Source organism: Phascolarctos cinereus, unplaced genomic scaffold (genome assembly GCF_003287225.1).
Source record: "Phascolarctos cinereus isolate Bilbo 61053 unplaced genomic scaffold, phaCin_HiC Scaffold_1;HRSCAF=81, whole genome shotgun sequence".
Taxonomy (NCBI): Eukaryota; Metazoa; Chordata; class Mammalia; order Diprotodontia; family Phascolarctidae; genus Phascolarctos; species Phascolarctos cinereus.
Window position 1 is genome coordinate 9,613,093 of NW_027555514.1, and position 144,179 is coordinate 9,757,271.

At 45.5% G+C, this 144,179-nt stretch overlaps 2 protein-coding genes across 2 annotated transcripts; one reads left to right on the forward strand and one right to left on the reverse strand.

Moving 5' to 3' along the window:
• Positions 1-17,146: 17,146 nt before the first annotated feature.
• On the reverse strand, positions 17,147-24,762 carry LOC110217577 (uncharacterized). Its single transcript, XM_078150713.1, has 3 exons — positions 19,034-24,762; positions 18,630-18,764; positions 17,147-17,522 (listed from the first exon to the last, which is right to left on the reverse strand). The coding sequence occupies exon 1, from the start codon at positions 24,483-24,485 to the stop codon at positions 24,048-24,050; it is 438 nt and encodes a 145-aa protein (XP_078006839.1). The 5' UTR covers positions 24,486-24,762; the 3' UTR covers positions 17,147-17,522; positions 18,630-18,764; positions 19,034-24,047.
• A 249-nt stretch (positions 24,763-25,011) lies between these two features.
• Positions 25,012-91,821, forward strand: AHR (aryl hydrocarbon receptor). Its single transcript, XM_021000004.2, has 11 exons — positions 25,012-25,193; positions 37,756-37,943; positions 58,801-58,904; positions 74,862-74,951; positions 78,941-79,064; positions 79,815-79,945; positions 80,879-81,081; positions 81,946-82,055; positions 83,490-83,631; positions 85,753-87,394; positions 89,148-91,821. The coding sequence occupies exons 1-11, from the start codon at positions 25,126-25,128 to the stop codon at positions 89,289-89,291; spliced, it is 2,946 nt and encodes a 981-aa protein (XP_020855663.1). The 5' UTR covers positions 25,012-25,125; the 3' UTR covers positions 89,292-91,821.
• The last annotated feature ends 52,358 nt before the right edge of the window (positions 91,822-144,179 follow it).

Below are 144,179 nucleotides of genomic sequence, written 5' to 3' on the forward strand. Positions count from 1 at the left end.
AGAGAGAGCTGTCATCATTTTTTATTGGTTCAGTTAAGAAATGATGGCTGATATCCATCACATGGTATCCTGGGAATCTAGAACAGGTAAGGAAGCCTCCCAATGTGCCTAATCTAAAACCAGAAAATATTTTTTGCTTGAAGAAAATCTGATGCATTGAGAATTGTGGAGAATATTTCAAAAATATACACAGCTATTTCTTTCTCTTTTCATATTTATATGTAAGGGATGTGTGCTGTGTTTTCCCATATAGATTAAATGTGTCCACTTGGATGTATCTAGATAAGGCACATAAGGAGGCATAAATAAATATCATAAACTCCCAGGACTTAATTCTCTAATCTGTATGTAGCATAGATTATGGAGATGACCCCAACTTTCTCCAGGGTCCCTTTTCCTGAGTTGGGGCTCATTCACTCAAGCTCACCTGCACCCAGGCTGACAGGTTAGAATGGTTCCCCAGAGAGGAGGGGCTGTCCGTGTAGCTGCAACAGATTCTCAGGATCCTGGGAAAAACTATACATCTATCATTCAGTACAATAATAGCTCCTGAGCCCTCACCAGTGTGTTTCCCATTTAAATAAATGAGCCAAGGTGATATTATTAACTGTAAATCATGAAATATTTACTGACGAAAGACAACGTGATAATAATCATACCTGTCCACTCATAAATCTGGGTCACACCCTCTCCCTGATGTACACAAAGTCCAAAGGGGAGAGTGGGCACAAACTTATAGAAATCTAGAAATGAGGCACATGAAAAAGGAAACATATTTATAGCACTCACAATTCTAGTCTGCAGAACTTGGTCCCTTAAGCACTTTTAATAAACAGGAACCTTAAGCCTTGGCTATACTGTGCTTCCAGGTCAACTTCCTTGGCTCACCTCCGTGGTAGCATTATATTCTTTGCAGTTTCTGTAACCTTGGGGTCGCCATTTATATATGTCCTATGGACTTGGAGGAAATTCCCCTTCCTTAAGAAACAGAAGGCAGTAAAGGGCAATGAAGACAAACCTCTGGAAGGTTCCCCTATCTCAAATTGTAGGTGGCACTAGAGGGCAAGGCATCTTTCCCCAGTCAGCTTCTCAAATGGTAGAGTATTATTTTCTCCAATCAGCTCCCAGCAACTGGGGTTTCCTTCCATCAGATCCCCGCAGCATATCAACCGTAGAACTTGTCTATCTCTAGTCATAGATGGGCTCAGCTCATAGCAGCTGCTATCAGCTTTACCTTCTTCATCCTCTGCTCTGTTTCTCTGCTTCTGTCAGCTTCTGGCTTCTGCTTTATAATTCCCCTATTTTATCATTCTGTCTCTCTTGGCTGCTAGGTGGCAGACAGGAGAGAGACAGCTGGGTTTGAAGGAAGTCCAGTGTTCAAGTCCAGCCTCAGATACTCACTAGCTGCAAGTCAACCTCTGTTTCTTGCACTGTAAAATGGGGGTAACTATACAACCTCTCTTACAAGATTGCTGTGAAGATAAAATGAGATAATATTTATAAAGAGCTTAGTGTTATGCCTGGCATCTTTAAGACATTGTGGACAGAACCTGGTAACATCCTGCCTACAGGTAAATTAATGTTAGTGTGTGTGTATGTGTGTGTGTATATACATATATATATATATATATATATATACACATATATATATGTATATACACACATATATGTGTGTGTGTGTGTGTGTGTGTGTGTGTGTGTGTGTGTGTGTAATACGTTACAACATGGGAGAGTACATAAAGAAAGGAAGGGGACCAGGGGGTAGAAATGAATGTATGATGTTCTAGGGTCAAATCAAGAACTAGCAATAAGAGGAAAGTGACCTCTGTAATTTCAGAAAGAGGAGCACTTACAGGGAAGTGGGTGAAGAAAAGAGAAGAAAGATTAAAAAGGGAAGGGGAAAGAAACTCACTTTGGGGGTAGGAGGGGATTTTACTGATATATTCTCCTATGGATGAAGAAAGGTGGTCTTGGAAGGGACATTGTGTTAAATGTGGCCTAGGGTATATGGTATTTGAAAAATCTACTCATTCTACCTTGGGATGGAGATGTTAAAATTCCTGGTGGCAACTGGAACCTGAGGGAATAAGAGAGCATGGACCTAGGGAGGAGATTTTGACATAAATGGGTTAAAAAAAAATGAACCAGGGGAGAGTATAGATCAATATTGGGCTGCATAACTGGGAGGTGGGTGGGGCACTGTCCTCCCTGACACCTATAATAATTGGCATTGTTCTGGGAATGAGACACAAAAGAAAAGAGGAATCCATGGGTCAAGTTTTATGAGGCAGTGTCAGAAAGCACTGAGGCGAGAGCCTAAAATGGAAACTAAGAAAAGATATGACTGACTGCATGGAACTTTACAAAAGTTGACCATATGCTAGAGCACAGGGATATTGCAAACAAACGTATAATTGGAAATGTTTTTTTTTAAAGGTAGAAACAGTTAATGCATCCTTTACAGACTATTGAACAAAAAAAGAATTCATTGGTTCAGGGACCATAAAAAAAGATACACACCTCAATGGAGAATTGATAATGAAATCTTAAATAATGAGTGAACAAATAAAAAACAAATCATAGAAACAATGAATAACAATTAATAATAAAAGAAAAGGATAATGATGAAACAACATACCAAAATGTCTAGGATACAGCTAAACCAGTCCTGGGGAGGGGGGAAGATCACCGCCCTGCAAACATACATTAACAGAATAGAAAAGAGAGGATTAATGAGCTGAATGTGTATTTAAAAAATTGGAAAGCCAAACTAAATGAACCTCGAATGAGCAGAAAGGAGGAGATATTAAAAATTAGAGAGGAAATAGATCAATTTGAAACCATAAAATGTAGAAATGAGAAATAAAACTAAAGCTAGTTCTTTGAAAAGACCAATAAAATGGATAAACCCTTAGCTAATCTGATTAAAAAGAAGAAAGCAGAAAATCAAATCAATATAATGGCAAATGAGTTAGGTGAAATCATAACAAAAACAAGAAATAAAAAGAATAATCAGAACATATTGCAGTTATATGCTAACAAAACTAAGAACACAAAAGAAATAAAGGAATACCTTCAAAAACATAAAATACCCAACTATCAGCAGAGCAGGTGGAGATCTTAAATAACTCTGTGTCAGAAAAGGAAAGAGAATTAGCTATAGAGGAACCACTAAAGGGGGGAAAAAACCTCCTTGTCCTGATGGATTCACTGCAGAATCCTAGCAAATTATTAAAGAATAGTAAGTGTCCATGCTTCATAAATTATTCTCAAAAATTGAGAAAGAAATCACCCTACCTGAATCTTTTCATGAGACAAATATGGTCTTAATACCTAAACCAGAGAAAGATAAAACATAGAAAGAAAACTATATCGTTAATATCATTATCAATTACCAATATCATTGATGAACATTGACCCAACATTTTTAAACAAAATCCTGTCACACAGACTACAGTGATTTGTCAAAGAAATCTTTCATTATGATCAAGTGGAATTTATACCAGAGAGACAAGCACATTTCAGCCTTAGGAAAACAATGGACATAATTAATCACATTGTTGTTTAGTTATGCCTGACTTTTTGGTAAGCTAAGCCCATTTGGGGTTTTCTTGGCAGAGATACCGGAGTGGTTTGCCATTTTCTTCTCCAGCCTGTTTTATACATGAGCAACCTGAAGCAAACAGGGCTAAGTGACTTGCCCAAGGTCACACAGCTAGTAAGTGTATTTGGATTCAGGAAGATGAGTCTTCCTGATTCCAAGCCCAATGCTCTATCCACTGTGCAACCTAGCTGCCCCATAATTAATCATATTAAAAACCAAAACACCCAAAGCCAAGAAATCATCTGAATAGATGCAGATAAACTCTTTGACAAAGTACCAACGCTTTTATGCTAAAAACCCTGCACAGTATAGGCAGTAACAGAACTAGAAGGACTTTTCTGCATGTGTTTCACCCCCACCATACTGCTCTTCTCCATTACTCTCTGGCTGATTCCCATTTGCATTTCTTCAAAGGTTGGAGAATTCCATGCCTTGAAGTCCTATATTATCACTGAAAGAGGACTGGTATTAAAAAGATGGGCAGAAGCAATAGTTGTTATTTTTTTAACCTAAGGAAAAATAATTAATGTTAACAAACACAACTGTGTAACACTCGGGTCAAGTCAACTAGCTTTTATTAAGCACCTACTATGTACCAGGCACTGGGCTGTATATACTTATTTATATAAAGTTAAAAAGAAAACTTCCATGTTTTTGTTGTATTAGCATATTTTCTCCCCCCCCCCAAAGCAAGGTAATTCTTACACATTTTCCAGATCTCATTAAAGAGAATATGGTAGTCCCAAAGATTCATGTCCCATAAGATCCATATTCAGAACCTCATTTATTTAGATTATCATTCTGTAGCACCCACACTTCCCCCCTTCTAATGGGGCTTAGAGGTACAGCGTTTCAAAGTCTTCTGGGTTCATACTAGACTCTGGACTCTGACTCTGCCAATATCTGAGGGCCTCGTATGAAAAATGCAGCCACTGTATTTAGCAATAACACCAATAAATCCTCCTCCAGCTGCCTGGGAGTAGTGAACCACCTTCTTAAATAGATGTGTCTGTCATCAGGTTTATGGGCTTCAGGTTGAAAATGTCAGCTGCCGGCTTTGGGTGCAGGAATTTGTGTGGGTATAAAGGTTTTGTTTTTGTTTTTTTCAAAATGGATTTAAAGGAGACACACCCTGTAACCTGGGCCTTTGTCACCAATACAGAAAACTCCTATGATTCTGAGTTTGTGAAACAATCAGAACGCCCTGTTATAACCCATTCCAGGGCTGCCAGGGTCCGGTGTACCCATAAAACATACATCCTTCAGGGGTGATGATGCACGTGGCCCTCAGTGGTATTGCCGCTTGACCCTGGCAAAGTCCCTAATGACACAAGTGCAAAGGAAGCCAGGTCAGCAACATGTTGATGCCAGCTAATGAAACATTACTTAATGTTTGGTCCCAGGAAAAATAAAAATGAAGGGGAAAATGCGCCTTCTGGAAATGCCCTGGGATCCTGATGGTTTGCTGGGTGCTGGAGCTCAAGACAAGCTCTTCCTTTGACCAAAAGGAGTCATTTCTTTCTACCAAAGCAGAAATCACCCGTGAAGCAGGCATCCCCCTCCCACCTGGCTGCAGATGCTGAGGTGCCATGTGGGTGGTGGCTCATGGAAGACGGGGCCTGAAGACAGACCCATCAGGAACCCGACAAGAAGGCCGGAGAGGACAGCACAGGCTCCTCACCGCCCAGAGAGATGACTTACCTTTACTGGAAGCCCTCTGATAAAACCTGACATTTGAGGGAATTCAAGGTTTGGAAAACACTTTCAATGCATAGTTTCATTTGAGCCTCACAATGATCCTACAGTGAAGGAATTTAAGATATTGTTATCATCATTTTACAGACAGGGAAACAGAGTGAAGAGACATGTAGATTACCATGTCCCTAATCAGTGAACTTGAAGCACTGTCTCTGCCGACTCTAAGGGGGAGGCGCTTGGCCAGGGGCAATTTTTCTACCCTCGCATGAACCTGGGGTTGCACAGGGCTAGGGCCTCCCAGGGTGGAGACTCATTCCACCAAGAAAGATCTACAACACTTATGAAATTTAGAGGCTTAGAGAGTTGTCTGGTGACTTGTCCAGAGTTGCTTGGCCTGCACTTGAAGCCAAAGCTCCTGACTACAAGGACATGCCTCGGCCACATACATGCAGGCATTGCTGCCTTTCAAAAGATGCTACAGGGTAGCTAGGTGGCGCAGTGGATAGAGCTCTGGCCTTGGAGTCAGGAGGTCCTGAGTTCAAATCCTGCCTCAGACAATGCTGTGTGACCCTGGGCAAGTCACTTAACCCCAATGCCTTACCAAAAAAAGGAAAAAAATAATAAATAACAAAAAGATTCTACAGTGCAAACAAAAGTTTATAAAACAGAGTCTCTATTCTCAGGACAGCTATAATCTAATGGGAGAAAAAGAAAGCACCTCCACCCACAGATAGCTACAACAGAAAGCAGTTTATTATGGGTGTTAGGTGAGTAATCCAAGAAAAATACTGTAGGATTTCAGAGGGGGAGGGCTGAATTCTGACTCATGGAGGAAGTGGAGTGCTGGATCTGGGACCGGAAGATGGGTGGGATATCAATAGGTTGAGATTGGGGGAGGGGGGGCATTTCAGGAGGAAGGCACAGCATGAGCAAAGATGTGGAGGTCCATAGGTCTTAGCAGACACTAATGTTTGGTCTGCTTCCACATCTCATCTGAATCACTAAAGGAATATTAAATTCTCTTCTGTATGCCATAATTACCACTACCTTGACTACAAGTAATAACTCACATTTCTTTATTGTTTACATAGAGCTTTCTTCCAGCAACTCCCCTGTGCAGGAAGCACATTTTCACTTGACGCAGGTTAAGTGACTTGGCTACATTCACACAATTAGTGAGTGGCAGGAAGCAGGGTGGCCCAATGGGAAGGCACTGGCTCTGAACTCAGATGACCTGCTTTCCAACCTGAGCTTCCGTTTTCTGACTTAAAAAATGAGAAGTTTTGATGGGATGACTTCTAGAAACTTCTAAATCTAGAATTGGAACCCAGGACTTTTGACTCTACTGCCAGCATCAGGAAGACAAGACAATGTACTGAGTTAGACAAATTTCCATACAACTTGGGTTAAAACAGACAAACAGGCTTCTACATTCATTTATTTGACAAACACAGCTTTACTGGTTATTATGTGTGAAGCACTAGGTGCTAATGAGACAAAAAGAGACATAAAACATAGTTCTTATCTTTAAAGGAGAAGGTTAGAATCATACTCTCTCTCTCTCTCTCTCTCTCACACACACACACACACACACACACACACACATACACACACACACACACACACTGGAAAATGATACAAGAACCCAAGGGAGGTACCAAGGACCACGGGAGATTTGGGAGAGGAAAGATAACTTCCAAGGCAGACCCACGGGAGCTTTCACAGAAATTGTCACATCGGAGTTGAACTCAGATGGGTGGCCATGATTTCAGTGAGGGGAATGAAGGGTAAGGAATGAAGCAGAGAATTCCCAGATGGAGAAGCTCAATCAAAGGAAAAGAGTCAAGAAATTCTAGGTAGCATGGTATCATGGAGGACTCTGGATTTGGAAGCAGGCCCTAGGCCCCATTCTCTCTGGAGCCTCCCATCCTCCACATGTCTATCAGATATTTCTGGCTGGATGTCTTGCACACATGCATTTTTTCCCCCATTAGATTATAGCTGCCCTGAGAATAGGAACTCTGTTTTATAACTGCTCCTGTTTATAACTCCTCTTCACTGCCTTCTCTCTTCTGGCACGGTCCCCACCCTGCTGCAGGTCCTCATCACCTCACACCTGGACTAGCTTGCTGGCATCTATGCCTGTCTAAAGTCTCTCTCTACTCTAGTCTATCAGACAGAGACATTCAACTGTCAAACATGTTACTCCAAGAAAGTGCCTCATCCACAGTGAATCGATGTAAGAAAGAAGTTTGAAGGAGAAAGAGATAGTGTAGTAATGCATCAGTCAATGTGCATTTAAGCACTTTCTGTGGGCCAGGAACTATGGGAGGCTCTGGGGATACAAAGACAAAAGTGAATGCAGTTACTGCCCTCAAGGAGCTTACTTTCAATAAGGGATGGCAATGCTTGTGGGTAGATATGAAATAGATACAGACATATGCATTGTATTAGCCATTCTTTGGGATTTAGAAAACATAAACCAAGATGATTTAAGCAATTTTGAAAGTGAAAAGGCTTATTTTTTTTAAGTATTTCTTTTTAAACAGAAAATGAGTCACTAAGGAAAACAATGAAAGCCTTGTATGCAGCCTCCATACTCCCTGATTCATCTCCATGAGCGGGCACCAGGCAGTGTACAGCTAAGAAGGCGAGTCACAGTCCTGGAGCCAATCACTCTAAGCCCCGTGGGTTGAGATGGAGTAATAACCAAAGAACCATGGTGATGACGCATGTCCATTGCCCCCACAATGAAATAGTGATGGGAATGTGAAACTATGGCAGTAAGAATTCAAGGAGGATCTGAAATGCCAAGCAAGGCACGACCACAGATGATGATGGTGCTGGCACTTTCCCCTGTGGTTGGTGCAGGTGTTAAAACATCCTGGGACTCCAGGGGCAAGTCTCAACACTCATCCTAGAGAGACAGCTGCCACACAGCTTTTCAATTTCAAAATAGAGGCTCTGCTCTGTTCTGATTTGGAATGCTCCACTTAGATTGATTATTCTTTTGATGATTAGTCAAAGGAGGAGCAGTGAAAAGAGCCTGGGGTTTAGAGATTGAACACTTGGGTTTGAATCCTGCTTCTGGCACTGGTGAAGTCACTTCAACTTTCCCAGACTCAATTTCCTGATCCGTCAAATAGAGATAATAATATCTGTACTACCTGTCTCCCACAGCTATGGTAAGGAGAGTGCTATGGAAATGTGAGCTATTTGTAGTAAAGGAGAATGCAGCAGTCACTCTGCTGTCCTGCTAACAAAAATATAAATGGAACCAGTACTCAGGAGCTACTATGCTATCTTCTACACTCCCTAACAAATTGGGTCTCAGAATGTGGCTATTATGTTTCTTCCTAGCCCTTAGGGTGATCCTGAGGGACTCCAGGGAAGGTCTTTATAATGCTAAAGCTTATGAGTCCCTACTGATGATTCCCATCATGATTATCAGTTTATATCAATGAGTCAGCCAGAGCTAATTTCAACAAACTTTTTCTTAAGTAATCAAAATATAGTGATAGTGAAACACCACAATCACTGAGGAACTTTTATAGTAGATAATTCCATTTGGTTAACACTTAATAAAGGACGACATTGTACAAGGGATTGGACTAATTACTAGTCACATAAAGAAAGAAAAATGACATGATCTCCCATCCTTAAGGCACTTGCATTCTACTGTGGTTGGGGTGGGGCGGGGGGGGGGGGCACGGTTAGCACTTGACATTCCCTGATTACTATCATAGAAGAGAGCAAGTGACAGGACAAATATGAGATTCAGAGAAAATGGTCTGGAAAACTTGAGAAGAGAGTGCCCATCTTCAGTTGATGGTTAAGGGAATGTGTGGGGTAGTAGATGTGGTGATAATCAGAAAAGATTCCACTTCCCAAATGCTCTGGGCAGAAGGTACTCAGGAAGAAGAAAGTAAGATGGGGAGAAGCAACCATGAGAAAAGAGGATAAAACAGTCCTTGCCTCTTTTTGTATCCTCAGCACTTAGGACAGTGCCTGGCACATAGCAGGCACTTAAGAATGTAAAATGAAGGACCTGAACTCAGTGGGCTCTACTCTGTCAGCCGACAGGTCTTTCTGTGTTTATCATATGCTAGGCAGTGTAGGGGTGCTTAGGGAAGGTTAGTGCCTCTGGTGGGAGGGCTGCCGAGCCCTTTTCAGGGCTGCTTTCCATCCTTGGTGTCCACCTGTGTCTCACCTGTGGCTCCAAGAAGCTGTCTCATGCTCAGCAGTCACACCCTGGTAAACCATTTCAGCACCTGGGCTAAACGAGGTGGAGGGTACCTGAGGGACCTCAAACCTATTGTTGAGTTAGAGGGATGTCCACCCAGACACGTGAAGATTTTCTCTGGTAGAATGAGCAGATGGGAACAACTGGTTATAACAGCCTTGAAGGTGGCTGAAGCAGGCAACATGAAGTCCTTGGAGCTCAGTCTGTCATTGAAGAGGACATAGTCATCCAGTGCATCACAAGCCGTCACCAGTTGTCTTGACTTTGTCTTGACACTGGACCCCGATGACTCTGGAAGAAAGAATGAGGCTGACAACTTCGCACAACTCTGCCTCACTTAAATCCAATTTACGTGGGAGTCAAAACATTGCCCATACCAGCTTACTACTTTTACCTGCCCCAAAGTCCTGTGGTGACAGGCAAGTGATAAAGTAACAAGTGTGGATACACTGAGAGCCATAGTTACAACCCTGAACGAAGGCGGCCCAGACCATTGGGTCATCTTCTCACCAGAAGCAGCAGTGGTATTCAGCAGCCCCCCAGGTGTCTGAGCAGCCTTTTAAGGATCATACTGCTCAGCTCCTGGTGTGAGGAGGGGGATAGAAAAGTGACCTAAAATTAGCTGCTCAACCACACACACACACACACACACACACACACACACACACACACACAAAATGTACAAAAACTTTAGCAAAGATGATTTCAGTCACTGTTGTTGATCCATGGCATGTGTGCATGCTTATGGACAACATGAAATCCAGTAGACCTGAAAGACAAATAGCTCTTGTTGTGAGAGAACTCAGCAGGCATTACATTCAAATAGCAGCCCTGAGTGAAACAAGGCTGGCAAATGACAGCCAGCTGACTGAAGTGGAAGCTGGATGCATGTTTTTCTGGAGCAACAAGAAGGCGAGTGCTGTGAAGCCAGCATACATTTTGCAATAAAAACTAATCTAGTCAACAAGCTTGTATGCCTCCCCAAAAGAGTGAATGACAGACTTGTGATATATACATACATAACTGTGTGTGTATGCGTGAGAGAAGATCTGGAGACCCTCATCATCAATGCGTCAAAACAGGATAAGCTTGTAATTCTGGGTGACAATGCCAGGGTGGGCATAGACTAACAGACATGGCAGGGATCCTTGAGAGGAATGGAATAAAAAATAGCAATAGCAATGGTCAGTTACTACTGAAAACTTAGATGTCTCATGACCTTCTCATTACCCGCGCTATCCTCCATTTACCTAAATGCAATACAATTTTGTGGGTATACTCTCATAGCGAACATTGACATTTAATAGACTATATCATTCTAGGGAGAAGAGACCGATGGTATATGAGGGTGACAAAAGTGATGTGTGGTGCAGAGTGCTGGACTGATCATAGACTTATCCTCTCCGAGCTAAACATTTACATTCAACAAAAGCAGTGACCCCAAGGCAAGATGACTATCAGAAGACTTAATGTGAACAAATTAGAGCATTTCTCTACATGTGAACAGTCTGTTGCTAACTTGGAGGGAAAGCTGAGCCAACACACAGTTGGCAGTGATGGAGCAGAAAAGAAGTGGGCAGTATTCAAGATTTGGTATACAGCACCACATTTACTCATCTGGACCAGAACACTCACAAACATTGAGATTGGTTTGACAAAAATGATGGAAAATTCAGGAGCTACTAAATGAAAAACAAGAACTCTACAGGGTTTACCAGCATGATAGTTCATCCATTTCTATGAAGGCAGCTTTTAACTTCACCAAAGTAAAGTGCAAGCCAAATTTAAAGACATGCAAGATTCTTGGTGCATTAAGAAGGCAGGTGAAATTCAGTTTTACACTGATAGTAACAATCCAAAGCACTTTTATGATGCCCTGAAGGATATTTATGGGTCAAACACTTTTGGTGCATCTCAGTTAATCAGTGGTGATGGAGCCACATGGATTAGTGATAAGGACATTATCCTGGAGAGATGGGCTGAACACTTCCACAGTGTTCTCAACAAACCATTATTAATCGATGCTGAAAGCACTGACCATTTACCTCAGGTTGAAGTTAATCCCTCCCTAGCTGAAGTTCCAACTGAAGAAGAGGTTTTGAATGTCATTTGGCACCATTCAAGGAGAGACCTACAAAGCAGGGGGTCCACTGCTCATACAAAGGCTTTTATGGCAAGGGGGTTATCCTCCAGGAGATTCAAGGATACTTCCATCATCCATCTCTATAAAGAAAAGGGAATAGATTGTCCTGTGACAGTCACAGAAGAGCCTCTCCCTTAGTCGTTGCTGAAAAGACTCTTGCCAGAGTCCTCCTTGACAGGCTGATCCTTCCTCTGGAAGATGGTCGCCTCCCCAAGCGCCAGCGTGGCTTCAGAAAGGGTTGAAGAACAGCCAACGTGGTGTCTGACGTCTGACAGCTCCAGAAGTTGTCAGGATCCTCACCAAAGCCTTCAATACTGCCGTTCGTGGGGCCCTGCGGAAGACCGTGGGAAAATTTGGTTGCCCAGAGAAGCTCCTTGGCACTGCACACCCGTTCCATGGTGGCACGCGTGCATGGGTTCTGGATGATGAACAATGCTCTTGCGCTTTCCTGGTTGGCACTGGAGTGAAGCAGGACTGCGTGCTTGCTCCCATGCTTTGTAACATGTTTTCAGTGATACTGTTGGACGCTTTTAACAAGGATACAAATGGCATCAGGATCTGCTACTGCACGAATGGCAAAACATTGAAATGGAAAAGGCTACAAGCCAAGACTCAACTAGAGGAAGAGGTGGTGCGTGACTTTTTGTTTGCAGATGATTGTGCACTCGATGCAGCCTCTGAGGCTCAGACACAACAAAGCACGGATCAGTTCTCTGCTGCTTGCACTAATTTTGACTTAACAGTTAACACCAAGCAAACACAAGTTCTCCACCAACCAGTACCACACTGTCCACACATGGAACAAGCAAATGGAGAAATTTTGAATACTGTGGACAAGTTCACTTACCTTGGCAGTATCTTTTCCAGGGATGTCCACATAGATGATGAGGTAGGTGCACGCATGGCCAGAGTTAGCTCCTTTCGAGGGTCCAAAGGAAAGTGTGTGAGAGAAGAGGTATCAGGCTGCCTGCCAAACTAGTAATGCCTACAGAGCCATTGTGCTGACCTCATCATCGCATGCCTGTGAAACCTAGACAGTCTGCCACTGCCCTGCCAGGACATCGAATCGCCGCCATGGGAACTGTCTCAGGAAGATTCCGCAGGTTACATTGGCAAGGTAAGGTACTGGGCACTGAGGTCCTTTCTTAAGCCGAACTGCCAAGCATTTAAACTCTACTGCAGAGAGCACAGGTCCGATGGGCTGGTCATGTGGCTTGAATGCCAGAGGTAGGCTTGCCTAAGAGACAATTTTACAGGGAGTCCACATAAGGCAGGTGCTTACATGAAGGTCAATAGAAGGACCACAAGGACCCTCTCAAGGTCTCTCTGAAGACTTTGTCAACTGTGAGACACGGGAGATGCTGACGCAGGACTGTTCAGAACAGCATGCCTGCACCAAAGAAGATGCTGTTCTCTATGAGCAAAGCAGAATAAAAGTAGCTTCACAGACATATGAGCTGTGCACATTTAGAGACATCTCTGTCTCGAGCGTTCATGCGGACCATTCGTGCCTGGCTTGTGGTAGAACTTTCTGAGCTCATATGGACCTGATCAGCCACAGCCAAACACACTGAACATTGACCCGCATCCTCGTGATGTTATTGTGTTCTTCTTTGAGCATGAAGGAAAAGCAGCAATGTGCTAAGCACCATGCTAAGCATCAAGGATAAAAAGCAGGTAACTCTGAGCCCTGCCTTCAGGGAAATTGCATTTTAATGGAGTGCATGAAGGTGCATACAAAATGGATGGAAGGGAGGTGGAGCCAAGATGGCAGAACAGCTGGCGGTAGCATAGCACACTCCCCCAAAACTCCTCCAAATACATCTAGAAATTGTCCAGACTGCATCTCGGTAGGGAAATCCAAGAAACACACAATGAGGAGTCATTTGTTGTCCAGCCCAGGTCAGCCGAGGAAGACAGTCAGAGGGGTCTGGGGACACCAGGGACAAGAAGGCTCATCTGCCCCTGAACCATGGCCTTCTTGAAGACTGGCTAAGGCTGCAACCACAACAGGTGGGCTTTTTTCTTTTTTCTTTTCTAGTAACTCATCCTGAGTCTAGTTACCTCATTAATATTTGGCTTTCACAAAGAAGATATTAATATGAGGAAAATCAGGTAGAAAATTTGAGACAATCTTGACCAAAAACCCCAAAGCCCTTCATACAAAATATGGAAATAAACTCAAGAGCAGATCTGTTTTCAGTTTGGAGTACCCTGGTAACTGTCCCGTAGGGACAACGTTTTCCTCACACCCAACCTGAAAAAGTCAGGGTTTACACAGTAGATCCTTTCCACTGGCTTTCCTGATCCATTTGAGGACATCTGCTCCCTCATCACCGGCATCTTTCAGGTCCGGTTTTCATTAAGGCTTTTTGTTTTTGCTTTGACTGTTGGTGAACTTCAGAAAAACAAATGCAGTCACTCTGGAGATTGCTGAGCATGTAACCCAAGTCAAAACCACAAGTCAAGTGAGACTCTCCTCCCTCAGAGAAACACAGAGTGCTGGCTGTCAGTAAAGCAGATTAGAGGAACAATCCTGAGCATCTTAAAAAAAATAAAGAAAGAAGTGGCATTCATCCCAGGATCCTTGGATTTAGGGCTAGGAGGGACATCAGATTCCTTTTAATAGAAGCTACCCGAGTGCATTTAAAATATTATGAGATTTACAAAAATGTTATTTATAGATACTGTTTCAAGCTCGGACAGAGGACACTGTATAGAGATGGGTGATCTTTATCCATCATTTTGTGATGGCACTTTCCTACCACTGTTTTTCCAGGCATGTGTAGAAATGTGGCTAGAGCTTATATGACTTACTTCTCTAAGAAGTGGAAGCCAAAGGAATGCCTCCTAACATCCATTGCAGAAAGAATCATTTTTTTTCTTTAAAAACATGTGGGAACTCCGTCGAGGTTTAAGCAGGAAAACAACTCTCGTCCAGTTTCAAATTTTACCAGGGAAATCCTTGCACTCTGCCTCTGGCGGGAAGGGTGGGGAACTTGTTTATTTACAGGATGCTCCACCCACAGCTACATCCCCTTGATTAATTACATAACCAGAACTCCTTCACCACTGTCAGCTTGCCGATCAGGTAATGGCAGATTATTCTGATGTTTGGGCAGGTTATCATACTTGAACCAGAAGGGACCTATGGAAAGGACAATTTGCATTCAACCTGGTATTTTTCCTAAGAATTTCTATACTATGATGCTAGAGTCTAGGGGTGGGGAACCTGCTTCCTCGAGGCCACATGCGGCCCTCTAGGTCCTCAAGTGCAGCCCTTTGACTGAATCCAAAGGACCTAGAAGGTTCCCCACCACTGTTAGACTTGTTAGCCTCACTGAAATATGATAACATCATGGGAAAGCCAAGGATTCTCAAGCAAAAGACGAAACCAAGAAAAAAATCCAAGAGTAGATAGCTGGGTCATAAAGATTGGTATTTGCCCATCTTCAGGAGAAATGCCAGCAAATTTATAGCATATAGATGACTTCAGAAGGTGAAGTAATAGCTAATAATTTTAGTTAGCATGGTGCGGTTAAGATCTTTGCATGTGCAATTATCATGACCTTCCTTAAGGTCAGCTAGGTGGCACAGTAGATAGAGCACCAGCCCTGGAGTCAGGAGGACCTGAATTCTAATCCAGTCTAAGACACTTGATACTTACTAGTTGTATGACCCTGGACAAGTCATTTAAACCCACTTGCCTTGCAAAATAATAGTAATAATAATGACCTTCCTTAGCCCTGCAGCTGCTGAAACACTTGGGGTTCTAGCTTTGCTCTCAAACACCTCGTGTACATTTTACTCCGTAACCTCACAAACAAAATACACAAACAGCCCCTGATCTCCTGTCTGCTTCCTACATCTTCAAAGTTTTGCCGGATCGTGGAACTGCCAGTCAGCCCAATAAGAGCATTCATTAAGTGCCTACTCTGTGCCAGGCACTGGCTAACCCCTGAATGCTTGATAGATCCATCACCTCTGGTTTTACTTTACAGTCAAACAGTCTGAAGGTGATTCATACTCCCTTTTCTCATCCTTGGACTGAACTTTTTTTTTTTTTAACCTCAGGAGAAGAAGAGTTTTCCACCCCAACCTTTCATGTCTTCCTGGAATTTGCTACCCTTTAAAGTTTGGCAGAGCAGAAGATTAGTTTTAGGACAGGATTTCATAATTATTTATATTTTCCTAAGCTTCACTTAGAGTATTGTTTTTGTCTTTTTCTACTTTCTGCATTTTTACTTTAACCAATAAACAGTCTAAGTTTATTCAGTAGTCTTCATTCATTTCTACCCACAGTAATTTATAATATAGACTATATTATACTAAAGTTGTATTTATATCTTTCAACCTAAATAATTTTAAATACCAAAGATGCATTTGATTTTTGAAAAACTCTCTAATGGATATGAGATATAAGTCATTATATGTAAGGCATAAGAGTTTAGAATTTTCATCATCAGATAACAATCCCCCATTTCTCAGTACAGCAGCTGCCTGACGGGAGACATCCCTTGACTAACAATATGAAGACTAGAGCTAGGAAGAGGCCTAATTATACCCTGGGAATGACAGTCTCCAAGATCAGGACCTATCAGAAAAAGGGGGGAGATATGCAAATGTCCTGCCAACATGTCTTTTTAAAATACATTTGCATTGCTCTTGGTCCAATTCAATGAAACTCGTGATGATGGAATTCATTCACCACAAGCTGACAGGCTTCATTGTGACCAGAGACTTAGAGCTCCTCTAGTCTAGACCCCTCGTGTTGGGAGCAGCTTGGTGGTACAGTGGGTGGAAAGGTGAACTTTTAGTCAGGAGGTTATTGTTGTTCAGTTGTATTGGTCATGTCCGACTCTTTGTGACCCTATTTGGGGTTATCTTGGCAGAGATACTGGAGTGGTTGGCCATTTCCTTCTCCAGCTCATTTTACAGATGAGGAAACTGAGGTAAACAGGGTTAAGTGACTTGCCCAGGGTCATACAGCTAGGCTGGATTTGAACTCAGGTCTTCCTGATACCAGTCCTGGCTCTCATCAGGAAGACCCAAGTTCAAATCTTAGTCCAAATATTTACTGACTGTGTGAGCCAGGGCAAGTCTCTTAAACTCTGTTTTCAGTCTCCTTATCTGTAAAATGGGGATAATAATAGCAACTACTTCCCAAGGCTGTTGTGAGACTCAAATGGATAATGGAAAATGTAAAGTGCTTTGTAAACCTGAAAGCCCTAAAGGAATGCTATCATCATCATCATCATCATCATCATCATCATTTTATGGATGAAGAAACCAAGATCAGGATGTTTCATGACATTATGAAGGATACACAAGGGGCAGACGCAGAATTCAAACCCTGTTTCTTCACTTCAGCTGCAGAGCTCTCTATGCTGTATTTTTTGTTCTCCATCCCTCAAATACATAAAGAAAGAAAGAAATAAAACGATCCAGCTTTGTTGTGGTTAAATATTTCATTATAGCAATCAGAGACTTAAAAGGAGGATTATGCAAAGTTTCGATGCAAAATGTGAAAACAGAGTGTTTTGTTTTGGTTTTCAGCCTTCAGGCTAGAGTGTGAAATGTCTGCTAAGAAGAGAAGAGGCTGGTCATGGACAGCAGGCATTGGACCATCAGTGGACAGCCAGCACTCCACTGCTATCCTCCCTATGTCAGGGAAGATGAGGAAGGATGTCAGCACATTGGATGGACCTCCTTTGTGAAATGTTGGGGAGGACACAGAAAAGAGTCAGGCAGTGTGATCAGTCAGCTTCATCAGTGGAGGAGACATGCAAATCTGTCCACTTGAGTCTATCTGAAGTTTCTCAAAATGAGGTTTCCTAAGAAATAAAGAACAATTATTTTAATGAGTATTTAATAATTCCCCTCCACTAAGTTCTATTAGATTCTATAAATCAATATACTAAGTGTTAGTGCATCAAAAAAAAAAATATAAAGTGCTCTTGCTACAAGTGGCTACTTGTTGAGATTCTGAGCCTGGTTGAGGATTCTCCAGATTTCTGTACAGACTTAAAACAGGTTAGATTTTCATGTTCTTGGTGTAGTCAGTCAGCCAGTCAGTAAACTTTTAATAAATCCCTACTATGTACCAGGCACCAAGGACATGCTAGGGAGGCAAAAAGAGCCCAAAAGACAGTCCCTGCCCTTGAGGGGTTTCCAATTAGTTGAGTGGTGGACCTACCCACAGAATCAGAGGACTTTTAAAATCTCTTTCCCCAAAAAAATAAAAATTAAAAATGTAAAAAAATCCCTTTCCCATTCAGAAGCTTTTAACGTCCCCTCTCTTACCTTTGTAGTTGTTTCTATAAATATAGCTTAACTTCTAAAGCCCTGCCTGATCCACATTAATTCTAATGCCTTCCCTTGAGATATCTCTAGTTGATTCTACATATACCTTGTTTGAACACAGTTGTTTGCATGTTGCCTCTCCCTTTAGATTCTGAGCTCTAGGAGGGCAGGGACTGGCTTTGGCCTTTCTTTATATCCCCAGTGCCAAGCACATAGTAGGCGTTTGACTAGTTTATCTCCACCTTGCTTGTGTGGGTGCACAAAGGGAAATAAAGCAATTTTAGGGGTACTTCAGTCCACAATACACTTGAGGTAAAACAGGACAGATTTGGGGGGGTCTGCACTACCTGATTGGACTTTTCTACTTTAGTATTTCAAAGAGGTACAACTTCACCCCTGTGGACACCCCATTCACCCGTGCAGATCTTCACCCCTCCACTTCATGGATAGTCTTTGCACCTTCCTTGACAATGAACCTCTCCACATGAATCTAGGCTGATTCTTGGACAACAGACATGTTGTCCCCACCACTGCGGTGGGTAGGGGGTCTACTCTAAGCTACTCTAAGCCTTCCCAGCTTGGTAGGACCATGACAGAGCACAGACGCTGAACAAATGCTTTTGGATCGAGTGACTGACCTGCCAGAGAATCCAGAAACGCCCGGCCGCATCGCCTCTTCACTGCCCAGTTCTACTCTTCGTGCTCCAGGCAATCCTTGCAATGCAGCTAGAGTCAGTAAAGGGTAGTCTTTGATATCACCTCATCTGCTAACGCTAAATAAAGCAATAAAGTTACCAAGTGCCCCTGGGACCAAAGAACAGCCAAGTGCCAAGCGCTCCCCCCTGCCACACCACCTCCTGACTCCACCCAACCCGTGGGGGCCTGGATCCACCAAGGCTGTGCCCTCTGGCCAGTCAATCAGCATGGATTAAGCACCTACTATGTGCCAGGCACCATGCCAAGCTCTGGAGAGACAAAGAAAAGCCAAAGACAGTCTGTTGCCGTGAAGAGCTCCAAATCTCATCTCCATCCCGAGCCTTACCATTGGCTCTGCTGCGGCACCCAAAGTTCTCGTGGGGTGTTCTCTCTGCTCTGCAGTCGGACCTTCCCGGTGTGGCATCTATTCCAATTGGAATGGGAGCCCCTGAGAAGAGGGATGGCCTCACGTTTCTAGTTCTGTCCCCTGAACTTAGCAGAATGCTTTGCATGTAGTAAGGGATCGATAAATGCATTCATTCATTCATCCATTCATTCATTCATGTATTCATTTGTCAGCTTAATGGAGACATAATCATCATTTCACAACCCCACTTATATTTGGTCCATTTCACACCCATAGGCAACACCCATACCCACATTCAGCTCCCTTGACATGTTTCCACAGCTCAAGAAGAAGAAGAAAGAATGTTGATGGATCAATATAAATCGATCGTTACCCTTGTGCGGGTAAGAAGGGGGAAATGAATACCAACCTTGAAAATGCCACCAATATCAGTAGGCTATTAGCTCAACAGCATCATAGGAAGCTAAGTGGTATAGTGGCTAGAGCCCTGGACTTGGAATCGGGAAGAGCTGAGTTCAAATAACACTTTAGACACTTATTATTGATACAGCCCTAGAAAATAATAACAGCTAGCACTTACATAGCATTTACTATGTGGCAGGTGCTTTAAAAATATGATTTCATTTCGTCCTCTCAACAACCCTGGGAGGTAGGTGCTATTGTTAGCCCCATTTTACAGATGAGAAAACAGAGGTTTAGTGACTAGACGGTTAGTCAATGTCTAAAATTAGATTTGAACTCAGCTCTTCCTGACTCCAGGCCAGGCACCGTATCCACTGTGCAATTTCATTTAACTAAGTTTGACATGGAACTGCTGTAAGGATGCAATGAGGTAACAATTATAAAGTGCTTCGCAAACTTTAAAGTGCCAAGTCAATGTTGTCTCGATTATTTTCACAATAAGGGGCAGCTAGGTTGCACAGTGGATACAGCGTCAGCTCTGGAGTCAGGAGGACCTGAGTTCAAATCTGGCCTCAGACACATAACATTTACTAGCTGTGTGACCCTGGACAAGTCATTTAACCCCATTGCCCAGCCAAAAAAAAAAAAAAGTAAGGGATTATTTTCACAATAGCAGGATGTCACAGTCTACCTGGAAGTGATAGAAGAGACTTAAGCTCAGTGATGCTCCAATCACTGTGACCCTCACTCACAATTTAGAATCCCATCAAATAAGTCTTAAGAGCACTGATGTCCTACAGTTTCTGGTAACAAAATATTCTAATCTGGAAATTGGTGATCTTGACAGTGTATATTAATGAACCACAGACAGGCTGGGCTTCAGATGTCTTGTCCAAAGCCCCCTTCAGGCTACCCTGGATTTGGGACTCCCACCACATGGGTCCAGAGCTTCCTTCCAACTCTCACATTCTCTGCTTCTGTGACTCTACCTGGGCAGGACAGAAGCGTATTCACCACATCCCCAGTCACACCAAAGGATCCCTCAGGCCCCAGCTCTTAGCCTACGCCACCCCTCCCTTTCTCCCTTCCCACTCCCAGGTTACCATGGGCTGGTCCCCACCATCACCGCGCCATGTTCCACTCTACTGTCATGCTATCTAAGTTAAAACGCAAGTGGCCCGGGCTGGTCAGCCATCTTCCTGCCACTGAAGGAGCAGGCGACAGTCTATGAGCAACATATGAAGTCAAAGGGCCTAAGTTTGAGTCTGCTGTGACTTCAGCAAAGCACTTTACCTCTAAGAGGGTATTTCCTCAATTGTAACATGGGGCCAAAACTTAGGCATCATCAACCTTCAGAGGTATATGTGGGTCTGTAGGTGAGGGTCAAAGGAGACGATGGGAGGTTATTTGAAGGGTGGGAGGGAAGAGAATTCAAACCTGTGATTTCATTAGTGTAGGAACTCCCAGTGTGGAAACACCTTCTGCTACTGCAGAGCAACCTCTGCTCCGTAGCCTGGAGTGAGAGCTACTCCAGGCCACCTGGGACGCTGAGAGTTTAAGTATCTCCTCCAGCTTCAGTGAGCCCGGGATGGTCAGACACTGGACTCCAATCCAGTCCTTCCTGACCCTGGGCCCGGCTCTCCAAGCCTGCAGCACCACGAGGGAGAATGCAGCGATCCAAAGGCACAAAGCAATTCCCCTATGCCGGCAGCCATGGCTGTTTATTTCTCCTCTTGCTGGTGATCTCCCCCTAGAAGCTGTTCTAACCCTTTTCTTCACTCCTCAAACACCTATGGCCACCCATCCTTGGCAGATGGTGGCAGCAGACTAGAAGTCCCTTGACTAGAATGTGGGCTCCTGGAGGGCAGAGATTTGTCTTCCTTCAGCTCTTGGTACAGTGCTTGGCCTCTATTGAATGTTTAAAAATAAACATGTAATAAATGTGTATCCATTCATTCTGTCTCTCCTGGCATCTTCAAGTTTTCCTTTTCCCTTGAATCCTTCCCCTGAAGGCCTCCGTATTTCTTTCTTTCTTTTTTTAAAATAAGTTTTTACTGATCTCTTTGGTTTTTTTTTCTTTATATCACCATCATTTCTCCCAATACCCTTGCCCCTCTCAAAGAGCTATTCCACATAGCAAATAGAATTTAAGATTTATTTTGGTTTTTATTCATTTTTTGCAAATGGCAATTTTTAAATGCTAAAAAAAAGAAAAAAGAAAAAGCAGAAAAAATCTGCATCATTGATCAATAAATTGAAAAACTCTGGAAACAAATGCAACGTCCAACACTTTGGACCTCCCATCTCCCACCTGGTTACCTTCTTATATTTCTTCCTTCAAACCATGTTTGCTCTTTATAATGGTGAAAATTTGACTTCTGATTTTTAATGTGCTTGTTCTTTGCATTTACGTTGTTGTAATCGACCTATTATTTCTTCACTCTGCTTAATTCATTTTGCTGATATCAGTTCATGTAGATCTGTTTGTGCTTCTCTATATTCCTCATATTTGTTATTTCTTACAGCACAGTCACCTTCCATTACATTCATGTTCCACAATTTGTTTAGCCATTCTCCAATCAAAGAGTATTTACACGTTTCCAACTCTTTATCACACACAAAAAAGTGTTGCTACAAATATTTTGGTGTCTCTGGGGACTTTCTTCTTATCAGCTACATTCTTTTCTTATAAAAAACAACCAACTAATCAGAAAACCTAAACCAAAAAAAAAAAACCCAACTATGTTGGCTCTCGAAGCTACTGCCTTCTGTTTCTGTCATCACCAAAGTTTCCATAGGATTAATCTCCATTTGATAATTTCACTTTTGCATCACCCACTCACACGCTTAGCTTCTTTTAAATCTAGCTACCATGACCACTCTCCTGAAACTTCCCCTGAAGGCTACAAAATGAACGGACTCCTGTACTGCCAGAGGCAGAACCATCAGAGGCCCATCCATAGTAACCAATTTCCCTTCCCATCCACTTGACCAGTGGTTCGCCAGTCTTCAGGTGAGGATTACTCCCAGAGAAAGCCCCTGTGACTTTGGACAGCTCCATCAGGAAAGCGGTCCTTATGCCAAGGTGCGCCTTTTAGTGACTTTCACCCTTTGCCCTCAGTTCTATTATTTGGGGCCACACAGAACAAGTCTAGTGCTGTGTGTCTTATATGCCAGGTACTGTGCAAAGGACTTGAGACACAAAGAAAGGAAAAAGATAGGCCTGGCTTTCAGGAGCTCACAGTCTAATAGGGGGACAACACGCAAACCTCCATGTGCAAACTGCAGACAGCACGAGTGCTTCCCCTGTGAAATTCTTCACAATGGATATCAGATGCCCAAAGCTCTCCCTTATCTGGGCTTAAGACTTCTTTTCAGATGGCATGTTCTTGAGATGGCATGGTTGAGTGGCAAGAGGGCTGAATTTGGAACTCGAGGATCTGAGACTAGCTGTGTGACCTTGGGCAAGTCACTTAGTCCAATGGGGTCTCAGTTTTCTCATCTGTAAAATGAGTGCATTAGACTAGACAACCTCTAAGTTTTCTTCACTATTCTGGTGCCCTCTGTAGGATGCTCTCCATCTCATTAAGGTCTTTTCTAAAATGCAGTTTGCAGTGATAGCTTTCTGTCAGCCTCCATCAGTCCTAAGCCTTTTTGAAGCTGATAACATGGCTGGCTTATCCGCCCCAGTACCAACCCTCTGTTCCCCCCACCCCCACCCCAGCTCATCTTGGCTTTGCTCAGTGACTTTCTGTCATCTCTCTGATGGGCCCAGTTCTGTCTCCTCTGCAGGTTCTTCCTTCCCACATGCCCTAAATGTGGGTTTCCCCTAAGGCTCTGTTCCTAGAACTTTTCTCTACATTTGTTGCCCACAACCACACCATTCAATGACACCTCTGTAGCAGTAATGGCCCCATCTACATAGCTGACAAGCCTGTGTCTCCAGTCTCAACCTCCACATCTCTATGCCTCGCCTTGGTCAGTTTCACAGCAACGAGATAGGGGAAATCTGGCCAGAGAGCAGTTCTTCTGAAAGAGACTGCAAGCTGCACGTGAATTAACAATGGGATACGGGCTTCCGCTGTTTGTTCCTTTGTTTTTAAAGAAAAATGCAATCTTATGGCCTCCTAGAATAAGGAGGTGATTGCTGTGGGCAGATGACAGCGGGATCCTGAGTGGCACATTTTAGGACGGGCTGGGGGCTTGTAGGCGATAGAATGAATGCCTTTATTAAAATCCTCTCTACCGCACACCTGCCAAGTCAGCAAGACCGTTACTCTAGCAGGGTCTAAGGGGAATTTGCCACCTCTGCAGGCAGGGTTTTTTTTTTTCCCACTTCTGAAAGAAGTAAATTGAAAATTTTAGGACTTAGACCTTAATGATCAGATTCACAAATCAAACCTGCAGATAGCACCGAATAGAGGAGGAGAATGAGGCGGAGAGGGAGAAGATAGACTCCCAAGGTCATGGGAGAACTGGAAGACAATGGCAGATCCCACGCTAGAACCTGGGCCCAAGAGCAGAGCTCCCCTCCTTCCTCGAGGTCCGGGAATCCCTGGTGCCCTTGTAGACCCCGCCTTCGAGCCACCTCTCAGGTGCTGCCCTCTCCGGATGCTCCCCATCTCAGCTGTAGGGAACGCAAGCTCCAGAAAACAAGCTTGGACTGTCTCCCCAGTGGGGGTGCGGGCAACGCGGGGCTGCGGGACTGGAGGGGACACGGGTGTCCCCGGGTCGGAGGGGATGCGGGCACCGCCGGTATGCGGGGCTGGACGGGCGCCGCGGGGAGCCTGGACACCTGGACCCAGCCCCGCCCTTCGGCACCTGGGGGCTGCGTGGGGGGGCCCTCCAACTGCCACGAGCGGACAGCCTGCCATGTAGACCGACTGCCCCGCACCCAGGTAATCGGGGCGCCCTCCCAGAGTGGAAGCGACTTGCGAGCAGGGGCTGTCGGCCCCCAGGACTTTGCGCGCACTGAGCTCAGCCTACACGGCTTCGTTTTACGGAGGCGGAAATTGAGGCTCGGGGCCATCGGCCCTACAGGAAGTGGATAAAGCGCAGTGCGAGTCCATGTCCCGGGGGGCTTCGGCACACGGCGCCGCGCTGCCTCCCAGCAGCATCCAAGGCAGGGACGGCAGCATCCTTTGATGCTGGGTCTGGCGGGTCCTGGACCACAGCCTCGCTCCCGACCTTACCAAGATGGCGCCGGAAGAGGGACAGCACGGCAGCCGCGGTGACGCAGAAGGAGGGGCGGAGCCCGGGGGCGGGGTCTTGGAGGGCGGGGCGCGAGGGGGCGGGGCCGGAGGGCGCGGCTGTCAGGCTGCCCGGAGGTGGTCGGGCGGGGACGCTGCGCTCGGGGTGACTTGGCGGCGGCGGCAGCAGGAGCAGCTTTGGTGGCGGCGGCGGCCCCGAGATCGCGGGCGGGCGTCAGGAGCCGGGGAAGCCCCTGAGGCGGCGGACGTGCGCGGGCCCTTGCCCCCCACCCCTACCCGCCGTGGAGCGGGGCTCCCGGGGGTTGCCGGCCGAGGAGCGGAGCCTGTGCGCCTGCGCCCCGCCGCCCGTCTCCCTCCCCCCCCGCTGCGCGCGCCCGCCGCCTCACCTGCGGCCGCGCTCCCGCCACCTGCGGCCGTCCGGAGTCCGCGCGCAGCCCGCACCCCGCGGGGCCCGCCGCCATGAGCAGCGCGGGCGGCGCCCACATCACCTACGCCAGCCGCAAGCGGAGGAAGCCGGTGCAGAAAACGTAAGCGCCCCTGCCCACCCGGCGCCGCGTGGACGCGGGCTCTGCGCCCCCGAGGTCGGGGCTGCTGTGCTTGCCGCCCCCTGCTAGGACGCGCCCAGCCCAGCGAGCCCCGGCTGCGCGCCCTCGGCCTCAGTTTCCTGCCCTGTAAAGCGAAGGAGCCTGGGCGTCCCGGTGCCTCCGGGCCGGCGGGGCTTGGCGAGGGTCGGAGGCCGGAGAGCGGTGCCTCCAGTGGCCCAGGACCCCCCCCCGCCTCCCCCGCCGGCCGGCCCCTCGGAGGCTCGTGCCCCGCACGCTCACGCACACACACTTACACACACTCACACTTACACATTCACTCGTGCTTACACACTCTCACACTTACGCACTCACACATACGCGCAAACACACTTGCGCACGGTTACACACTCGCGCGCCCACTCTGGGCGCTCATGCTGTCCCCTCGCCCAGGAATTGAAGGGCAGCGGCGGCGGCCCGCTGCTCCCCTCGGCTCCCGGCCGGGGTCAGCCCCTGGTCCGTGACCGCTCGGCCGGGCCACGCGGGCTCCGAGCTCCGGCGGCCTTCGCGGAGTTTCTCGGGGCTTGAGAGGCCGAGCCGGGGCCGGAGCCCAGAGCTGGCCAGCCGGCCCGCGGGTCGCTCCCTTTAGCGTCCGCTCTCTGCTCCGGCCCCTGGGCGCTCGTGCGTGGGTGGGTGGGTGTCCCTCGTGGACCTGGGTGCAGGAGCTCCCTCCGCCTCCCTGTAGTGCCTCGGCACCGAAATAAAGGCCAGAAAAGAGGCTCGCTATTGTAGCTGTTTGACCTTTTTATAGAAAGCTGTGTCTAGGCTAGCGTCCCCTGCCCCTTTTAATAGAAGTCCTCTTTCTCGCAGTGAAATCCCCAAACTTTGAACGTAGTCGTGTGCGTGCGCGTTCTTTTCCTGAACTTGAGAATTTCCCGGGAGCTATCTGTTCAGAGTACAAAGTAACACACGTCTTTGCGTGTGATTTGTGAAAATAGCGACTTTAGAGTTGTGAGGAATTCTCAGAAGGGACGTTCTGCCCCAGTGCAGATCGCTACCTCGTTGTAATTTGTAGGCTCGGAAGAGTGTGCTGCGTCGCTGTGAAGCTGTGATTTGCCGGTGGGATCTCAGCTCCTGTTTACGAGAGAGTGACTTGACAGTCTGTCTTCCTGAGTTCAAGCGTGGCCCTCTCTCCACGACCGCACTTTGGGGGTTCAAGTATACAGATGTGTGGAAGTTTTTAAAACATAAGCCTCTCTTGCATCTAAAATTCATTCTTGGAGTTAACTGTATTCCTATATTTTCATTTGTCATTATTAATATATTTAGTTCACCTACATTTTGAAGTATTGATAGGCAGGATTGCAGTGGATTTCGCAACTGCATTTTGTAAAATTGGAAGTGTTCCTCATGCATAAACATTCAAAATAGTTTGAAGTAGCTAGAATGAATTAACTTTAAAAAAGTTTCTTTACATGTGAAATAGCTCATTTAAGTTTTAAAGTTTTCATCTTTGGTCTCGGTGATCTTACTTCTTTAGAGTTAACTCTGAAAAACCTAAATTGACGTTAACATATGAACTCCATAGTTGTACCATAAATAGACACTAATTAAAATAGCATGTACCAACTTTGACAGCAGCATCTTTAGACAGTGTGCATTACATGGGGTTTTAGCTGAGTCTCGGATTTTCTGCCTGCATTGGGAGTATTGTGAGTGGGTGACTTGTAGAGTAGCTGCATTGATAACTCAGACAAAACCAAACACTCTACATCTTATAAGATACTTTGTATTTAAAAATATATTTCTGGAGTTTAGGTTTTGCTTAGGACACTTAAATTATTGGTATGTGCACAATCCCTGTTCGTATGCTTATTAATAGAGTAGATGGAAAGTGTGGAAGTATTCTAGATTCCATAGATCCTTTGGTTATTTTTCTATGTGTCGGATCACAGGATTATGCTGCTAAAGTAATCTTTAATAAGATACTGGTTCTTTTAGGCAGATTTTTAACAATATATAATTCCTCGTGTTTTTCATTGAATTCTGTAAGATGACTAGATCATGCAGTCGTCTTAGACAGAGTGATATTTTAGTATTTTCTTTGTTCTCCCATCTGAGAAGCAAAGTTAGTTCTGAAGTTATAAGAAACTTCTGTTTAATCCTGAAAGAAAAGAATACGTATTGAAAATTCTGTCATCTTTGTGCAGTATAGATCATGTTCTTTATTTCACATCCCAGATAGGACAAGTGAGAGGATATGAAGAGGAATGAATTAGGACTTTTTGCCCATTTCACTTCTCCTTTTCTTCAACTTCTTTGTTGTCACTAAAGAATGGTTTGCTGCAGTCATCCATTCTCTACTAACATAAATACCATTACATGTTATCCACTCGGGCAATGGGAAGAATAGGGCCCTGGGATGCAGGAGACCCGTTGGCTGCAGGAATGGGGTGTGGGTGCTGGGGATGCTCTAAGAAAAGCCACCAGTCAAAGTCAGTATTCTTCAGTGTCCAGTTCACATTTTGAGGGAGGTGGGAGGTGGCGGGGAGGGAAGGTAATTATCATTTCATTGACTTTATACTCATTTTAAAGATGAATATAAATCATCAGATAATTAAAAACTGAGGAAGATGAAGCTTACCCTGCACTAGAATTCTTGGGGGAAATCCTAAAGCTTGGCCCAAGAACTCTCTGGTCAGTTGAGTTTCAGTGTGTTAAGCACTTAAGCCTTGAACTCAGAAATCTTTTCCCCGAGTCTTTCTTTCTCAGGGTACCAGAGTTTTGCGGTTGGTGGACGGGTGGATCCCTCTAGTCTAGTAGGACCTTACATCAAACTCCGCTGAGAGCAAGTTTGGGAACTCTTTTTTTTTTTTTGGTAGAAGTTTAATGACTTTGAATATACGGCACTTCTCATTTTAATATACTTGTAGTGAAAACGTTTTGACACCTTGCTTTTGGCTGCCTTTTTAATAGAAAAAAAATAGAAATTTTCATTAAAAGTGTGGACTCAGCCTGGGACCTTCCCGGCCGTCTTGGCGTAGTGGAAAAGGCCCTGGATTTGGAATCGGTGAGGTGGGGGTTGAATTCTGGCCCTGCCCCTGCTTGATGCAGAGTAGAGGTGATCCCTGCTCTCCCAGGACCCTCTACCTCAGCTCCTGATCCCCTGACATGTGCCGTCTGCTGCAGGCACTGCACGGTTTCAGCTCCCCCCAGTGGCCGGCAAAGCACTTGTGGCAATAGAAGCCGCGTCCCGAGCCTCTGTCTGGCTGCCAGTGTTCGTTGGTTTCTTGGCGATCGGAGCCGGGGAATCCTAGAGTCTCGCTCAGGGCAGAGAGACCCTGAAGAATTGGGTGCATCCCTTACCTTCAGGGTGAGTCCCTGCCTGAGCCATCGGGGCCACATCAGAATCTATTCTTAGAGCGGGCCAGAGGAGTTTCTACTATAGCCTCCCTTGACAACCCATTCCAGTGTTTAATAACAACGTTTCTGCTCCCTAGTAGAAAAAACATCCTTTTATGTAGCCAGCCCCACCCGTTTGTGTACAAACCCCTTTTCTCTTTATTAGTGCTAGCACATTTATTATGGTGGTTTAAGCTTTACGATGCACTTTCCTCTCATCAGGGAAGGTAGTGTTGAGCGCAAAGCACAAGGTTTCTTGTCAGAAGACCTAGTGGGAAGGTTGACCCTGCCCCGTGCCGTAGAATTGGCAAAGTGTCTTCCCCGGAGCCTCTTCCTCCTCATCTGTAAAAGTCACCAGGGGATTTGTGAGGTGCCTTTTAGTTCCACATCTGACCTCTAGGGCCCAGGCAGTGCAAACGTCCTCTGCTTCATTTATCCCACTGGGGAAACTTAGGCTTGGAGAGAGGCTGAGTGACTTGCCCTGGGTCACACAGATGTCACAGCCAGGATTCTACCCCAGGTTCTTCCTGAGCCCCAAACCATCCTCTCTCCATTCTCCATAGCCACTCTTGTTCTGTCTTTATTAGAGGGAGAAAAAGGGGTTATATTTAGATTCTCCAGCCTTTTTGTTTCAGTAATACTTTTATAATTATCTCCAGATATGTGAGGTTTTAGGATTACAGAAGGATTTGAAGGAGTCATTGGAGCCTATTAAGAGAAAGACAAGATACAGTATTGAGAGTCTTACATTATTGCTATTTTTAGTGTCAGAAAATAGCTAAAATAAATCTATGAATTATTGTCACCTGCTACTTGTTTGTATTTTCAAAAAAAAAAGATTCAGTCATATTCCTTTGTAGGTCTTCTGTGTGTTCTGGGTGAACATTTATCTAGGGAAGATTCACCTTTTGTCAAGAATTAAATTAAAGAGCAAGATTGGGTTAAAATAAGGATGTCGCCACATGTCTTTTGGTGAAGTCTGATCACAACTGTGGCATTTTAACGTGAACTTGAAATTGTATTTCTTTGCTGGAGCGCTCCTTTGGCTCAGGTCTCAGCGTAGAAGGGGCATCGGAAGCATCAGTAATTCCAGGCGCTTTAACAAAAGTCTTTAACCTGAGCTGTTGCTTCTGCTTCCCCCAGTTTCCTTTCAGATGATTTTATATAACAAGCATGCAAAGGGCTTTGGATAATTTCCTTGAAAAATTAGGCATATGAGAAAAAGTTCTGCCTAACTGTGAATTTACCCACTGGAAAAAAAAAAGAACCTTATGAACAAATAAAAATAATTACGATCTTCATCCTTTCTTAGTTGGAGCTTCTTACCAGAAGACAATAATTGTTTACTAGATCAATGTTTCCCCTGTCCCTTAGGAACTGCTGCAGAGGCAGGCCCAGTGTTTGCTAAAGGCAGGCGATCCTCATTCCAGGGACTCTTTGGGCCACAACCAGGCTTGTCGATTTGAAAGGATTTTAGACATTGGACAAATGTCACAGTCCAATCTCTTTATTTTATAGATAAGGAAAGCCCCGAGAGGTGAGGCATTTGCCCAAGGCCACACAGGAAGTAAGTAAAGTAGAAAAGGCGACATTTGAATCCAGATCCTCCGTCTCCAAGTCCAAGGCTTTTAGATACAGACAAAAATGAAAAGGGGGCACAGAGGATAAAACACTGGGCCTGGAGTCAAGAAGACTCGTCTTCTTGAGTTCAAATCCAGCCTCAGACACTTACTAGCCACGTGACCCTGGGCAAGTCACTTCATCCTGTTTGCCTCAGTTTCCTCATCTGTAAAATGAGCTGGAGAAGGAAACCGCCAATCACTCCAGTATCTTTGTCAGGAAAACCCTAAATGGGGTTGGTCACCGAAAGTCATACACGGCTGAAGAATAACAACAAAATATGAAAAAAATCAAAAGTTTGTCTTAATGTTGTTTGTGTGCATTTATTCATCAGTAAGCACAGGTGATTCTGACATGTCAGTGTTATTTTGGTATATTGCAGAAAGTTAAATAAGAGACCTGGGGGTAAGGTAGGAGGAGGCAGATTTCAACTCAGTTTAAAGAAAACTCCTCACCAGGTAGAGCTCCTGGCAGGTGAACGGGCGTCTCAGGGAGGTCATGAGCCCCCTGCCCGCTGAGGCTGTTGTGAGGAGGCAGCTGGGGGACCAGACTCATGCTTTAGGTCGAGGCTGACCTCAGTGTCCTCGGAGGCCTGTTCCCCTTGGCAGTTCTGGGGTGGTGTTGTGGGTTCATGCTGCATTCCCAGGCGTTGCTCAGAGGTCTCCCTCGTGTCCTGTTCAGTGCCGGGGGCACCCCTGATGTGGGGAGTAAGGCCCCTCCTTTGGAGACTGACCCACACTCTCCTGGGAGGAGTCGGGGTCTGGGCCTGCACACACCGTGTGCTCAGCGTGAGGCTCGCTGCCCTTCACAGTTATTAGCTTGACTGCGATGCTGTTCTTTGAGGTCCAGAATGGGGGGTACCAGTACTCAACGGTGTTTAAAGGGTTTATAAAATTGGGTTCCCAGTGATAGGCGGGCTAGTGTCTTATTGGAGAGCTGAGGGAGTTCAGAAAACCTAGATCCTGTTGAGCTGTGTGACCCTGGGCAAGTCACTGAGTGTCTCTCAGTGTCCAGGTAATTTTCAGGGTCCCCCGAGGCATCAGGAGGATCAGTCCTAACCCTGAGGTGGAAGCCGACTCCAGCTGCTGCCCAGCCCACTGAGGAAATGGGCCCTTTGGGGGACCACGGGCCTCCTCTCCTAACCTATTACTGTGGAACTTATGAATATTTACACAAAAGTCAATATTCACATCCCAAGATAAGCAAACCAGGACTCTACTTGTAGAACTAGGGCTTATCTTTTGTAGCTTGGAAAGAGGAAATATTTTAAGGGGTCAGATGACTGGAGTTTTGCTTATACCACATGTGGCTTTCTCTTTTCCTGATTTTTTGGAGATGATTTAATCTTTTAGAGGCACCATCCTTAGCATGTAAGTGAGAAGAAAGATTTGGAGCCAAGTCCCTGAAATTATTCCTACCTGCTGAGAGGAGAGAAACATGACGTGGGACATTTTAAAAGCAATGGATAAGTCATATTTGGATTGAGCATTTTGTTGTTTAGACTTCTACTTGTCTTATCTTTAACAAGCGAATAGATTAGAAGAATTCAGTATTGTCAAGGGAAAATGCTCAGTCTTCTGGCTTTTACTCTAAGTTCAGATCCTAGTAGATTTAGGTTTCCGGCAGTTTCTGGAAGAGAGGCTGTAAGATGATTTTAAGGTGAAGTCGTAGTTTTCTAGACGAGGCCCAAGCTCAGTTTGCTGTCCTTCCCTGAAGAGCTCCGTGGTTAAGAAGCCCTGCGTCAGCATGCCCGCAGGCCATGCTTTTGTTCTGGGGCCTCCATTTTCCTGACGTGTGGTTAGTTAATAGGCACCCTAGCTCTCGCCAGTGATATGTCACCTGAGAGGGGGCTCCCAACACTTTTTTGAACTTACTTGTCTGGCTTAATATGTGTTGTGTATTAAAATCATCTTTGTGCTTGGGCCACAGCGTGGGGGAGGGGAGTCAGCATCTGGTTTTCCACACTGGTTCAATACTAAACGAAGCTGTTTTGTAAAATACGCTCGTGGAGGTTGGTTTTCTTTTGTACTTCACATCCTTCTCCCCCAGATCTTCAGATTTTTGACAGATCATCTTTTATAATCAATGGAGATTATACATGCAAACGCACTTTATGATTGATAAAGCGCTACATAGATAAAAGGCGGTAGGATGATAGAATTTTTTTCGCATGTTGATATCTTTGGTTTCTAACATGACTTTGATTTCTACATATGTCTGCTTTAATTCCCTGCCCAATAAGGCATCTTGTACCAGAGAATCACTTAAAATAAAAGTTCAGCCAAACGTCACGAGCCCGTGAATTGAGCTTGAGTTTGGTGGTATGTGCCAGGTCCTCTTCCCCAGAGCGTCCTCAGTGACGTTTGTGGGAACCGTTGCTTTCCCTCATTTTATATCTTTAGAAAATGATAAACATACAGGCCGAGTGGCTATAAATGCAGGGCCTATAAATCATGCACGGATCCTGGAATAAAATCAGGACTTCACCTCCAGTCCCCACTCCATCTACGCTCTGATTTCGTTTTCCTAGGAAAAGAAGAACTGCTTTTAGTGCAAACAGGACTCAGCAGCCATATCTGGAAAGTCTTTCTTTCTTAGATTCGATGATGGTAGAGCTGGAAGGGAGAACTTGTCCACTTTCTAAGTCCCATTGCTTTAGTTATTTATTTCTTTATTTTGGAGAAGAGGAAACGGAGGCTGAAAGGATTTGTCACACGTCCAAAGGCAGCACATTGGTATCTGGCTGGGGCAGGACTGGGATTAGAACTCTGCCCTTCTCTTTTATAGGCAGATTTTTTTGTTAAAAAGTACATTTTTTTCACCATTTTCATAGTATCTTTTATGAAAAATTTTGAAAACTGTAACTTTTCCAAAATTGTCTGAATGAAATCTTCTTGTTTCAGAGATCAACTCTTCTTCTACCTCTCCTTCTCTCTCTCTCTGTCTCTCTCTCTTTCTTTTTCTCTCTTTCTCCTCACTCACTCACTCTTTCAGCAAGAAGGGTGATCTCCACTAGGTTTGTATTGAAGTTTAGTTCTCAAAAGTCTAAAGCAGGGACCCTCACTGAGATTCTGCTGTGAGCCTTTGAGTAGTAAAGTACTGCATCATTTGGGGTTGGAGGAAAGCTAAAGAAAGCCTCTGTGAATGCTTCCAAGCAGCCAGTTACACATTGAATAGAAGTACCTTGGATGCCTGGTGACTTCATGTTTCCATTTGTCTATCAACCATCCATCCATCTGTTCATCCATCTGTCAGTTCATCCATTCATCCATTCATCCATCCATCCATCCATCCATCCATCTATCCATCCATCTATCTATCCATCTGTCGGTTCATCCATTTGTCTGTTTGTCCTTCCATCCATCCATCCATCCATTCATCCATCCATCCATCCATCTGTTCAGCCATCTGTCAGTTCATCCATTTGCCTGTCCATCTGTCCATCCATCTATCCACCCATCTATCCACCCATCCATCCATCCATTCGTTCATTCATCTGTCTGTCCATCCATCCATCCATCCATCCACATTTCAGTGAGTCTGTGGTCTTGTCACTTCTTCCTGGGGTGTAGATCACAACCTGGCTCTGCTCTCTCACCCTTTATGACTCTTGGTCCCTTTTTCTCTCAGATACTTCCTATGGAGGTCACCCAACATGGCAGAGGGTTCCTCTGGAGTGCTTAGAGGAGGGATGTCTATACCAGAGTGTTGGAGACATTACATATACTGCAGCAGGGATGACATAAAAAAGAGAAGTGCAGGAGTTCACATGCACATGTAAACAGTTGTGCAGTGCTCACACATGCAGTGTGCACATGTGCATGCGCACACAGTGCGCACACGTGCACGCACACACGGATAGGCATCTTTTTTACGTGTTAGAGACAGACTTAGATAAAGACTTTTCCTTTTACTCACTTAACATGTCAGTACATTAAACATTGATGTTGAACAGATGTGCCATAATGCCACTCTCTGACATTCAGAGTGTCTTGGGCTTCGTGGATGGGTTGAACTTGGCCTCTGAGATGAGAGTCAGAGTTTATAGAAAAATGCCACTTCTCTCCTGTAGTTTATAGTCTTATGTTGTCCAGAGGTGACTCAGGGTAATTTTACTTACGTAAGAAAAAGAGGAAAAATGCCAAGTCTGTCCCTCGAAGGCCTGCCTCAGGAGGTGCTGGGATGCTGGCTGTCACATGGATCAAGGGAGCATTTGTAACCCCTCGATGTGTTAGGGACTGTGCTAAGTGCTGGCAATCCAAAGAAAGGCCAAAGATGGGCTCTGCCCTCAAGGAGCCCCCGGTCTAATTGTCATTCCACAGCGAATGACGTGGATGCACGAGCTCTAGACAGGACAGACAGGTAATCAAGAGCGGGAAGGCCCTGGAATGAAGAGGAGGTGGGGCAGGCGTCCGGGTCAGAAGAGAGCACCCAGGGGACCTAGGAGAGAGAGTGTTTGGTTTGAGGGATGGTGAGGAGGAGGCCTCAGAGCACCTGGAGGTGGTGCAAGATGCAAGGAGACGTGACAGGTCGGAGGCTGATATTCCAGGGGAGAAGGGTCTTGGATGGGGGGATTACTGAGGGGAGGGAGGGAGATAATATGGTCACGTGTGGGCTTTAGAAAGATCAACCTTGACAACAGTGCAGGATGGGCCGGAGGGGAAGAGGTGTCTGTCAAGGAGACCCACCAGCAGGTAGTTCTGGGTGATAGGTGGCACAAAGGGTGGAGGGCTGGACCAGCAACCAGGAAGACCTGAGTGCAAATCCAGTCTCACACACTTACTAGCTGTGTGGTCCTGGGTGAGTTATTTAACCTCTGTTTGCCTCATCTGTAAAATGAGGATAATAATAGTACTCACCTCCCAAAGTTGTTGTGAAGACTAAATGAGATAGTAATTGTAGAGCGTGTAGCACGGCGTCTGGCACACGGTAAGCAGTACATACGTGTTGGCTGTCATCACCATCGTCAGCATGTAACATGAAGCTGAGGGCCCACGTCAGAGTGCTGGTGGTATTAGAGGAGAAGGGGACATGTGGGAGAGACGTTGTGGAGTTACAGTTGATAGGCCTTGGCCCCAAGTGGGATTTGGGCGGTGAGAAGTAGGGAGGAATCGAGAATGCCACCTCCATCGAGCCAGAGATTGGGAGGGTGGTGGTGCCCTGCGCAGTTGTGGGAACGTCTAAAAGGCCGCTGGAGATGTGAGATTGGAGGGCCACGGGGAGACTGAGGCAGGACAGGCAGATCTGAGGATCCTCAGTGTAGAGATGGTTGTCAAATCCATGGGAGCTGCTGAGATCCCCAAGTGGCGCAGTCTAGAGGGAGAAGAGGAGAGGGCCCAGGACAGAGTGCGGGGGGCCGGGCACACCCACAGTTAGAGGGTGAGATCTGTAGTCAAGGAGACCCAGAGTGGGGAGGTCAGCTTGGCGGGAGGAGAACAGGGGTAAGGAGCGGGGTGTCCCAGAAACCCGAGGAGAGAGAGACTGTGATGGAGAAGAGGGGCGCTGACAGTGTGGCAGGCTACAGAGAGCTCAGGAGCCATGCAGAGCCTGTCTCTTTCTCATGCTCTCCTTGTTCTTACCTTCCTTCCCATTCCCTTTAAATCACCAGTGAGCATCTTTTATCTCAAGCAAATGCAAAGCACCAAACCAGAGGTTTGCACTCAAGGACTGCTCAAGGGCTGCCATTCCAGGTGCACTGCAGGGATTCATGGTCGGGGTATCTGTGGATTCAGTCCCACAAACCTCTAGTGGCCGGCTGCCTTCTATATGCCAGTCGCTGGGCTTGCCACTGGGGATGCCCAGCAGGAGGGAGCTTATGTTGTCCCAAAGAGACAGTACAGCTAAATAGCCCCTCTGGGTGTGGTTATTGGAGGAGAAAGGAGGAGATGCTCAGGAATGCTCTCAGAGGCCCTGGCAAGGGGCTGATCACTGAAGGTGGAGGTGGAACATCCACGCTGCAGCCCCACGGCTTCACAGTCTTGGAGATGGAGGCCACCGTTGCTGAACCATCCGGTACAGGAATGGAAATGCTGGGCCCTAAGCCTGGAGTCCATTTGTCAAGGGCTTAAGACATCAGGGACTTGTACGTCGTACTAGATGCAGGCCAGTGACGTGCTGAGATGTGGGCTTTGGCCAGATCCTGGGGCAGCTCGGGGAGAACTGGCCAAGGAGAGGGGACCTGGAAGCCAGCACCTACCGCCCAGGGTCTGCAGCAATCAGCCTGGCGGTTCTGGAGGCAAGATTAGATGATATGCCAAGCTGATCGCTACATTTCATCTTCTCTCTAATGCAGTCATTTAATCTTCAGAATTATTTTAAAAGCTGGTAATCCCTCTTGGAGGGGAGCCACAGCACAGTGTAGTTGGAAGAGGCCTGCATCTGGAGTTAGGGAAACTTGGGTTCAAATGCCTCCCCCACAGCTCAGGGAGAACGTGAGGTGCAAGGCAGACGGTGCTATGGTCTTGGATTCCAGTCCTGATTCTAGCATCTGCCATGTGTGACCTTGGGTGATAGTGTTGCCTTGCTGGGCCTCAGTTTCCTACACTGTGAAATCCAAGAGGGTTGAGGCAGATGACCTCCACAGTCAGCCTTGAGCATCTTGTCTACCATTCTGTCAGATCACTGAGCCTCAGTTTCCTTACCTGTAAAATTGGGATGCTAGCTGCAGTGTTTTCTCCTAGGGCTGTGGGGACACTCAGATGAGAAAATGTCCATCCGAGTCAGACAGGCCCTGCCCTCAGAGAGCTCCCCTTCTGATGGGCAGACAGCACATGTGCAGGGTTTCAGCTGCAAGGCCAATGGAAAAGCCCTTTCTTCCTTAGTCCTTAACAAACTAGGGCGGGGGGTCGGGGTGGGGGGAGTAGATGGTACCCAGCACGGGGCTTATCAGAGAGACCCAAAGCAGAGGCTGGTGGGAAATCACTACGCTGAGCCCCTCTTTAAGTGGAGGCCGAGGACAGGGGAGAACTGGGCAGAGTCGGTCTTGTGGCATAATGAGACTCCCCAGTAATGAGCTTCCTGGGAAATGAAGGCATGGTGGAGAGTCCAGGGAAGTCCAAAAGCAGGGCAGCAGTACATGATAAAGTGCACACGGAAGGGAAAAACAAGCTGAAGAAGGCATTTGTGTGCTGGGTCATCTGCAGGGTAACAGAGAGAAGCCTTACTCCCAGCCTCCACGAGGCCGACCAGCCGTGCACATGCTCGTGTGCGTGGGTGGCTTTGCTCCTCTCACAGACGATCATTTGAAAGAGGAATTTTGTTCTCAGCAAACTCCTTAATTATGGGTCGCTGTTCAATCAATGGCCATTTTTAAAAGCCATGATGCATACTTAAACATTTTTACACATAGTTCCAATTAATTTTATTTTCCACTCACTTTCTTTTTTAAAAAAAGTATATTTATGGTTGGGAAGAGTCAGCTAATAGTTTAATTGTGCCTGAGAAAACTATCTCAGCAGGAATTGTAATGGAAAGCTTCAGAAGGAACACTCATGGACGTGTGTGATGGCTTGTTGTTTTCTAAGACACGTGTGTGTTTCCCCTCCAGAGTAAAGCCAGCACCATTGGAAGGAGTCAAGTCCAACCCGTCCAAGAGACACCGCGACCGGCTGAACACGGAGCTGGACCGGCTGGCCAGCCTGCTGCCCTTCCCCCAAGACGTCATCTCCAAGCTGGACAAACTGTCCGTGCTCAGACTCAGCGTCAGCTACCTGAGAGCCAAGAGCTTCTTTGATGGTGAGACAGCAGGATGTCACTGCTCTGAGCTTGCTTGTGAAGTAAAGGAAAATGAGCCCAGTGTGTGCATTGCGTCTGTTTGGGCATTTAACATTTTTTAAAAATTAGCCATGTGTGAGTAAAATCTCAAGTTATTATTCTCTAGTTAAAGTGTGGCGGCAAAGCCAAATACATATTGGCTTTAAAAAGCAATTTTCCAGTTTCATTCATCAAACCAGATGTCACCACTTAAATGAAATCTGTCAATGAGCCTTTGAAAATAATAGATTTGAAAGTAATATTAACTTCATGAATATTCCTGATCCCCCTCAGCCTTTTTCTCCCCTCCAGCTTGTTCAAGTCTTTCTTTTCATACAATTCTCTCCTCCCATCCATCTCCACATATAGATATACACAGATGTATAGATTACCTTGACTACATTACTGTCAGAGTTGCAAAAGTGTGTTCAGGTGGATTTTCACTCATTTATTTTTCATCGAACACTGTGGCTACCTGATTTCTTCTAGCGTTGACCGTGGCTTTTGTTTTCTTGTTTTGGTGAGGCTATGGGACATAGTGGATAGAATATACGAGTCAGGGAGACTTGGGTTTGAATCCATTCTCAAATACCTACTAGCTGTGTGACCCTGGGCAAGTCACTTAACTTCAGTCAGCCTCAGTTTCTTTATCTATAAAATGGGTATAGTAATAGCACTTAGCTTACAGGTTTGTTAGGAAGTTCAAATGAGATCGTGTATGCTTTGCATACCTTAAACCTGACTATATCATTAATTAAGTAAAGTAGATAATGGATACACAAACATACATATGTATATCTGTGTGTATGTATGTCTGTATGTGTGATCTTATAACTGCCCATAACCAGGAGTTACAAGACTCTGGTCTCTGTTCCTCACTCATTCGGCTGTGGTTTTCCTCTGTTGGTTTCCTGCCCACTGGCCTGTGCTCCCAGGACCTCAGGGGATGCCTGCTGGGAATGGCCAGGGCTCAGCTGCCTCTTCACCCCTGAGCTCACAATAAAGCAGCCTCAGAGGGTCAAGATGCTTAGCGGGGTCCGCAGTGCACCGCGGTCACTTAGCCTCCGTAACTCTCTTGCAAAGATGGGGTAAATTATGCATTTGTGAAGACTGAAACATCTTTGAAAATGCTTCCATTGTAACGTAGAAGTAGTAGATTAAAATTTGCAGCGATACGTGTTTCTGACTCAAGGACCAGATAGACTTTACCTAGAACTGAATCAGTTTGACTTCTCACCTAAACATGTGAAGAGTTTCTGTCCTTTCTCGCCATTACTTTGTTTCAGGGATGTTTGGGGAATCTTACAAAATGCTCATAGTTCCTTATTTGGGGGGTTGATGGTGGGTGTTGTTTAGGGAGGCTGAGACCGGAGCCGGCCTCAGAGGCAGCAGCCTCGGGGAGGTCTCAGACACAGGCCGGCACGTGACCCTGAGCAAGCAGCGCTGGGACAGCTTCATCCATCAAGACGCGTCCCTGCCCCCAAGTTGTGCTCCTCTTTTGGTCTTGTTTTTTTCTCCCCAAGTTTTACAAACACATCTGCTTCATAATTTCTATATGTAAGAAGTGCATGTATATGGGAGAGATTGAAGCTCAACCCTTCTGTGATAAGGCCTCTCGTGGTCATTGCTTCTGGAAGACTGGGCACCCAGGGGCGCATCCGTGGGGGGCTGTGTATGACTTCTGCTGCCTGCTAGCCATTCAGTCCCACAGAAGACAAGGTGACAGGAGACCCCAGGGACTGGCTGTGGGACTCTAGGCCAGTCACCCTCTTGGAGCCTCAGTGCCCTCGGCTGTTAAATAGGGATGATCACACTCAGTCTACCTGCTCGGCAGTGCTGCCACGAGTCAGTGTCTCACTTTGCTTTACCACACATACAAATTCTTGCAAAGTCTCTTCTCAGGGAGACAAAACTAGGTGGAAAATGAGAAGGCGAAACAAAGTCTGCCCGCATCTGTAATTTTAAAGCTCGGAGGTCACTGTCCCAAGGGGAAGTTACAGCCTGTGACTGGAGCGCCCTTTACCTGGACAGTGTTGGAGAGGAGCGTGGTGTGGCCAGTCTGCGATGGCCAAGCCAGCCGCCGCCGGGAGGGAAGGGAAGCTCCGAGTGAATAACAGGATGCCAACGGGGGGCGTGGGAATTCCTGCGGAAAGAAAATAGAAGCGAGTAATCATGTGATCTTGTGAAAAAGGAAACCCACGTTTTTGCTGTAACAATAGATATTTTTCCAAGAAAATATATCCATTTATTCTTGGTTTAAATAATCCAGCCTGAATGGGGCGCCAAGTTGAGTGGCCCTGACATATACCATGAAGGACTTCATTCCCCCTTTCCTAAAACGTCCCCAGAAGACACTCTCAGGGTAACTTCAGAATAGTTGGGAACACTCTCCAGCCGTATTGAGATGCCCTGATAGCCAAAGAAATGAAGTAATTTCCTTGGCTTGCATGCAGTTTACTTAAGCTTATGCTTTCATAACAGAAACCCCTGTATACAGATGTGGGTGTATGTGTCTGTATGTGTGTGTGTACATCTATACGTATATTGGCATTTCTCTGACATTTTCCAAAAAGGAAGAAAAAATCTATTATTTCTTTAATTTTTTGATTCAATTTCACCTGAAAGAATTGGTCATTGATTTAGGGTTTAAATCCTAATTTGATCCTATATTTCATTTCAAGCAAGTGTATTTTTTTTATTGAACAGCAGTGTGACCTAGTGGTTGGAGACCTGGCCTCAGAGCCAGAAGGACACGGATTTAGGTCCTGCCTCTGACATTTTCTGGCTGTGGGGGCTCTAAGTGACCCTCCTGGTAGCAGTACGACTATAGTGTCAGCTCCTGGGCCTGTCCTGCCTGGCTGCGATGCCGGCTGCTGGAAGAGACAGAAAGGAGCACCCCTGCCCTTAATGGAGCCTTGTGCTACTGGGTAAAGTCTAGGTGTTCGATTCCAGAACATGGCAGCTCTCTCTCCCTTTTCTCCCCTCTGTCTCTCCTCTCTGTCTCTCCCTTCTGTCTCTTTCCTTTCTCCTCCCTCTCTCTCTCTCTCTCTCTTCTCTATCTCTTTCCCTTTTCTCCCCTTTGTCTCTTCCCCTGTCTCTTTTCCTTTTCTCCCCTCTGTCTCTCCCCTCTATCTCTCCTGTCTGTCTCTCTGCTCTCTCCTCCCTGTCTCTTTCTCTCTCCCTTCTCTCCCCTTTGTCTCTCTCTTCTCTTCCCTCTCTCCTCCCCTATATCTCTCTCTTCTCAGTATATGTTCCCAACCCAGTTCTCAGCCAAGTGTTTTGTTTTTTTCCTCCTAATCAAAGAAACAACTCTGTGGATTGCAAGCACGAACCCAAGACAGTGTCTGCCCTGAAGAAGCTTATATTTTCAGGGGCGGGACAGTAGGAGGAGATCAGCAAATGCAAATATATGCAAAATAAGTACAAACTTCCCCTGAGGAGCCACGGGGGGAGTCGGCAAAGGCCCTTGAAGGAGGGTTCCCAGGGCCATGGTGAGGAGGCAGCCTTTCCAGGCCAGGGCTACCTGGCTGCCCAAGGCCCAGCAGATGCAATTGGAGGGTGCTGAGTTCAGGACCATCCAGCAGGCCAGGAGGGCTTGAAGGGGGCGATACCTCACAGGCCTCCTGGGAAGGGGGTTCAACCTAGACCTTAAAGGCTGAAACACGAGGCAGCTCTGATGACTCAGTAGACAGAGCATCAGGCCTGCAGGCAGGAAGTCCTGAGTTCCAATCCAGCCTCAGACACTTACTCCCTGTGTGACCCTGGTCACCCCTGCCTCAGTTTCCTCAGCTGTAAAACGAGGAGAATAATAGCACCTACATCCCAGGGCTGTTGGGAGTCACTGGTTGGCATTTATCCCAGAGACACTAGGGAGCTTCTTGAGTGGGGCAGGGAATGACGTGGCCATGCCTGGGCCTTACAGATACAGTTGAGCCAATGGGCGAAGGCTGGGCTGGAGAGGTCAGAGGTCAGGCAGGGAGACCCAGCAGTCCAGTGCAAGGCCCGAAGACTTGAGAGTCATGTGAGGGGGAGTGAGATGGGGTGACCTGGGCTTTCATGAGGACCCTTGCTCTCATCCCTGACACCCAAAGGCTGCCTTTAGTGACCCGGTATTGAGCTGCAGCCACTGTCCCAGGGCGGGCTCTTCTCCCCTCCTTCCCCCATCCAACATGGGGTGACACAGAACCCTCCCAACAGTCCTGCCTCCGAGCTGCCCCAAGCCACCATCCCATGGCCTGCTTCCAGAAGGCACCTAGCCCGTCCCCCAGCTCTGCCTCTGGCTCCTCCTTCTGCAGCCTTCTCTGTTCTCTACTACACCTTTGCTTCTGTTTCTTCCTGTCATTCCCTGTCTTTGCAGCCTCCATCTGGTTATATTTTATTAGTTTAAAAACGATTTCCTGTGTCCTTTACCTCTAAAGATTCTCAGAAATCTGTGATTTCATCAGTTTGATAATCCTTCCACAGATACAGATAACATCCCTCCTTTCACCCCAGACTTTAGCTAGACAGTGGCCATGAGTCATCAGGGGTGAACACGTGGTCACCTGGTGCCCAATCTTAGTTAATGAGCCTCTGGGCTGGAAATCGAAGGGCAGATCTGTCTCCATCCTGGCCATCTTTCCTTCTTGGTAGAATCTGCAGGAATTCTGTATAGCCAGATCACACACCAGTCCCTTTGTAGGAAAGGGCCATTGGGCATCAGTGCCAGAAGGAAGATGGCATGGGAGTAGGGAATAATCAGAAAAGGACAACCGAATTGTTGAGGGGAAAGGTGGAACCCTCCCCCATGCCCCCTAGGGAGGACTGACCCCAAAATAGGCCACAGGTGTGGGAGAGGCTGCATGGTCCAAGTCTGCAGGAGTATGCGACATGTGTTTAGGGAAAACACAGTAACGTTCACCAGATCTTGACTGCTCTGTCCCTGATATGTTTGGGACCACAGAAGGGTGTGTCTTCCCCCACTGCTTCTTTAAAGTGATCCAGGCTAAGAACAGAAGCAGATTTTTACACATTTAGGTGGATAGTAGCCGTGGTTGTTATTAAGGTAGTCTAGGTCATTTCGGGTACATGTGCCTCCTATCTGAGGTGGACGGCTGGCCAGTATGGAGCAGGCCATGGATCTGAACCACCATTGGAGCTAATGTGGCCAAGGTTCTCCACTGAATTCCTTCTCCATTGCCTCAGAATGGCCCAGGAAGGGATTGGGGTCCTCAGTGCCAAGGCCTGTAGATCATTGTGGGTTCTAGCAGGCTCGAAAGGCTAGAGGTATATAGGCTTGGTGAGGAATCGTGTGTCTGCCATGCAAAGAACAGCCTCCTCCATTGTGGAGGTTGGCTCCACCATCATTCTTGTCTCGGACGTGGTAGAATTAGGGAATTTTCCTGCGTCCATAAGTCGTGATGAGCCCGTCTACTGAGTAGTGCAGGGGGAGTGAGATATATCATTAGAAGGCAGTGCCTGGCCTGGCGAAATCACAGAGCCTTCAAGCCCTGCTTTCAAAAGAAAACAAAGTGGATTTATCATCAGCTTGAAATGGAATTCTTCATCTTTTCCTAATCGGTTGTTTAATTTTAAACACATCATGTTATATGTTATGGCATCAACTTCAATTGGACTTTGCCAGTAAACAGAACAGCATCCAAGAATGGAAAAGGGCTAATCCATCTTTTCTAATTAGCCACAGCTGTGTCGATTTTCTTGCTCTTCTAATTTGGATTATTTGGGGGGGGCCTTATAGGAAATCCTTTAAACATTTTCAATAAATTTAAAAATCAGAATGCTTTGTAACTGCTATTTTGAGCTGAAAATACTAGGTGTCTTCTAAACGGGCCTTTCTGGAGTGGCCAGGCCTTTTCATGTGACTTGCTGCATGTTTGTTACCTTGCCAGATTTCTAATAGCTTCCTCTTATGTTTTCCATAATCAAGTCTCGTTGTTTACAGTCTTAGAATCACTTTGGAGTATTTGGCTGTTAAGGATAGTGCTGACTTTCAAGAAAGCTAGCAGAAATTGGGATATGTTTCACACCTCATGGGTGTTCCTAGAATCGTTTCTGTAGGGCAGTGCTATTTCCCTAGTCAGTTACTTATTGGAAAGACTCAAAGTTTTGAAAACCTCAGTATTTTATGTGTGAGAGGGGTGAGGGAGACTGAAAATGTTTTCATTCATTTGACCTTGCTGTTGCATGTTCTTTGTTGACTCTTCACTGAAATAAAAAATAGCATCTTTCTCCCTTCTTTCTGGAACTTTATGCAGCTGCTTTAACAGTTCATTCCCAGTTCATCAGGTTTTACGGAAGAGGACTCTTGTGTTTACACTTCTGCTTAGCTTGTGCATTCCTCTGGATTGCAGTCCTGCTTTGGTATCACTATAACCAATGCATATTTCTTAATGATAGATGGCCAAGCCAAGACCGAGTTCCAACAAACAAGTTAGAGTGAATTAGGACGTGGGCCTCTTTTAGGCTGGTGTTTTTCTCAGGCGGTCGCATTGGGGAGGAGGCGAGGATTCTGGGTGTGCCAGGCTGTGGCAACATAGAGGTGGGCAGCGACAGCCACTGCCCTCAAGATGTTCATGTTCTAATGTGGGAGCCGCGTGGCAGCTACCTGCCATGTAGAGAAGGGAAGGGGAGGCAGTCGCTGCTGGGGAGTGGCAAAGGGGACTTTCAGGTGAGTCTTTGAGGGAAGCCAGGGATCCTGAAGGGGGAAATGACGATAGGGGTGGGGGATGGCCAGCATGAAGGCACGGAGCATCATGTGAGGAGAGGAGCAGGTAGGCCCGTGTGGCTGCATCATCGCCTGTGTGTGGGGAACAAAGGAATAGATTGACAGGTGTGGCCTTTTCATGAATTATTGTAATTGCCATCATCTTTGCAGTAGATCATAGATAGGTCAGTGCCTCTCCCCCTCCCCCAGGTGAACCCCAGGGGCTCTCTGTCATCTCCAGGATCAAACCGAGAACCCTCCCCTTTCACACCAGCTCCCTGCCCTTTCCCATCTTCTTACGCCCCACATCCCCCAGCCTGCACACATGGACGCAGAGACGTGCTCGGTGAGCCGATGAATGACCCAGTCTCCTTGCTGTTCCTCTTGGCGCTGGACACGTTTCCTGGCTGGTCCCCCAGGCCCCATGCTCTGCCTCCTCATCTGTCCTGGCTTCACTCACAGCCTAACCCGTACCTCTCCTTTCACAGGAGGCCTTTCCCCACATTTTGCATTCTGGTGCCTTCTCCTTCTTGATTATTTCAAAGTGTTCCTGTCTGTAGCTGGTTTATAGGTAGTTGTTTGCATATTGTCTGCCCTAATAGACTGTGAGCTCCTTGAGGGCAGGGACTGTCTTTGACCTTTCTTTGTATCCCCAGCATATAGCATTGGTGGCTGGGTTTTGATAAATGTTTGTTGACTGACTGACATCCAGTGCCCAAGCCATCCCTATATGTTTAAATACTCGAAATATAGCAAAAGCAATTTGTTTATAACAGAAGAGAGGTGTAAGGCAGGAATTTCTGCTAACAGAGTAGCTAAAATCAAATGAAAGCTGGAATCTGTGCCTGGCACACAGTAGGTACTTTATAAATGCTGGTTGATTGACTCATAGAAGCTCAGAGTTGTAAGGGAAGGGGCCCTCCGGGCAACTTGGTCCTGCCTATCCCTGGCAGATGGTCTGCAGTGTCTAGTTAAGCACTGACGGTAACTGGAAGCATCTGCCTATGTCCAAATGATTAAAATGTCCTTTCTATTGACCCCATTGATATAAAACATCTCCCCGTACCTTGTGTCCTTTGGACCAGTGCAGAGCTCAGATTCTTCTTCCCCACGGTGCCCTTGCAGTAATGCGAGTCTCAGACGCGGCCTCTTCCGCTAGCCTACGCTCGGGGGCCCCCCAGACCCCTCGCTCCTTTGTGATGTTGCTGTTTGACCTGGACCAGGTCCACACGGGCTGTCTCTTCATTCTACCCATTCTTCTTAGTTTTCCTGTTAGCCAGCAAGGCCAGCTGCACTTGAGGACCTAGAGAGCCACAAGTGGGCTTGAAGCCACAGGTTTCTCACTCTTGCTCTAGAGCCAAGCCAGGCCAGCTGGTCTAATATGTCCTCCTCACACAAGAACCCTTCAAATGTTTGGAAGTAGGGATCATGCTTCCCCCCATCCCAGATCTTCTGTTCTCCAATCCAAAGCTCTTCAGATCCTTCAAGGAACCCTGGGGAGATCTGGTTTCCAGGTTTCTCATTATCCTGTCGCTGCTGTGGGAGGGCGAAGGAGCTGAGGTCTCCCACCCCTTAGTGCAGGGTTACTTCCGTCATACTGGGACAGCTGAGGCTGGCATAAGCCCATCAGAGGCTGTTTACCGTGAGTGAGACAGCTGAAGAGAGAGTCAGGGAGTGCAAGAGCAGAATTGTGAAGGACAGATGGACAGACAGGATGAACAGGATACGGAAAGCCTGGCCTCGCTTGGGCCTCAGGAGCTCAGCCTGGGGGTAGCCTGACTGAACCCAAAGGTGCACCAGAAATTCAAGGGCTCCAAAGCCGTTTCAGGGCAGCCATCTCTCAGCCCCCTTTGCTGCATCTAAAATGAGTATTTCCCATACTGAAAGTTCTGTGTAATACTGTCATCCTAGCTGAGAGCTTTCAGTTCCTTACTTGGAAGGCTGGATTTGAACTCTGGTCTCCCTGATTCCAAGCCCCACCTCTGCCCCTGACTGCAGCAAACAAAATGGCGTGCATCTCCTGTGGGCTTGTTTGGTAACCTCAGGGTTTCACAATCGCCCCTATTCAATTTCATCTTCTTGTTACAACCTGCTCAGATCATTTTAAACCCTGATTCTGCAGTTCTGCTTTCACCTCCTTCTCAACTTTGTCTCTTTTTGGATTTGAAAAGGAATTGTCTTTTCAGCGGGCTCCTAAAGAGTGGAAAAGGGGGGTAAGGGTCCCTGGCCAGCAGGCCTCCCCACTCACCCACCCCCAGGTCTCAGGTCAGATGACCCAAGGGTGCCTTGCAGCTCTAAATCTCAGACTCAGTGATCCTGGGGTTGAACTGGGCACCACACAGAGATAGATGTGGCCCCCACATTCCCAGTGCATGGTCTAAAATGACAACTTTTAGGCGCAGAAAAAGAAAGATACCATGCGTGTGATGGAAGATTGATCAGTTGAAATTAGAGAGATGTCAGTCATTTGGGATTTTTCTTATTAGTTGCACCCATTTTTCAAAAAGTGTGTATCCATTTTTTCTGTAAGACAGTTTTTAATATCTGTATTCCTCTGGGGTTAACTTTATTGTCTGATGAATATTAAAAACTGTTCTATTTTATATATGTATATATGTGTGCATATTATATATATGTAATGCCCATTCCATAAGCCCCTTAGTGAGGCTGTTCTTCTATTTTATATATGTATGTATTATATGTATGTAATAATATATAAAACATATAAATGTAATATACATATATAGGTGTATGTATAATGGGGAAAAAAGTTCACCCACTCTCTATCCTATGGCTGCCCATTCCATAAGCCCCTTAGTGAGGGAAAGAAGGCTGGATGAAAAGTTAGGAAACGGGGCCTTTGGTCTCTGTTCTGTCACCAGCTGTGCGAGGGATCGTGAGCCAGCCCCGTCACCCCCTGGGGCCTCAGCCAGCAGCATCACAACTCTCTTGGGGTATTTTGGGAGTGTTGGCCTCCTTTATAAATGTTTGTTGAATTAGCAAATTAGTCATGAATAAACTTATAAACAGAAACCATGATTGTACATGGTGTTAAACAGAGAAGTTACATCCATAGACATCCTAGAACCATTGGACTGGCTGGTCTTTGACAGCTGGAAGAGACTGTAAAGGTCCTGGAGTCCAAGGCCTTCTTTTAAAAATTAGGAAACTGAGGCCCAGAGAAGGGATGTGGCTCGCCTGAGGATACACAGCTAATTAGTGACAAATTCAAAACATTTCAAGCAGCCGGGCAGAGCAGTGGACAGAGCATTTGGCCTAGAGACAGGAAGACCGAAGTTCAGTCCAGCCTCAGACGCTTACCAGGTGGGGGACCCTGGGCTAGTCTTTTTTTTTATAGCATTTTATTTTTACCCAATTGTATGTCAAGACGATTTTTAGCATTCATTTTTACAAGATTTTGAGTTACAGATTTTTCTCTCACCCTCCCTCCCCTCTCTTCTTCCTAAAATGCAAGCAATTTGATATATGTATGTATATGTATATATATATATATATATATATATATATATATATATGTGTGTATGTATCTATATCTATCTATCTATCTATAGTCCTTCCTTCTTGAAGAGGACCAAAATGACATCACTGTGTTAGATCAAGTTGCATTGTGTCCAGCTTTGGCTGATCACACCAATACATTCCATAATGCCCTCTATCTCTTGTTTGGTCATGAATTCTTCCCTTCGCCATAGATCTAACAGGTAGACTATTCCTCGCGCTTCTAATTTACTTCTGGTGTCACGCTTGCAGAGATTTTAGCCTCAGCTGTCCTGCCCCCAGACCACCCTCCCCACTCCGATCCACCCTCCACACAGTTGCCAGGGTGGTCTCTGATCGAGTCACTCCCCTCTTCAGGAAGCTGTATGCCTCCCTCTGGTCTCCAGGATCAAATTCAAATTCCCCGTTCAGCATTTGAAGCCCTTCTCCGCTTCCATTCCTCCTACATAGCATTCCACCTCTGGGCTGTTCGTAATGCCAGGCACCTTCCACTCAACCCCCACTCTTAGCATCCCCGTTGCCTGTAGAGCTGAGCTCAGATGCCACCTTCTCCATGATGCCTTTCATGAGCACCCTCACTCCATGCTGCTCCCGTCTCCTTAAATTACCTTGTATTTATTTTTTTCTTATTTTGTATAGACTTATGTGTGATCCTTCCCCACCAAAGAGAGGGATTATTTCATTTTTAGTTTTGAGCCCTCATACCTGGCACAGTCCTGGGCACAAAGCAGGCACATTTTGGGCTGAATGATAAGGGAGTTTGATCCAGCAATGGTGTGAGGGAGGAGTGATTGGAAGTGAGAGATATGCTCTGAGAGCCATGGGAAGGCGAATGTGGTGGGCATACAGGACCTGAACTCAGTGATAGCCTGAAGGATGGAAGGGGGGAGGGCATGGATGGGAGGGGCTTGGCTCAGAATCCACAAGACTTGGCAGCTGATTGGATGTGGAAGGCAAGGGGGCTGGTGGGATAATGTTAGCCTTTGGGCATGGCGGCTGAGTGTGTGGGAGTCCCATTGATAGAGACTGGAAAGAGAGGAGTGGCTTCAGAGGGAAATTTGGTTTTGCCTATACTGGGTTGGAGGCATTGGGAGGGAATTCACGTGGGGGGGCTTCTGAAACTAAGGGTCTAGAGCATTGGGAATAGATGAGATCACCAAAGGAGGTTTGATAGAGAAGGAAAAGGCCAAAGGGCAGGGCTGTGGGAAGGTTGACATTAAAGGTAGAGAGGTGGAAGAGACAGTGGTGGAGGTGTCTCAGTGGCCTTCCATCCGAGGCTCTTCCATGTGGCTGTCCACCTTTGGCCTCTCTGTGCTCCAGGAAAGTGTATGCCAAGAGTCCTGCCCCCCTGGACTGTGGGCCATTCACCTAAAAAAAAGGGAGAGCACTGATGCCCTTCTCAAGGGTAAGACTTGGTCTGTGAGGGTGAAGTATATATGAGTTGGGCTGGTTCCCATAAATGGCAGTGGAATTTAGGTATGCTGAAGATGTAAACTTGGAAGTTTTAAAAATATCATTTATCATCATATTTGCTAGACTAAACTAATTTAGGGATGTATTCCTTTCATTTAAATGCACTGTTTAGTGCTCTCAAGTTTATGTTGAGACTTAGATGTTTTTATGGTTAGGTTTGCAAAGAAAAACATAGTCGATTTGGTGACTTATGCTTGTGTCATGGCAGAAATGAAACTTATCATGACTTGGTAGTTTTATCACTTAGGCTTCACTACTTGGCCATATTGTAAGGAAATGGTTATTTTTGTATTTAAACTTTAATTAGGCTTTTAAAATTTGTGACATCTCCATTTCTTTCTGGTTCAAATAAAACTTTTTTCTCCTTGATTGGCTTCAGAGACTTAAAAAGTTCTGGTGCCATTACATCTGGAAAAACAAAGTTCTAGAAACCATTTAAGTGGTGAGGAATCATAGAATATGTAACTCAGTGAAAATGTTCATCCCATTTCTGCATTCGATCTAGAAGAAAACTGGAGGTTTGGATTGGAACTTGAGCGAAGTGATGGCTGTAGACTTGGGAATGATCTACATGGTTATGGTAATTGAATCTATGAAAGAGACTTTAGGCTGGGAGACTCATGAGCAGTCATTGAATAGTCCAGGCATGAGGTGATGAGGGCCTGCACCGGGGAGGTGTGTGCGAGAGATGCTGTAGAGATGAACTCCACAGGCATTGGCACCAGCTTGGATGCAGTGGGGGTGAGAGAGCGAGGAGTCCAGGGTGACTCCTAAGTTGTGAGCCGAGGAGAATGCAGTGCCCTCCTCAGTAATAGAGAAGTTAGGAAACGTGGAGCATGGGGGAAGGTTCAAGCATGTGATTTCCATTTAAGATGTGTGTGGAATGTCCGGTTTGAGGTGACCAGTAGGCTATTGGAGATGCGAAGTTGATGGTCAAGAGAGAGTTTAGAGCTGGACAAGTAAATTTGAGAAACATCTGGATCGAGATGGTCGTTGAATTCAGAAAGCTGATGAGTTCCACCAGTGAAGGAGTAGAGATGGAAAAGAAGTAGTGAAGGAGGTGGAAAGTGAGGGTCCTATAAGCTGGGGACATAGCGAAGGCATTTAACCTTTCAGAATGAAAGGCCTGGGTGCTGGTTGTGAAGGACAGAGAGAGTCCAGTCAAGAGATGGCCTTGGCAGAGAGGAAGAAGAATTCCAGGGTGCTGTCCCCAGAGCCGGGCTTTCCCATGGCACTTTGCTGCCTTAAACACAACATGCTGTGGTTTGTGTGACAGACACCAAGCATTCTTTCTACCTCATAAGTTTCTGCTCATTGACTTCAAAGAGTTCTTTATGGAGGAAAATAAATCTGGCCCTAGATGTGGAAGGGAGGTCTCAGCCCTCTCATTGTCCACTTCCAAAGTCTAGTTAACATTTAACCAGTTATAGTTCTAGCATGAGGTCAGGGAGCTGGAGTAATTAAGTTACTCATATTACTTAATTTACATTTTGGGAACTCTCTTCAGATTTGTGTGACTTGTTCCAATGCTTAATTAACGTAATACTAAATACATTTTGGGTGCAATTCTTTGTTATATTTTACTTATTTTTATTTTCATTTCCTCTGTGGAATAGGCCATGGCATCATGTAAGAGGATATGCACCAATGTGAACCAGGAGAATTTTTTAAAAGACCTGCATTGGGATTTTGTGTTTGGACTTTGATGATTTACATTATTTCCAACATTTCAGATTTCACGAGAGACAGTGTTGGATAGAGAGCCAGTCTTAAAATCAGGAAGACCTGGGTCTAAGGACAGCCTCAGAGCCATCCTGGCCCTGGCCCCCGTGCAGATCCCTTACTACCTCAGTGTGCCCGCGCAGCTTTCTAATCTTCTAAATGGCAGCGAAATGAAAGGTCCCCGCTGCCAGAGGCAGCCTCCCCCCGGCAACTCCCATCCCAGGGGAGGTCTGATGGAAAGGCTTTCTTGTCATGCATCGCGGTGTAGGCATCAGTTCTTGTGTCCTTCTGAGCTGGAAGGGCTTTCAGCACCGTCTTAAGGACACCCTTTGGGTTCCAACAGGAAATCAGCTTAGCAACGTTCAGTGAAGCTCATCTCCAAGGGAGCCGCAGGGTCCTGACATTTTGTTGCTACAACGAGGTTTCTTGACCATCCAGCAAGGCCTGAAGGGCAGAGTGAGACCTCTCAGAGAGGCCTGAGGAGGTATAAGTGCTGACAGGAAGCAAGGATTTTGTAGAATTATTCAGATTCATAGAGGGACGTTTCCCTTGGAGAAAGTTTGCTCTTTTGTCATCCAAAACAGACATTTATTTTCTGGACCATTATTAAGAATGGTGTCAGATTTAGAGCCACAAGGAACCTTGGGGGATTCAGTCCAATTCTGTCATTGTACAGAAAAGGACACCAAGGCTTGGACAGGCAGGAACCTCACTCCCTGACCCCATTTCTCTCTCTACCACAAGAGAAATAATTTTCATTTGGGTCGAGGTTCAGAGTTTTGCTTTGCCAGAGTCTGGGACTGGAAATGAACCTCAGATGGCAGATGTCCTGCCATCTCAGATTACAAATGAGGAAACTAAGGCCCGAAGGAGATAGGGCTTGAACTCAGGCCCCTGAATCCAAGTCCAGCTCACTTTTCATCTATTACACCATGCCAGAATTAAAGAGTTCATGGTCAGCAAACAAGTACCTCCATTCAAGCCTCAAGAAAAAATATTTCACTTTGAGAGTTTTTGTGTTCATTTTGTTTATTATCAATAATTTACTATTGGTAGTTCCTTTTTAACTAAGTAAAGCTAAAGTAGCATTCTGTTATTCATGAGTTGGAAGCTGCTAGGTGGCATAGTGGATAGAGTGCTGGGCCTGGAATCAGGAAGATCTGAATTCCAATCTGGCCTCAGACACTTATCAGCTGTGAGACCCTGGGCAAGTCACTTAACCTCTGTTTGCCTTAAACCACTGGAGGAGGAAATGGCAAACCACTGCAAAGCCACTGTCTTTGCCAAGAAAACTTCTTGGACAATGAGGTCCATGGGGACACCACTGAACAGCAACAAAGATTCATAGTCGCTGGTCTTTTACAGCCTTAAGTAAACTGGAACTTCAGAATTTAGATAATCCCTTATCCATCAACAAGCCTTTGTTAATGCCTGCTATGCCCCTGGCCCTGTGCTAGGTACTGTGGGTACAGTTCTGATGAGTAAAATAATCCTTACTGGTAAAGTGCTTACATCTGCTGGAACAGATGGCACACACACCCGTTACTCTGTGGAGAAAAAATATAAATGCATGTGTAATGATCACAGCTGATCCATGCTTCGTTATCCCCTGGGATTCTGGTTTGTACGCTCCTAGAATTTCTCCAGAGAGGACCCAGGCAGGATGCAGCCGTGGGACGTTCCTGGCCTACAGATGCAGCACTGGAGCTGTCCAGGAGACACCCAAGGACCCCGTGTCCTTAGGTCAGCGCGTTGAGAACATGACGTGGCGCCTCGGTGTTTTCTTTCCTCTTCTCCTATCTTCTTGAGAGAAGCACACTCCTCCTCCATACTTTGGTAATAACAGAGCCTTTAGAAGAAGCGGAGGAAGGTCTGAGGAGGCACAGTCACAAGCTGGGCGTCACTCATCCTGCAGTTCACGCCAAACTATGGACATGTGGCCCCAGGTGCATCTGAGAGATCTTTGTCTGTGACCCGGCTGTTCAGTGCAACAGAAGCCACACTGTGAAGCCAGGAATTCCAGGTGAAGCTGATACTTTGCTTCTGGATTGTAGGATCATAATCTGAGAGGTGGAAGGGACCTTAGAGGCCATCCAGCAGAAACTTGTCACTTTATAGATGAGGAAACAGAGAAGTTAAATCACTTCTTCAGGGTCACACAGCCCATAAATATCTGAGGTAGGATTTAAACTCACCTCTTCTTGACCCTGAGTCCAGTACCCTTTCCGCTAAGCCAAGGTTGTAAAATGTTTAATTCTTGATAAAACTCCACTGCAGTCTTTCTGCAATGTTTCATGATGACGTGACAGTTACCTTTGGTACTAGAAATTCTGAGAACATAAGTCCTGGTAGGTCCTCCTGGGCTAGAATGGCTTTGAATCCTGGCCTTGGCGCTCCACGATCCTCCTTGTGCTAGGAGTGAGCTTTGCAGCCTCAACAGTTTTTGAAAGGCATCTTCTGAAGCACTGCTGGGATGTGTCTGCGTTAGCTGAGGGAAGACCGGAGTCAGCAAAGCACACAGCCCTGAAAGATTGGGGGGAAATCTCTTCTTTCTTTTTGATCTTCAGAGTTATCCAAAAAGAGTGTTAACGGATCTTTCTGCTTCACATCACCTGTATTCCCCAGGCTATCGCTCCCCCCACCCAGAGAGCCATCCCTTATAACAAAATTTTTAAATGGGGAAAAACAGTTCAACAGAAGTATATCTGGCTTCTCTTGTTTACTCATTCAGTGGCGTCCAACTCTTTGTGACTCCATGGACCGTAACATGCTGGGTCCTTCTGTCCTCCACCATCTCCTAAAGTCTGTCCAAGGTCATGTTTGTGGCTTCCATGATACTCTCTCTCTAACTCATCCTCTGCCATCCCCTTCTCCTTTTACCTTCAATCTTTCCTGACATCAGGGTCTTTTCCAGTGAATCCTGTCTTTTCATTGTGTGGCCAAAGTATTTAAGCTTCAGCGTCAGTAATTGTCCTTCCAATGAATAGGCTGAATTAATTTCCTTGAGCATTGACTAATTTGACCTCCTTGCTGTTTGAGGGACATGCAAGATAGATGTGTATTATGATGTTGAATGCTTTACTGTGGATTCTAACAGGTATCATCCTGTCATGTTGGAGATTCTACCCCAGTTCTGCTTTTCTGACCCTTTTATTGCCTATGAGGGCTGCTCCATTTTTCTGAGGGATTCTTGCCTACAGGAGTGTATGTGGTGATCATCTGAATCAAATTCACCCGTTCCTGTCCACTTAAGTTCACTGACACGCATGACGTTGATGTTTAATCTTTCCATCTCCTGTTTACCACATCCAGCTGCCCTTGGGCCAGAGGTCTAACGTTCCAGGTCCCTGCACAATACTGATCTCTTGTCACCAGACTCGTCTGCAGCTGAGCTTCCTCTGGGCTGTGGCCCAGCCACTGCATTAGTACTGGAGCTCCTTGTAGTTGTCCTCTGCTCTTCCTCAGTAGCATTTTGGACACCTGCTAACCTGAGGGGCTCAGGTTCCTGTGATGTCTCTTTTATCATTTATTAGTCTCCATGGGGTTTTCTTGGCAAAGGCACTGCAGTGGTTTGCCATTTCCTTCACCAGTGGATCGCCTTTCATCTGAACTCTACACTGTGACCTGTCCATCTTGGGTCACCCTGCATGGCATAACTCATGGTTTCAGCTAGCTATGCAAGCCCCTCCGCTATGATCTATAGTATCTGTTACGTGAAGACATTCCACACTCACAGTTTCCTGCTTTTTCTTTGGGACCCCACTGAAGTCTGGCTCCAGACTCCCTCATTCCTCCAAAACTGCCCTCATCAAAGTTATCAGTGATCTCTTGGTTGCCCAAGCAAAAGCCTTTTCTCAGTCCTCATTCTCCTGGACCTCCCTGTGGACTGGGCCGCCGGCAATCACCCTCTGCTCCCTCTCTAGGTTTTCAGGACACTCCCCTCTCCTGCTTCTCCTCCTGCGCGTCTGACCGCCCCTGCTTGGTCACCTTGTTCCGTCTTCATCCAGGTCCCACCTGCTGGCCGAGGGTGTCCTTCCAGACCCTTGCTTGGCCCTCTTCTCTTCTCTCCCCCACTCCTCTGCTTAATGATCTCATCAGCTGCACAGATCCAGCGCTCTCTATGCAGCTTACTCTCTGATCTATCTGTCCAAGCCTAAGCGTTCTCCAGACTTTGCCTTTCTTTGTAGCCTGGGGTTCTGTGCTTGAGGGCTTGAGAGCGTTCCATTTCCTTTATTGTTTGTGGTCTTGTATGTTTTGTTTGTGTGGTTCTGCTCATCAGGAGAAGGGCTAATACTCAAATTAGTGGTTTTCTGAATTAGCTTTCCTCAACTTCTTATGTAAAATAGGAAAAATAAACTTAAAGTCTTGACAAGACCATTTAAATAATCACAGTGTGTGTATAGGTGGTAATACATTCTTTATAATCTGTTCTAACAAATCCTGCCTTAGATTCTTTTAGAATTTCTCTTCCCAGCGTGACAAAGCACTTCTCATGGGGCAGGAAGTGACCAACCCTCAATCACTAAGCTTGTATTGTTGTTGTAAACTCTCAGGTATGACTTCCATTTATTCTGGGAAAGTCAAGGCCTAGAGAGGTCAGAGTGCTTGTCTGAAGTTGTATGGCCTGGTTCAGCGAGAGCCTTGGGTCTGCATTTGTAGTCGGCGCCTGGGCTGTTCTGCTAAAGCAGGAGACCTCCTTTACTGAGCAGTGCTGTAAGGATGGGATTGTAGAGATGGTGCAGTGGCAATCATGGATATTCCGGTCACATGTAGTTAAGAACTTTGACTGAGTTAAGCATCTGAGATGATGGGGGGAGGGAATCAGATGCTGTAGAGAAGCATTTTTTGAACTGTGGGTCATGATCCTGACAAATTTGGCAACAGTGAAATGTTTCTGAACACACAGTGACCGAGAATTAATTGACAGTCGAACATGTGATCAGTTGGAGATGTTTCTGGCAGCCCTTGCCTGTGTTGTGTCGAGCAGCTTCGCTGTCACTGTGGTTCTGAACACACAGCGTGCACACTTTGCACTGCACGTGCCCTCAGGCCACGCGACACCAGCTGACCCGGCCAGAACACGAGAAGTGGGAGAAGCGCAAGGAGCTCCGGGGCCGAGAGCCCTCGCTGCCCAACAGTTCTGTGGAAGAGCGCTGGTGAGAATGTCAATCCGAAGGTTTGCTGAGATCAGGAAGAAGAGCCAGGGCGGTCAGCCCTGTTAGATGCCCTTCTGTCTTCTCTGTTGCTTGTTCGCACCAGGAGGTAGAAGCCATGTTGTGGGGCATCCCGGTGTGATGGTCAGAACACTGCCCATCAGTCACTTGGTAAATGTTTATTAAGTGCCTACCGTGGTATGCTGAGCGCTGAGGACACAAAGGAAGGCAAAAGACAGTTCCTGGCCTCAAGGAGCTTTCAGTCCAGTGGGGGAGACAAACAGACACGGACAAACACGCGTGTGCATAAACGTTTCTTCAGCTCTGTGGAATCCTGCTCTTGCAGCACAGCCTCCCTGGCAGGGCTGAACCTCTCCGGGAAGCAGTTACATGAATTGAAGCGACGTATGGAAAGCTCTTTGCAGACCTTGAAGTGGCTTGTAAATGGAGGTGTTAGTACTGGTAGCATGTCGTTTTCCATTTTCACGCCTCCTCTGATATGAATAATCAGCATCTGCTTTGAAAAGAGTGACCGGAGAGGTAACAACTACCAGGAACCTTAGACAGTCTTAACATTTGCATGGGAAACAGGGCGAGGGGACACGTTTCCTGTGCAGGGACCATCTGGGATATGTCTGGAGGCAGGAAATATCCCATCAGGTGGGGATTGAGGAAGACTCAGGCAGCTGGTTTTCTTGAGCAGGGACATTTTCTGGCTTCCGATGTTGTGATTGTTCTGGAAAGCTGAGGTTGGGCAAAGTCTGCCTGTTGGACACGTTGTCCCAAGTCGGACAAAACTACTTTGGGGCACTGTGTACGGTCACGTTCATTAATTCAGATGCCTTTAAGTAGGAATTCCATGAACATCATGACAACTTCCCAGACCGAGGCAGCCTTGCCATCACCTCTTGTGGGAGACTGGGAGACATGTTCCAGTCTTGGAAAGGCAGATTGAGTCAGGCCCTGCCCACCAGTGCCTGACCTTCCACCTCCGCAGGTGTAAATGCCTAGTACTCTAAGGAGAGAGAGTCAACCAAGAAGGTAATCAAGGAAGCTTCCATTAGGAGGCAACACCTTTTCCCAGCCTTGAGGGAAAATTTTGACAGGTTAGGTTTGGAGAACAATTAGAAGCTCATTCTGGATGGAATGAGGAGTCCATGGAGGGAAAGTAACATAAAATCTGTAAAGTTAGAGAGGTGAATTGGAGCCCTGCGGTGCAGGCCTTTAAAAAGTGAGCATTTTCTTCTGAAGGCCATGAAGAGCCTCTTTCAGCTTCATTAATAGAGACCTCTGCCTTCCTTTGGCAGCTTTGCAGAAGAGAGATTGGGACAGGAATAGGTGGGGGGACTGGACGGTGAGTATGTCCAGGTGAAAGATGACAAAGGCCAGACCAGGGGGCATTTGTGAATGGACAGAGGACGGGGTAGGTGGGTAAGAGGGACATTGGTGGAGGTCAGAATGATGAGATGCGGCTGCCAGTGGGAACGTGGGAGAGAGACAAGTCCAAGGCCACGTCATGTGGGCTGTTGTGGCATCCTCAGTAGAAACAGGTGATGGTACATGGGAGCTGCTGAATAGGCTTAAAGGGAAAACGTCCATGAGACAATCGGCAAGGCTGGCCTGGGGTGCAGGAGAAAGCTGAGGGCTGATATTAGCAGGAGAGGAAGCATTCATTGCTTTGCTGTAATAGTTCATGGGAGCTGATGAAGTCACCAGGACGGCATGGAGAGAAAAAATAGGGGCACGCTAGATTGGGGGGCTTCCTCTGCCACGTGTCACATTTGCACATGGCCTCTATCACAGGAGTTTGTAGGGAGCTACTCATGGCAGCAGGAATTCAAATTCAGTGGCCCAGAAAGAGGATAATGAACAATAATCAGAGCTAACATTTATGTAATGCTTGCTATGTGCCAGGTACTGTGCTGAGTTTTACAAATGTTATCTGATTTCATCCTCACAACAACCCTTCAGAAGCAGGCGGTGTTATCCCCATTTTACAGATGATGAAACTGAGGCAGACAGCGGTGAAGTGACTTGCCCAAGGTCCCCCAGTTAGTAGGTGGCTGAGGCTGAGTTTGACCTTAGGTCTTCCTGACTGTCCTTGGTGGAATGGGGGTGGGTCAGTAGTCATCATGGTGACTCAGAGGGGAGGAGTGGGAGAAGATCCTCTGCTTTCCCCCCACACACACAGTTCATTACCTTTGTCACTGTTTCAGATCTCATGTGAAAAACAAACCCCTGAATGTTTTGTTTCTCCCCCTTTTCACAGTTGCACTAAAGTCTTCCCAGGCTGACCTAAATGGAAGTCGAGAGAGCAGCAGAGGCCAACTCCAGGACAGCCTGCGCTTACAGGAAGGGGAGCTCCTGCTACAGGTGAGGAGTGGGCCGGGGGCAAGACCGAGGTGATTCAGATTCTTGTGGGGAGGGAATCCTTGGACGGGGTGACCAGTGTGTACTACCTTCTGTCCTTTCTCATGTAAAACCTTTTAATGATCTCACTTTATTTATGGCTCAGGGCCTGTAGCTTCACACAGTCATGTGTAGTCGGATGCAATGGAAACAGTTATAGCATCTCACTGATAATCAGCGCGTGAGCTGGGAATTGAATCCTGGTGTCTGGCTTCCATCAGAGCTCTTCCATCACATCATTTTACCTACTGCAAAAAATGAGGCCCACACACCTGCAGGTCCTGCATTTGACGGTGGCCCAGCATCTCTGCCCTGCCCCCTCGAATGGCCTGTGCAGGTTCTGTGTGGCCACATTGTCCAGCTTGGGGCAGGTTGGGACGGCTTCTGAGATTGGCTTCTAAAAGCCCTTGGAATCTGTGCCTGCCTCAGCCCCTCATATGGGGGCACCTTTCCTGGAGAGCTGTGATTCTTGGAAGCAGGAGTCATAATCGGACTTTGGAAACTGTCCCACCCTATTTTTTCATTTAATTTTTATTTTGTTTTTCTCAATTACATGTAAACAAAAAAATTCTAACACTTTTTAAAATTTTTGAGTTCCAAATTTTCTCTGTTCCTCCTTCCTTCCGCCCTTGAGAAGGCAAGCATTTTGAAATAGATTATACATATGTAGTCATGCAAAACATTTCCACATTAGTCACGTTGCAAAAGAAAACACAGACCAAAAAAAAGAAAAGAAGGAAAAAGAAAGTGAAAAATAACATGCTTCAATCTGCTTTCATACTCATCAGCTCTTTCTCTGGAAGTGGATAGCAGTTTTTATCTAAGTCCTTTAGGAATTGTCTTGGATCATGGTATTGCTGAGAAGAGCTAAGTCTTTTACAGTATTGCTCTTACCATATACAACGTTCTCCTGGTTCTACTCACTTCACTTTGCTGCAGTTTATATAGGTCTTTCCAGGTTTTTCTGAAAGCATCTAGCTCATCATTCCTTATAACTCCATTGTATTCCATCACAATTATATACCTTAACTTCTTTAGCCATTCCCCAATTGATTGGCATCCCATCAATTTCCAATTTTTTTTGCCACCACAAAAAATAATTGCTATAGGTATTTTTGTGTATATAGATCCTTTTCCTTTAATCTCTTTGGGGTACAGACCTAGTAGTGGTATTGCTGGGTCAAAGGGTATGCACAATTTTAAGCCCTTTGGACGTAGTTCCAAATTGTTCTCCAGAATGGTTAGATCAGTTCACAACTCCACCAATAATGCATTAGTGTTCCAATTTTCCCACATCTTCTCCAACATTTATCATTTTCCTTTTCTGTCATATTAGCCAATCTGATGGGTGTGAGGTGGTACCTCAGAGTTGTTTTAATTTACATTTTGCTAATCAATAGTGATTTAGGACATTATTTCATATAACTATAGATAGCTTTGATTTCTTCTTCTGAAAACTTTCTGTTCACATCTTTTGGCAGTTTATCAATTGGGGAATAACTCATATTCTCATAAATTTGACTCAGTTCTTTATATATTTAAGAAAGAAGGCCTTTATCAGAGAAACTTGTAGAAAATTTCTTAGTTTCCTGCTTCTCTGTTAATCATGGCTGCACTAGTTTTGTTTGTGCAAAAGCTTTTTAATCTGATCTAACCAAAAGTATCTATTTTATAGCCCATCATGCTCTCTGCTTCTTTGATCATAAATTCTCCCCTTATCCATAAATCTGACAGGTAGAATACTCCATGTTCCACTTATTTGCTCATATCTAAATTTCTAAATCAGGTACTCATTTTTACCTTATCTCACCGTACCCGCTGTACTCATTGTAAGATGTTGGTCTATATCTGCTTTCTCTTTTGTCATATAGTGACTTCTTATCCCCAAATCTTGGATTTTGGGGTTTGTGAAACACTGGATTTGCTGCGGTCATTTACTACTGTGTATGGCGTACCTATTCTGTTCCACTGATGCACCACTCTGTTTCTTAGCCAATACCAGATTGTTTTAATGATTACCACTTTGTAATACAATTTGAGATCTGGTACTACTAAGCCACCTTCCTTCACAATTTTTATTCATCAGTTTCCTTGATATTCTTGAACTTTTGTTCTTCCAGATGAATTTTATTATGATTTTTTTTCTAACTCATTAATGTTTTGTAATTTGATTGATATGGCACTGAATAAATAAACTAATTTAGGTAAAATAGCCTTTTTTTATTATATTAGCTCAGCCTACCCATGAGCAATTAATATTTCTCCAATTGTTCAGATGTGACTTTATTTGTGTGAAAAGTGTTTTATAATTGTGTTCATATAGCTCCTGGGTTTGTCTTGGCAGGTAGACTCTTAAGCATTTTATATAGTCTACAGTTATTTTAAATAGAATTTCTCTTTCTTTCTCTTGCTACTGGACTTTGTTGGTAATACATAGAAATGCTAATGGTTTATGTGGAACTTTGATGAAGTTATTAATTATATCAAATAGTTTTTAGTTGATTCTTTAGGGTACTCGAAGTATACCATCATGTTGTCTGCAATGAGTGATAGTTTTATTTCCTCATCACTTATTTTAATTCCATTAATATATATATTTTTTGGTCTGATTGCTGTAGCAAGAATTTCTAGTGCAATATTGAATAATAGTAGTGATAACAGGCATCCTTGTTTCACTCCTGATCTTATTGGAAAGACTTCTGAGTTATTATCCTTATGACAGATAATGTTTGCTGATGGTTTTAGATCATTTTAAGGAAAGCTCCATTTATTCCTATGCTTCTAGTGTTTGTAATAGGAATGAGTCTTGTATTTTGTCAGAAGCTTTTTTTGTACCTATTGAGATAATCATATGATTTTTGTTCACTTTGTTATTGATATGATAAGTTAGGATAGTTTTCTTAATCTTGAACTATCTCTGTATTCCCAGTATAAATCCCCCCCGCAACTCAAAATGTGTATCTTTGTGATATGTTACGGTAAAATTTTTGCATTTATATTTATAAATGAAATTGACTCTCTGTTTTAGCTCTTCCTAATTTAGGTATCAGCACTGTACTTGTGTTGTAAAAAGAATTTGTCATGACTCCTCCTTTGCCTATTTTTCCAAATATTTTATATAAAATTGGAATGAATTGTTCTTTAAATGTTTGGTAGAATTGCCTGGTGAATCCATTTGGTCCTGGGGATTTTTTTCTTAGGGAACTCATTGATAGCTTGTTCAATTTCTTTTTCTAAGATAGGGTTATGTAAGTATTCTATTTCCTCTTCAGTTAATATGAGCAATTTCTATTTTTGTAAATATTCATCCATTTCACTTAGATTGGTAGATTTCTTGGTATATAATTGGACAAAGTACCTCCTAATAATTGATTTAATTTCCTCTCCATTTGTGGTAAATTCACCCTTCTCATTTTTGATACTGGTAATTTGTTTTTTTAAAATCAAATTAACCCTCTTTTTTTTCTATCTTGATGGTTCCCCCCCCCAAAACTAGCTCCTAGTTTTACTCATTAGTTCAATGGATTCTTTACTTTAAGTTTTATTAATCTGTCCTTTGATTTTCAGGATTTCCAATTTACTGTTTATTTGGGGATTTTTAATTTGTACTTTTTCTAGTTTTTTTTTTTTAGTTGCATGCCCAAGTCATTGATCTGTTCTTTCTTTTCTATTTTATTGATGTAAGCGTTTGCTTGTAAGGTTTTTATTCCCTAAAACATAGTCATTTTTTTGTAAAGGTGCCATGTACAGCTAAGAAAAAGGTATACTCAGGGGGGCAGCTAGGTGGTGCAGTGGATAGAGTACCGGCCCTGAAGTCAGGAGGACCTGAGTTCAAATCCGGCCTTAGACACATAACACTTACTAGCCGTGTGACCCTGGGCAAGTCACTTAACCCATTGCCTAAAAAAAAAAAGTGTATTCCTTTCTATTCCCATTCAGTTTTCTCTAGAGGTCTAAGATATCTAACTCTTCTAAAATTCTCTTCACTTCTCTTTTTTCTTGTTTATTTTTTGGTTAGATTTATCTGCTTCTGAGACGGGAGAGTTGAGGTCCCCACTAGTATAGTTTTACCATCTATTTCCTCCTGTAAATTGTTTAATTTTGCCTTTAATAATTTGGATGTTATGGAATTTGGTACATATGTATTTAGTATTGATATTAATTCATTATCTATGATACCTTTCAGTAAAATATAGTTTCCCTGCTTATCTCATTTAATTAGATTTGTTTTTGCTTTTGCTTTGTCTTAGATCATGATTGCCACTCCTGCTTTTCTGTTTAACTTCAGCTGAAGCATAATACATTCTACTCTAGCCTCTTATTTTTACTCTGTGTGTATCTCTCTGTTTCAAGTATGTGTCTTGTAAACAACATATTGTTGGATTTTGGTTTTTAATCCATTCTGCTATCTGCTTCCATTTTATGAGTAAGTTTATTCCATTCACAGTTATAATTATCAACTGTGTATTTCCTTCCATCCTGTTTTTTCCCATTTATCCTTCTCTCTCTCTCTCTCTCTCCCTCTCTCTCTCTCTCTCTCTCTCTCTCTCTCTCTCTCTCTCTCTCTCTCTCTCTCTCTCCTTTCCTCCTCTCCTTTCTCCTTCTCCTCTCTCTCCCTCTCTCCTTTCATCCCAACTCGAAAGTCTGTTTTGCTTCTGATCACTGTCTCCCCCAATCTACCCTCCTTTCTGTCAACCCCATCCCTCTCTTCTCCCCCTCCTCTCCTACTTCCTTGTAGGTTAAGATACATTTTATACCCAACTGAGTGTGTGTTATTCCCTCTTTGAGCCAATTCTGATGAGAGTAAAGTTCGAGCATTGCCCAACACTCCCACCTCTCCATTTTTCCCTCCATTATAAAAGCTATTCCTTTAATGCTTTCTTTATGTGAGATAATTTCCCAAGTTCTTTCTCTCCCTATTCCATTCTTTTAGTGCATCCCTCTTTCTTACCCTTTAATGTTATTTTTTTAAAATCATCCCATTATAGTCATCTCACACCCATGCCCTCTGTCCATGTATACTCCTCCTAACTGCCCTAACAGTGATAAAATTCTTAGGTGTTGCAATTGTCATCTCCCTATATAAGGTTGTAAACAGTTTAACCTTTATTGTATCCCTTATGATTTCTCTTTCTTATTTTCCTTTTTAGACATCTCTTGAGTCTTGTCTTTGAAAGTCAAATTTTCTGTTTAGCTATCGTCATTTTATCAGGATTGCTTGAAAGACTTCTATTTCATTAAATATACATTTTTCCCCCTGAAGGATTATACTCAGTTTTGCTAGATAGGTTATTCTTCGTTGTAATCCCAACTCCTTTGTCTCCCAGAATATCATATTCCAAGCCCTCTGATCCTTTAATGTTAAATCTTGTGTTTTCCTGACTGTGGCTCTACAATATTTGAAGTATTTCTTTCTGGCAGCTTGCAGTATTTTATCCTTGACCTGGGAGCTCTGGAATGTGGCTTTAATATTTCTGGGAGTTTTCATTTTAGGATCTCTTTCGGGAGGTGATGGTGGATTCTTTCATTTTTGTTTTACATTCTGGTTCTAAGATACGAGGGCAGTTTTCCTTGGCAGTTTTTTGAAATATGATAAGACATAGGCTCTTTTTTTGATGATGACTTTCAAGTAGTCCAATAATTCTAAAATTCCCTCTCTTCGATCAGTTTTCCAGGCAAGTTGTCTTTCTAATGAGATTTTTTTTCATATTTTCTTCTTGTTTTTTTATTTTCATTCTTTTGATATTATTCTGTTGTTTCCTGATGTCTTATGGATTTATTAGCTTCCACTTGCCCAATTCTGATTTTTAAGGAATTCTTTTCTTCAATGAGGCTTTGTACCTCTTTTTCCATTTGGCCAATTTTGCTTTTTAAGGAGTTCTCTTCACTGGATTTTTCTTCCTCTTTTAGTAAGCTTTTGACTCTTTTTTTATAATTTTCATGTATTACTCTCATTTCTTTTCCCAATTTTGCCATTCTTTTCCTTGATTCTTAAAATCCTTTACGAGCTCTTCCAGGAATTCTAGTGGGGCTTGAATCCTGTTCATATTTTTCTTTGAGGCTTTGCTTGTAGTCACTTTGATGTCATTGTTTTTTTCTGGGTTTGTTTCTTGATCTTCCCTGTCACCATAGTAACAAGTCAGGTTTTTGTTTTTGGGGGGGGCTGTTGTTGTTTGCTCATTTTCCCACCTATTTCTTGACTTTTAACTTGATGTTAAAATTGCGCTCTGCTGCTGGGGTGGAGGGAGCGCTATCGCAGGCTTCAGGCCTTTCTTGCTGCTGTTTTCAGAGCTAGCTCTGGGGGTGCTTCCAAGGTGATCGGATCTAAGGAGAGTATAGTCACTGTTCTCCCAGCCTGTGCACATGTAGACCTTGTTCTTCTGTAGCCCCCAGTTCTTGTATTCCTCCTGGCCCTGGGACTGTGACCAGATCCCCTGCTGTGCTGCAGCTATAGCTGCTAGTGCTCGCCTCTGTCTTGGAACTGAAACCAGGGTCCCTGCTCCCTCATCAACAACCACTCTCTGCCTGGAACCACCACCAAGGCTCCTGCGCCTCTGAGGCTGTTAATGCTGTTGCTCCTTTTGGCCCTGGGACTGTGACCTAGACCTGTGTATGGACAGAGCAGCAGTGTCCTGAACCCAGCGCCAGCAAAGGGTCCCCTTGCAATCTCCCCCAACCAGTCGATGGCCCACCCTCCACCCTCTGGCTGTGGCCTGGGAGCCCCTGAAGCTCCTGTACCGCCGAGGCAGCTGCCCCCGAGTCACGCCCTGTGCGGCACTCTGGGGTCCTTCTAGCCCAGTGGGAGACGCAGGCCTCCTGAGCTGTCTTGGATTGGAAAGTTGTTTCACCCAGCGCTTTCTTGGTTCCGTCACAGCAGAATTCAATTGGAGGCATTCTTTCAGTGTCATTTGGAGAGGAATTGGGGAAAACTTGGCTGAGCGAGTCTCTCCCTCAGACAACTTTGAAATAATTCTTAGTTTTTCTTCATGTGTCTAAACCAGAATGAAGGGATCTCTGGGTTGCACCTCACACAGTCGTCGCAAATTAGTTATTCGTCAGCTAGATCCGATATTTAGCACAATTAACAGATGAACTTTTGACAGCCTCCCAAAGAGCAAGTTCTCACCACAGAGCTTGTCACTTACAGGATTGTCGTCTTCTTTGTGCTATAAGATATCTGGCACTTAAATGTTTTCATCAGCTCCCAAGAAGAAAGGTGTGTTAGAATTTTATTCATTTAAATCGGAACTTTGGGACATCATTAACTCAGTATCTCCATTATAAAATTCACTCTCTTTCTCCCAAGACCCTCCTCTCTTCTGCACTTCCCTCCCCTTGTTGAGGGCTCCTTCTTCCTCCCAGTCCCCCGGCGTCTTTGCTTGCCTGGATTAGGACAAGAGCCCTTTGTGTGGGCCTGGCCCCCAGCCCCTGCTCAGCCCCTCCTCAGCCCCCTCCAGCCACCCAAGAGGTTCACCCCAGGGTCAGACCTGAAGTCCCCTTTGGCCACCGGGCCCAGCCCAGTCTGCCAGTTCTCTTAGGCTTGCCTGGCTTCCGTGGGTCTGAGGATCCAGGATGCCTCCATCTGTTGATCTCAGGTCCCTGGTCATCCCCAGGCTCCCAAGGCTCTCCTTCCTCCCCTTGGGCTCCCCTGGGTCTCAGCTCAAAGCCAGCCTTCTGCAGGAGCACTCCCAGCCTCTGGCGCCTTCCTTGAGAGAAACTTGAACTGACGGTGTTTATCTGTGGTTTGGGTGTCCTCCCTGGCGTGTTGTTTCCCCAATTAGAGGGAGCTCCCTGAGACCAGGGCACTGCTGGGTTTTTTCCTTTTTTGTATTCCCACCGTTTGGCTCAATGCCTAGCGTCTTGTAATGCTCTCCCACTTAACTTAGTGTATCCACATTTATTGTGTTCTAAGGCACCCTCCTAGGAATTCCCTTGTTTTTTATGCATTGTGGAAAATTTGAATCGTTGTTATTTGACCAGATGATGACATTGTCAACTTTGAAGGGTATGTATGGGTTGGCGGCTAGGGGAAGGTACCTGTGTGTGATGCCCCAGAGTCAGTCCTAGACAGACGGCTCAGTGCTGTAATAATTCCCACACCGGCTGGCAAAGTCGGGAACCAGAAATATCTTGGGGTGGGGTGGGGCGAGGAACATAAGTATAGAGAGATGGTGCGCGCTGCCCTGGTCAGACCAGGTCTAGGAGGCGTCCAGGTGAAGGGAGCCAGGATGGAGAAGGGCCTGGAGGCCGTGCTCAGAGTGGTGTGTGCAGCCCCTGACAGGGGAAGGCCTTGGCAGGGAATAGGCTTGGGCTGCCTGGCCCAGAGGGCAGATCCAAGAGCAGTAGAGGGCAGTTTCAGGATACCAATGCCAGGCTGAGGTGAGGGAGCCCTTCCGAACTGATCAGAAGTGGTGTGGGTTTCCGAGGCTGCCCCAAACCCACCGCCTGCCCTTGTGGAACAGAGCTCTGAGATTGGAAATGCGAATTGAATAATTCTTCACGTGAAATTGGCCCTGTTTATCTTATCTCTAAAAGTACTTGGACAAAGAATGACTCATTCCATTAATACTTTACCTGGATTTTCATTGGGCAGGCTCCGTGCTCTTTGGGTCAGGCCAGCAGTTAGTGATTTCTGTATCTCCAACTTAGTGTGTCCCAAACAGAACTCATTGCCTTTCACCTCAAATCAACCCCCCCTTCTGAACTGCCCGATTTCTGTTGAGAGTGCCATCCTCCTTCCGCTCTCCCAGCTTTGAAGTTGCAGAGTCATCCCTGACTTCTCAGTCTCACCCTGCATAGCCCAGCCTCCTCTTCCACCTCCTCCTCATCACCGAGCATGTATTTGGCAACTGCTGTTTTCCAGGCATTGTGCTAAGCAGTGGGTCACAAAGACATGAAGACATGCTCCCTGTCCTCAGGGAGCTCTCTTCTTATGGCAGAGACAGCACAACCCCTTTTATCTATAGGATAAAACATAAACCATTATGCATATACAAGATGTAAATGGCATAAGGAGAAGATGGGCAGAGGAGAGGGTAGGGCCTCCTGCCCAAGGTGGGATTTGAGCTGGGTGGTGAAGGAAGCCAGGGAGAGAGGGGAGGATGGAGAACATGTGGGTGTGGGGCGGGGTGGAGCCAGAGACGTGGCACCGATCTGGGAGGTGGAGGAAGGAAAAAGAATCGGTGAGAAGAGTTCCGGGGTTGGGTATGTGATTTGGTAGATGGGTCAGCCAGTGTACATTATTTCTTCTCCATTTGTTATTGACTTTTCTTCAATTATTTCTGTCAGCTTAATAGTATTTTTGTTTTATTTTCAGGATTTTTACTGTTGGACTAGTTTGTAGATTGTCCGTTTATTGATTTCCCAGTGGGTTTTTTTTATCAAAAATTTAAGTCTTTGATATTTTTTGGTGATAGTTTTGGGGATAAAAATTCTGCCTTGATTCAATTTAACCAGTGTGGTGCTTCCTTTAAATGTTCCTCTTTTCCTTTCACTCCCGGCCCAGCTCCCATGGGCTACTGGAGCTGAATCATACAAATGTTGATATGCTGTCTCATTCTCATTTCCCTTTTTCTGTCTGCATCTGGGATTTCTTTGGTGTAGGGCAAGCTACCCCTTGGTGAGGAAGCTTCCCCTTCGAACGCAGCCAGCTCCATTCTGGGATCTGTCTTCTTAGAGAGTTGCCTGAGGCCCAGAGGGGTTTTTAAGGGACCTGCCAGGCCAGTGTCTGTGTCCAAGGTGGCTCTGGAGGCTAGCTCTTCCTCACTTCCAAGGCTACCTCTCAATCCATCAGGCCAGATTTCCTCTGACATTTCCTTTGACAGAAGTATGTGTTGTTTGACCCATTCATTCTCCGGGATTGGGTTTTAAGTCTGAGCTCTTTCTTCCTGTTTGCCTTATTGATTGCAGCTTTGTTTGAATGCTGATCTTTAAAAGATGTGATATTTCAGCCTTTCTCTATTTAAGCTATTTGTTTCTTACATCATTTCAATTATGGAAAATTAGAGCATATTTAATTTTTAATAATATGCCTCATATTCCAACTCTTAAAAGCGAGGACTTTTGTGTGTGTGTGTGTGTGTGTGTGTGTGTGTGTGTCCTTAGCACTTAAACAGTGTCTCACGCTCAGTAAATGCCAGTTGACTTGACTTAGCTTGACTTGCCTGAGTCCAGACAGGAGAAAGATTCCCTACAGGTAATGGGATCGTCCAGATGCTGCTCTTTGTAGATCCACATTGCGCAAATTACACCAGGCCCTGGAATATTGCAGGGCCCTAACAAGGCTCTCCCCTCTTCCCACTAGAATGCTTCCTCTGAACAGATCTAGAAAACCTCTTCTGGGCTGGGATTTCTGCTTTAGTTATTCCTGAGACCCTGCTCTACTGCTGTTTGCTTCTGAATTTCCTCCTTGCTAAGAACACAGCCCAGGACCTGTGGCCACTCCCTACCACCGAATGCCAACATATGCCTGCATTCCATCCTTAGTCCTCTCTGTGACTTGAAACAGAGTAATGGGCAATAGAGCTGCCAGTTGGCATGAGGCAGTGCTCTGGTATTGTTCTGTATACTCCTCTTGCCCAGGTTCATAAGCGCCAGAACTTCCCATCTGCCTGATGAGGACTGAGTCCAGCAGTATCTAGTGTTGCCCAGACCCAAACTCAGGTCAGGAACCTGCAGAACTCAGACCAGGAGCAGCAATCAGACTGTGCCCTGCATCAGATCACTGAAAATTTTCAGGTCCTTGGCCTGAGCTGACCCTGAGATCCTGAGAAAACTCAGTACCCTATGAAAGCATTAACAGGACCAGCCAGACCTTTGCTCCAAAAATTTGCAGAGTCTGGCCCCAGTATCAAATCTGAAGTCAGAAAATAGCCTGGAAAATGAGCAAGCCAAAAACAGAATTCTACCACAAACAACTGTTATTTATGGTGACAGGGATGCTAAAGACAGAAGAAAAGAACTGCCCCAAATCATCTACAAGCAAAGCCTCAAAGAAAAACACAGCTTGGGCACAAATTCAACTAGAATTTCTGGAAGAGATGAAGCAGAAAAAAAAGTTGAAAACGTTTTAAATCAGTGAAATGTGAGCATTAGAAGAAAAGAAAAAGAAAAAGGAATGAGAAGTTTGGAATAAGTGTTTAAAATGGGGATTAACAGCTTGACGCTAGGGGTGCAAACCCTTGCTTAGGCAACAAACTTCTTGAAAATTAAAATGGAGGAAATGGAAACCCATGAGATCACAAGAAATATTAAAACAATGAGAAAACAAAAAAAAATGGAAGAAAATGTAAGGTATTTCATAGCACAAACAACTGGCCTAGAAAACAGATAAGGAGAAAAAAATTGAAGAATCCCTGAACTCTCTGAATGCCATGCCCTCCAAAAGATCCTGGACACCATATTTCAAGAAAATTGAACCAGAGGGCACCGTGGAATAGAAAGAATGCACCGGTGACTTCCTGAAAGAAACTCCAAAGTGAAAACTCCCAGGAACGTGATGGCTAGGACCCAGAGCTTCCACAGCAAAGAAAAAAAATAGTGCTAGCTTCTAAAAAGAAAAACTTCAAGTACAATAGGATTGCACCCTGGTTAACAGGGGCCACTCTGAAGGGGTTCGGGGCCTACACTGCCGAATGCCAGAAGGCAGGGATCAGTCTGACGCCCAAGAGTGACTTACCCAGAGCAATGAAGTATAATAGTACAGGGCGGGGTGGGGGGCGGGAACCTTTGATGACGTTGAGGATTTCTATCTCAGCTTTCCTGAAGAAAAGACCAGAGCTGCCTTGAAGCTCAAGCATAGAGACTGAAAAAGGATAAACTGTGTTATCACGTATAGGGGGATGGTGCATGTGTCCCCTCTGAGTAGTCATAGAGAGAGTGTAATTAGACAAGGCCATGGAGTGGTTAAGAGAAGAATAGAGAGAGAAAGGAAGAGGAATATACCAGGTGGGGGAGGAAGATAAGGTGAAGCAAAGTAATCAGGGTGCACAAGTAGACACCTGGACGAACAGGGAGGGAGGGGGGTCAGAGAAATAGCCGACCATTAAGCTTCACTCTCATCTGAACTGGTCAGAGGAGGAAAGATTACACACATGTTCATACATGTATGCACGGAGTATCAGGTAGAGAAAAGCATTTCATTCAACGGGGAATTCAGCAGGGAGAGAAAGGGGAGAAAGAGATGAGGGAGAGTTAGAGGAAAAGATAGGTTAAGAGGAGGATTAGTTCTAAATAAAACACCTTAAGGATCTACAAAAATACCTATAGCTCTTGTTGAGGTGGCAAAGAATGAGAATCGGAGGAAGTGCCCATAAATTGGGGAATGGCCAAGCGAATGATGGTATGTAATACGGGGATGGAACACTGAAGAGCTGCATGATGATGAAGGGGATGGTTTTAGAGAAGCTTGGGAAGATCCGTATGAACCGATGCAAAGTAAAGTGAAGAGAGCCAGGAGAACGATTTATACGGTAACAGTAGGGTACAGAATAACAACTTTGACAGAATTAGAGGCTTCGATCATTGTGATGACCAACCATAATTCCAGAGGACTGATGATGAAATGTCCTGTACATTTCCTGATGGCGGGGTGAAGGACTCGGTGCAGAATGAGATGGTTTTTTGTTTGGCTTTGGTCTTGGACATGGCCACTGCAGAAGTGTTGTGCTTACCTGTACGTACGTGTCATGGGGATTTTGTTTTTCTTTCTAAATTGAAGGGGGCAGGTTGGAGCAGAGAGAAAAAAGGCAGATTTTTGCTCATTAAAAACATAAAATAGGCTTTTAAAAATAAACTGTAGGCCACTGAGCAAAAGGGAGGCCCTTGATGAGTCTGAGCCAGCTCCAATGTATTAATAACAAATAAATTCATAAGAGAGCAGCATGAAGGACAATATTAAAAGGTATTATCAGAAAAGGAAGTAGGCCTGTCCTGTAATGAGGGCAAGGGATGACAATGGACAGTCTGTGAGATCTGTGAGAAAGCAATGTGGATTGTGATGCTAAAGTTTAGATGGCCTTGCTGAGGAAGAGGATTTGTCACAGAAATCTTGACCAATCTTGGTTTCAGCTGTTCCTAACCTGTCTTTTACTTTCTCGCTTCAGTGCCCGGGGGATGACTCTTCTGAGTTGGGCCTCTCTCCAAGATTCCTATGGATGGGTTTTTCCTTGCCCTGCTTCCCACTATTTCATGAGATAGTAGTCCTGATGCTGTTCTGTTGTGTTCTTTAAGAGTTTATACATGCACACACAACCAGTGAGGATAAGAGGTGATGATCTATGCTGCTGTCTGTTCTTTTATCCACATGCTACTTTGTGGCTCTCGGTATCTTCTTTAACCGTGTGTAGGAAGGGAGCTGCCTCAATGGTTTGCCACATCTCTCAATTATTAGCCCTTGTGATTCCGTATTACTTTAGGGTTTACCCTGGCACATCAGTGATAGCACTGTGCGGGGACCTGATTCAGAAGTGGCTCCAGCCGTTTCTTGGTCGGTGGTGTTACTTGGTGGCTGCTCTATGCTCCCCTTCCCAGCTGTCCTCTTTAAGAGTGGTCACGGTGCTGTGACAGTGGAAAGGTTTGAGGGAGCAGGGCCTGTGCTGACGCGTGTGCTCTGCTGGTCATTCTCAGCGCGACGGTAGACGAGATCTTTTGTCTCATGCTGTGGGAGCTTTGAAGTCTTCACTTTCTAAATCCGGGCTTCCTGGGGAGGTGGGTGCTTTAACATGTTCAGAAGCCTTTATGTTTCTTTCTTCTCTTCCCCTCACCTCCCCAGACTCTCTCTGCTCCTCATCCTCTCCAGGGGCCTTGACTGCTCAGCTTCTGCTCATACTCATTGCGGCCTGGTTCTTGGTGCTCACCACCATGAAAGGACCAGGGGCACCAGGCAAGGATCGTTTATTGTTCTTCATGGTTACAAGATGAAGCCAACTGTGCCAACTTCTATGTGTCTCTCCAGAGAGAGCCTGGAAGTCACCCTTGGGTGGCAGCCTTCCCTTAGAGCTTCTGGCATCAGTTCCAGGAAAAGCATCAGGACTGAGGGCCTAAATGCTCATGCTAGATCAAGATCTTTCCCTGACCATGGTTAAGCCTGATCTTTGAGGAGGATCTACAAACCATGTTATTCAGAGCATTCACTGCCTCTCGCACATCAAGAAGTGAGGGCCATGGCCAAAGACTCCATCCCGTGTGGTCAGCCTGCTGGTGATAAGCCTCCATCCTGAAGGCCATTCTCAAAGCCTTTCATCATGACTAAAACCTGACAGTCTGTGTTCTGGGGGCATGTCTTTGTGAACCCCAGGTCACCTCTACCCCACGTGAGCCCCCACTGAAGCAGGGGACGGGAGCTTTGTGAGGCCCAGATTTTCAGGAGCACAGTCTAAGTCGATTCCTCATCAGTGGTACTAACATGGGCTCCAGGGTCAAAGGGAACCTGAAGAAGACAGAACCTGAGACATTTTTCATTTCCTATGTGCATTTCAGTTTTCACAGTGTGAATCTCACAGCGGCGGCGGCGGCTGCTGCTCCCTGTTATTTATGAGCAGACGACATGGCCTTCTTGGAGTCTTTGTTGGGCCACCCCCTCACGACCGGGTGCTGCAGGCAGGCTCGGCCCTCAGCAGGTCTGAGCAGATGTGGGTCCCTAGGACCTGATTGTATAAAGGGAGAAATGAAGTGACACGAGGTCTGTGATGGAAGGTGCATGTCATCTCTTCGTGGTCCTCCCTCTTTGGATCTACACTAACGTTTCTTAGCTGTGATTGTGGTCAGAGTATCCCACATAACAAAGATACCTGTGATTCTGTGAGGCCTGTAGGTATGAAGTGTAAGCAATTGGAAATCTAGGCTTGAAAAGTACTTAGGTGGTAAAGGGTTAGAGATGCAGTTTTGAGAACTAGTTTCCTATAGATATCTTCATCTTAATTTACAGGCAGAGATTATAAGCTGTTCAGATATTTAGTGAAAATATTTTACTAATGTATAATAACAGCTGCTAGAATTAAGGGACCAGCTTTTAAAATAGTTATAAATACTTTTTTTTTAAATTTAATTATTGCTTTAGAATAGCCCACCAGAATTTATTTGGTAGAGCACCATTTTTTGCTATATTTGAATTAACTGAAAGCCAAATTCATATTTATTTAAGATTTGGCCTCCCGGTCTACTCTCAAGATAACTTGAGGCAGTAGGCTATTTAAGGAAGAATTTAGGCTAAACTGTAGTTTATAAAACAATGACATGTTAACAGAATCTGTCTAATCATCTTTTAAATTGTAATCAGTGACAAGATTTAAGAGGTTCTGAAGGTCTCCTCTCTAGTCAGAGGCAGACGTGGAGTTTGAACCTAGGTATGATGTTGTCAAACCTGGGGCTCTTTCCACTGACCCTAATAGGCCCCTGGAAATTATCAGCTCATCTTCCACGGTGGCTAGAAAAGCATCCCAGAGGTGTGGGGGGGCGGCAGGCCAAGTGCCGGGGGGTACCCTTGCCCTGGTGGTTCTGTTCTCTGTTTTCCACAAGCTCTCTGCTCGAGACCTTTCATGTGGCCGTTGCAGCCAAAGGGCTCCCACCATCAGCCTTTAGACCTTCTCAAGAATCTCATTGGAGATTTCTGGTTAAACCCCTGCTGCCTCAGGGCATCCCAAGTGAGGAGCAGGACCAGAAGGAGAGGACCTCCTTCTTCCTGCCCACTCCTGGTAGTTGTTCTGTCCTGTAGAGCCCCAGGCTTCTGTCTGGAGGCAGGGCAGCAATTGCTATCCCAGCAGGCCAGGCAGCGTGAAGGCTGATCAGATTATGTCTCCTCCTGGCTAGTTTTTTGGGGGTTTTTTGTATTTTAAATGTTTGTTTCTAATTTCACAATGTTAAAAGTGAAGAGTATCACTGTTTATGTTATTTGACCAGCCTTGGTGTACTTTGTGCTTCTAGGCACTCAGTGGCTTTGTGCTGGTGGTCACCACAGATGCCCTGGTCTTTTACGCCTCTTCTACAATCCAGGACTACCTGGGGTTCCAACAGGTAAGTCGCTTTTGTTCATATCGATTGAAAAACACGTTATTCTGTGAGTCACGGGAGAGAGAGGGAGAGTGGCATGAGCCTGGTCGTCCGGGAGGCTAGGATTCTAGTCCAGCCTCTGCTACGTGCCTGCTGGGGGAACCTGGCAGGAGAGTGACCTCTCAGTGCTCTGGGCAGTTCTCTGAGGCCTTCAAGTCTCAAGCAGATGCTGGCCAGTGTTGATAGAGAGGAAGTCTTCCCACACAAGGGAAGTCTTGGGTCTGGAACAAAATATAAGTTTTCCAGCTTTTTAGGGGCACAGTTTGACCGTTTCATAAAAGGTTCTACTTATTCATTATTCTCTGACTCTTGTTGTTCGGTCACTTTGGCCGTGTCTGACTTGGGGGTTTCTTGGCAAAGATACTGGAGCAGTTTGCTATATCCTTCTCCAGATCATTTTACAGATGAGAAAACTGAGGCAAACAGGATAAAGTGACTTCCCCAGGGTCACACAGCTACACGCAGTCGGAGGCTGGATTTGCCGCCTCGTCTATGGGACTGTGCTCTGCCCTATCCACTGAGCCACCTTAGCTGCCCCTCCCTGACTGTTACAGATTGTAAACGGCTGTTTGGCTTATTTAGTAGAGTCTGAGCGTTGAACAACAGTGGGTGCCACTGGGGCCTTTGTTAGGCAGGAAAAGAGGCATTCTGGGAACTCAGAAGAAGTCAGAAGCATTCTTTACTTCAGATGCCATTTGGTTCTGACTTGTATGTGATTCACGGGAAATGTTTTGCTTTTTGTTTAGTCCACCCTACTTTTAAATAAGACTAGATCCTCCCACTGAGTAAATTGTTATGTAAAGGAAGTTGGCCATTGAGTTAGCTTCATTCTCTCAGAAATCAAACCCTCCTCCCCCACTCACAGTTTGCTTATGTCTTCAGAGGTGAACGAAATGCGTGGGCTGAAATGAAAGCGCCATCCCATCGAAATCTCGTGTCATGGAACATGTCTGTGTCTTGGTAGTTGGATAGATGAATGGATGGATGGATGGATGAGTAGAAATTTGCATGCAGAATGCATGCAGTCTGACTGTTTCTGCTAGCATTATGCAGTCAGCAGAAATCTTTATCAATTAAGAAAGTGAAAGAGGTTGGCTACAAGTCATCAACTTCTCCTCTTCAGAAGTGCTTTATTTACAGAAAGAAAACCTGGTGTGGACAGAGATGAGGGGGGTAGGGATGGGGGTAGGAGAAGGGAGGGGCCTGAGTAAAGTCATAGGACAGGGGAGGGTCCAGGAACGTCCACCAACACTTTTGATACACTCTCTAATACAATGCCTGGTATGTTGTTGTCTTCTGAGATATTTTTGAGTGCATGAGGCTCAGAGAAGATGGAGAAATGAGTCACGGAGCTTGCCTTCAGCAAACTTATTTGCCAGAGACTCACGATTGATTCAGATGAAACAGAAAAAAGCAGAGTATGTAAGAAACTGCTAGCTTACATACTAGGGGTCATAGCTGCCACTGAAGTACAGAAAAGCAAGTCATCACCAAGGGCCATGTGGGAGACTTGAAGGGTGTATGATGGCCTTGGGATCTAGGTCGATAGCAGAGAAGATGAGTCTGAAGGAAGACATGATGTGATCTTGGGGTGGTCTGAGCACAATGAAGAGATTGCTCTGGCCAGAGAAATGGGGTGTTTCAGGGGTTGTTAGTAGTAAAGTCAAATAAATAGGATGGGAGTCAGAAGAAGTTAGGCCCAGTGATGGGCAGTGAGGCGGGGTGGTGGGCTGTGGGGGAGGCGTCTCTGAGAGTTGGGGATCACAGGCCAGTTTTCCCAGTGCCTGTCGTCTTGGGTATCAGTCTCTTCTCCAGAATCGTTCTTATCCCTCTCCGATCTGAGGAGAGAATAAGATCCCAGGAAGAAAGCGCCTAGTATCCTTGATGGGTCTAAGGTTCCTGAGCCAGGTAAACTTCATCTTTAACAAACCAGACTCAGAGGTATCTGAAAGATAGTGACAAAGGGGAAAGGCATTCTTGGATGGGAACAGGGAAAATGCCGTGATTTAAAAAAAAAATGCGAAGGAGAGAATCAAGTCCGTAAAATACAGGCCACTGGGCTTAACTTGTATTCCTGGCATAATTCTAGACCCTATTAAAGAAGCGGCTGGTGACTTAGAAAAGCTAACAGTGACCGCAGGGGCCCTCACTCACAGTCCAGGGAAATATTCTACCTCGGTTTTAGCGGCTCATTCAGAAAAGTCTCTGATGCTCGCCTTGTGGCAGAGCGGGACAGCTGTGGGCCACACTCTGGTATATGTGGGTGAATTCTGATTACGTTGAATGGCCAGACCCAGAAGTGTCACAGACGGGCCGAATGAGGGCAGAAGCACATACTGTGTGCTCGGCACTGTGCTGAGTGGTGGCAGTACAAATGCGATCGAACAGACATGCCCTGACCTCACAGATCTCATGGTCATCATAAAAGACAAGAAATTGAGGGAAATTGTGGGAGTGTATTGATTTGATTCCTTTTTCCAAATAATAAATTGCAGATTTTCAGGTAAAGTTAGCAAGGGCAGCTAGGGTAGGAGAGAGGTGCATGACACTGGGATGACAGTGAGGGCAGCTGCTCTGAAAGTGGGCACGGTGGTGCTGGGTCCTGACTCAGTATGGTGAATGCTCACCCTCAGAAGCCCTGCATCACAAACCGGGGACCTAGAGGAAGGGCCTGCAAGGGGAGAGTGTGACCATCTACAAATGGCCTTGGGGAGGCACCCTCCTAGCAGCTTCCAAAAGCACCTCAACACAGGGCCCCGAACAGAGAAGAAAAGTGACGGATGACCCACAGCTAGGAGAGCTAGCCAACATCCTGAATGGGGGGATTCAATGAGATCTTGACAGGCGAGAGCATTTGGATGATTTCAGTAGTATGGAATTTAAACAAGATGAATAGAAAGTCTTATCCTTGCATTCAGAAAACAGTTTGAAAAGTGCAAGATGAGGCATCATTTCATCTGAAAGAAATCTGGGCAGTTTGGTGGGTGCCATGCTCCAGGTGAGTCGTCCCTGGGACAGGGCAGCTGACAGAGATGGTTGATCTCAGAGCACATTCCCCAAAAGCATGGCACCCTGGACCTGGGTGGCAATAAGTAAATGTCACTGCTTTTCTTTGCTTAGCCTGGGTCAGACCATAGCCAGAGTCCAGTGTTTGGTTCTAGGGGACAATCTTTGGGAAGGACTTTGAGTACCCAGAGGAGGCTGACCACGAGGCGCAGGGCCTCAAATTGATGCTAGGTTTAAATTGGTGAAGGAATGAGATGTGTTTCATCTGGAGAAGAGGCCTTGTCTGTCTTGGCTGACTGTTCAGAAAGGAAATCAGTGTAATTGGCGTGGGCACAGGGCCTCTGGGAGGCTAAGAGGGCACATGATTATTCTCAGAAAGCTTTTGAAGGCCTGTCGTGTTCAAGAAGGTTAGGTTGGTTCTGCTGGGCCCCAGAGTCAGCATCGGGAGCACAGAAATGTGCTGGAACCATGAGAGCCATCTGGAAAAGGGAGGGCTGCCCTTTGAGACAAAAAGCTTGCCCTCCCGATGGACAGCTGAACAACCACTTGTGGAGGAGAAGGGGCTAGCTGTGCCAAGTACTTGGAGGGCTGGCCCACAGAGCACGGGTGCCGTTGGCTCTCCTCAGCCCCCAAGGTAGGCTGGGAGCCTCTGAGACTCCACTTGAGGAGAAGCTTCTCTTAGGGAAGGCTCTCCCCCAGTGGAATGAGCTGCCCTTCTTCCCTGGAGGTTTGAAGCCAAGACAGCACGACCACTGGCTGGGTATTAGACAGAAGTCTTTCTTTTTCCTCTGGGAGTTGGTCTCAGTGGCCTGTGTCTTCCCCCAGGGAGGCCTTCTCCCTCCTTTGCTTCCACGTTTTCCACTCACAAAAGAGAACAGAGCCGTTTTCATGTGCTCCACGAAGGACTGTAGACGGGGCTGATAGATTTTACTTGACTTTCTCCTCAGTCTGACATCATCCATCAGAGTGTGTTTGAGCTCATCCACACTGAAGACAGAGCGGAATTCCAGCGTCAGCTGCACTGGACATTAAAGCCAGGCCAGGCTGCAGACTCAGCACCCCAAGGACAAGGTGACCTGGCTTCCCAAGTGCTGTTGTGGCTGATCTGATTCAGTTAAGGGATGGCTGTGGGGTGTCTGGGAGCCCAGTTTTCTCAGGCACACAGAAATCCCTTTTGGCTTGCCATGAGTTTTTAGGCCCACTAGTGAGATGCCCAGCATTGTCAGCTGTCTCTTTGACACGCTGACCTTGGATAGGTTTGGTAACTGCCCCGGGATGACTCCAGCCATTCTGGGGACCCTGTCCTCTAAGTCTAGGCTGCATGGGGACCCAGAGAAGCTTTGATTGTTTGTCTCTTCAGTTGAGATGGTGAAGTGATAAGAAAGGCAGGAATAAGGGGGTGGAGAATGTACCTTCAGCCAGTAGGAAAACAGAACGCAGCTCTGCTGTAGCCTCATGGACAGCTTCTGGAGCATGGCAGGGTCTGCTTTCCCAGGCAGGGGATTCTTCACTTAGGGCAGGGCAGAACTGATGTTCAAATGCCATGTAAATGAGCTGTTATTATTGTCAATCCTCGTCCTTCAACTTGAGAGGATTTTATATTTGTGAAGGAAATCTATAAAAAATCATTTTCCTAATTTAAATTTAGGAAATTTTATTGTGAGTAGGTAATTCACTATTTTCATCCCTTGTTTGATGGCTAAAGAGTCAGCTTTACCTTCTGGGGAAAGATTTCCCTGACAGCAGCTCTTCAAACCCTTGATTACAGCAAGGGAGGCAGAGCTTTGACCTTTCTTTGCGTTTGTCTTCGGATTTCCACAGAAGGCCATGGCCTGTCCCAGACCTCAGGCTTTTATAACCCAGAGCAACTTCCTCCCGAAAACTCCCCTTTCTTGGAGAGATGCTTTATCTGCCGCCTCCGATGTCTCTTGGATAACTCATCTGGCTTCTTGGTAAGATGAAATTCTTCAGATGATAGCATTGTTTCTGCATCAAAGTATGAAAAGGGAAGGCCTTTGCAAAAGTCATGAGGCTGACTTTGTGCATGTGGTTTTACCTTAGGGAAATGAGAGCCAGCAGAGGAGTTTGATAAAAGAAAGAGATATTGTAGAGTAATCCTAACTTTCTTTCAAGGATGCAGTAATAGCTGTTGTATGAAATATAGTTCGGTTTTGTTTATCCAGTCTCCGTCAAGATTGCACCTGGGGTAGGTGTAACAAGCAGACTTCCTCATCTCTATCAGAGCAAAATGCTCATGACTTTGGACTGGCCTGCTTACTGAGGAGATCTCAGCTTACTCAAGAGGAGAGCTCCCCCTGACTTGGGCTTCCACCAATCTCTTGTATCTTTGGGTGTCTTTGTAGAGACTGAGTAGAAGAGTAGATTAGAGTTTTGGATTTGAAATCAGAGCACATGGGTTTGAATTCCCCTCTACCCATGAACAAATCATTTGACGTCTTAGAACTTCTGTATTTGTCAAATAAGAATTATCCTCCTTGTACTACCTACTTTATAGGGTGATTGTGATGAAAGCATTTTTAAAATTAGAAAGGGCCACATACATAAATGTGAATTGTTACTTTGAATTCTGTGGGAAAACTGTGAACTTTCTGTTTATTTCCTCATTTAATATTTTCTCTTTTGTCCAAAAATGTAAGCCCTTGAAGGGGCAGGGATTTTTTCCCTTTATTCTTCTCTTTCATTCCCAGGGCCTAACCCAAGCTTTACCCTGTGGCTTAATAAATGCTTATTGAATTGCATTGCATTGACCTTATGCTATGTAAAAATAATAATAATATTCATAATCATTTACATTCTCTTCTTTGCATGATAGTAGGTTAGTTTCATGGTTGCTTTTCAGTTGTGAATTCTGTTCTCTTTGAAAGGCCATGAACTTCCAAGGGCGGCTCAAGCTCCTTCATGGCCAGAACAAGAAGGCCAAAGATGGGAGTTCCCTGGCCCCTCAGCTGGCTCTGTTTGCAGTGGCCACGCCGTTGCAGCCTCCGTCCATCCTAGAAATCCGCACCAAGAACTTCATCTTCAGAACGAAACACAAACTAGACTTCAGTCCTACAGGCTGTGATGCCAAGTGAGTGGGAGGCCTGCTGAGTAGCTGTTTGCATGTGAGCTCTTGCAGGGCAGCCCCTGTTTTGGGATTCCTTTGTAGCCCCAAATTCAGCCCTGTGCCTGGCACTCAGTATTTATGTGCTTTAGAAAGACTTTGGACTTGAAAGAAGAATCCTTACTTGGTCTCTGTTAGACTTTGTAAGAGATTATACAGAGATGAGTATGGATCAATACCCTCGGTCATTCGTTCAGCATATTTAACAACTTCTTCAGGCTTACAGAACGTCTTACTGTCTGGTAAAGCGTGTACAGTCATTTCTGTACTTATCATTGTTCAAAAGATGATAAGCTGACTCTGAGGAAGAGCAGGAGCTTTGGGCTGGAAGGCCCCAGATGGTGAATTTTGGAGCTCAGTATGTTTTTCGTCCCCAGATCTGTCTCTTCTCAAGGCCTGCTTGTAAACCTTCCATCTGTAGCTATGCTGTCTCGCCCCAAAGGGTCCACGTGGAGGCAGCAATTCTGGGGGACGCAGCGGGAGAGTCAATAACTTAGAGACAGGAGAGGCAGGGTAGACGACAGCTTGGCGTTTGGGGGTCAGGGCTGGCTTTCTGCTGGTGCAAGGTCGCCTGGGGCCACTTCCCAAGTCACTTGATCGTCTTATAATTTGAGCTTACGTTCAGGGTAGAAGGAAGGGCCGGAGAAAACCTTAAACTTATAACTGCCCAAAGAAAGACCCAGCGGCCCAAGTGCAGTTCTGCTGGCTGTTGGGAAGTGAAGAGGAAAAAAGAGATCACTTCAAGGCAGGCTGTCCGTGAAAGTTGGTTCTGAGTGTTGTTTCTTTCTCGAGTGTAGCTCTGTTTCGGTTCTCGTGGCTTTTCTCTTGCAGAGGAAGACTTATTTTAGGGTACACCGAGGCGGAGCTGTGCACGAGAGGATCTGGGTACCAGTTCATCCACGCTGCTGATATGCTGTACTGTGCAGATAATCATCTCCGGAGTAAGTGGCTCTCACCGAGATGGCTAGACGTGTCAGGTTGGACTGTAGGAGGTGACGTTGCCAGGATGCACGGGGGGCGCTGAGTGGAAGGACACCGGCCGCCCCCGTGGGGCTTCGTGTCCGGTCTTCATGCCAGCCAGGGTGGTTCAGTCATGAAGCAGACGGCTGTCAGGCCCGTGGTGCTCTGGATGTTTCCAGGAGCATGTAAGAAGCCTGGTCAGATTTGGGGCGGCATCTGAATTGGGACGGCCATTAGAAGCTCAGCCAGCACAACACTGCTTCTGGTTTTCAGAGGCGAGCAAAGGAGCGGGCGGCTGTTTCTGCCGCTGTTACTCAGTGGCAGATTGGAAGCGCATTCCCCTTGAACGCTGTTCTATGATACACGCTCCCATTTAAGCAAGAGTCCCAAAGGCACCATAAAGCGGATCTTTGGTAAACGTGGAGATGGGAGACAGGGAACAGGCCTGGGACTGGCAGATGCCATCCCGACTTTCCAAAGGGCGCGGAGCGGGTCCTTTGGTCAGTAGCCCTGGAGCTACAGAAAATCCTTGGCCACGTTGGTCAAGTTGGGCTTCGTGAGCCTTTAGAGAGGGCCTCACAGCCGTCATGGATAGATGAGCAAATGCCATCGACCAGGGAATGTGATCCAGTGGGAAAAGGGACACATTTGGACTCAGAGGACCTGTCACTGTGACTGGAGGCAGGTCCCCCCCAAGGCCTCAGTTTCCTCCCCTGTAAGCCAGGAGCTGGATTAGCTAGCTCCCCAGATCCATTACAGCTCCAGCCTGGGACCCTATAACATGGAATAGCTGAATTTCAGCAGGACAACGATCTCCCAGAAGTCTCTTAGGGTGCCCTTTTGGGGATGGGTGGAACCAGGGCTTGGGTGAGAGGCCAGCTGTGGACTCAGGAGTTGCCTCAATAATGGCCCCTGCTTGGCCTCCAAGCGAAAGCAAAACAGACCAACTTGGAGAGCCCTCCATATGGCTTCTGCTGGGGTGCAGCTTAAGATGTGGCCGCCTGACAGAGGAGGCTTTGCCTCACTCTGCCCACCTACCCACACATCTGCCCCTGCCTGTCGGTTAGCCCATTTATCTGTCCACCCCACAGGTTCCTCCTCCTGTTCTTACTTCTCCGCCCCTCACTCTCACACGTCCGTGTGCCCTGTGCTGGCCCCTTCCCTCCACAGGCACGAGGTCCCTTTCTTCCCTCCCCCACTTCCATACATGCAATGGTGAATTCATATTATGTAAAAATTGCTTTACTTAGAGGTCTGTGGAACAGTTGACTTACCTAAAGCAAGAATTGTCCGTATCTTTAACTAATAAAATTCTTAACATATAAAGTGAGAATTGAAGATGGAGAGTATTTATTTTTAATATCTTGAATTTTGCTACTTAGTAATTAAGACTATTGATTTTTCTTTCATTCTAGTGATTAAAACCGGAGAAAGTGGCATGACAGTGTTTAGGCTTCTCACCAAGGAGAATCGCTGGGTCTGGGTTCAGTCAAACGCACGTTTAATATATAAGAACGGAAGACCAGACTACATCATTGCAACGCAAAGACCACTCACGTGAGCACACAGACTTAGTACATATCAATGAAATCAGGCAATGGCATCTGTGATTTAGAAATCAGTTTGGGGAAATAAATCTCTCCAGCCAGAATCGAACTAGAAGTGGAAAAGTTGATGTTGGGATATTTACATACTTCTTCATGTGACCTCATTGTGCTCGCTTCTGCCATTATTGCAGACGGCAGCACCTCCAAATGGGAGCCACTCAAACGCATTTATTAAGAAAATTGCTGTAAATAACTAGGTACATACAAAATATGTGCGTATGTTTGTTGTATATGTATATTTACATATATACATACATGCACATATACAGATATATGTGTGTGTGTGTGTGTGTGTGTGTGTGTGTGTGTGTGTGTGTGTGTGTGTGTGTGTGTGTGTGTGTGTGTGTGTGTGTGTGGGTGTGGGTGAGAGAGCTAGCGGGAGCCATGTCGTTGGACGGTGGTCTCAGAGGGGAGGCTCTAGCAGCTGCTGAGGGGAATGGGAAAGCCCTGCAGAAGGTGAGATTTGAGCTGAATCTTGAAGGAAGCCGCAGAAACTCGGAGGGGGAGGTCACGTGGAAAAGCCTGCCAGGCATGGGGGCCAGCCTGGACAAAGGCCCAGAGGTGGGAGATGGCGTGTCTTGTGTGAGTAGCAGCAGGGAGGGCAGTGCATGTAAAATCCCAGAATGTGCAGGATGGAGTCAGGCCTAAGAAGACTGCAGGGGTGCAGGGAGCCTGTTCCATGGTAGGCCAGGCACTTAATAAATGACCTCGGTTTATTCATTTGACTGACCAAATGAACGCTAAAAGCATGGGAGAGGGAAGAAGAGTAAGTGATGAGTCCAAGGTTTGGAGCTTGATGACTGGGGAAATTGATGGGTCTTGGGAAGGTGGTAAAAATGGCTCCCTCCAGGTTTGGAGCCCGTCAGACTCTCCATACTGGGAAGAAGTGTTTCGGTCCGGTAGAGACAAGAGTTGGGGTGGTTCCTCCTCCATTCCCCATTCTCTTGGGTCTCGTTGTGTGTCTGAATGCCCATGTCAGTGTCGGGACCGTCGTGTTTTTTCTCATTGGGCGTGTTTGGGGTAGGTGGGGCAGACTTTGAAATAGATAGTGTACCATGGGAGGCATTGGCAAAGGGACCAGCCAGCGTGGCGTGCCCACGTCACAGAAGGCGCTGTGCTCCATGAGTGAAACAGTTGCAGGAGCTCAAAGAAACGTGAGATGTGCCACTTGAAAGATGTCCTTTCCGGATGTTCCGTAGAGTATGCGTGCCCACCGTGAGGCAGAGCCTTCTGAGCGTCATTGGGCTGATCATTCACGGTCAGACATACTGTACCTTGACCCCAAAATCGGGATGTCCTTTTGGTCCCCTTTGAGCAGGGAGGACAGCCACCATCTAGGGGGAGGTGGGAGGAGTTGCCCCATGGCAGCATGGACCTTGTGAAGCCCCCTCCTCTGGCTCAGTTTAGTCCTGTTTTTTCCCTTCTCTCCATGGCCACAAGGCAGACCCTACCCCACAAAGGCCTGATGGAGAGAGTTGCTTCCATGGAGAGACTCTCAAGGAAATACTAAGTCAAAGATCATTCATTGGGAAGACTTGACCTTGGTCCAAAGTGTCTTGTCTTGAACATGTGAGCAAACCTCACAGGCTCATCGTCCAGTGATGATTTGAGTGAATGGAAAGTGTTTCTGTAGAGAAGCGTAGTCATTCATCATCTCCTTCTTTCCTTCGAGGCTAATAGCTATCTGAGCTGCAGCTCTCCCAGGAGATTCAGAAGCGTTGGCACCGTCACAAGCATTACCCCGTTTGTGAGGGCGGACCGTGTGGTGTAGTGCCGTGTTCTCTGAAAAAGTCTCAATCACTGACCTTTCTTAGAATTTAAATAAAAATGACATCTATGTGGTGCCTTAGTTTTCTAACAGATTTCAAGGCCTCCCATTAAAGTTCCTACACAAGACCGGGCCGCTGCTGATGGCAGTCTGTGTCCACAGAAGGATTTCCATTTAGATTAGCCTGTTGGTCCCAGGTTCCTCTGAGGGCTCTTTTTAGCTGAGGACTTCTCTGAGCTGAGGACTTACTTTCTAAAGTAAGAGGGCCTCCTGCCGTTTCTGAGCCATTCTCTTTCATTTCAGCGATGAAGAAGGAACAGAACACTTACAGAAACGCCATGTGAAGCTACCTTTCTCGTTTGCCACGGGAGAGGCTGTGTTGTACGAGGTCACCTTCTCCTTCCCTGCGCTGATGGACCCCACGCTGGGGAGGACCAAAGGACCTGGGGCCAGGAAAGATGACTCCGCCAGACACCCTCAGAGCCAAGACTCGTTTCACCCCGGCTCAGTGCTGGCTGCCATGCTGCAGCAAGATGAGTCTGTGTACCTGTGTCCCCCTGCACCTCACGCTGCGCCCCTGCAGAGGGACTTCGGCGCCGAGACAGCAGAGGACCTGAGCGGCATCGTGAGTGGTGACTGGCAGGAGAGCCTCATGCCCTTGGGGGGCGAGGACGTGCTGCAGCAGGAGCAGATGCAGCTTTCTCACGAAGCTGGCTTAGAGCCCACAGGCCCCTTCCCCGAGAACAGAAACAGTGAACTGCACAGCATCATGAGAAGCCTGGGCATCGACTTTGAAGATGTCAGGCGCATGCAGCAGGATGAGTTTTTCAGAATTGACTTTTCTGGTGGGGATGACATCCGAGACATTGATCTGACAGATGAAATCCTGACCTATGTGCAGACTTCCCTGAACAAGTCCACCTTCTCCCATTCAGGTCCCCAGCCCCAGCCTCTTCTGCATCCCCAGGCTTCTCTGCAGCAGCAGCACCCTCTGCAAATCCAGCCTCCTGTGCGTCCCCAGCCTCCTCTGCAGTCCCAGCCTCCCCTGCAGCAGCAGCCTCTTCTGCATCCCCAGCCTCCCATGCAGCAGCAGCCTCTTCTGCAGCCCCAGCCTCCCCTGCAACAGCAGCCTCTTCTGCATCCCCAGCCTCCTCTGCAGCAGCAGCAGCCTCTTCTGCAGCCCCAGCCTCCCCTGCAACAGCAGTCTCTTCTGCATCCCCAGCATCCTCTGCAGCAGCAGCATCCCCTGCAGCCCCAGCCTCTTCTGCATTCCCAGCCTCCCCTGCAGCAGCAGCCTCCTCTGCAGTCCCCGCCTCTTCTGCATCCCCAGCCTCCCCTGCAGCAGCAGCATCCTCTGCAGCCCCAGCCTCCCCTGCAGCAGCTGCCTCAGGGGGCTCCTCACATCCCCAGCTCCAGCTGCATGGTCCAAGAACAGTTAGAGCAGCAGCGGCGACAGCAGCAACAGCATCTTTGTCAGAAGATGAAGCACCTGCAGGTGGGCGGGGTGTTGGCCAGCTGGAGGCCAGGCGACCCCGAGCCCTTCCCTTGTCCCCAGCCAGAGTCACAGTCCTATGATGTCTTTCCCGATGCTGAGTTCCCGTACAAGTCTGAATTCAGCACTCTGCCCTATACCCAGGGCTTGCTGTCCTATTCCCAGGCTCTGTTCTCCCAGCCGCCCACCCTGAGCCACTTAGACTTTCCCGTAGGAAGTTTTGAACAGCCACCATACCCGATGTCTCACTTAGGAGACTTTGCCAGCTGTTTACCGCAAACCCCAGAAAATGCAGGGTATGGGGGCCATTCACAGCCCACCCTGTCCGCCCCTCCATCGTGTTACGCGGGGGCTGTGTCGATGTTTCAGTGCCAGCCTGAAGGCCAGGCCTCCAGCGAGGGTCCGATGCACTATAACCCCATGGCCTCCAGTCAGAACACGTCGTTAGACAAGGTAAATCGTGTCCTAACTCGGTGTTTCCTCAATGAGTCATTGCGTTGGTTTTTGTGAGAACTGAGACTAAGATTCCATTCCTTTGATTATGGACCCTTTCCACAGTGAAGGTTGGAAAGAATGGAAATTAAGGGCAGAGCTGCTCTGTAGGGCCCCTCAGCTTCAGTCTCTCAGAGCCACCCCATTCCTAACATGGGGGGAGATCCCCTTATTTGGAAATGGGGGTAGTAGGCAGTGGGAGCTCACCCTTCGTGTTCCAAGGGCTTTTGTCCCCAAACTAGGACTGCAGCTTTTTAAGTCACATCTTTTATTGGGGAATTCCATGAGGAGACCTGAGAAAGAGCCCGAGTTTGACAGAACAGAGCCTCAGAAGCTCATTCAGAGGTCAGGCTAAGTCTGCTGTGAACTTTTGTGCATCCTCAATCCTAGAAGATGGATATTTTGCAAATAAAGACTTAATGTCTTCCTTGGTTTTTAAAAAATCAACTCTGTCCCCCCCATTTAAGTTTGTCATTTTAAGTAACTGATTGATAAACTTTCCTGAAGGCATTTAGACTCCAGTTTCCCATCAGTCCCTCATTAAACATTTGGTGAGCACCTGCCAGGTGCCTATTTTCTGCTAGGAGTGAAAGTCCTGCCTCGGTGACCTTTCAGCTACCCAGGTAGAGCTAGGTGGAGATCCACACAGTAGGCCTTCGGGTGGCCTGCTAGTGTGATGGAAGTCAGTAATGGAAGTGGGAAGAGGAAGCCAAACACCTGTGCTTATTGGTGGGAATTTCACCTACAAAGTGGCACTTTACCTGAGTTTGACCGACAATGAGGGACTGGAAGAGTCCAGAGTGAGGAAGGAGAAGAGGGCAGCCATGCGGAGCGGCCGTGGGCCCAAGCGGGGGATGAAGGGTCCCCTTGGGGATCAGTGCAAAGTCCAGTTCTGGTTGTACCATCGAGTGTGGAAGAGGAGGGTGCCCCAGCCCGGGTCTTCTGTCGGCTTCTGACCCAGCTCTCATTAGGGGCATGACCTCCTTCCTCCCTCCCCCAGCTCCTCCCAAGGAAGGATGCCACTGAGCCCAAGGGGCCCCTGTCCCAACGCTCCTTCTCGAGGCTGCTGGTATTGCCGTCCGGGCCTCTCACTAGTCTTCCACCTCTCCCTCTCTGCTCACTCATTCCCTTTGGTTTTTTGTGGGGGGTGAAGAGAAGGGATTCACTTGTAGTTTATTTACATTACATATATTTAGAGATTACTCCCACTTCATGAGAGGCCTCTTCGGTTCTTAAATAAAAGTAAAAATTGCAGCCTTCTCAGTCCCAGCCCCACTCCAGCTCCACGGGATTGTTCTCCAGCCTTGCGTGTACCTTGAGCGCTCTTTTTTGCCAAACTGGAGAATAATCAAAGGATGTTGAAAACAAACGAAATTAGAAGTGTATCTTGTTAGAATAATATTTCAAGGAGCATTTTTCTGGTGCCTTTTCCAGTTTAAGTGCTAATGATCACAGACAGCTAGGTGGTGCAGTGGATAGAATGCCTGAACCTGAAATCATGCAGATCTGAGTTCAAATCCAGCTTCAGACATTTATCAGCATGGTGACCCTGCGCAGGTCACTTAAACTTTCTACCTCAGTTTCCTGAAATGGAAACGTTAATGGCACTAACCTCTCAGGGCTGTTATGAGGATTGTAAATCATTTTGCAAACTAATGTTAGCGTCATTATTATTATGATTTATCTTCATTTAGCTCATGACTCTTTTTTCCAGTTTCAGAACGGTTTAAATGGAGACGTTTTAAATGAAACCTACCCAGCTCAATTAGACGGCCTGAACGACCCTCAGGCTGCTGCCTGTCTCCGCCAAGCAGAAGCCAGACCCTTCCCAGACTTACCATCCAGTGGCTTCCTATGATGCCTGCCCCGGCCTGCTCACCCGGCCAGCTAGATACTGCTTGTAAGGATGGGGAGGAGCCTCAGGCAGGGGCACTGCCAGAAACAACCAAACCAGAAGAAGCAGCCAGCACTTACCCATCCAGAACGAGGCTCTGCCCAGGCTGGCCCATGGGGCAAGCGGCCCGATGCACTGACTCAGGAAGCCCGTGGGAGCATCCGTAGGCAGAGCTGGGAGGAGATGCCCTCTCCTCCTCCCACGGGCCACAGCCCCGCGGGGCCCCAGGCCCTTCTCCTTCCAGCTCTGGCTGTAGCCGTGGCTCTCTGTGCCGTCATCAGCTGCTCCTGAGCCAGGGTTTGGGCTGCGGGTGCCCAGCCTGGCGAGTCCTGCCCCGGCCCCAGTGGGTGCGTGCCTCCTCCGCGTCCACCCAAGTGCCTCTGGGAGCGCAGGGATTTTTGATAGTAAAGACCATTTCCTTTTAAATAATGCATGGATTTCATCCTCTCCCTGCTTCATTCTGTCCTTTGGGCTTTCAGAAAGTATACTCTCAGTCCAGCTCTATTTTACCTGTGGTCGTCATCCCTGCTTTTCTTCAGGTGATAGAAGGTTGAACGAAGATATTTATTTAAAAGAAAATAATTGATTATCTTGCTGTTTACTTTGAGGCTTTAAATGTGTGCAACATGCCTTATCTTTTATTGAAATACAGTCCTCTTAAGGAAACAAAACTCTTTTCTTTCCAAATAATAGTCATGAAATTTATATCAAAAGGGTAACATTTATGGGGCAGCTAGGTGGCACAGTGGATAGAGCTCCAGCCTTGGAGTCAAGAGGACCTGAGTTCAAATCTGGCCTCAGATGCTTGATACTTACTAGCTGTGTGACCCTGGGCAAGTCACTTAACCCTGCTTGCCTAACCAAAAAAAAAAAAAAGTAACATTTAAATTAGGGCCCCTGTCTTCAGAAGGAGCCGTTGGAATGAGGACGAAGTTCAAGTTGCTGTGAGTGGATGCCTTTTGCTGGGCTGCTCTTTGGACTTTCCAAAGGGGCTCTGCAGCTGGGTTGTTCTGCCCAGGGAGAGGCGCGTGGGTGTGTTCGTCCAGCGTTACACTGGACCCGGTCGAGAGGAAGCTCAGGGTCCTCAGAGTGTTCAGATAAACTGAGTTGTCTTGATAAGTTTCAGTCTTAAAACCATGGGAATGATTTTTTTTTTCTCGTATTTGAGGATTTTTAGAAATGAAGCCACCGATGTTTGGTGCCGAGAGTTGTTCCAAGGGAAATTCAGAATTGTGTCTCATGGGTGGCACGGTGTCTTGTCAATGGACTGAAGAAAACTGTCCTTTGTAGAATAGTTAAAGTATTCCATTTTGAAACATGAGTCATATCTAAATACATATAGCTATTATAAAGTCGAGCTCTGTATACGTCAGTTAACGGCGTCTTTAAAAGATAAAATAATAAACCCAAATATGCTTAGGTTGGTGTCCTGTATTAGTGAGACAACCACTTGTTATTTGCAGTAACCAGATATCAGGAAGGAGCTTTTATGATCAACAGTTCCCAAGCCAAGTGCCACTTAGTGTAGGGCCCTTCGTTATCTATTATTTGAACCTTGATTGTTAAAGGGCAGAAACAGCTCTTGTCCCTGTTGGACGACATCAGCTGGAATCTCAAATGGAAACATAGCAGAAGGTTTTCTTTACAATTACTTTTACAGTAAATGAATACGTATAAAAAAAAATAAATTTTGTCAATCTGTTCACTTTCAGGAAAAAAAATCTGTAGAATGTTATTTAAGTATTAAGCACAAAATTGGATTGTCTAAAACATTTCATAATTTTTCAACATGAGGTGTCATTAAAATTCAGACCAGTAGTCTGAATATCTTTTTTAATTTTCCATCTAAAATTTTCATTAAAAGTCTTAACCACTTTCTGTAGAGTCTTCCATTTTTGGGAAATATGTATTTAATGGAAGAAACTATAGATTTTCAATGAAATTGTGAATGTGACAATCAGTTATATATAGATAATGTAAAACTGAAAGGTAAAAGGGATATTGTGTATTTTTATCAATAAAACTGTTAAATTTATCTTGTCGAGAATAATAAATGCTGTCGAACCAAATATACCTTGTCTGTATCGCTAAGTGCCAAAGGAAGCAGTAATACCTAGTAAGCTGCTTTCTAGGAGATTTATTTAGCATTTTTGCATTAGCTGAGCCTGTAACGGAGGCATCGTTGTGTTAGGAGATGTAATTTTCACTCTGGCTCCACAGAGCTACCTTTCCAATCCACCAGAGCCCTTCTAAGGCAGGCTCCCATTCTGAAGCTTCCAGTTGTTAGAATGCATAGCCTAGCATCGTTCAGTATTACTGTACTTTGGGTAACATCTTCATGACCTGTATTTCTTTCATCTCCCATTTGCTATGGCTTATACATACCATTGTGTAATTTCCTATTTAATATATGGTTTGTTGTGTTATTTCCCTTCAAGTAAAACTTGTAAATGGTAATATATGGTAATAAAATAATCTCCAAGTCCCCCCTGGATCTCAGCAGCTTCTTCTTTGGCGTGAACTCTTAACAGGAAAGTCCTTGTCTCGTCCTTTATTCCAGCTTCTGGTCATAAATGGATACGTAGAAAATTTGATCTGCCTCGCTCAATCAGGAAGATGTAAACTGACTGCTTCTGGGATGAGAAAGCTCAGACTTGCCTGAGTGCAGGGCAGAGCGCCTCTCAGCAGTCCCTTCCATGGTTTTGAACCATATTCGTGTTTCTGCCATGTGCTCTTTTCATGGAGGTGAATCCCTCTTAGTTTTCACCTGCTATTCAGGTTGTGATGGTGTTGAAAAGATCTGTTCCATCAATCCAGTTCAGCGGTTATTAAGCACTTCCAGTGCACAAGCCTCTGTGCTCTGTTCTGGAGCTGTGAGGACAAAACTAGAATTGATATAAAAAGCACATGCATGAGTCAATAGAAGCTCATGTGAAGAAGTGAGCGCTAGGAAGCACGGGCATAAGGAAAGAATTCCCTTAAGAGGTAACCGGAGTTGAAGCTGGCAGGGCGTTCAGGATTGTGAGAGGCAGAGGAGGGAGGGCATTACGGCACTGGCCACAGCCTATGCCAAGGGGGTGGGAGATGGAATGTCCGGTTTGAAGAACGCATAGAAAACAGTCCAGCTGGAATGCTGAGTGAATGAAGAGGGGGAGGTGGCCGAAATCTGGGAAAGCGGGGGGCAGCCCAATTGTGGAGGTGGTAGATACCAAAATGGGGCATTTGTGCTTTCTCCTAGGGGCCACCTAAGGTTTTTCAGCAGGGAAGGGCCACGGTCAGACCTGAGGGGTTAGGAATGTTAATACAGCAACTTTGGGGGTGGGTAAGTATAGATTGAGGAGGGGATAGATTAGAAATGAGATTGATTGGGAGGCTGCAATAATCCGGGCAAGAATTAATGAGCGTTGGAACTAGAATGGTAACCAGAGCAGTGGGCCTGGAGTCAGGAAGACCTGGGTTCAGATCCCACCTTAGACCCACTAGCTGTGTGACCCTGGGTAACGTTGGGTACCTTCCTGAGCCCTCAAGGTTCTAGAAGCCGGAGTCCTCCTCTATCACAATAACTGGTTATTGTTAGTGCTCATTGTCCTAATTCCGAGACCACATCATGCTAGGGTGGTCCCCATCCACTCCCAATGGCACTTTTAGAAGGGTCTGAACTCACCCAGGTGATCCTGAGCTAGGTCAGATTTCACTGTGGGCTTGGTGTTGGACTATGTGTCTCTTTTGCTGAGGACTGGCTCATCTGAGCATCATCACGCTAACACCCCAGGCAGAGCCCCCATCGGTGGGTATACAGATCTCAGGAAGTGTCGAACCAATGAAGACTGAAGGCATGAGGTCTTTATCTTCCACATGGGTTTCCAAGGCACCTTGTTTAGAGGCTAGTTCCAGAAAGCTCAGACTTAATTCAGAAAGCCCCATGAAAGAGCCTTCAATGGGCCGAGAACTGTGATTGGTTCTGGGGGCACAAAAAGAAACAAAATGTTCCTCACCCTCACTTTTTCCTAGAGTAATGATATGTACACAGATAAGTAGAAAAGCACAAAGTAGTATCAGAGTAGCCAATGGGGCTACTGATAAGCAGCAAAGCATCACCCATCTCCAAGAAGGGGCCTTGAAGGAGGTCAGCCGTGGAATGTTGCCCACAGTAAGCAGCGAGGAGAGTGTGGGTGGGAGGGAATCTGAAGTCAACCTGGAAAGATAACATGAAGACTTTAAATGCGAACCAGGAACTTTGTTTTATCCTGAGGCAATAGGGAGCCAGCAAGCCTTCTTGAGGGAGTGCAATCCTGTTAGTGGTAGTGGTTTGGCAGCTATGCAGAGAAGCAGCACAGGCCTTATGCTCACAGTGGCAGAGCCCAAGGACCAGGCAAGTTCAGCTCTCTCATACCTACAACAACGATCAAAAATATGACAGCACCAGATCAAGAAAAGATCAGGAAATCCAAAAGGAAGCTACAGCAGGGGAGTTTTGCCAGGCAGGGTCCTCACAAAAGCCACCAGAAGCCTGTGATATCTGGGTGGGGTCCAGACAGAAAGGCCTGCCCCAGAGGCAGTCACTGCAGCCATCCTGCGTGGACCAGAGACGGTCCAGGGAATCCTAGAGGCAAGAAGGCAGAGATCATGGCGCCCCTGCATCAGACCTCCCAAGTGCAGGCCATTGAAAGGGCACCTGCTGTGTGCCCCACCCTGAGCTAAGCTCCTTACAAACGGCATAGCCTTTGAGCCTCACAACACCCCTAGGGAGAGATGCTGTTATTCTCCCCATTTTATAGATGAGGAAACTGAGGCAAGCAGAGATGGAGAAACTAGCCCCTTCTGTCACTTGGACCCAGATCTGAGAGAAAAGAGACAAATTTTAACAATCAGCAGAGAAACCAATGAAGAACTTTTTCTTTGCAAACAGTAGTCAGCCATGAAATAGCTTTCCATAATACTTGGCTGGCACCACCAGAAAATAAAGGACAAAATGCAGCTCCACTTTTCAGACAAAGCGCGCCACCCACAAACTCCAAAGCCTTTTACAGACATCCCTGGCAAAAGGCTTTTCTTGTTCAGACAAAACATGCTTTTCCCACGAATGTTTTCATTCTTTTTTTCACTGTCTTCCAACATCTGTCCTACCCCTCAGCCATTTCCCAACACACACCTTCCCCCATTCCCTAACGCCTCCTCTTCTCTCGCCTCTAGAAAGGGGCTGTCTCCAACCCTTTGGGCCTAGAAAGGCCAAGCTCTGCCATTGATGAGCTGTGTGACCTTGGGAAAGTCAAGCAAATTCTCTGAGTCTCAGTTTCCTCATCTGTAAAATGAGGACTTCCTGATAGAGGCAGGGTATGTTATCTGTGAAATGAGGGTCTAGCTAGAGAATCAGCAGCCTTCTAACTCTGTCATCCTCATCGCCAATTGCGGATCTGAGTTCAGCCTGATCTTTCTCAGCTCTGAATGCCCCAAGCCACTCCTGGGACTCCCACAGGGGTGATGCCCTGCCATCCACAGCCAGTTTGGACCCATGGCATTGGACAGAATCTGCTCACCTTTCACAGCAATAGCCGCTTCCTGTTTCCTGGCCCTGAACTGAAGCCAGTCTGTCATGCACAAGCTCAGTGATGTGTATGTTTGGGTCAAGGACAGAGGTGTTAGGGACAATGGTTTCAGTTGAGCATCTCCTGCTCAGAGCCTCAGTCCCTCCTGGAGTTTATCTACACATCTCCCTTCACTGGGGCAGTGCTGCCAGTGTGGTGAGGGAGGAGGAGAAAGGGACAGCTCTGAGAACTCACAGACACAAAAAACCAAACTCGGCTTATTTGGAACATTGCCTTGCGGTTCTGCGTGTCTGCCTTCTACCAGTATTTAACTCCTCCATCCTGGCTTCTCTGATATTTATGTAGAAATTTAAAGATTTTAGAGAACTTGAAATACGTACATATGGGATCTCATTTCATCCCCAAAACAAAGCTCTAAGATAAGAACCATTTTTCATCCCATTGTACAGATGGGAAGAGAGAGGCTGAGAGAGGAGAGGCTGATGGACTTGAACCTAGTTTCAACAGCTGACTCTGCTGTTTACTTCCTCTGTCACTTTGGGAACATCACTTAACCTCCACAGCATCATAGATTTAGAAGTGGAAGAGACCTTGGTCATTGTTCAGTCCTTTTCAGTCATGTCCAACTCTTCATAACCCCTTTTGGGGTTTCCTTTGCAAAGATACTGCAGTGGTTTACCATTTCCTTCTCCAGCTCATTTTACAGATGAGGAAACTGAGGCAAACAGGGTGAAGTGACTTGCCCAGGGTCACATAGCTAGGAAGTGTCTGAGGCTGAATTCAAACCCAAGGCTGTCAGCCTTAATCCACTGTGCCTCCGGGGTCTTCTTATCCTATGTGAATTCATCTGGAATGTGAAGATAATCACAGTTCCTCCCTTGCAGAGTTGGCATGGAGGTAAAAGGGCCATGTTAACATAGAGCCAAGCAGCCTCACTGAAGCAATGTGGATGTTAGGAAAGAGGGTCTGGGGAAAATGAGGTGGGGTGGAGAGTGCAGCCCACACACATTTGACTTGGACCCAGAGAAGAATCAGAAGAAAGATTGTCCCCATGTACCACCATGAGAACATCGAGTCCAGCACCCTCCGTTTGCAGGTGGAGAGCCAGGCGGCAGGTAGCAAAGCCGGGACTTTCATCCACTTCTCGGGCCCCAAATTAATGTCTCTTTGCAGCACAGAATGCTCCCTCTCGCCAAGATCCTCATTCTACAAATGGAGAGATTGAATGGGCAGTCAGTTGACTTTCCCAAAGTCACCTAGGCCACAGGGGCAAAGAGAGCCCTCCAAAGGGACCTCCTGGGAATGCTGAGTGTGTGAAGAAGGTGTGGGTTAGGAAATGACTCATTCAGGAGGATGACGAATGGTTTAAAATGAGAAAGATTGAAGAACTGGGAAAAGACCAAAAATGTTTGTTGGTAAAGAAACTCGTGTTTAAGTAAGGAAAAAGAACACGTGCCTTTGTAAAGGGCTTTAGGGTTTGTGGATAGCATGTTTTGCCTGGAGAGTAGACCTGTGTCTTTTACATTTTACAGGCCAAGCAACTGAGGCACAGAAAAGGGGACCAAACCAGGGTTATGCATCTGGTCTGAGATTGATAAGCTCATTCCCTGACTCCTAGTCTCCCTAGGAGATCAAAGCAGGCAACAATAAAAGCAGAATGACCACAATGACCTAGCTGACCATTAATCTTTGTCTCTGAATAACCATTTCTAAAGCAGAACTGCCAGCTGAAACAGCTGCTCAAGCAACCATCACCAAGGCCACCCTTGACCCAGACAGAGGAAGAAGGGGTCTGGGGACCACACTCCCCCCCTTCCTTCTCCTTCCCCTGGAGCAGCTGCCTCCAAGACAGGCAGGGCTGGAGGGCCAGGCTGAGGCGACCTCATCTGGGCCCCACAAAAAAGAGGAAGAAGGCGTTCAACACAATCAGTACCATCTCTCCCCAGATGTCAGGTTCATGGTGGAAGCCAGGAAACATTCCACTTGCAGCATCACATGTGTCTGTCGAGTTCACTGATAAGTGTGTCTCATCTGTCCAAAGAGCCCCACAAAACTGGCCTGCTTCCCAGAAGAAAGTGTAGGCAGGACACCATTGTGAGAATTGCTCTAAATCTCTCAAGGTCTAAATCTTGGTGGTTTAAATGAGCAGATTGCTAATTTTTCAGGACCTTTATGAGTATTCTAACAAAGGCAATCCAACCAACATTTGTTAAGCTCCTACTATGTGCCAGGAATTTGGGATTCAAAAAGAAAAACAAAATCCCTGGCCTTCAGGAGCTTACGTTCTATTGGGGGGGGGATGCATGCACCAGGCATATAGAGTAAATTACACAATCTACACACAGTGAAGACAGTCATTTCAATGGGGAGAGGGTCTTGTGAAGGAGGATGTGCTTGGGAAGCCTCTCAGGGGACCCAGAGCTGTCTCTGATAGCTGGGCTGACTTCCCCAGGCAGATGATAAAGACTAGAGAAATGGCAGTGTTGTATAGCATATGAAAAGTTTCACAGTGGAGTAGACAGAACCAGCCTTGTAGCCAGGAATACCCAAACTCAAGTTTCACCTTTGACACATACCTTCTTTTGTTACTTGTCCATGGTACTTTTCCTATAAAATGAGGATAAAAAAAACTGCACTAATAATTCACAGGAATGTTGTGAAGAGTGGACTTTATAAGGGAGCTTGTAGGGATGGGAGCTGTTTGTTTATCCCTAAATGGAAAGAGGGGGAGATAGAAGAAAAGAGAGAGAGAAAAGGAGGAAAAGGAAGAGGAGCAGGAGGAGGGTGAGAAGAAGAAGAAGAAGAAGAAGAAGAAGAAGAAGAAGAAGAAGAAGAAGAAGAAGAAGAAGAAGAAGAAGAAGAAGAAGAAGAAGAAGGGGAGGAGGAGGAGACATATATTCAAGGTCTGGACCCCCTACCCTTTGTCTACCCATGTTAAAAAAAAAATAGCAAGTACAATGTTGTGTAGCGAAAAAAAATATGTGAAGTACACATATTCTACTCAACATACTCATTCATAGAATCTTAGAGCTGAAGGGATCTGAGGCCCTCAGTCCAATCCCTACCAGGATCATTCTTCTGTCTACAACATCCATGATAAGATGTCATGCAGCTTCCATTTCAACCATTTCCACTTTGGGGAAACCCTCTTCCCTTGGGTTAGCCCTTTTGATTTTTGGATGGTTCTAATTCTTATAATGTTATCAAAGCTCCAGAAATAGCATTGATCCAAGGATAAATCTAGGGGTCCAGTCTCTGTTCTGATGATTAGAAGCAAGCTCAGATATGGTAACCTCTGAGATAGCATTAGAAAGGCAGCAAGGCCCCATGAAGTGAGTGTTGGGTATGGAGTCAGAAGACCTGAGTTTAAATCCTGCCTTCTCTGCTGGTTACGTGTACGACCTGGCTCGTCACTCTAAGCCTTAGTTTCCTTTTCTGTAAAATGATGGTGTTGGACAAGATGGTGGTTGGGGTCCCATCCACCTCTCAGTCTATGACTATCACCTCAGACTTCACTATCTACATGATCTTGAGCAAGTCCACTTTGAGGTCCCTGTGCTCTTAATATTTGAGCTTATATCCTGGATCTGATACTCTCTATGAGATCTTGAGTAACTTCCCCTGTGCACCTCAGTTTACTCATCTTTATAGTAAGGGCTTGAATTAGGTTCTTTCTAAGGCTTCCAACCCTTGAGACCATACAGTATCCCTGGGAGAATCATAGTATTGAATCATGATCTTTGGAGTCTGAATCACAGATAGTACAAATACATCCTGGCAGAGGGATTATCCACTCTTTATGTGTGATGACCCGGCCGCTTAGGGAGTCTGCATGGATGTGACCACACCACATGGAAAACACGGGGTTACCAGGAAAATTAATCCTATGGAAGTGTAGTTATCAGAATATTTAAAGACACAAATCCCCAGACCCAGGCTAAGAAGCCCTGCTCTAGACTAGTGTCTTCCATTCAGAGTCCAGATTGATGTCCAACTGCGGGGCTGGCCCTGGGCTGGGCTGACCAATGAACTGCCCACTCAGCTTCATGCCATGTCCTTCCCAACCTCGTGAACACAAAGTAGAACCAAAATTCTTGATTATCTGACTCAGAAGGTTTTGTTCTGGTGATTGCTGACTTGAATTGTTGAGAAAGACTAAAAGAATGGTACTATTTCCTGGAATTTCAATAACTCTCCTAACTGCGTATTCCAAAGGAATTTTATTGAGTTGGAACTTCTCTTCCCTGACTCTGCCCCCTTCCTCCCATTAGCAATGAGACTTGTTTTGTTCTTTCATCCTTGTGGGCTTTTAAAAAGAAAGCTTGGCTCCTTCCGATAACGCCAAGCCACATTACGTCGTCCGTGGCCGGTCTTGTGGCCGAGATCTTGCAGTATCTGAGATGAGGCGGCTCCTACTGGTCATTTTTCATCTTTGTTAGATCATTCCTAAGAGAGACGCAGCCTAAATACTTCTGCTTTCTGACGTTGCCCAGGACAACCTACCAAGGTGACAGCAACTGCTCTATTGTGAGTGTGAAGCCCAGCGAGGGAGTCCAGGACAAGCCCATCTCTGGGGGAGATGGTTGTCGATGGCTGCGCAGATTCACGGTGATAAATATAAATTCTCAAGCTAGGATTTTTTTAAAAATCAGCTTCTTAAATGTAAGATAAGGAGATGTGACTGGACAGTGGTTCTTTGGAAAAGATCAAAGGATTCTGGTAGATGTCGGTCTCAGCGTGATGTGGCAATGATCTGAAATGCATGAAGGGGGACATAGCCTCAAGAAAGTTGGGTGATCACCCAATCTACCTTGCCTTGGATAGAGGATCATGGAGCATTATGCCCATTTTTGGAGGCCACCTTCTAGAAAAGATCCTGGTAAGCTGGAAATGGTTGGAGGAGGGCAGTGGAGATGGGGAAAGACCATGAGTCCTTGCCATGAGGACCGGGTGAAGGCACTAGGGATGCTTAGCCTGGAAAAGAGAAGGCTTGGGGGACATGGTAGCTGCCTTCAGCTATTTAAAGGGCTGTCTTGTATTGGCTGGATAGACTTATTTTGCTCAGCCCCGGGAGGCAGAAAGAGCCATGAGTCCTGATGGAACATGCAGTCTTGATGTCAGGAACCGTTTCCTCCCAAAGCCAGATGAGAAGCATTGGAGGGTCGTGGGTTTCCTTCCTTTAGCGCAGCCTTGTGGGGTACATTGTGCAGGGCTGGATGGCCCTCCCAACCCCCAACTTCTGGGATTCCGTGACCTGGTGACACAGGCCTACTCTTACAACCAGCAGGAGGCAGGACTGGGTCCAGTGAAAGCCACCAGGCAGGTGGGGCCCAAGGTCAAAAGGCGACTTAGTCTCCATGGGAGATGCTCTCACCAGATAGATGTCCTATACCTATTTACAACCTGTGATCCTGACCACAGATCACAAAGGGCAGATACCAGGTCCAGGGGGCTCTCTCTCTCTCTCTATGAGGTAGATATAGGGCTTCCAGGAGCTAGACATCCAGCAGCGTGGAGAAGTCCCTCCACTGACACAGATTGCAGCCCCTCGGTACTGACTAGATGGCCCAGCTGACTTAGCAGTTCTGACCCACAGGGCAGGCACCCTAAAGCTCTCTGAGGGCAAAGGACGAAGACATTCTGCTGAGGCGGTGAGGAGACCTGGGTCCACCGGACGTGAGGCATGGTAATAAGGGTGGAAGGAACAAAGAGGGACTAGGGCAGCCTCGGGCTGGGGGAATGAGGGGAGGGGGCGTGTCACCTGGCAGCCTCCTATTCTCACGAATTACTCTTCCTCTAAGCACTCCCCTCCCCCCAATTCTACGGATTGTTTCCTAACTGGCTTTTCCTAAGGGCACCGCAGTAGGCCCTGGGATGGTGAAGTCCCTTGGAGCCCTGCCTGACTTCACCTCAGGCCTTGCACTGTGACCTTGGGCAAGTGTAATGATAATAGCAACACTAACAATTGTAAGCAACAACTGCGCAGCCCTTCCTGCCCGCACATTAACTGCTTTGAGCCTCACCATAATCCTGGGAGAGGGGTGTCACGAGTGTTTTCATCTCCATCTTACAGATGAAGAAACTGAGGCAGATTTACCCATCATCCCACAGCTAAGGTAGCAGGTGTCAGAACTGGAGTGTGGCCAGTGCTGCGACCACTCAGGCACCCTGCTTCTCTGAGCCTCTGTCCAGCCCAGTGGAACTTGGAGGCAAGAAGACCTGAGGCGGATCCTACCTCACACACAGCCGAGCTGTGGCATCTTGGCCAATTCAAGTAACAGCCTTGGCCTCAGTTTCCTCATCCATCAAGTGGGGATAATAATAGCACCTACTTTAAGGGGTGGTTTGTGAGGCAACACGTATAGAATTCATACGTATATATACTGGCACGTACATGTAAAGTGCTTTATAAATCTTAAAGGGTTTTTTTATAAATTTTATTATTTATTTTTGACATTCTTTTTTTTTTTTTATTTTGAGTTCCTATTCCCCTCCCTCCCTCCAGCCCCTTCTCCACCCACTGAGAAGGCAAACAATATGATATCCACAATACATGTGAAATCTTGCAAAACATATTTCCACATAGTTATGTCACAAAAAAGTAAAGGGGAAAATTCTATTTCAGCTAACTCTCGAGTTCAGCAGCTCTGTCTGGAGGCGGGTGAGTGTTAGCTACGGCTGTTTCCACATGTTTGTGCCGTCCAGCTCCAGGGTCATTGGAAAGCCGCAGTAGAGCAGTGGTTAGGGCGTTCTGCGATGTCAGTAAGGGACATCCCGGAGGAGGGAGCTGGGCTTTGTTTGGTGGTGTGACGTTGATGCTCCTGATCAAGGAGACTTCTTCTGAATGGCCTGTTATCTCACCTACGTTTCTTTCCTCTCGGGCCACAGAGGGGTGGGTCAGGACCCCGAGGTAGGGGCATCTCCTTCATATGTGCCCATTATATGTAGCTCATTCACAATTTGGGTGACAATAGCTGGACCCACTGTGACCCAAACGCTGGACCCGTCATGACCAGCCCTTTGGGGAGGAGCTTCTGGACGCTCAGTGGGGCTCGTCCTTGGACAGCAGGTGCACCAGCCTTAGCTTGGCCCTGACCAGAGTGTTTTCCCATTCGCAGCCAGAGTCATCTAGGTTTGCATTCAAGCTTAGTAGGGAACACATTTTGTTGTGGTTTGGCTTTATTTCTGATTAGGTCACATGACCAAATTCTTTTTTCTTTTATGATTCTATAAATGCCAATAGCAAAGAGGATTGCTGGATGTAAAATGCTGGCGGACCAAATGTGACGTAAAAAATTGACAAGTTGGAGTATTGGAATTGTGTAAAGCCAGCATCGTTGGCCAAGTCTTCGCTCTTGCTTCTAAGGAAGTGGTCACATTGTTTATTCCATTATGTTTTCCAGAAGGGCAGGAGGGTCAGATCAAGTCAACATAACAAGCATTCATTAAGTGCCTACTATGTTCTAGGCGCTGTGCAGAGCTCTGGGGCATAAAGAAAGGCAAAAGACAGTCCCTGCCCTCAAGGAACTCACAGTCTAACTGGGCAGGGAACATGTAAGCTGTGATGTACAAAGTGTATACATAATATATAATATTATGGCATATCTACACATATTTAATATGTAATATTATAGTATAAATATGTACACGTACATAGATACATACATACATAAGGTAAATAATTTCAAATATCTACACATATTTAATATATAATATAGTACAAATATGTACACATACATACATAGGGTAAATAATTTCAAATATCTACCGATATTTAATATACAATATTATAGTATAAATATGTACACATACATACACAGGGTAAATAATTTCAAATATCTACACACATTTAATATGCAATATTATAGTATAAGTATGTACACATACATACATAGGGCAAATAATTTCAAATATCTACACATATTTAATGTGCAATATTATAGCATAAATATGTACACATACATACATAGGATAAATAATTTCTAATATCTACACATATTTAATATACAACATTATCATATAAATATATATACCTATATATACATACATACAAAGGGTAAATAATTCAAATATCTACACATATTTAATGTGCAATATTATAGCATAAATATGTACACATACATACATGGATTAAATAAATTTCAAATATCTACACATATTTCATGTACAATATTATAGTATAAATATGTACACATACATAGATACATACATAGGGTAAATTTGGAGGGGAATGCATTTGGAATAAGGAGGTCTGGGAAAGGCTTATTGTAGACTTTAGCTGAGTCTTGAAGGAAGACAAGTGAAGCCAGTATAGACTAACGGAGAAACACTTGGGACTTGACGTGGTGTCCAAGCCCTGGATCCAGTGTGTGTCCGGGCAAGTCCTACAACTTCTCCGAGGCTCGCTTCTATTAAATAAATATTTCTTAAGGGCCTCTGCGTGTATCCTCCAAAGATTATGGGGCGGAAATGCTTCCTGACGGGGCTCCCAGTGGCTTCTCTGGCCTTGTTACAGAGTGCTCTAGTTCACGCTCTGCTCTGGTCCTTCCTAATTGGCCTTCTCATTGTTCCTCAAGCATGCCCCCCACCTGAAGTGCACTCCTTCCTCATCTGAGTCTTTTCCAATCTCTGGTTTCCTTCAGAGCTCAACTGAAGCCCACCTTCTGTGTGAGACCCCTTCACCGCCTTGCCCAAAACTTGCCTTGGATTAATCTTATATGTGTTTCCTCTAGACCTCTGCATGTCTTACGGAGTACAAATTCCCTAAGGGCATGAGTCTCTAGCATGGTGCCTGACCCATCATATGTAAGCAGGCTCATTGGAAATGCATTTTGGTGGGTCGCCGGCCTTGCAAACTGTAAAGGACCATCCCAGATGCCTCCCAGACTCTGTGCACCTCACCTCTGCCAAATCCCACAGTCTAACAGACAAGGAGTCCCAGGGACGCTGCAAGCCCTATCTCAGGGTCCTTCTTCCCCAGCCAAGTTCCAAAATTGGCACGTTACCTGGACAGTGCATTTCCATTAAGGAGCTAGCTCATTCTATTAATAAAGATGAACTTCATATCTGTGTTCCCTACCAAGCTTGGTGCAAAGAGAAGAGGCCATTTCCTGGGCTCCACCCAGACAAGAGGAAGGCCAACTGTGTCCCCCATCCAAGAAAGAAGGCCCGCTTTCTTAAAGGACCAGTGTCCAATGTGCCTCAATTAATTAGCCTCAGAAGGCAAGGGACACCTCAGTCTCAACAAAACGTCTGGCAGAGTGTCTCGTGATCTCTTCTGGACCAGATGGAGCTGGCTGGGGCTGGACAGCAGTAGGTTCAGGGATTAGATCCAGTCCAACCCTGGACCTCTGGAGAGGTGAAGATGGATCATTTCCAATACAACACCACCTCTCTACTATCTACCTTACTCTCCATCCCCTTCCACACACACTCAATTTCTAAGCCTGGATGGGGCCAGTGTGAGGGGCTGGGAAACTTGAAAGTGGATTCCATGGCATGGGTTGATGCCCTTCTAATTTGCAAAGCTGGGGCATCCCAGTTGGGAAATCCTGGGCCTGCCTGTTGTACAGATAAAGCAGTATTAGTAAGTGGAAAACTTTACGGAGGCAGGGGACTATGGGTATGAAATGCTGCAGATAACGTCAGACTTTTCAACATGCTACTTCTGTTGTCCTCTCATTTTTTTTTCTTTTTTAATCTTTGTGGTAAAAGACATACCTTTGGAGAGGGATGAACAAAAGGATACACTCGGAGAAGTAGATGAGGGACTAAAAAGCCATCAATGGGGCAGCTAGGTGGCGCCGTGGATAGAGCACTAGCTCTGGAGTCAGGAAGACCTAAGTTCAAATCCGGCCTCAGACACATAAACACTTAATAACTGTGTAAGTCTGGGCAAGTCACTTACCCACAATTGCCTTAAAAAAAATCTATCAGTGAAGATATATTTTAAAAACATGTGAGCGGAAGGATGATTCCTGGTGTGAAAGAATCAGAGGCTGATTGTGATCTCAGTGAAAGCTGGATTTGAACAAGGATCTTAATAGGTGGTTGGTTCAATTCAATTCAAAGAAAGTTGATTAAGTGCAAGGGTTATGCTAAGCATGGGGGATACCAAAGATTCTCTGCCCTCAAGGGGCTTACAAACTAAGGGGGAGCCAACTTGTCAGTATCTACGGGTTGATGGGAGATAATCACAGAGAGGAGGTGCTGGAATTAGGAGGGGTGGGGCAGGATCCCAAACCAGATACTGAGCCTCGCAACGATTTTTACTTGTGGTGACTTGAGTGTAAGAAGTGGCTGCAGAGACATTCATTCCACAGTTATGGATACACACACCTGGAAAGAGAGGTAGACATGACATTTAAGTGAGACCAAGAGAGCGCCTGCGGGCAGCTTGGCCGTGCTGGGATTCCTAAGGTACAGAAAGAACAAGGAGGCTTCCAGAGCATGGGTCAGGCCTCTGTGGGAGTGTGAGGGCATCGCCTGGGGACGAGGCACGGTCAGTATGGCTCCCATCCGCATTGGGAGGAGGATGTGTGCATGAGAGAGCCACAGAGCTAAAGGAGCGTCTTGTTCCGGAGTGGGAGAAGCGGGGCTCCGTTCCCAGCTCCCCATTTACCCAGAAACAGTGAGAGGAGGCACCTGGCGTCTAACTTACTTCTTAACTGACACAGCCAGAACCCTGCCCTCTAATTTGATATGAGCCACAACTTTCCAAACATTTAAATGGAAAAACGATCATGGAAGAATCATGGTCGCTTCCTTTCCACTGTCAAGGCAAATCTGTATGATTCACTTTTCCATTATCTGTAAATGCAGTCTAATTTCCCCTGGACCTTGCCCTTGGCTTTCAGCCTCTGGCCCCCCTCTACCTTCATTGGACTTCACGTCAGCATGTGATCCCAACACAATTTCTCGGCCATCGCTGCAAAGAGCCAGAAATGGGAGTTCAAGTGGCGTTGATTTAAATGAAAACCAACAGAGGCCAGTGATAGAGCAGCCACAGATTTCAAGTGTGTGCTTTTTCTTGGATTCCCTTTTCAGATCTTGTTATCAGGAAAGACCAGAGCGGTTGTTTCACCGGACAGAAATATGCTGAATCAGTGGATGGCTCCCTCTTGGTTCGATGGGAAGCAGATGTGGATTGAGGCAGTGGGTGCCCTCAGATCATGGCTGCAGTCACACGAATGACACACGAACGACTCAGGGCTAGACAGGCTACCCTCACACTATCGATACCAGGTTGTAGGTTGCTTTTCCTGTTTGAGCCAGGAGGGAGGACGATGCATTTTGACAATTCTGCCTTTGGGACCAAAGTAAGGCAGCTTTGATCTCTGCGGGAGCACCATGTATGAGCTTCATCCTGTAGGCTTTCCTTCAATAAGTGGGAAACCCAAACCTATCATTACCCTAGCCCAGAGTAGCCAACATCAAAAGATGGGCCTCGAGTCAGAGAGCCCACTTTAGATCAATGCTAAGATTTTAGACTGAAGCAAGCTGTGAGCCTCCTGTGTACAGGGGCCCCTCACTGCTCTCCGTTGCCTCCCACACAGCAAGAAAACAGTTAGGGAAATGGCTAATCAGCAGCTAGGAGCTGGTCCCAATTCCTCTAAATTCTAGTGAATTCTCTCATTGATAATCTCCAGTTTACTCTGTCTATAGCTTGTATGGACATGGCTTCCCCCATCCCGCCCCATGGTTGTGTCTTCCGTTAGACTTTGCATCCCGAGGGCTTAGCGCTCACAGTGACCGACACATGGTAGGTGCTTAATGAATGCTTATTGACTGGCTAGTGAATGGGGAAGTTGGGGTGGTCCTGCATGATATTGCATCTGCATGTTTGCATCTTGATGTTGTGACCACGTTGGGGGAAGAAGTCTTAGTTAATCTCTCAATGAGGCAGCTTCTTCTGATCTTACCTGCCATGGGTTTTGGGCGTTTGGCCTCTATCTTTTCTTCGCAGGATTATTGATTTGGAGCCAAATCGACCTCAAAAGTCCTCTAACCTAATGGCTCTTGTTACAGATAAGGAAACAGACTCGGACACCTATTGCCTACCCATCCTCACATGGATAGCGGCAGAAACGGGGTTTCGAATTTGGATCTCTGGACAACGGATCCAGCCCTCTGCACTGGGCCTTGCTGGGTGCCTAACTCGAAAGCCAGTGCTTAGGACAATGTGCCAACACCTGGCACACAGTAAGAGCTTATTGACTGTTGATTATTTATTGATTTTTTATTGAATATTGATTGAGTGATTATGCTCCCAGAAGAATGTCTGAAGTTCCTTGGAGGCAAAAACTTTTTCTTTCTTTTTTGAATCCTTGAGGCCTAGTGCAATCTCCAGAATACAACCAAACACGCGAAGGAGCCATGATCTCATCACGGGGGAGCTGGAGTGTGGGAACCGCTCCTGCCCTCATCCCCACTACCAACCCAGGGAAGATCAGCAACTCCGTCTAGGACTTGGTAAACACTTCCTAGGGAGTTACCTCTGACATAGTGAAGTCAATTTTTGGCTCAATTTTATACTTTTTAGCCAAGTATAAACCTATTTTCATGTGTTTGGTTGATTTTTTAAAAGCTGTGGTTCTATTCACAGCTTCTTAAAAGTCCATGTTTGGGTTGAGCACCAGGAAGTCTTTGGGGCTTTGGTTCCAGGCATTCTGGCTTGGTGTTTGCATTTTGATGTGAACCTGTGGTTCAGGTCTTTGAGTATGTAATAATTTAAGAATTTTGCAATGATCATCGTTGGTCAGATCTAATGGAATGGGCCTGGTTGGGCCTGGTTTGGCCCATGGATTGTGTCTAGAGGCTCAAGTTGAGCAGAGAGTTTGACCAGCCAGCTCAGTTCAAAGTCAGGTTGATAACTAAGTTGGCACGTTGGCTAGCACACTGTAAAGGAAAAGAGCGCACTGGGCTCAGCAGTCAAGGAAGGGGTGAGCAAGTGGTTGGTTTGGTGGACAATGACAAGCCAGTCTGCGTAGTTAGACGCGGGTTCAAACTGCACTTAGGCAGTGAAATCATCTCCCTCCAGCAACAAGGCGAACTCCATCTCTGAAAACTGGCATGAGGAACGGTCAGATTCGGAGCAAACCATGCCCTTTTATCTTAAAAAAAATGTGAAAGATGTTGAAGACGACTTTTGTAATGAAAACATCTTTTAAAATTAGTTAATGCTCCTTGATTCCCAAAGGCCTTAAGTTCAACTCACCTAGTTTAAAAGATCAATGAGTAAATCACGGATTGAGAGGCCACATGGTAAATCACATAGAAGATAAGGAAGGAAAGGAAGGGAAGAAGCATTTCTGGAGCACCCAGTACGTGCCGAGTGCTGTGCCAAGTGCTTTGTACAAATATCATCTCATTTGACCCCCACAACAACCCTGGGACTACAGTGATCCCCATTTTATAGTTGAGGAAGCTGATGTCGACACGGGTTAAGTGACTTGCCCACGGTCACCCAAGTAGAAAGTGTCTGAGGCTGGATTTGAACTCAGATCTTCCTGACTCCAGGCTCAGTGCTCTGTCCACTGTGCCACCAGCTGTCTCTGGTTACTATCATTCCACTCTCTTTGTACCCAATCTAGCATAAATCCAAATGCTTATCGTCAGGGACTACAGACACTGGTCTCTAGCTCTTGGCCACTGGCTGGACATTGGTACATCTGTAGAACCAGTGAATGGAGCTGTGAGGGGTTCTTGGGTCTGGACTCATGGACAAGGAGCTCTGATCCCACTTCTGCTTGGGGGCATTGGGGAGTTGGGGTGTTCAGCATCCCCCATTATTTCAGAGTTGGGAGGGGGGAGAGAGACATCATTTCAGGGCCAATTCCTTTTTTTAATTGGAAACGTACATCATGCTTTCTCCTTCTAGCTTCTTTATCATTCAGTTCAGTTTAACTGAGCTCAAAAAGGAGAAGGGGGAAAGGGTGTTCATTAAGTGCTTGGCACTGTGCTTATACAAACCCTGCCCTCAGGGAGTTTATGCTCTACCAGAGGGTTACATAGGTACTGGGGAGGGAAGTATGGAAAGGGCCAAGGAGAGAACCAGATAGTAAGCTCCTTCAGGGCAGGCAGCATGGGACCCTTGATCTGCAGCTGGAAGTCACCCTGCCAACCTTCCATTGTACAGATCAGAAAACAGAGGCTTAGGGAGGTTGTGACTTTCTCATTCAGATAGTAAGGCCCAGCTCAGATTTGAGCCCAATCCTCTGATCCCAACTTTGGCCTCTTTCTATTACATCATGATGCTGTCCCCCCATCAGAGGTGTCAAGCGCAGGCCTGAGAGGGGTGTGAGTCCACAGCATTTAAGTGTTCCCCAGACCAGATCTAAATATAATTGGGAAATGGGTAGCAAAATTAATAAAAATGCAATAAAATAGATAATATGAATATGCAGTTTTAAAAGTCCATGTGGGGCTCGTAGCGGGTCTCATTTCTGTTTGAGTTTGATCATTCTGCTCCGTGTAAACACCGGCCATGCAAAGATGGTGATTATAACTAGCCTTGCTCTAGCTCTCCAAGGTTCACAAGGCATTTTACATGCGCTCCTCCCATTTCAAACTTTGAAGCAACTCCACAGGGCAAGAGCTACAGATGTCACTGCTCCTGTTTTACAGATGAGGAAACTGAGGCTGGGAGATGATAACTGTCCTGCTAGGGTCCCACAGCTAGTAAATGTGCAAAGATCCCAGGTCTTTCTGACTGCAGGAGGTTGGTCCAGCACCCTCTGCTTGATGTCTCAGGATCAAAGCACTAGGACCAGGAAAAATACACATGACCAGCAACGCCTGTCCTCAAGCTTCCATTGTATGGGGGAGAGAGGACTGAGTCCTGCTCGGAGGCAGAGGCATTTGGGGTTAGGCCAGGGTTCCGAGAGACAGAAGTGAGGACAGAGGGCATGGTGGGCATGAGGGGGATGGGATGACCAATTCAGGAAAGACCAAATGGACCAACAGAGAGCTGAGGGGACTCAAGCTGACTCAAGGACTGAGGGGGCCCACACTTAGCTGCAACCTGAGGAAACTGTTTCTTGTCTCAGAAACCTGATGGGCCCCAAGGGGACAAGTGGATTACAATTCCACAGCCTTCTGTTTGTACCTTCTGTTGCTGCCTGCTCTATGAGACCTAGGAGCCCCATCCTCCAACATGCATGTACATGCACATGTGTACACACACATACACATGCGCACACACACAATACACATACACACATGCACATACACACTCTGTCTCCAGAGAGGTGCAGGATCTAAGCAAGTAGTAAGAAGATACTTGTTATGGGGAAAAAAGACCATGGCTTTAGAGGGTTAGAGTTTGGTTTTTTTTTTTAATTGCTATCGTCCATATTTTCTTTTCTTTTTGTTTTCTTACGAGACAGCAAACAAGGACTGAAATAACAGCAGCTTTGTCATGGCGGCTTCCACATTCATGCGAGATGAGGGTGAGCTTTTAGAAAGTAGAACCACATGGCCATTTCCTAGGCATGCCAACTATTTGCAGCAATACTTCCGAGTACATTATATCCATCTGAAGCTTTGATCACATTCTTTTGGAGACAGTAATAGCACTCGGGATGCATTCTTGAGATGAAGCATCTTAAAGAACAGTGTGTCTCAGAAGAAAGAATTTTGGACTTTGAGTCGAGAGAAACCAGCTTTCAAATCCCAGGTCTCCAAAATTTAAGGGTGCTGTCACCCCCATAGTCCTTCAGCTGCATGGGAAAGGACAAAGACCCAGATGTCCTTTGGGTGACGTAGCTGTCCTCAGAGGACCTCTAGTCTACCTGCATCATTTTACAGGTGAGGAAATGGAGGCAGGTGGCTACAATCCCACAGGTAGTGAGTGTCAGGGCAGAATTTGAACTCAAGTCCCCTCTGCACCCGGGGCATTTTCCACTGTCCTACGCTTATTTCTGTTTTCTGTTTTATGTGTTTTGTTATCTGCTTATCAGCCAGCCCCTGGTCCTTGAGGGTGGGGGATTTTCATTTTCATTCCCATGTCCCCAGTGTGCAGACTCAGTCCTCTCTCTCAAGGCATTTCTTTGAATTAAATTGAAGCAGAAAGTACTAACCCTTCCTTAACGTAGTGACTTGGGGGCTTCCACTCCCTGTTTTGGATCCCTTTAAAAAACCCCCAATTTTGGCCAATCCTTTGTCCTACAAGGGAGTGGGTGGGGATATGCCTGAGGGAGCAGGGAATGAAGGGAAGGCAAAGATGCCCAGGGCATCCCACTAGAGGGTGACTGAACAGCAGAAGCCCCGAAGGGCAGCCTGGCCTGCTTGGGGGTAACTGTCCTAAAGGGCTTTGAAAAGAGTGAGTTTTAACCCATAACAGAAACACTTGTAAAAGTGGGTCACCAGGGATGGGAGATACCAGGACACTGCGTTCAAGGCTAGTAAGAACAATAAAAAAATTTGATAATATTGGGAAGCACTTTCCATGTGGGATAGCTTCCAACGGCAACCCTGTGGTTGTTGTTCACACAGTGGCCCCATTTTACAGGTGAGGAAATCAAGGCCCAAAGGCATTCATTTGGAGTTTGGATTAGAACCCACATCCTTTGACTCCAAAGAACTTTGCACTGTTTTGATTCACCTTTTTTCAGCTATTGAGCACCTTGTGCTCTTCCCCCTGCACAGATCTTTCTCATCACGTGTTCCCACAGTCAGCAAACTTGTGTTTCAGGTGGGTGAATTTGGTTCCTAACTGGCTGGGTCGGGTTTCTGTTTTATTGTCTCTCATTTCCTTTGAAAGCTAAAAGCAAAGGTGAGAAATCTGAGAGGTGTTTGAAGAAGATGGATTCTTTAGGTATCCCACAGACTCACTGTGACACTCTTCTTTATTGAAACAAAGGCCAAATGAGAAGGCTGCTTCTTGGCCAAAGGCCAAGGACTCCCTTCATGTCCTTGCTGTCATGGTGATGGCTGGTCTGGAGGTGATCCTTTAAGATCTGCAATGGGCTTTACATTTCTGGGGTCATTTGTCCTCACACCAGCCGTGTAAGGGAGGTGACATCATTATTCCCACTTTAGAGAAGAGGAAACTGAATCTGGGAAAGGTTGAGTAACCTGCCCAGGTGTCTCCAAATCCAGCAGTCTGCCCACTATGGCCACCTCATGGGAGCCTTGGGAAGAAAGCGCAGGATGGATGGGAGCTAATACTTCCTTGCCTGTATGGCTCTGAGGCCTCGTTGACGCGGGTACCCTTCCAATGATTTTGGTCTTAACCCATCGGCACCACCTCTCATCTTGTATGTACAAATCTCGTTTGAGCCTGACCATAAATCCTCCCCAGGAGGCTCCTCCTCAGCCCTGGGGGCCTTCTTCTGGTTCTTTGACAATGTGTGGAGACCAACGGAGCATGGGAGCGATTATTCATTATTGTCATCATCTCTCACATGAGACAATCCCACCACAGCATTCACCCAGAAGACAGGGTCACTTCAGGGCAAAATGTTGTAAATCATTTCTATAGCCTTAGAGGCCTGTTTTTCATCGTGAATATGCCTGCAAAAGTCCACAGGCAAAAGTGGGCTCCCTCGCCAGCTTGGAAACCGTGATATCTAAGCCACTTTTATTTTTATTCCCAAACACCAAAAGTTATTAAATGATATTAAGCACCATATGCCTGCCAAGATATTCCAACCAGGTTTTTTTGTTATTATATAAGCACAAAAGCATCCAACAGTAATAAACTTCTATTTTTCTTTCATTGTTTGGATAAATTAAAGTAGTCAAGCCACTTTTTTTAATCTTAGGGGTGACAAAGTCTACAAGCTGAAGACTCTTCCCAAAGGATTTACTGGTTCCCTCAAGTTACTCCCTGTGTCTCTTCTTTGGACAGCCTAACTCTTAGAGAACATTGTCTAAACTAAATGCCTCCACCTTCTCACCTTCCACCATTCTTCACCCTCTGCTCGTCCACCTTCAGCCCCTATGACCCAACAGAAGCTGCTCACATCTGGCTCACCAATGATTTCTCTGTTACTACATCCATCTCTGTTGCTGTTCTCAGGCCTCATCTTTCTTGCCTTTTCTGAAGCGTTTGACACTGAGAACCCTCTCTTCTTTCTGGGTACTCTCTGCACTCTGAGTTTGTGTGACACTTCTCTCTCTCTTCATTCTTTTGGACTGATCCTTTCGGGTTCTTTTGGACATTCATCATCTTTTTCCTGCCGCCATGTTTTGCAGTACTCCAAGGCTCTGTCACCCTCAACTCTGTATCTCCATATCTCTTTAAATTCTACTTCCTCAACATCTGCTGCATCCTACTCCTAAATCTCCAGTCACATAGCCACTACTCTAGTCCAGAAGTGATGCCACAGGGATATGAATCATGAAATGCCACAGTCTTCAAGCAATCAAAATGACAGATGGCCCAAGGGGCCATGTGGAGAGGGATACATGGCAGGCTCAGTGGGCTGTGCCATAGTTCAAATGATGACTTGTGAGCAAGTAGAACTATGAAAACAACCAATTAGAATAGAAGATAGGCTCATCCTGTCATATGAGTTAGGAATAAGAGACAGATTGGCATCTGCAAAGTGAAGTGAAGAGATCTGAGCATGATTTCCAGTGTGTTGAGTGGTCCTACTCCTGAGAAGGTGGTGGTGGAGAGGAGAAGGGCCATGCTAAGATATAAACAATAATGGCACAGGATGAGGAATTGGGGATGGGTCACAATCTTCCCTGGTGGATGGAAAGCCTGCATTGGTGAGGTCTGAGATCCATCACAATATTGCAATACAAGTGCATGAGTATGCTATTCTGCTCACATTGAGTTTCAGACTTTGTTTTTTTTTTTCCTGCAAATTCAATGTGTTCAGTTACTTTTTCATTTTGGTCTAGACCGTGTGTGTATGTGTGTGTGTGTGTGTGTGTGTGTGTGTGTGTGTGTGTGTATGTTTATATATATGTGCATACATACAAGTTTATGTATGTATACATTGTTGTGAATGTACTTGTGTGTACATATATGTATATGCATATATGTGTATATATATTTGGATATATACATGTGTATACCTAGTGTAACCATATGCCAGTATATAGTTACTAGTGGTAAACATTGGAACTTGATTATGCAGATGTGTGTGTATAAATGTGGACTTGGGATTCATTAGCATAGGAAAATTCCTTGTGTGGGAGCTCCCTCTCCCAAATAGCTCCTCATGTCCTCTTTAAATTATAGTCTCACCCGTCATCAGTATTAGGGTAGTTGGAGGGAAAAAATCATATGTATGTATGTATGTAGATAGATAGATAGACAGATAGATATAGATAGACAGACAGATGGACAGACAGACAGACAGACAGATAGATAGATAGATAGATAGACAGATAGATATAGATAGACAGACAGATGGACAGACAGACAGACAGACAGATAGATAGATAGATAGATAGATAGATAGATAGATAGATAGATAGATAGATAGATAGATAGATAAAGGGCACAGGGTGAGTTGAGGATGAAGGGGTCATATCTGGAGAATAAAATTAAGGAGTGGGAGAGGATTATACTGAAAGAAGGAGAAAGGGAGAGATAGAACATGGTAAATTATCTCACAAAAAAAACACAAAAGAAAAGGCTCTTACAGTGGAGGGGAAACAGGGGAAGGTGAGAGGGAATGAGTGAATCTTATTCTCATAGGATTTGGCTTAAGGAGGAAATAACATACACACTCAGTTGGGTGTGGAAATCTGTCTTACCCTACAGGAAAATAGAGGGAGAAGGGGACAAGAGAGCAGGGGGATGATACAGAGGAGGGCAGATTGGGAAAGGGGGTAATCAGAAGCAAACACTTCTGAGGAGGGACAGGGTCAAAAGAAAGAATAGAAGAAATGGTGGGGGTGGGATAGGATTAAGGGAAGTAGAGTTAGTTTTTCATAACATGACTACTATGGAAGTATTTCACATAACTGCATGTGTATAACCTATATTGAATTGCTTGCCTTTTCAATGAGGGTGGATGGGGAAGGAGGAAGGGAGAAAATTTGGAACCCAAAGTTTGAAAAACACATGTTTAAAAAAATGTTTTCACATGCAACTGGGAAATAAGGAATATAGGAAATGGGGTACAGAAATCTATCTTGCCCTACAGGAAAATAGAAGGGGAAGGGGATAAGAGAAGGGGGGAAGAGATAGAAGGGGAAGGCAGACTAGGGGAAGGGATATCCAGAATGCATGAGATCTTGGGGTGGGGGAGGGCGAGATGGGGTGAAAATTTGGAACTCAAAATCTTCTGGAAGTAAATGTTGAAAACTAAAAATAAATAAATTTAAATTATACTCTCATCTCAGAGCTCCCTGGGGTACTCAAAGGTGAAATGATTTGTCCACAGTCATATCACTAGTGATTACCAGAAGAAAGCCCTCAACCCAATTCTATCTGACTGCAAAGCCAACATCTAGCCACTACTACTCCACACTATTTCTCCTGGCTGTTCCTACTCGTTAGAAAATCAGGATCATTGGAATAAATACAATTCAATGAATGCCAGAAAGCTGGGATTTTTGTTTTCTTTTGTTTTTTGGTACTGTGTAAAAATAGAGAATGGGAGTTGGGTTACCAGTGAACACAGGGCCAAATTCTCCCATTAGATGCAGCTTGAGTCTGTAGAATGCCAGAGCCAATTTAATGAAGAAATTTAAAAATAAAAACCATGTTTGTTTCTGCTTCCAAAGCCTGCTTTTTGGCTCTTGAGCCTGGGTTTTCTTGAAGAGTAATTAAGGAATGCTGGGACTCTGGCTGTGCTAATAATACAATGGTCGGTAAGAGGAGAAACAGGCTAAGATAATGGGAGGGGAAAGAGGCCCCTTGGAGTGCCCAGATCAGCTGCCCTGTCCCAACAAGCATCATTCCGACACTTGGTTTTAGCTTCCTGAGACCCCATGAAGCAGCTTCACCAGTAGTGATACTTCAGAGTGAAGAAGGCAATGGAAAATGTAAAACATTCTTGAACTCAGAGTATTCTTAGAACTTAAAAAGTGAGGTTTAAAAACATGTTTGGAGTAGTATTGTTTCAAAATATTTATAGTTATTCTAGCCACAGGGTCTTGCAGACCAGCATCCTTTGAAAAGTTGTGTGGAAACCCGGCTTTGCAAGTGGCCTCTTGGCTTTGGGCACATAAACAGCTCTACTGTCAAAAGCCAAATTGATATCACATGAGAGCAACTGGCACTGGCTGAGCAGTGGACATTTGTTTTTAGAATCACAGAATGTCTGGGAAGGAAGATACGTTAGGGGCTGGCTTGTCCAACCTGTACCTGACTGGGAAACCACTCAACTACACACTGGACAGGCGGTCTCCAGCCACTGCTTGAAGACAGATAATGGAGGGGCTCCCAACACCATCCAAGGCAGCCTGTTCCATTTGGGGATAACTCTAAAGATGAAGAACGGTTTTATCAAATCAAACCTCAATTGGTCTCCTTGCAACGTCTACCCACTGCAATTCTATGGCCAAGAAGTTTGCAACAGATAGTCTCTTAAATACTTGAAGATAAGTATTATACTATACAGAGTTATTAAATGTGACAGCATTGGCTGAACTGAAGTTGAAAATAACCTAAAAGGCAGTGACAAGACATGTGGTGGGCATGATCAGGCTGCAGCATATCACAAATGAGGAATTTTACGGGGGAAGATTCTTAAGGGTTTCTTCAAAGGAATGAACGACTGGGAAAAAACGTGGGCCAAAAAACCACTAACACAACAATCATGTTGGAGGTCAGATGCAATATTAGCCACCAGCAGTCCTCTCCCTCCTTGAGAAAGGAAGGAGGTTCATTTGCTCAGCTCTTTTCCAAGGCTGGTCTTGCTCGTTATAATTGCACAATGGTCAATCTCATTTTATTGCTCTTTCCATTTACCTCATTGTCATCATTATTACATTGTTTTCCAGATTCTGGTCATTTCGTACTTCATTGTCCTCTGCCACCAACGCTATTCTGAGGCCTTCCTTACTCCTGATGACACAGTAACATTCCATTCCATTCATGTGCCATCATTTGTTTAGCCATTGTGGGTACACTAATTATATGCATAAACACATATAATTTTAAATAAACATTTTAGCTAAAAGATTTGTCTTTCGACGGGATGTAGGTACTGATTTCTGTGATAGTTCAATGCTTGTATTTCTGTGAAGGCTAAAAGCCCCTGGTTACATATAGAAGGCAGAGGACTCAATTTTTTAATATTGAATGAAGTGCACATAAATGTGTTGAACAATGTCAGATTCCTCTGTTAGATGCAACTTTTGTGTTATGTGTAACTATAGTAAATTGAATGTGCTGTAAAACTGTTTATTTAAATGTGGCTACCATACAAGGGATATATAACAACATAAGGAATCTGATCTCTGTTCAGTAGGTAGGTAGTACATTACTTTATAGTCATAATATGTCTGGACTTGTATACTTAGGCTATATATCTGACAGACACTTCTCCAAACTACTCCATGTACACTAAAAAAAATCATTTTTAAATCACTAGAGAACATAATTCTAAATTGCTTAATCTTTCTTCAACAAATATAATTACCGGGGCAGGTGGCACAGTGGATAGAGCATCGACCCTGGAGTTAGGTGGACCTGAGTTCAAATCTGGCCTCAGACCAGATACTTGACACTTACTAGCTGTGTGACCCTGGGCAAGTCACTTAACTCCAATTGCCTCACAAAACAAAAAAACAAACAAAAACCAAAAAACAAAAATGTAATTACTGTTGTATTTCAGAAAATGGCCCTTTGTTCAATAAAATGTCCAAAGACATAATTGCAACAACAACAAAAAAAAAATGGGCCAAGTACACATAAGGTGAACAGGGACCATCTGATGAATGAATGAATGAATGAATGAAAAAGCATTTATTTATACATGTGCAATGTGCCAGTCCTAGAGCTACAAACACAATTAAGCATGGTTGGCCCTGCCCTTAAGGAGCATTCTAATAGGGGAAGACAGCAGAGGGCTATAAAGAGGAAAGTGGGCCACACCCAGCACCGTGATTTGGAAATGTCTGGAAAATGGCACAGAGGTCTACTCCAGGCAAGATAAAGAAAAACTCACTTGTCAGAGCCCAGGGTGGTTCCATGGGCAGATTCCAAGGTTACTGTGGGAGGGAAATGAGGAGGATAGCTGGAATTACATGGCTTGGGAATGGCTGGGGCATGAGGCTATCATTGGGCTGGCAAAAAAAAAAAAAAGAGGAACCGAGAGCATAATGAAAGAAGGGCACAACCAATGAGTGGCCTGCGTGTTTCATGTGCATCCTTGTAACATTGAGAAAAGGTGAAGAATGCCCTCAGCACGGTGCAGGTGCATCGACATCCTCTGCGGAATTCCTAGGGTATGGGTCAGCCATTTCATAGAATGGGACAGCATGGATGGTGGGTAAGAATTATTGTTGGGGGGAAAAACACCGTCGTTGATAAGATCATAGATCTACTGGAATAACGAAGGAGGTGGAAGAGTCTGACCTAGATTGTGCCTTTTCTTTGAAGTATGATGACACCTTCAAGGTATGACATGGACAGCCTCTGTGATTATCCAAGTCTCTGAAGGTTTTCCATTTTATAAAGAGAGGCAGTTTAACAACCATCTTGCCTAGAACTTGGAGCCAAATCTCCTCTCTGAGATCTCAACCTCAGCACAGATGCCTATGCTCACTCTCATCCATGGTGCTGAATGTCACAGCTGAAAGGTTGTAGGAGACTTCTGCTGGAACAGTCTCCACATGCTTGATGGATTCCTTTGCCACAGGTAGACACACCCTGAGTTCATTTCCCCGGTAATTTGGGAGGAGAAAAGTAATCTGAAAGTGAGAACTAAGAGGGAAAAATAAGTCAGACCATTTTTTTGTTAAGGTCAATGGGAATTTTCTCTTTTCCATTCATTGCAGTTTTCCAGTTAACCATCATGAACCAAACTCCCCCTGTGCTCCACATGAGAATTCTTTCAATTTATTTAACATACACTTATTAAGCCCCTTCTAGGTGCCAGGGACCGTGTTTGGTAATGGAGATACAAGTCTAAAAAAACAAAACAAAACAAAATAACCTATGGCATACTCTGAATCTTCTACAATGTTCCACTATAAATTTTCTCTGTGTGGTTCATGTAAGCCATCTACGTTGCCAGCAGATGAGTCAGGTTTGTTCCTGATATGCCCATGTCCTTGAAGTGGGCTTTTATTCACTGTTTTCAGACAAAAATTGAATTTCATCACCATCTTTTTCTCCTTTAGAGCACTCAGGCAGTTGTCTTCTCAGGTGACCTTGCCTCCTATTAGGATCTTCTTGCGAGCCTTATCCATGAGGTCTGCCAGAACCAGTTGGTCATCTGGAAATCCCATCTGATGAATGGTACCTGCCACATAGTAGGCACTTAAAAATAGGTCTTGCTTGATTGATTGACTTCCAGAGTTTTAGGTTCTGACTGTTTTTTATATTGCTAGGATCACTACCACCACCACCATCATCATTGCCACAACAACTACTGCTACTATTACTCCTCCTCCTCCTCCTACTATTACCACCACAAACAATAATAACAATAGTAATCATGATAATCAAACAACCTTCCCATCAGGGAGCTGATGTATATAGTCATTGACCCTTCAAGGTCTAAAGGCAGGAAACCACTTCCTGATTCCCCCAGTGATCATTCACTTTCCTCGCCATCTTGGGAGAGATGATGGCAGCCATAACCATTACCTGCACTCAATCCTGCAAAAGTAAAGTCCACCTGCAGTCCTGTGGAAGCCAAGTTTGGAAGATGGGGAATAAGAAGCTAAGAAAAAGAGATTCCTGTGATGTCTGGGGCCCAGCAGCCAATCCTAAAGGAAGTTCAGGTCATCATTTCAAGGAATGATGATATTCATAAAAAGATGATGCAATTAAACAAATTAAGTTTAAATAACCCTTCAGCCCAGTTAGCTATTTGTAGAACTGTTCAATGTTAATATTTTAATAAAACAACTTTTAAAAAACGATCAATGAGCCCTCTAATTCCTACCTCCTATTAAAGCAGAGCACATTTGCTTTCTGTTTCAGGAGTCTTCCACCTGTATTTCCTTCCCTGGGCTATGGAAGAGAAATGAATCCCACCATCTGACCTTCTAGCCAAACACAATGATGTGCGTCGCCACAAGGAAGCCCTTTCCAACTTATCACTGCTCTTTGGACTCATTCTTCCCACAGGAAGCCCTAAGACCATTGTCAAGGAAATATACTGTGTTTTTTGTCTTAATTTTTTTTCCCCAAAGGGCAGCTGTGGGGGAAAAAAAGTGTTTGCTGTATGATGACACTGTGGGGGTCTGGAATTTCTTTGTTGGGATTCTCTCCTGTCCTAAAATGAGGTGCCCGGGGGTGAACACAACAGCCCAGATGTCGTTGGCCCAGGACATAATGGGACCATCCATCTCCTCCTTGTTTCTGGAAGCAGCCCAGGTTCCGTTAGCTTTTGTTGGCTTCCATATCTCACAATCTTGGGCAATGCACTACAGCCCTGAGAATTTGTGGAGATGATCTGCTGTCTAACCATTGCTCCCTCCTCCATCTTGTCCTTATAAAGTGGATGTTTGGGGCCCTAGTATTTTACTGCTTCTCATTGATCCTGATTTCACTTGGCCCAGTGTTCTAGCCCATTGGGAACTTCTGGAATACTTTCTCCATCATCCAGCGTGTTAGCATCAGTCAGCACTTGGGTCACTTACAAATTGCATAAGCATGACAACTGTTCATCTATCGGATTTATTGATAAACATGTAGATAGACCAGGACCACTCATGTATCCCTCCTGTGAGGTTATGCTTGAGAAAGGCTCCCTCAAGAGTGATGACAGAGAAAGGAAAGGTGGCTGTCTAAAGGGTTAAGGTTGTGTTACTTCATGCAGTACAGGGGGGATGGCAGGCACAGTGGGAAGAACAGAGGTGGTGGTGGTTGTGCAGTCATTTCAGTCACGACCCCATCTGGGGTTTTCTCAGTAGAAATACTGGAGTGGTTGGCCGTTCTCTTCTATAGCTCATTTAACAGATGAGGAAACTGAGACAAACAGGGTTAAGTGACTTGCCCAGGGTCACACAGCTACTGAGTGTCTGAGGCTGGATTTGAACTCAGATCTTCCTGCCAGGGGCAGCACTGTATCCACTGCACCATCTAGCTGTCTGGAATCAGAAGACCCAGGTTCAAATTCTGGCTCTTCTCCTTACTAGTGGTGTGACACTTTGGACAAATCACCTCCCCTCTCTAGGCTCCATTTCCATACCCATAAAAAGAGGGGATTGGACTAGATGCCCCACTTCTAGCTACCCGTCTATGATCTCCTATAGTATTTATGACCTCCTATGGTCTTATATTTAAGATTAAATAAACTTATCCAGCTCTGAATGTATCTAGGCTAAATAGATTTGTGGCCGTTTAAACCATACTTGTGCTTTATAAGTGCTTAGACTTTTAGCAGTAGAAGGAAGGAGGAGATGGTGATAATCATAAAATGAGAAGTGCTCTAGCAGAGGCAGAGAATGACCCAGAGATCTCACCTGCATGTTTCATTATAAGCAGGTGCAGCTTAGACAGGCAGGAGCATGGCCTGGAGGACCTGGAAAGTATTTTATGGACATTTGAATTTCAGCATAAAGAAGGCCACTAGTGGTGGTGGTGGTGGTGGTGGGAGTTTTCTTCCTTCTGCATGGACTGAAGGGAGAGATTATAAACAAAAATGTGCAAAAAAAGTTCATGTGCTCTTTGAAATTGATAACTACCCAAATATAAACTCTACCACCTCAAGAAACTCATTAAAACCATACCTGTCTGAGGCAAGGTCAAGCCTCCAACAAAAGAGGCCTTGTTTGATGGTGCTGGAAGCTAGAGGCCTGGGAAATCAAGGTTAGCTCTTAGAAGTGGGTTGTTCAGAACCTGAAAGGCTGGGCAATATGGAATATAATTAGGGACAGATGCCTTAGACAGGGTTCTGGGAATCAGCTTTCCAAAACGCGTTGAAGAAAAATGGGGTAAGGGCCAGTGTGGGATTGATTTTAAAATCCCCGGACTTAAACTCATACATTTTGCTTTCAGGTTGTATTGAACGCTTTTGACTCACTGAAAGAATTCCACTAAAACATAGGCATGGTTTGAATCTCAGTCAGTTAATATTTTTCAGATACAAATAGCTCGTTTAGACTTTTTACTGTGACTCTTATCTAGTCGGTTCTGTCGTTGTTGATTTTTATGGTGGGTGTGCTTGTGCTCCTCTGACCACTCACTAAACAGGACATTTGGGTAGCAAGACCATACCAATAGACTGGCCGAGCACTGGGCCGAGCAACATCCCTTGGGATGGGAGGTAGGTGCTATAACTTCCTCCACCCTAACGGTGGAGAAACTGAGTGTCAGAGAAGCAAAGGGATTTTCTCCTGGTCACATAATAGTAAGAACATGCTTCTGGGTCATCTTGCCTTTAAGTGCTCTACATAGAACTCAGGGCTTATAGTGGAATATATAAATAGACTTTGAGAATTTCTGTGGCCAAAATCTGAATTGCCAACCTGGTAATAAAAAAAAAAAAGCTTCTGGGAGCCTTTTCTGGGTGAACAGTCTCTATCTCTGGACCAGATTTTTAATATTTCCAGAGGGGTGAGACCTGGTTAGTGTTTGGACCCCTCTGACATAGCCTTCAAGATCCCAAAGTCAATACCATGAGAAATGGAGGGGTAGCATCATAAAGGGAATAAATATTTCTTATCAACACACCTGTGTATCAATGTTGAAATCATCTTATAGGTTTTCTTTTATTTTAATGCTATTTTTAAAATTTTCAGATATATCTTTCACAAAACTTTCATTTTCAGATATATCCCTATCCATCCCCTACTGAGAAAGTTAGGTAATAAAGTTTTTTAAAGAGAGAAAAATTCATCAACCAAGACATCAGCTGAGTCTTACAGCATGTACAATATTCCAAACCCATGGATCCATACTTCTGCAAAGAAGGGAAAAGCATGCATTTTTTAAAAATTCCTTAATGAGGATAGCCTTGGTCATTATAATCACACAATTTTCAATTTCCTTCTTTCAATTCTTTACATTTTATTAGTTATTATGTTTTCCTGACTCTGCATGCATTTATTTGCATTGATTCATGCTTTTCCACTCTCTTCTGAATTTCTCACATTCATTTTTTCTTATGGTACAGTGATATTCCATTCCATTTATATGCTATACTTCGTTTAGATTTTCTTAATCAATGAGCATCTTCTTTGTTTCTAGTCTTTGCTACCGCAAAAAAAGTGCTGCTGCACATATTTGCTGTATGTAGGAACTGTTTCTGTCTTTAACCTTCATGGAACATACACTTCATGGCAGGATCTCTAGTTCCAAACATTTGAGTCACATTTCTCATCTCAGAAATGTTTTATCCAGAACAGTTGGAAGCTTCTCAGCTCCATCAGGAGTATATTAGTGTGCCTGTCTTTCCACAGTCCTTCCAACATAGACTACGTCCATCCTTCATCATTGACAATTTCTTGGGTAGAAGGTGAAACTTCAGAATATTTTTGATTTGCATTTCTCTTGGTGATTCAAAGAAATCTTTCATATGGTTATTACAGAAGAAATCAACTTATGAGGGATATTTGGGAGGCTGGTGGTATGGATGGGTTTGGTGAAACTTGGCAACATTTAAAGACCCAGGAACTGCTTTAGACAGGGCCCACTGTGTCCTACAATTATCTCTTTTTATTTAATAAATAGGGTCAGAGTTTTGTATTTAATACACAAACACATGAAGGCTCTGTGATTGAGAACTCCCATCATAAGTATTTCCTCCCCCAATGCAGATCACAGCTAGTTATGACAGTGAAAAAGCCAGAGGGCACAGGTTGAAGCATGTACGTATTAAGAGGCTTTTCCAAAATCACACAGCAAGGAAATATCAGAAATAGAATTGAACCCAGGACTCCTGACTCTGAACCCAACACCACCTATGATACCATTTTACTTCTATATAATGGGGGAAGCTAGGGGGCACCATAGTGCACAGAGCTTTGGGCCTAGAGTCAGGAAGACTCAACTTCCTGAGTTCAAATACAGCCTCAGACACTTATTAGCTGTGTAACCCTCGACATATCACTTAACCCAGTTTGCCTCAATTTCCACATCTGTAAAATGATCTGGAGAAGGAAATGGCAAACCACACCAGTATCTTTGCCAAGAAAACCTCAAATGAACGCAGATAGGTGGCACAGTGGATAGAGCACTGGCTGTGCAGTCAGGAGGACCTGAGTTCAAATTCAGCCTCAGACACTTGACGCCAGCTGCGTGACCCTGGGCAAGTCACTTAACCCCAACTGCCTCACAAAAGAAAAAAGAAAATCTCAAATGGGGCCACAAAGAGCTGGACACAACTGAAACAGCTCAACCCCAACAACCACTATGTAATCTGACAACAGCTAACATTTACATTGTGCCTAAGCTTTGTAAGACACTTTACTGAGATGTTTTCATCTGATCATCATAAAAACGCTTTGAGATAGGTGCAATTATTGTCTCTATTTTACAGATGAGGAAACTGAGGCTGACTTAGTTTGCCCAGAATTCACACAACCAGAAAGTTCCTGAAGCAGGATTTGAACTCAGATTTTCCTGATTCCAAGTTCATCGTTCTATCTACCAGGTGACATTGCCTTCTATATATTTAATATAGATCTTAGTGTTTTATATCAGCATTTGATATATCACTATAAATATCTGATATTGGCACTAAATGGCTTGACTTTTATACATCAGAGAAGTGTTTTTTTAAACAAACAAAAAATAAGATCTAAATATATTCCTAGAGCTCATATAAATATAGGTTTAAAGGAAACCTACAGAGAAGCGTTCAGAATAGATTGACTCAGTCTGAATCATTCTTTTGACAGAGTACCAGGCTGTACAAGAGGGGCCGTTTCTAACATATGTTTGCAGGTGGGGAGAAGGTTACATATTTATATGCTTTCTTTAATCAAACAGTCCAAAGTGTTCTGTTCACCTCTTCCTAAAAATGGTTTATGGTAACAATTATGGAAGCAGGTTGTAATACAACTTCGGGAGCGTCTGATCTGAATCCAGCTGTATTTCAAATTAAGAGGCCAGCTAACCCAGGAATCTTCTCAGCTTCCCCTCGAGGCATGTGGACCCTGAAATTTCTTTCTTTCTCCTTCCTCTCCAAATGGAAGATTTAAAAGGAGGTTGAAACCAGAATCCAGAACATCAAGCCCACAAAAATGTTATGGCTGTATGGAAACTTAACTTAACGAACCATTAGAAAGACCTGGGTGGGGGTTCCTTTAGTTTCTGTTTGGGACAAACAGCAGGCTTCAAGCTAGAAAAAAGCGTTCAGACGTTCCACAGTCACTTCCAGTATAGGATGGCTTAGAGAGGAGAAAAAGCCAAGGCCTTTTCCCTCCCCTTTAAATGAAAGATGAAGTGTGATAAAGAATTCTGGAAGAAGAAAAGAAAAGGAAAAACAATCTCCCATCCCTAAAAATCCTTGCCGATTTCTAGAGCTGATCCAATTTTGAACTTCAAAAACATTCAAGTGCCTTTTAACTTGATGACGGCTAACTTACTCCATGTGAAATAAGCAGTTTAATCAGTTATTGTTTTCAAAGAATTTTTATTCATCTTCATGTCACTCTTCTGCTTAAGAAACTCCAGTTGCTCCATCTTGCCTCTAGAAGAGGCAATTATATTTATACAATCATATTACATAATGTGTGTATATTTAAACATAATTTACACAGTGCTTGACACTTTAGACAGCAGTTAAATTGTTCAGTAGAATCAGGAGGTCTGGAGCTCAAATCCAGCCTCAGAGACTTATTAGCTGTGTGACCTTGGGCAAATCACTTAACCTCTGCTCACCTCAGTTTCCTCATCTGTAAAATGGAAATAATAACAGCACCTACCTTCAAGGGTTGTTGTAGGGATCAAATGAGATAATATTTATAAAGTATTTTGCCAACCTAAAAACACTATCTAAATGCTCACTATTATTATTATGTGATTTCATCTGCTCCTCCCAACAACCTCATGAATTAGATGCTATGGGTATTGTTAGCTCTTGTTTCCAAATGAAGAAACTGAGGCAGACAGAGATTAGCTGACTTGCTCAGGATCACATAGCTACTAAGTATCAGAGGTCAGATTAAAACTCATGTTCCTACTGATTCCAATTCTAATGCATGTCTCAATATACCACAAGGCAGGTTCGGCTTTCAACCATAAAGTAACCCAATAAGGCAACTTTCTGCGGCTTCCTACAATCAGGCCTTATTGATTTCACAGTACAAGGGCTTCATATGCAGTTGCCTATTTGAGACCCTTCTCCCCCCACCCCAGCCCTCCAATACCAGCACTGCAGAGCAGAAGACAGATTTTACAGGAATTCCTTCTTCCCTTGCTCTGGGACAGTGGCCAAGCAGGCTATCTCTTGTTGCATTCTCAATCACACTCCAGTCTGCTGCTGTCTGTTGAATACTTTAGAACAGCAGGAGAGGAAGAAAGTGTCAGGTAGGATACCCTTTGTTTGACTAGTCTGGGGCCACCAATTCCCCTGGTTGTGCCTGTTGGGGATCCGTAAGGATGTAGAGGGCCGTAGACTGTTCATGAGGTCTCACTGATGGGCGGAGGCCCCTCTCGGGTGACTGATCCATGAGCAAAGGTCGCCTGGTTCGATGCTCCATTCTGTGGATCTTAAACAATCTTTAACTTCCCTAGTTATTGTATGGTCATTAGCAGTTTATCTGTGATTGGAGTCAGGTAAGTGCACAGGAGGTGCCTGCACTGTCCTTAGCACAGCATGAGCTCTGCGTCATTGTAGCTTGATAAGAAGTTCCTGTTACTTTACTACTTAAGTGAATGCTTTGTTAAAATTAAACGAAGTTGCTTCCATCTTGTCTCCCGCCTCATCAATGTGCATTCGAGATAGAAGGTTAAGCTGGTCTTATCCCTTCAGGGTTAGTATAGGAACCTTGCTCTTGTGGTGAGCTGAGTTAGTCGTGCCCAGATCAAAGATGAGAGGAATGTGTAGACGTGTCCTCCTTCCCTCACTGAGGCTACCATCTTTCTTCAAAAATCCAGCCTCTCTGCTTTTCCATTTGGATTCTTCCATCTGGTTTTGAATTTGACTTAGATTCCTCTCCAAAGCTCCTGTCTAGTTGACTTATTCATTGAGCTTAACAATATACCAAGGGATGGTTCTTTCTCTTTCACATGAGATTTGTGAGGATCAGAAGTAACATTCCCATGGATGAGGTCACTGGTCTATTGGAATAGAGGGGTCAGTGACTGGTGAGCACCATCCAGTTCAACTCTAGAACACATTTCTTTGACTGTCTTAGATCACAATATGCATGTATGTGCTTTGTTTTATTTTGTTTTGCTTTAATTTGTAAGGAATCCAATTTTTTGTATATGAAATCATGAACCCCTTTCCATACAACTTATTTTTAAAGTTGTTTATAAAGTTAAAAGGTGTTAACAAACTTGCTTTTTGTGTCCCCTTCTGATCTTCCTTTGGTTTCCTTTTGCATTTTTTTTTTGATTTACTGATGCTTTTTTCTTGGTTTTGGGCTTTGTAACAAGTTCTGAGAAGCCCAATACATTGGCTGAATCTGAGAATATCTACCTCATCCCACACCTTGGGTCTATTAGATCTCTGCCAAAGGTGGAAGGATGCTTCACCATGGGTTCTCTGCAGGTCATTGATTTGCTTGGTGTTCTAAAGTCATCCTTTAAACATCCTTTAAAACAACATTCATTCTGACTTCATTCTTCATCAGTTCATCCAAGTCTTTCCAAAGTTTCCTTAAATTTTTCATAATCATCATTTATAATATTTCATTTTATTCCTATACCATAATCTATTCAGCCATTCCCTTAGATAGGCACCAACTTTGTTTCCAGTTCTTTGATGCAAGGCCCATTCCCTAGGGATGATGGGTATGTCTTTGAAGAGCAAAAGGTTCCTGGAACATTGGCTAATGAGAACTCACTGTGAAGGGAAACTTGTGTTTTTGTCTCCTGTTCCTCATGAAAGGGTCTGAGATAAGCTGGGGTGGGAGCCACAGAGACTTTTGCCCAGAAACATCTTGTTAGCCTTCCTCCCTCTGAAGGCAGGCAGCTCCCTAGCCAGCCCTCTTCTCTTAAGGGAAACTCTTGGACACCAAGGTCTTCCTTTGGCTACTAGAACCCATGGGTTTGATTCAGATTTTGATGTTGTCCATTGAGTCCAAGGGTGACTGGTGCTGGACCTCGTGATGACCTCCTAGACCTCAGTTTATGAAGGAGAATGGCTTCCTACGATCCATGAAACAGCGATGAGGACCAGATAAAGATGATTTTTGAGAAATGTCATAAAGGACCATCAGATGAACTTTGCTTGGTCATTTTCCTAAGGGGTCTGCCATTGACCATTGGAAGGGGAGGCAGTATGATATACAGGAAAGTCTGGGGGATTTATCATCAGAGATTGTGGGTGGCTTCAAGCCCCATGACCTAGACCAGTTATCGGCACCTCCTTGGGCCTCTGTTTCCTTGCCTGTAAAGTGAGGGGATTGGGCTAGATGCTCTCTAAGGTACTGTCCACCAAGGAGAGATTCCTATGTCCCAGAGCAGAGTGGGCTACAACCGTCCTGGCCATTTCCTCATGAGAGAGTTTCTGTGACAGTCTTGGTCTGGGCAGTTGAAAGGAGAAGGGCTATGACATGACAGAGGGAGCGATGGGCCTCGTGTTTGAGAGGGACCGGAAGCAGACACCATTGAAGGGGCTCTGCTGGCTGGTCAGGGCCTGGGTGCCTCCCTGCTACAGCGCTTCAGTCCTTTGACAGAGGGAACGAGGTCACATCGACTCAGCCTAGTGGTGATCCATTGCTTTATGGAGGACCCAAAGCTCTGTCTAGGCAAATTCGGAGGCTCTCCTTAGGAGCAATGATTCCAAACTCCACTGCTTCCCCTTGTAGGAGGGGCCTCCCAGACCCTCAGGCTAAGGCATGCTGGCCTCCTTCTTTTCTCCTCACAGCGTTAAGGGAGTTTGGAAGTGGAGGGCATTGTCTCCAGAAAGCTTACGGGGCATGAAAAAAAAAAAGGCAGATTGATTCAAGATAGTATTGCAGGGGGGAAAGGAAGGAGGGCATCACGTGGCCATCCCAGCTGGGATCAAGGCCCGGGTCAGCCGGGAAAACTTGGGATCAATTGGACGGAGCGGGCTGACTCGTGAGGGAGCGTCTTTCCTCACTGGAGAATGTCTTCTGTTGGAGCTGGACGACCCTCTTTGGGCGGGAGGGTCGTAAAGCGGCTCTACTTCAGGCATGAGTCTGCCTAGATGGGATATGGCGAGCACAGGACACAAAAGCCGGTTCTACCGCCGCTGCCCCTGCCCTGGGAGCCGCCCCTCTGGGCTTCCCCGGTGCCCTGCATACTTGGCCTCGTCAGGAGGCTGCCCGCAGCTGGGAGGTGCGGAAAGCTCTGCCTGCGCACCGACAGACTTGAATATTTTTCATTCTCATCAATTAAAGTCAAACTCAAGGCTCCGCCCCTCTCCTTGCTCATTTTCAGGCCTAGGGCATTGGGTCAGAGCCAAGAAAAGAAAACAATTCCGAGAAGGCAGAGCTTCCTGCTATCAGCATCCCTGCCCCTGAGCGCGGCGCCCGGCCGGCTCCAGAAGGAGCCTCGGGTCTGCGTCTATAAAATCCTCCTTTGGGGGTGCGAGAACAAAGGCTCGCCCCCGCTTTGGATCCCGGGGCGGCCGCTGCCTACCCGGACGCCTGTCTCCTCCACTAGCCCAGTCACTACCCCACCTGGGCCTCGGTTCCCCCAGGTTTTAAAGTCAGGGGATTGGATACAACGTGACCCACAAGTTAGAGGCACAGTGGAAAGGGACCTCAAAGGCCATCTGAGATTACCCCCTCATTTTACAGATGAGCAAATTGAGTCCTAGAGTGGATAAGTCTTGTCCAAAGCACCAGCGGGGAGATTTATACAGAGGCTTCCATTTTGATTCCTGCTCCAAACACTCACTCATTATGTGATTGTGGGCAAGTCAATTAACTCGCTAGAGCCTCCATTTGCCCATGTGCGAAGCTGGGGTAAGGAACCCTTCCACCACCTCCTCCCCAGGGTTGTTAATGAGGAAACTGCAAATCCTCAAAGACCTGCCGCTATCATAGTACTTGTTTTTCTATAATCCAATCCATGTTCTTTAAGGCGGGCTTTTCTTGCCCTCAGTATCAAGCCTTCCCTCGCAGGATTTGTTGGTGCCCCAGAGAATCCTTCACCCAGATTGTCGGGCTTCCTTCTCGCATTGCCCTGTCTCATTACCTGCTCCCAAGGACGTTTCCCTTCACCCGCGCCTCTCATGGGACAAGTCTTCAAGGGCAGGCATCCTATCTCACACGTCTATGGTACCCACCCTCAACTGCCGACCTCAGGGCCTTGTTTCTGTCCTCTTACTGACTGCCCGACTGCTTGGTGAATTCAACTGTAGCGTCTCACATCCAGACGACCCCAGTACAGAGAATAAAAATGCTTAGAGAGGCACGAACGCCCCAGACTGAGCTTTTCCGGGAGGGGGTGGGGGGACATTTTCAGACCAAGTCCTTGGCCAAATTAGCCCTGTCTCTTGGTATGGTGGAAAGACCACACGTTCTGGGATCAGAGGGCATTGGTTCAAAACCCACTCCTGATAGTTACTACTTGTGTGACAGGTCACTTGAATGCTGTCTGCCTCAGTTTCCTCACCTGTAAAATGGGGATAAAGATAGCATTCGCCTCTCAGGGTTGTTCTGAGGCTCCAACGAGATAACATTTGTAAGGTGCTCAACACAGTGCCTGGCACATAGTACACAAGCACTGTATGACTGTTAGCTGACTATTATTATTATTATGTAAAATGAGGGCATTGGACCAGATAAGCTCAGCTCCCTCCTAGCTCTAAAGCGAAATTCAGTTAACAAGCACTAGGTGCCACGCACTATGCTAGGAAATCAGGCAAATACAAGGACAAATACAGAACTGTTCCTGCTCTTTAGGAGTTTACATTCTACTAGGGAGCTCATTCTTACATTCTAAAGGCATGGCTGATAAGTCACTAGGATGTGCACATTTATTTCTGCTCTTAGAAGGATTTTAAAGAACACCTTTGAATGTGGTCCAAGAGATGGAGCCTTGTCTCTGAAGTCAGGAAGACCTTGATCTGCCTTCAACACTTCAACACTCAGGCCTCCATCAGCTTCAGTTTCCTCATCTGTAAAATCAAGGAACTGGACTAGGTAATTCAGTCAATAAACATTTATCACGTGCCTACTGTGCCAGGCACTGTGCTAAACTACAGGGATAAAAAAAGACACAAAAGACAATTCCCGCCCTCAAGAAGCTTACAATGTAATGGACTGTCTGTATCTATTTGTCTATCCCTAGATCAATTAGATTAGATTAAATAAAACGTTGATTAAATGTTTATTATGTATCAGGCTAAGCATGGAATCTGTAAATACAAGAAGACAGTCCCTGCCCTGAAGGAGCTTATAATCTAATGGTACAGATAGTATGCAAACAAATATAACAAAGCAAGTTATATGTAGGATAAAGAGGAAATTATTAGATAGTCTTCATGGTCTTTTCCAGATCCTGCTTTATAATCCTAGATCTTATGAATGACTAGGGAAAAAAAAAAAAGATGGTCGTATCATTAGAGCCAGGGCCCACTGGTCAAAGCTCACATGTTCCATTGGTTTCTGTGAAATGCAGGAGAAGCTGAGAGTGGCCTATGCCAAGCAGGGCAGCACCCCTGGTGAGAACTTGGGGAGGTAGTGGACAAGTGCCTCAGAGGATGAGTCCAGGAGGGCCTAGACCTCCATCAATCAGATCCCTGATGCAAAGTTTGCATGAAAATGTCAGGAAGTAGAAGATTCACTCAAGAAATAGTAAAATGGCGCCGTTCCCTAGAGTCCACTAGTCAAATGTGTGTGAGATGTTTTAAAGGATGGTAGTTTACTAAAACAAAACAAAACAAAAATCCTCATCATTGTTGCCTCCTTTGTAGCTTGTCTTTCTCACTCCAAGGATTCCCAAGGGTCTTTCCCATGGTTGCTAATCTAAGCAAGCCAACATCCTTGTGAGCCTGCTAAGGGAAGTAGGTCATGTAGCAGCTGTTTTTTCAAGTGAAAACTCTAAAGCCCAGGACAGTGAAGGGGCCTGCAGCAAGTCCTTTGACCAAAGCATGACGGGCATGGAGTAGAACCTACCCCTTCCAACTGAAAGCTCCTGAGCATCTATTCATTGCCCCTCAGACCCTTGAAAAATCAATGTTCACATGAACATAATGAACTCCAGTGAATGACATTTCCTTTGCTATTGTGCCTTCTACTAATGTTCCCCAGTGTCCCATTTTCCTCCAGGAAATGGCTAACTACTGCTTCCTCTTCAAGGACTTCAAAAGGCAATGCAAGAAAACTGGCTTGAATGCCCACCAAATGATCATGGCAGGGCCCTAAATCAACTCTTGCTAAAAGTCTCCCAGGCGGAATTATGGTGAGTGTGGTGCAGTCACATAAGGTTGGGCTACATGAGGGACCCTTCCCCCTTCTTCACTTTCCGTGTTAAACAAATGTAGAGGTCTTAGGGTCTCCAAAAAGTGCTTGTTTTTCCCTCGATCATTCTGGGTCTGGGATTGGATTCCGTAGGCCTATGGGTTCAGTATTTCCCAACCTTTGAAAAAAATTATACTAGAATGTTTAAAGTGATGAAATAGAAGGGAATGACCCTGGATTTGATTATCCACAACTGTCTGGAAAAAAAAAGTTATCCTTTGGGCATGCTTTGGGATTTGGGTATTCTTGAATGGATGTCTTCGGTCTGAGTGATGGAATCAATGACCCAACAAGCATTCATTGAGCCTGCTGCATTCCAGACGCTGTGCTAAGTGTTGGGGATGCAAAGAAAAATGAAAACCGCCCCTCCCCTCAAGGTGGTTATGTTTTAATAGGGAAAACAACGGGACAGATCACTACCCACCTAGGTCCTGCACTTCTGTGCTCTTGTGTCTAACCAAGCCCTGTCTAAGGCACTTGGAGCCTTCTTCTGGGCCTCTAATTTGTTTCACAGATTCCATCTTTTGCAAAGTCACAAGCACCAAACAATCTTAAGACAAGGCCTACCTTTTTTTTTCTACTACACCAGCATCAGACCCTGCATTTTGATCTTGGTTTCTCTTGGTGGGCCAATCCCACATTGAACCTTCATTGCCCATTTTTCCATGAATGGGAACCAATGATAACTTGGCCATCTGCAGATTGCTTCCATGGATCCATGACCTTGCTTCTTCTAGTGGTCCACTTCATGGCCCAAACCTTCTCATTTCCTGGAATTTTGATCCACATCTTCCTGTCCATTCTTCACAGAATATAGAGAGGTGATAGGGAGGCGTCATTAGACAATAGTTGGTCTGAAAAATAACTAGAGGTTTTAATGGACTACAAGGTCAGTAGCGTGGGCCTGCCAAAAATGCTGATGTGACCTTAGCCGTAGGGTCTAGTGCTTGGGTCTACTGGTCCTGTCGTACCCTGCCCTCATCAGTCTATAGCTAGAACAGTCTGTTCCATTCTGAGCACCATATTTTCAAAAGGACATTGAAAAGGTGGAGAATAACCAGAGGAGGACATGGAAGATAATTAAGGGCCCTTGAAGGAATTGGGAATGTTTAACATGGAGAAGGGAAGACAATGGGGGGGCATGTTGGTGTCCTTCACATATCTGAGCAACTGTCGTGGGGAGTAGAGACTTGTGTTTGGTCCAGAAGGTAGAATTAGGAGGTGCTGGAAGTTCACTCACTCTTCCTAAGTGACTTTTCTTGAAGACTTCCAGTGAAGGGGGACCCCCCTCCCAGGCAGCCCCTTCCACTTTTTTACAGCTCTTGTTACTAAGGATTTTCTAGATATCGAACCAAAATCTGCATGACTGATAAATGATGGTGGTGTTCTTTCCCCAAAGCAGCTGAAGTCAAGAGTTTGCAGCAGACTCTACCCCAGACACATCCAAGTTTATTTGAGCCTCAGTTTCCTCATCTGGAAAGAGGGCTTTGGACTACATGATCTATTTCTAAATCTATAGCATTGAGCTGTCTCCAGGCCTTAGAGTTCTCCTGTGTCCAATGAGAGGATTGGACGAGGTGAGGCAATGGGGGTGGGGGAGCAATGGAAGGAGAAAACCTGGCTCCATAGATCTAGAGCAGGAAGGGACTTCTGAGATAGTTTAGAAGAAACTGTTCCAAAGAACAGCCCTGGGCCTGGGCCCAAGAGCTATGAGAAGGCATCTTCCTCACTCCTTTGCCAAAATGGTGGGACCATAGCTATGGAACATCACATATGATGTCAGAGCGTGTTGATGCATTACTTGATTTCACTGAATATTTTTTCTTTTATTGCTCCTTTTTTTTGTTTTTAGGAAAATCTTTGGCATGATGTTGGCTCTCTGGGAAGAGAAGAGAAAGGAATATAGGGGAAAATCTAGGTGATAAGAAAATAAAAGATAGGAAACATCTATTAAAAATAAAAATATCATTCAATTCAGCCCCTTCCTTTCACAGGTGAGGATACGGAAGTGACTTGCGAAAGGTCCATAAGGAATCAAGACAGAGTGAGTACCACAGCTCAGGTCTTCTGATTTCAGGCCCTGTACTCTTTCCAGTACACCATTCTGGTTCAAATCCTGACCTCGACTTACTTACCTGGGAGACCTTGAGCAGGTCGCCTTGACTCCAAGGGCCTCAATGTCCTCGCCTGTTAAATGAGAGGCACAGCTTCCCTGTCTGGCTCCTGAGGTCCCTTCTAGCCAGCAGTGCCCTGCTGCTAAATGTTCAACAATTATCTGGAAACAAACGAGCTGTACACAGGACCCACTTTTAAGTTTAATATGCATCTTCTTCAGTCTAGACAATCAATGAAAGGAAAAGCCAAGCCCTGCCTTGTAGCGTTTGCCAATGTGTCGGTATGGCTGCTCACCACAAACATCTACCAGTTGGCCAATTGGCGCCCCAGCTTCAAAGTCCAAGATTTAGGACCCCGTTCCTACTTTAATCCCCATGAGCAAAAGTGAATCAAGGTTTTTCCCCCTTTTATTTGTCATTTGTGTTGGCTCTCTTTGGTAACAAGCCTCACACCTCTCCTGGTGCTATCACATCTGGGAAGTGTTACTGGCATCTTCATCCTTTGACCTTCTTTTGATCTGTCGAAGTTATGAGGCCTTGGCAATTATGCTTTACTGTAAATAATTGGTGGTGCTCCTCGCCTCTTCCCCCACCTTCTTTTCCATTGCCTAGTAATTTAAATTTTCCATTCCTCTGGAGAGGAATGGATGTCAAAATTCGAGGTTCTGGCAGGTTTTCCACGGCTTCCCTAACCAGGCTGATGGTGTTTCCCTAGGCTGCTTGAACCAAAACCCCCTCTTGCTTTTCAAATTCCATACCCACCTCCCCCTGCCCCCCCCCACCCCCGCACATTCCCCTGTCTCCCTGGAGTCCTTGTGCTTGAACTCTTGGTTACAAAAGACCAAAGCTTCACCGCCTATCAGAGCTGGAAGGGCATCATTTGGTCCAACATTCAAAGGATCACACAAAGAGACAGAGCTGGGAGGGACCTTAGAGGTCATTTCATCTAACTCCTTTTTTACAGATGAGGAAACTGAGGCCCTTATTCACCCTTATCTCCTTCCAAGGCCAGTTTTTGAAGGGGCCTCCTCTTTTGTTAGACCACCTCTGTCGAAGCCAGTCTTGGAAAATGCATTCCCTTGTGTGACAAATTTCTGTTCTTGAACCACATATTTCTGGGATCTTTGTTTTGTTTTGTTTTAGGCAATTGGGGTTAAGTGACTTGCCCAAGGTCACACAGCTAATGTCAAGTGCCTGGTCTGAGGCCAGATTTGAACTCAGGTCCTTCTGACTCCAGGGCTGGTATTGAATCCACTTCGCCACCTCACTGCCCCTGGAACCACATATTTCTATCTCTTCTCTCCCAGAAGCACAACCCATCAGCCCATCCTGACCTGAGTAAGGTCGTTGGCCCTCCCTTCGCCTTCTCCTTTCTTGAGGCTGAATCATACTGTGACAGCTGAAGAAACAGCAGCACCGGAATTGGGGGCCAGAGAATCAGGTTTCAGATCCTGCTTACCCTGCACCAGACACTGTGCTAGGCTCTAGGGATATAAAGAAAGGCAAGTAACAGGCTGTGCCCTTGAAGATCTCACAGTTCAGTGGGTTTAGGGCTGCGACGAGCCTCCGGAAGGAGTCCTCTACCTTGACCAGGAAGCCGATCTTGCCCGTACTCAGACTGTTATCTAGTGGAGACACAAAGTGACTCTGGCAGAGGCCAGGCTCTCACCCCCTCCACCAGCAGGGCAGCAGGCCACACCAGTAGCCTTAGGACAGACAAACAAATTGCACCAGGCAGGAGTCTAAACCTCAGGCTGCCACAGCAGCAGATAGGAGCAAAGCTTTTCCAAACAGGACCAGGGCTGGGACTCTCTCAATCCTTGCATCACAGGCTGGAAAAAAGGCAAGGGCTTCTGGGTCAAGGCAGGCACCGCTGCAGGTTCTGGGGCATGGACATGGCTGCTGCCTTCCAGACCCGGGAGTTCTCTTGCTCTTGCTTCTTTGCCTCCAGAATCCCAGGCTGCCACCGAGAGACATGTGTCTCAAGTTGACTTTCTTTTTATGGCAATCTATAGTCTCAGCATAATGAGTTTTTACGAAATCTAATTACGAGGTCTCATTACTAACCAAAGAGAAGAACATTGCCTCGTAAATTATTATATGAGGTCATTATATTCATCTGGAAGCCCCCATCCCAAACGAAGGTGTGGGTGTGGGCTTTTGTTTCTTGTTTGTTTGACATTTTTCTACATGCACATTTCAGTTCACCTGAGACTGTCCTCACTTTTCCCCAACCCTTAACAATCCAGGTAAAGGGATCCAGCTTCTGTGACCTGTGAATCATACCATTTATCTGCATTTATTTATTCCTGGCCTGGAAGCAAATTGTTTTATAGCCGTATAATTTATGGTGCCATTAACCTAATGATGAGCTTGCAGGTTTTCCTTACAGCTTGCCCTGATTTTGCTTTTAAATACCTACCTAAATGAGTTTTGTAGATGAGAACAGGCTGGAGGCGGGAAAGCCCTGGGGGCAGAGTCCAGAGGCCTGGGGCCTCCTTCTGGCTTTGACACTAAGAAGCTGGGTGCCTTTGAGGGACCACCTGGGTATGTTTGAGCGAAAATTCCTTCATATACAGCTCAGACTAGAAGCCTATGGGGGCCCTTCCAACTTTTAAATTCTGCCATTCCCTTCTGTAGACTTTCTCAGGATACTGAGGCAGAGAGAGGGTTAATGATTATCTGAGCTTGCACAGGTAGCAAATGACAGAGACAGGATTTGAACTCTGGCTTCCTGACGCTAAGCCCCACACTCTGTGTCCCGGGTTGTGCCCCACGAAGAGATAGGACCAGAGGAGCTCTTTGGCTTTTGAAAGGAATGCCCAAGAGTGCTGCACTACGCTGCGGGCCAGCGGAAGCCAGGCACGTTGGCCAGCTGGAAGGCCTGGCTGCCAGAAGCCTTAGCCCTTGATGGGGAGCCTCCTAGAAAGGCCTGTCTCTATGACCCTGAGGCCGACGTTTATGTCCCCTCTGAGATAAATCTCCCAACGCCCGTGGTTTCCCTGAGATAAAATCCCCCCCCCTCCAAAATAGGCGTGAGGCGCACTGGGGCAAAGTCTGAAGGACTATGGCTTTCAGATAGTTCTGAATAGTATACTTAATTTTTTCACCCCAGTCGGAAGGGATGCGTAGGACACTTTCCCCCGCCCAGGACCGATAATTAGCCCCGAGGCTGACCCAAGACGGCTGGATCCTGTTGCTGGTGAATTGGTCCTTCGCAGATGCCTCAGGAGAGACCCTGCACAGAGCAGCCAGTCAGCCGTGGCCCCGCCCCGGTCAGCTGCGCATCTGACAACGAATCTGTCTCTTTCCTCAAGGGTTTATTTGTTCTCAGGCGCAGCAGTCGGACCGACTTTCTCAGATCCTGCCGAGCGAGTGGCTGGAGGATAACCTGTAGCCCGTGGCCTGTCCCGGAAAATGGTTGCGCCTTACACCTAGGCATGTTGAGATCTTCATGAGTCTGTTTGTGTGTGCGTATATGTGTATGTGTGTATGTGTGTGTGCATGTATGTAGATGTGTGGTTGTATATGGGCACGTGCATATATAATGTGTATGTGTGCATGCGCATGTATGTATATGTGTGTTTGCATACGTGCATGTGTGTATATATAATGTGTGTGTATGTATATGTATATGTATATGTATATGTATATGTATATGTATATGTATATGTATATGTATATGTATATGTATATGTATATGTATATGTATATGTATATGTATATGTATATGTATATGTATATGTATATGTATATGTGTGTATGTGCAGGAGCACCCCCATGTTTCTAACCCCCAAGAATCTGGGCAGCCCAGGAGAGGACTGCCTACCTCATGCCATGAAATAAAGTGACCCCCTAACAATTCTTGCTTCAACCAAAGTCCATCCACCTTAGATGACTGATGGTGGGTTTATGGTACAGTGACTGACTGAAATTGTCCCAACTCTAAAGGGCAGACTTTCAAGGGGTCACAGATTTAGAGGTGGAAGGAACATTTGCGGTCATTTACAGGTAAGGAAACTGAGGCCCAGAGACATGTGGGTGACTTGCCCAAGATTGCCTCAGTTTCCTCAATTGTAAAATGAGGATCACAATGGTATCTGCCTCTCAAGGTTATGTGGATCGAATGAGATAAATGTATAAAGTGCTTAGCACTAAGCATAGTGCCTGGCACACAACAGGTGTTTAATAAATGCTGTCTATCATTGTTAGAAATGGATAATGAACGGCTCCATCTCTCAAGCAGCAAATGGGCCTAACCAAAGGGAAGACAAAATTTAAGTTCTGGGTTAAATACGATCCCGTTAAAGCTCCGCTTCTGAGTTGGAGAAGTGTGTCGAAAGACCAGCTTACTTTCATTGAGGTAACAGGCAGACGAAAACAATAAGATCACCTTCACTGTCCCGGGCAGGGGTCTGCCAAGTGCATACAACTGTTTCTGCATGCAGAAGATTCCAGAGTGCCCAGCGAAAATTTCCAGGTGTAGGATTTAAAAGCTCCTTTTAATGTGAGAAGGGCTCTCAATCTGAAATGAGCTTTTTAATGGAATTGGCAATTAAAATTTTTAATTTTAAAAGCCCTTGAGATGCACCTTCAAAGACTAGCAACCAGGGGGCTGTTGGGTCGTCTGAAATAGAGCTTCTGAGTAAGCCCTTAGGAGCAAAGCGGACAACTGTAGCCACCAAACAGGTTCAGGGGCAGCCGCTGCTTTGCAGCCCAGCTGAGACTGTTTCCTATTTGGGGTCCCCTGCTCACAAGCACTCTGGGAGATTTGGCCATAAAAGGAAGAAACGAAGATGATTAAAGGGTTGATTTGTTTGCCCTGGAGAAGAGAAGGATGAGGGTGACGATCACAGACCTCACACACATCAAGAATTCCTATAAAGGCATTGGTGGTTGCACTGCTAAGGAGATGGAAGACAGGGAGGCTGGTTCGGGCCCCAGGAAGGACTTCTTGGCTACCAAAGCGACTGTGAATGTCAACAAGGAAGCACAACCCCCCAGCTTGGACCAAAGATATAACAGGGAGATCATTAGGAGTGCAGGATTTTTAAAAGATTAAAGCACCTTCTTCACTGAAAGTGGGTCCACAGGATGGGGGACAGGGCAGGGATCACCCTCCCTCTGTAGACAACCAGCCAACTTTCAAAATGCAGGATGACAAAGCCTGGAAATCAGCTCAACCATTTAGAACATTAGTGGGTACAAGTAATCTCTCTTGTGAAGAGAGCCAGAGCTTCCAAGAGGTGCTAACTCTCTTAGCATGTGCCTAGCACCTAGTGAACACTTAGTAAATGTTGATTGATTGATTGAAAAGACTAAGGTGGCTGCATAGGAAATTCATCAGTGAGTTCAGATTTTTGTTTTGTTTAGTTTTGCTTTGGGCTAGGCAATGGGGTTAAGTGACTTGCCCAGGGTCATACAGCTAGTAAGTGTTATGTGTCTGAGGCTGGATTTGAACTTGGGTCCTCCTGACTCCAGGGCCTGTGCTCTATCCATTGTGCCACCTAGCTGCTTCAAGTTCAGATTTTAAAAAGAAGATGAAGAAAAGGAGAAGAGATGACAATGCATGAGTATCCAAAAAATAAAATAAAATAAGTAAAAAATAATAAAAATTTAAAAATAAAATAAAATAAAGTTCAAAGCATGCTGAGACTGATGATAAATGCTGAGGATAAGAAAAGAGAGCTTTGAAAAGTCTTTGTTGGATGCCAAAAGTTACAGAACGCCTGCTGGCCGACACTGTTACGTGGGCTGTCCTTATCAGTTCACTATACCAATAAAATCATGTGTCAGGTCTTAAAAACAAAAGAAGTTAAACTAACTAAGAGAAAAGTCAACATGATGATGATGATTGAGTTCAGTCCCAGAATGCTCCAGGGCCTCTTCAATGAGAGCTATGACCATTTAAAAGCGATTAACCTGACAATCTACACAGGAAAATTTAAGTGAATGAAAAATGTGTGTTTTCCAGCTAACAACATGTCACAACCTTTGACCTCAGTGGCCATCAAAGTTCAACCCATATGTGAAAGGAATCCCATGATAACATCCAGCATCTCTCTGAAGACCTTCAAGAAAGGGGAATCTACCACCTCCCCAGGCATCCCATTCTCCTTCTGGTTAGCTTGAATTGTGAGGAAGCATTTTGAATTATTCACTCTATACAGATATTTGGGCCAGGTACTGAGAGCAGACTGAAGAAACTGTATGGGCTATTCAGCGATCCCTGGAGTCAGAAAGACCTGAATTCTAAATCTACTTTAGACATTTATTAGTTATATGATCCTGAGCAAGTCCCTTAACCTCAGTTTTTCCAAATGTAAAATGGGTAAAGTAGTACTGCTAGCCAGGGTTGTTATGAAGATCAAACGAGATATTTGTAAAGTGTGCTTAGAATAGTGTTAGCACATAGTAGGCACTTAATAAATGCTTGTTGCCCCATTCTTCCTTTTCTTTCTGTCCTCCTATGGCTCCTTCTATCTGTTCCCCCCACCCCAGCCAAGTTTCAACTATGGAAGGTTATTCTACACAGCATCAAAGTCCTTAAAACATTTGGGGATCAGGGCATGATTCAGAGGATAGATTCTAAGCATGTCAGAGAACTCATCACCTTCCTCAATTCATGGGACCAAAACAAGTTGGTAGATAGTCTTGGAAAGAGACAGTTGTCTCTGCAAAGACTTGCTCTCTCTTGGGCTTCCAGCCATTCAAATGGTGACTAATGGATTTAAGTTGGATTTGGGTCAGGTTTCCACTATTGTTTTTCTCTTTCATTAAACTTTCTTTGTCTTTGACTATGAATTTATGAGAGTGAGGTCATGGCTGCATAGCAAGTCTTCTGTGGGTGTGGGATTTTGTTTTTTAGCTGCTCTTCCCCCCCCCCCAAAGTTGCTGTATCAAACCATCACCAGCCTAGGTTTTTCTGAGGTTCATTGTCCCACTTATTTTAATTTTCCTTCCATGTCTTTTTTTGGTAGCCATCCTTTGAAGTCTCTCCAAGTTGTCAAAAATCCCCCTGAAGTTTGAAAATCCAGAAATGAAAATGTTGTTTTGAGAAACACTGAGACCAGAGCTTCTTAACTTGGGTTCTTCAGACCACCAGTGAGTCCATGGAGGGATCTCAGGGCATCTGAGGCTCTGGATGGGAACACAGGACATTTTTACTTTCACTAACCTCCAACTGAAATGCTTGAGCATTTCCTTTGATTATGAATTAATCAATTGTGAGAAATGGTCCATTGGCTTCTATGAATTGCCAAAAGTGTCCATGACACCAAAAAGATGAAGACCTCCTGACCTAGAAACACAAGCCTTCCTTCTTAATATGGATGGATTTTCTAAATTCTTATGTGAAGGGGGGTTGAATTCAAGACCAAGAAATGGGGAGGCAGGGCATGCTACAGTGGAAGAAGTTTTAGTAGCTTGCGAGGTGAAGCTGAATTCATGGCAGTCAAAAAACCTAGTGCTAATTATTCTGGGCTTGTTTGAGGGGCAGAAGCTTCCCAACAAGAAGGTGGGTTCTGCAGCAGTCTGGTGCTCTGTTCCAAACTCATCTAGGGGAGAAATTATAGAGTTCAAAGGGATCTCAGAGGTCATTGATTCCAATCCTTCCCTGATCAAGAATTTTTCTTACATTGTCACTGGCTAGTAGGCATCCAGCCTCAGCTTGAAGGCCTCCATGAGGAGCCGCCCACTCAAAGCACTGAAAAGGATTTTCTTACATCAAGCCAAAATCTGTCTCTGTGCCCTGCCCCCCACCCCAATTCCTGGTTCTGCCCTCTCGAGCCTTCCAGAACATGGTAAAGTGGTCCTCCGAGACAGCCCTTCCAATGTGGTGATTCTGCCACTTTTTAGAAAGGGCTATGTTTCAGAGTGTGACTTGGGAACTGGGGACCATGCCATAGGAGGATTGATTCAAAAAACTTCAGTTTTCAGAAGAGAAGACTTGGAGAAAGGGCAGGAATCCTGTCTTCAGGTATGGAAGGATTATTTATGGAAAAGGAGATCAGACGTGTTTGGCTTGGCCCCAGAGTGAGGAAGACAAGCAGAGGACAGAAGGTAGAAATTTCAGTTTGATGTCACCCAAAACTTCCCAACAATGAGCGCTGTCCCAAAGCAGGCTAGCTGGTTGCAGGAGGTTGGGGGCTTTCACTCACTGGAGATCTGCAAGCAGAGGCTAATGACCCTTGTGAGATGGGATGGAGAGGATTCCTGTTTGGGCCTGGGGTATACCAGATGGTCTCTGACCTTCCTTCCAACTTAGAGATTCTTTGATTCTGAAATGTGGCTTTTATGCCCAGAGTTCCATGTGTATATATGGAAACAAACCCTTAATCATCTGGAGAAACAGTTCTTAACCCTTTTTATGCCGTGGGCCCTTAGGGCTCTGGCAGTCTGGTGAAGCCCTGGTATCCCTTCTCAAAATCGTGTGTTTAAATGCATAAACCAATATGTGTAGGATTGCAAAAGAAACCAATTATATAGAAATAATTATCAAAATTTTAGAAAAGTTCATAGATATTCGGTTTAGAAACCAATTCTGGGCCATGTTTTCTAACTTTTCTTTTCAATCATGCATTTCCAGATTTGTAGATTTTTTTTGGTGGAGTATTTAGTAAACGAAGGCATCTTTATATCCACTGATGTGCCCTATAGGAACGGAATATTGATGTTGGACAATACTGGTAGACAAAAGGAGGACTTTTGAATGGAATATTTGATTACCACAATGGAAAGAAAGAAGGAAAGAAAGAAAGAAGGAAAGAAAGAAAGAAAGAAAAGAAAGAAAGAAAGAAAGAAGAAGAAAGAAAGAAAGAGAAAGAAAGAAGAAAGAAGGAGGAAGGAAGGAAGGAGGAAGGAAGGAAGGAGAAGGAAGGAAAGAAAGAAAGAAAGAAAGAAAGAAAGAAAGAAAGAAGAAAGAAAGAAAGAAAGAAAGAAAGAAAGAAAGAAAGAAAGAAAGAAAGAAAGAAAGAAAGAAAGAAAGAAAGAAAGAAGGAAAGAAGAAAGGAAGAGGAAAGAGAGAAAAAGGAGAGAGATGGATAAGAAGTGGGAGGAAATGGATAGAAACAGGGAAAAAAAGAGGAAAAAAAAGAAAATGAAAGAGGAGAGTGAGGGAGGGGAAAAGGGCAGACTGGGAAAGAGGAGAAAGAGAAAAGAAAGAAGGAAGAGTGGGAGGGAATATGGGGAAGAAAAGAAAACAAAGAAAGAGCTATGAGCCAGCAGAACTCAACAATTAATTACAGGAGGCTTGTCTTCCAGGAAAATGTGAGGATCAGTTTAATAACCTCGGGGCACTTGTAACTCTGGCAAGGGTGGAGCTAACTTCCAATCAATTAGTCAATCAACCAATCAGTATATATTAAGCTCCTGCCAAGTACCAGGCACTGGGGGATACATAGATAAAAATGGCATAATCCCTGCCCTCCAAGAGCTTACATTCTATCATGGGTGGTAGGTGTGGAGAACATGTATACATATATTACAATGTATGCAAAATACCTACAAGCTGGAAGTGGATTACTAGAAGTGGGGGAGGGGAAATCAGG

What these genes read in the sequence shown, in the direction of transcription:
- AHR (XM_021000004.2), top strand. Translation starts at nt 25,126, where the DNA reads ATGAGCAGCGCGGGCGGCGCCCACATCACCTACGCCAGCCGCAAGCGG. An exon ending in ACTACCTGGGGTTCCAACAG is followed by an intron (nt 74,952 to 78,940) that starts GTAAGTCGCTTT and finishes CTTTCTCCTCAG; the next exon opens with TCTGACATCATCCATCAGAG. An exon ending in GCAACGCAAAGACCACTCAC is followed by an intron (nt 83,632 to 85,752) that starts GTGAGCACACAG and finishes CTTTCATTTCAG; the next exon opens with CGATGAAGAAGGAACAGAAC.
- LOC110217577 (XM_078150713.1), bottom strand. Translation starts at nt 24,485, where the DNA reads ATGGCCCCGAGCCTCAATTTCCGCCTCCGTAAAACGAAGCCGTGTAGG.